Source organism: Buteo buteo, chromosome 4 (assembly GCF_964188355.1).
Source record: "Buteo buteo chromosome 4, bButBut1.hap1.1, whole genome shotgun sequence".
Taxonomy (NCBI): Eukaryota; Metazoa; Chordata; class Aves; order Accipitriformes; family Accipitridae; genus Buteo; species Buteo buteo.
In genome coordinates, this window is record NC_134174.1 from 60,254,697 (window position 1) to 60,398,875 (window position 144,179).

The 144,179-nt window shown below is 39.9% G+C and overlaps 3 protein-coding genes across 7 annotated transcripts; 2 read left to right on the forward strand and 1 right to left on the reverse strand.

Annotated features, from left to right (window-relative positions):
• The first annotated feature begins 692 nt into the window (after nucleotides 1-692).
• Nucleotides 693-18,852, forward strand: PLEKHS1 (pleckstrin homology domain containing S1). The gene is made up of 14 exons (XM_075026976.1): nucleotides 693-766; nucleotides 2,004-2,095; nucleotides 2,201-2,307; nucleotides 3,685-3,819; nucleotides 5,188-5,263; nucleotides 5,941-6,048; nucleotides 6,736-6,831; nucleotides 10,338-10,448; nucleotides 11,523-11,641; nucleotides 12,959-13,168; nucleotides 13,412-13,513; nucleotides 14,976-15,111; nucleotides 15,868-15,959; nucleotides 17,711-18,852. Exons 1-13 carry the CDS (start codon nucleotides 736-738, stop codon nucleotides 15,934-15,936), a joined length of 1,392 nt encoding a protein of 463 aa, XP_074883077.1. The 5' UTR covers nucleotides 693-735; the 3' UTR covers nucleotides 15,937-15,959; nucleotides 17,711-18,852.
• An 11,551-nt stretch (nucleotides 18,853-30,403) lies between these two features.
• On the reverse strand, nucleotides 30,404-49,934 carry DCLRE1A (DNA cross-link repair 1A). Of its 4 annotated transcripts, XM_075026441.1 has the most exons (10): nucleotides 49,727-49,907; nucleotides 48,739-49,685; nucleotides 45,595-47,166; nucleotides 43,544-43,677; nucleotides 42,262-42,380; nucleotides 40,397-40,540; nucleotides 39,370-39,515; nucleotides 38,157-38,311; nucleotides 31,838-31,979; nucleotides 30,404-31,194 (listed from the first exon to the last, which is right to left on the reverse strand). In XM_075026441.1, the coding sequence occupies exons 2-10, from the start codon at nucleotides 49,154-49,156 to the stop codon at nucleotides 31,028-31,030; spliced, it is 2,997 nt and encodes a 998-aa protein (XP_074882542.1). In that variant the 5' UTR covers nucleotides 49,157-49,685; nucleotides 49,727-49,907; the 3' UTR covers nucleotides 30,404-31,027. The 4 variants fall into 4 exon arrangements, 3 of the variants coding, with proteins under 3 accessions (XP_074882542.1, XP_074882543.1, XP_074882540.1); XM_075026442.1 differs by having other exon boundaries at nucleotides 31,827-31,979; nucleotides 48,739-49,915; XM_075026439.1 differs by having other exon boundaries at nucleotides 48,739-49,907.
• A 236-nt stretch (nucleotides 49,935-50,170) lies between these two features.
• NHLRC2 (NHL repeat containing 2) lies at nucleotides 50,171-88,602 on the forward strand. 2 transcript variants are annotated; one of them, XM_075026444.1, is made up of 12 exons: nucleotides 50,171-50,533; nucleotides 52,658-52,810; nucleotides 59,711-60,166; nucleotides 62,545-62,666; nucleotides 64,435-64,564; nucleotides 73,750-73,849; nucleotides 74,323-74,554; nucleotides 75,012-75,134; nucleotides 76,214-76,423; nucleotides 77,522-77,747; nucleotides 79,732-79,881; nucleotides 88,162-88,602. In XM_075026444.1, exons 1-12 carry the CDS (start codon nucleotides 50,371-50,373, stop codon nucleotides 88,197-88,199), a joined length of 2,103 nt encoding a protein of 700 aa, XP_074882545.1. In that variant the 5' UTR covers nucleotides 50,171-50,370; the 3' UTR covers nucleotides 88,200-88,602. The 2 variants fall into 2 exon arrangements, with proteins under 2 accessions (XP_074882545.1, XP_074882544.1); XM_075026443.1 differs by lacking the exon at nucleotides 88,162-88,602 and having other exon boundaries at nucleotides 50,172-50,533; nucleotides 79,732-88,034.
• Nucleotides 88,603-144,179: the final 55,577 nt, after the last annotated feature.

The following is a 144,179-nucleotide window of genomic DNA, read 5'->3' on the forward strand; positions in this document are numbered from 1 at the left end:
AAGTTGACATAAATAAAAACAGATACTCTGTTTACCCCTCTGAAAAATCATACTAATCCACCTCTTAGAAAGCTGTAAAGTTTATTTCATCACTGTTTATAAATTGCTCTGAGGGCATTGTATTAAGAATGCTACAGACTTGCAAATTATTATAATTACCATAGTATTATGACTAGATTTTCTAAATAGATTTTGAACTCTTCAGGCCAAGCTATGCCTGTTTTATACAGAACTGATCACACTGCTAAAGGCAGTGTCAGAAACATATATGGGATGCAATATTCCTAGGTTACAGGTGTTGTGTCTATTACAAAGGAAGGGGCAAAATGAAGTTCTGTTGGCAGGTCTCGCAAGTTCCTAGGCAAATCATCTCTTTGGCCTATATACATTTATAATTTTTATTGTTTGTAATTTTATAATTCTATTAGAATAGAATAAATATAATTTTATAGCATATAGTGTATAATTTACTTTATAATATAAAATAAGATGTACAATAGTATGCTTAAATGAATAATAATAATTATAATTGTTTATATAGTTTATTATAGATTTTTTCTATGTTCATTTTATATAGTTGAATCATCACTGCGAAAATAAACATTTGTGAGATACTTGTTATTTTCTCAGGCAACCGTGCGTGCAGTGAAATGCTGCTCAGCAGGAAGCAAAGCAAAAGGAGTTAGCTTCAAGGTTTTTGCTCTGTGTACTATCTGGGTGGACAAAACAATCAGGATGGCTTCTACAAGTAAAAGAAATTCTGCAGGTATGAAATTTCATTTACTAAGATTTGTCAGTAGTAAGGTTGAATCAGGTTTCTATTCATTCTTATCAATATACGATACCATTCTCTTTACCCTCCACCTACTAGGGATTTTGTGGTAAACAATAGGTGAAAAACAGGGGGAAATAGCATACTGAAAAATCTGGAGATCTCATCTGGGCTTACACTGTGTGTTAATTCTGGCCCTCTGCTTCCTTCCTTAAAGAATCTGTCCTAAATGCAGCATTTCCCTTTATACCAGATTTTTTCTTGTCCCTGACACAGAGATTGAACTGACATTTGTAAAAAATGTTAAAATCCTTAAAAATTAACTGTGAACTGGAAGGTACAGTCAGTATCTCCAAGGCACTGACGGAGAAGCCTTACCTCCACTGAAGTCAGTAGCAAATGGGATTTCAGAACCAAGCGTTTCTTGCATCACCCCAAAATTTGGTCATGTTATATTTCCCAGGACTTATGTATATTCTCTACTGTCCCTTACTGGAAGATCCAAAATAAGGTTGACTGTGCTCCTTTCAGTCACTGGATTCTTAAAAAAATCTTAATTTCCCAAACATGGTTTATAGCTTAAAAAATGGAATAAGATTGCCACTCCTTTCATTGGGTTTTAAAGTGCATTAATAAGACTGAGATTTTTATTAGAAATTCATCAGTGATTAGAAAATGTGAATCTTAAACTACAACTGGCCACAGGTTATGCAGGGTCGTGAACAAATACATTCAGGCATTTTTCCCCCCCCAGGTTTTAGCTCATATTTTACTTGTAAGACTTTTTCCTGTTGTCACATCACGATTCACGGTGTAAGATGATCTATCCTTAGCTGTGTTTGCAACTGATCCAAATTGAATGTCATCTACAAATTTCATTAGGGGGGCTGTTTACTCTCTTTCAGGAGTGGAGTTAAATAAGACCATACTCCAGAAGTTAAATAAGACCAGTTAAATAAGACAGAGGCTCTTCTGACCCCCCTACATTGTCACTATCATTTGTTGACAGTTTAGGTCTGTTGTCAGCAGTAACACTGATCAGAGAAGCATGGCCTGGCCCTATATTTTATAGCCTTGATTTGTGTTCATCTTCTCTAATTGTAATGTGCTTTATGGCCATTTAAGCACAGAAACCTGGTGCTCAGCAACAATTTTCAGTTCAAGCAGATCTGTGTAAGAGATTAATTGGCAACAAATTAAGTAATGGTGTTGTTCATTTCTCTTTGATTAGTGAGAACTCAAAATACATTTTGCCCTGAAGGTGAAGTCTACAAGCACGGATTCTTCATCAAATCACCACCTCTTCAACTTTTCGGCTCACAGGTATGCTAGCACAGATTAGTCATATTTCAGCAATCCCCCAACAAGCATCTGTTATTTCTGCTATCCTGAATTTTAATGAGAGACAAATTGCTTTCTCTTCGGCAGAATTCCTGGAAAAGGCGTTTTTTCATCCTGTCCAAATCCAGCAAGGGCAATTACATCCTGAAATATCTAAAAGGCCAGAACATAAAAGGCTCCATAGCTGTTGATCAGTATGTAACTCAAATGCATCACCTTTTTATTTTAAGTCATGCATCAACACTCTTAAATGGCTACTGTACAGGCACTTGTTCCTAATTGAGGTTCTTGATCCAAATCCCACTGAACTCCAGAAAAAAGTCCCTGGGGCTTTTGTAGGCTTTCGGTGCAACTTACAGTGTATGATATAGATAGAAGTAAAAATCCTAAATTGCTTTGATGAAATTTGATACATTTATGTGAGTGATTGTCATGATGTGGTATCTGCAAACCAGACATCTTGGCTCCATGATCCCGAAGGCTGTATTCCTGTAGTAGAAGATACTTTATCTCCTGTGAGGACAGTGCTATGCATTCACTCACATGCAAGTAAGGATGGACTATGCCACTCAACTGTGGCACACAACCTTTCCCACCTTACAGCTTTACAAAGTGCTTTGCAAGTTGTGCAGAGGTCTCCTGGCTTTCATGTGGCCCTTTGGGCTGATGCTGACTGCCCCACTGCCTTTTACTCCACCAAGATATTGCTCTGCTTGGCTCATTTCAGTTGGTCATTTTATTCCTCTCAGCACAGTGCCCACTACAGCAAGGCTGGGTATCATAGGCTTTGTACTGGCACCTTTTTCCATGTCACATGTGGTGTGAGATACATAGAAGGGAAGCAGTAAACGTAGAGGAAAATGTACAGATTTTACCAGTCAGACCTGGGGATTAATATTCCAGGCTCCTGGAACTGTTAGGCATGGAGGTCACTGGACTCACATTGCTGTTGTGCTTCTTCTATTAAAAGGATTTACATTGTGAAGCTCTTGAAAAAATGCCAGCTTGCTCAGTGGTATGTGGTTACATTATTAGCATCATTATTATTGTTGTTATTTTTACTTATTTAACTTCTTAGAAGTTAATGGAAGTAGTGCTTCTATTTAAGTATCCATTAAGAGTACTTCTTGTCTGTTCCTCTTCTCCATTAAAACACTGTTAATATACAATTAGTTTCAAATCAAATGTATTGTTCTGTAGTGGTTCAAAAACATCTGCCAGGAATTTTTTTTACTGTCATTTCTTTTCAAGATTCTGTGTTAGACCAACAGCCCCTTTTTTTCAGAAACGAGGATCCAAAATCTGGACACGAGTCTTTGCAAAAGTTGATTATTTTTTTTTTTTGCTTGGAAGTTTTCTTCATTGAAAGACCATGTGTTTTAAATGTGTGCACTTTTTTTCTTGACAATTTTTTCTGTGGAAAAATGTTTACCTTTCCCATGTAGATCTCATCATATTACGCTGTGCTTAGAGTAAAATATGCACATACACACACATATGTATGTGTGTGCATATGTTTGTATGTAGGTATGTATAGTTATATAGGATGTTTCATATGGTTATCTTAACAGAATCATAAATATCGAAGTTGGCATAAGCAATTCTGAAATTATGGAAACAGTAAGGAAGATGTTTAAATGCCTTCCTGAACAGGTGATGTCCATCAGTACTGGAAACAGATGTTACTACCTCATTGGCAGCAGCAGGTAGGCATAAAAAGATGTGGAAATGCAATATGACATTATAGTTATATTAATGTTACACTAAGCTGCTGCCCCAAGGCAAGGTCCTACTCCTTCACAGCTGCTCCCATCGCTTCCTGTGTCTCAGCTACTGATGGCACAGCTCTGGGATGAAACAATTCAGCTGGTTGATCCAATGGAAAACTGCTCTTTTCTATGCCATTTTTTTCCCCTGTGGCCAGGTTAATTTTTGCTGGTTCAGACAGGTGAGCTAACCTTCCCTGCAGCCACACTGTTACAACATCCCACAGGTGAAAGTAGTGGGAGCATGCAGCTGGGAGTGGGGATGGCAGTGGCAGTACATCAGTGTGGCAGTGCTGTGTCAAACTGTACCGGTCAAGGGTCAAGGAAGAGCAGAGAGCTTTGTCTTCTCACCCAGCAGCTCCTGGGAGTTAGGAAAGCTTCTGCTCTTTATGGATAAATCACAGGAAATAATCTTGCCCTGGAATACTAGGTTGTTAATCAAGGGAAGCAGACTGAAGGGGAAAATTCCCCCGAGGGAAAACAGATCCCCGAAGGAATGACTGGGGCCTTTACTGCAGCAGGGTGGTGTGCTCCTTGCTCTCCCAGGCTTCAATCCAGTCCTCAGCAAGGGCAGAAACTGCTGCTGTAGAGGTGATCAGCCAAAGCTCAGTTAGGTGAGAGAGGACATTTGGCATGGTGCTCCCGTGCTGCTGCTTCCCAGCTTCTCCTCTTCAGTTTCCCAGCCACAAGCATGTCAGGAGTTTTTCTGCCTTTATGCAGAAGAACAGCTGATGTGTGAAATGCTGATAAGCATAGAAGAAAAACACATACCTGTCCGTTACTTGAGCGTGCCATACCACGCCTTCCCCCAGGGCACTGCTCTCACAGCCCACACTCCATGGGAAGCATTCCAGAATTAATCCAACTAAATCCACCGCAAGCATGAAACAGGGCTTCAGGGGTCCTTTCATGGCATGTTTCTCATTCTGCTCACCCAAATGCATTCCCAAGCCTTGTTAGCTGTCATTATGGCAGGACTTGGCAGAGCAGCATTACACACAGAAAACGAAGCAGAAAGCACCACCCCACCTCTCCCTCCCTCTCCCTCTCCGTGTCTCTTGCACACACACACAGCCCCCCCCTGCATACCTTTTAGCTCCCAGTCTTAGGCTGCACATCTCTGAGTTCAAACTTTGCCACCTGGCTATGGCCACCCAAGTACTCTCTCTTGAAAGGAAGGTGCATGTTTTCCCCATTGATTTCAGGAAGCATTATTTTGGGCCCCATAGGAAGAAGGGGGTAGGCAAATGGGTTTTGCTTGTGTTTTACCTGTGAGTAGGTTTTCATTTCTGTTGTTCCAACCTACAGGCAGGAAACAGAGGATTGGGTCACTGTGATATCTTTGATCTGCAGGGATGCCAAAAGAGGTGGATGCTGCCCTCAGGTGATACCTTACTGCAGTTGATTTTAGAAAGAAAAAAATATATAATTTCATTAGAAACCTGTGCAAAGGATTTTTCCTGATTTTGGCCTTGCAAATTGGCTCTTGCCTTGGTTAATCAGAAATTCATTTTCCATATAAATCCGGTACCCAGGCTTTATGCATTAAGCAGGCATTGCACAGTCTGTCTGCGGTGGGATTGATTTTACATTGAAGGAATCTCTTTGAAGAGTAAGCCACATGGAAATTAGGAGATGATTGACATTATGCTGCAATGAATTGCACCTTTGATGTGTCAGAATGAAAACTTGTGTGTTATTCTTACCGTGTGCTTTTTGGTTATATCTACATGCTGTTTTACAAACCAATCCACATCTGGTCTGTCAATGTTATGAACCAGCTGGAATCCCTGTTAGTTCAAGCTCAGGCCCAAGTTTCTGCACCTTGTCAGCCAGCCAGGCCTACTAGCTCAGACTCAGCACTGAGCTACTTACATCCCTGTAGCTTCCAGTCAGCTCAAAGTGCAAGCAGGGCAAATTTATGTCAGCCTGAAAAATGCCATGTAGACAACCTCTCCGAGCCATTAGAAGTAAAATTTGGACTAGTGGAATGCACTGGTACATGGTAGCCCATGCCCATCAGGTGCCTGTCTTCTTACACTGCTGTAATCTTATTTCCAGAACCAAGATCTTCCAAATCCAGAAGTCAGAAGCCGGCCCTCCTCTTTGCCAGTACTCTTGAATTCTGTAGATACGACCAGTTTCCCGGACAGCCAAAGCTGCCAGAAGGTAAACAGATTAGTCATCCTTAATAATGAGTTTGCTCCTAGGGGTGACTGTGAAATTTGATTTGTGTAGTTGCTTGTTTTCATCAAAAGTTCTTCAGAGCTTGTGCAACGGGTGCCCGGGTGGTCTGTTCTGCTCTCTGGTGGGGTTCCTGAGTAGGACCTGGATGATAACATCAGAGAGTCCCCACAAAGGAAAGACTGTTGAGAAAAGTCTGCATGTAAGTAAAGGCAGGTGTTGATGGCAATGAGAAATGATACTCATTGGCTGTCTCAACTGACTGGCAAAGATTAGTGGGCATGAAGTAAGCCCCTGAAGATTTGCTTTCACATGCCTTGGCAAAGCCATGTGATGATTGTTTTGGGAGCTACTAATCACATTCCTCCTGTTTTATGATTGTGCTGTTCTTTCTCTCTTCAGGCTGTAAAGCTCAGAGAGGAGTTCAGGTCCAGTTCATCTGTGCCTTCCAGATCTTCCCCCTCAATATTTAAATAGAAAGGAAGGAAAGCATTGCTGCTCTCCCAAAGCAATTGCAGTCCCCTGGTGACAGGCTGAAAAGCAGCCAAGGAATTGTTGGTTTTCTCTAGTCACAAAGCTGTGTGCAAATGTCCCAGCTAGAGGAAACTGAATGCAGGTGAAGCACTTGCAGTGTATCTTTAGGAGGAGTCAACTTTTTTCTTTTGTATACAGGAGAATGGTTCCTCAGAAGACAAGAACAGGCCCAGTTCAGATCCTGGCTCTCATCAGGCTCAGTGTGACTCACCAAGAGGAGTTTTTCCAAGCCAGGTGAGCAGAACAAATCAAACAGCTCTTGAGTTGTTCAGTCTGCAGAAGTGATTATTGGCTCTTATCTCACCTGAGTATCTGTAACTGTAGATTATCCACCTATTTTCCCAGCACATTGGGTTGGTTTTCACTGTGAAAGTTTCCTAAATATTTAGTCTGTTGTCTTGTTTAGCACTGAAAATAACCTTCTAAGAACTTGCTTGAAATACCCTTTGTTTACTTTGCTCCTTGGAGGCAGATCCTCAGAGTTTCTGTGCAGCAATTGCAACTTGTGGCAGCTCTCACAACCTCCATCAAGAAAACTCTGAAGTTGCACTGCTTGAGGATTTGCTCCTCCCATCACATTTCTCAGATGTGCTGCAGTCTTCCCAAATGGTTTCTTTCTGCAGCCTCTTACAGTAGCAATTGAATCAATGTAACTGAACTAGAGAACAAGGGCTTGTTAAATTGAGGCACACCTCAGGACTAGCCTTCTGTCAGCATAAATATGACTTCAAGTAGTTTAGCTTCCATATCTGGCAGGAATGATTTAAAAAGATACAATGATGAATATTATCATGTATTATCGGCTAAACGTTCCAACCTGTGTTCCCTGAACAAACACCTGCAGCAGTTTCGGATGGTTTTCACCCATCCTCTGCCCGGGATTACTGCCTTTGCAGCAGAACCAACAGAAGAGAAGCACAACCAAGGCTCCACCTCACCAGTATGCAGTTGACAGTTGAGTTTAAACACATCTTTATTGGCAGGTTATGCATTGGACTATGATCTGGAGCGGCTGAGGTACAGGGAAAAGAATCTGTTCTGCAATCATAACTAACAGGGTGGTAAATCACATGCTGCAGTCACCATCCATGTATATAGGCTGGCAGCAAGCATGAGAAAGTACAGCTAAATTTAGTGGAAAGAAGTGAAAATAGTTGCAACTACATTGCAATGCCATGGGCAGTTAGCACAGCTCAGCTGATGCACAGAACTTTATGTAGCTGCAGTAATTCAATTGTGAGTCTGAGCTCTGAAATGCATTGAGTTAACCCTTAGTCATAACAAGACGCTCTGTCTCTTTCTTATGCATGCCTTTTCTGTCTCATTCATTAATTCTTCTCATACTTATGATGCCTCAGGGAGCATGTATTATATGCAGCTGTTCAGACTAGGACAGACTGACCATGAGGGTTAAAAGATAAGGAATTTGGATTTTACCTTTTCAGCCTGAAGCAGAGGGAACAGCAGAAAGCTTCTGTTTCTGTTTCAGCATGTGTGAAAATAAATTACCTTGCCATACAGCTAACAAGAAACAAAAATGTTTGTTCATTCGATAAAAATATTTCACTTGCCTCATAAGTTTAGCATCTGCTAACATCTCCAGATCTATTCTCTGCTCAGTGTTGTCTAGACAGCTGACTTCCACATTAATCCCTTGTATTTACTTTCTTTTAGAAGTATGACTCCACATTTCTAGTATCTGATTCTTTTTGCTTTTTATTGGTGGTTCCCTCATCCAGCCCCAGATCCTGAAAACTATGGTCAGTAGCCGTTAGTCATGCAAACAGGCCTCTGAATGTTAGTTGAGTCTAGTCACGCAGGCAGGGACCCTGAAGAAGTCTGGGGACCTGGCTCCCTTTCAACCCACATTTTGGAGCTCCCAAACCATATCTGACTCAACATCTTGATACACAGCTTTCAATACCTGAAATACATCAAAATAAGGAGCCCTGACTTACATCACCCATTCTGTGCATTACTGTATTGCAGGCACCTAGGCATCCTTGTCGGGATATGTTTGGCACACCTGATTTTTTGAAAGAGAAGTTCCTCTGTCCAAGGGCATAATTTTCCTAAGGAGCCTATAACTAACAAATGCTCAGTTGTTCTCCGGGTATCATTTCCATCTTGTGCTACAGCCAATTTTCTCCATAGTCTACTTTAATGTAAATCTGCATCATGGTTCAACAGAGGCTTAAAGAACTTGTTCAGCTGTACAGTTGAGAATAACTGTACACTGATGTTAACTGCACTTCTCTGGTGGTAAAGCACCTGGAGGAACAGAAATGTCGGCAAACTGCCTTAGGGAAACAGTGCTGATGCAGCTTAACCTTCTCCTTCCCATTGCCCCTGTAATCTGCAATGGTGCCAAGGAGAAACACTACGCATTTGGCAAAAGGTAGCCAGTGTCAGTGATTGAAGGCTCAGTTTGTGAAGCTGATGAGTGCTGTCTGCTCTCTGAGATTTCCTAGGAGTTGGAGGGTCTCAGGACTTCATAAAATCACCTCCTCTTCCCCGTTCTCCCCAAGTGTTTGCTTTTTTGATTGATCCAAAGCCCCTGAAAAGTCACTAGGAAACTCATTCATTACTTTAGATCATGACCACAGAGCCAGTCTTGTTCCTGCTGTGCTTTTGTTACACGCTTCTTAAAGGACCGTTTGCAGGTTTGTTCTGACTCTGACTGCATGCGTTGCTTTTTATGTCATTTATACCCACAAGGAACAAAAATACATTCATCATCTTTAATTTCTATTCAATGCCAGTTTCTTCTCTTTACATGTGAGAGAGTAATTAGTTTAATTTACTTTACCTTGAAAACAGTGATATATTCTGTGGCATGTTTAGCAATTATTAAAATGATCACCATGGAAACCAAGGATGTAAGTGGAGAGATAAAAAACAGTTGCATCACAAACATGGCATGGCGAATTGCATTGGGAGGCAGCTAAATACTAATTACCGTGCTCTTCGCTATAGTGAAGTCAACAAGGAGACATAAAAATAAATAATTTATCTTAGTGACTGAGAAAGGTAAACTTGGTGGCAGGATTAATTTCTCCTTGACTTACCAGATTGCCACAAACTTAGTATTTCAGGTATTTATGAAGGCAGAATATCACTCAGGACACAAAGGATTCAAAATCAGATCTCCAGACCTCCAGGTATGTTCTAGTTAATGGAGAAGTAGGAGATAATAGACTTCTCATTAGTCAAGGAAGTCCCAAATTCATTCTTTACTTGATAGCGGTTAAAAGGTGCTTAAAAAGGACAAATATATCCTGATCCAATTATAGATTTCCTACAGATTTTTTTCCTAGTGTAAGGACTTTAGAAGTGAATGCAAATAAAAAATCTTCTCCACACAAGTGACCCTAAATGCATGCGGACTCATACGTGAAGTGTTTAACCCACTTGATTTTTAAACAAAATAAGAGGTTGTGAACATGCAATCAATTCCAACTGCCTGGTTACCACAAATCCATCTATGAGAAGTATTAATACCAGTGGCCAGTTTTGTCTGTGTGCCATTGATCTCAAAAATAGAAGAAGGAGCACAGATACAGAAACCTTGTTTCTAAAACAGACTGGCCCTGAGCATATCTCACTTCAAGGAGATACATGTCTTCCCATGTTTTCTGTGGGTATTTGCTGATTCTATTACTTCTCCGTGTAAATGGAAAATACATGTTAAACAATCTGTATAATTGAACCTGTTAAATACAAAATGATTCTTTTAACAGGATAAAAATCTGGGAAAGAGTGAGGAAAATCTGCTGTCATCAGATACAGATGAAGACATCAAAAAGGACGAAGAAGATTATTACCAAACTCCCAGCAATATTTTATCAAAGGTAGTTTATCAGTTCTACTGGTTTGTTAACAGCCCCAAGGAGACAGATACAGATGAAGACATCAAAAAGGACGAAGAAGATTATTACCAAACTCCCAGCAATATTTTATCAAAGGTAGTTTATCAGTTCTACTGGTTTGTTAACAGCCCCAAGGAGACAGGACATATTTAATGAGCCAAAGAGGAACTGGTATGAGGAACCTCTTTTCTTTGCAAAAGAAATACATAGATAATAGGTAGGTAGGTAATAGAGCTTTCATTTGTACAAGAAAAAATACACTAGATTCAAAGGATCTTTCTGGTAGAAAGCGGCATTTTGACAAAAACATTGCTGATTTTGTTGAAATTCCCCAAATTGACCATTTCATTGTAAATGGCTCTTGCCTATTGTATAACAGGGGGGTTTTTTTCTGAAAGTGAAAACTTCATTTAGAAAATGTAACAGTATATTATTTTTACATATTTTAAAATGTAATTCTTTTGAGGGATCAGTAAGCTGCATAAAACCAAGCAGTACTTTAAAAATGCTGTGAAACATTTTGGCACCTACATTTCATTCTGAAACAAGGGAGCAGGAGGAATCATACTGGTAATTTTAAACAAATTTTGACACCTAATTTGGGAGGCTAATTTCTCTAGGCTTCCCATGTAGTTAGTGGTCAGGAGAAGCTAAGTGGTCAGTCTTATGCAGAAACCTCTCTCCCAAGACTGTACAGCTAACTGAAGGACATTAACAATATGATTTTGTTATATAATCTAAGTGCTCTAAGTTAAGTACACCCGAAGTACAAGACTTTTTTCAACCTGCTTAAAATAAAACATAACACAGTTTTTGTGGTAGTACTTTAGAATATAGCTGGTTATGTCCCAGTCTGAAAGTGTCAATAATACCAGAGAACATTAACTTGTAAGTTTCAACCACCTTTGTAGCTCACAGTTTCTGGAAACTGATTTATTGGGGGGGAAAGCTGAGCTATATTAGCCGATGTGTTTAAACAGCATGAGCACTGCACAAAATAAGGAAATTAAGATTGTTTCTGTAGGCAGAGCAATGATATGCTGTTAGTGTTTTCAGCAGTGCACTACTGAAGTATCAAAGCCTGACCCTACAGCTGAGTCTGATGTCCCTGTGCAAGAGAAGCCAGTGCGGAAGAGCCCAGTAAAGGACAACATTTATATGTCAATGAAATCACTGTAAGTAACAACTTCATTAAGGTTTTGCAAATTAAAAGTGACATAGCGGTACAGATAGAGCTGTCATCTGTGGTATTTACATAACAATATCTAGAGGCTGCATCTTGTATGAATGAGTCCCTCTTTGGTCTTGGTTCAGAAAGTTCAGAACTTGTGGGAATACCAGAGTGAAATTCAAATTCATCAGCATGAAATTTAAACTCACATTGCAAACACATGCATTTAGAAATGTTCTGACTATAGGATGCAGCACTTTTTGTTGACTTACACTTTTTCTAGGTTTTCATGACATAAGAACCTACCACTTTTCTCAGATACCGCAGCCAAGCTCCAAAAACCTTTCAGACAGGTAGTCTCCAAAGCAGGCAGCATTATTTAGTGGTTAGAAGAGGAAGGTAGACATGGGGCATTAGTTCCCAGCTTTTCAGTAAGAAGTTACATGCTCCTGAGTAGTTCATCTCCTTCCTTCCATTTTCCCATCCAAAGAATGGGTCTGATGCTGTGTACTTTGAAAGTACAGTGTTTGGCATGTCACAAAGAAAGACCTGAACTTTGTGTCACAGTTGTAGTGCCACTTGGGAACTTTACGACCTCCACAATATAGCACAGTATACTGAAGAGAAGTGTGCCTACACGGTAAAACCATACCTCCTGAGCCAGAGGACTGGTCATTAACTGTTAGCTATGGCCTGCCACCTACAGACAGTCAGGTCTTATGTCGCATAATGGGAGGCAATTGGAAATGCCGACCCACAAACTAGTTTATTCCAATAGAATTTATTCAAGTTCGTCTGTGTCTTTGGGAGCCCCTGGAGGGAATTACTATAAAAACCTCACAAGCCTATGCCATCTGAGTTGAAATATACCAAGAGCAGCTTTTGCTACTAATCCCAGTTTTGTCTGGGGTGTGGAGGGGAGTTGGCTTCAGGCATTATAAGGCTTATCAAATAAACCTAAAATGCGTGCAAGTACATCTGAGTTATTGTATCTCCCAGGGGACAGCATTATATCCCTGCAGAAGCCAGTACAGCCAAGGCCAACAATCTGTACTCAGTTTCTTTGTCAAGGCATGTTGTTAGCTGGAATGTTTTCAGGCTTAATAAATAGTCTTTAAATACTGAAAAGGTTTATTTTGGGATTTATGGTCCATTTTTAGAAGGACTGTTTATTTTACTTAGCTGTAATTTTGTCCACTGGATATTCTACAAGAACTTGTTATTCTTTGCTTCACTGATGGCTATTTGATCCAGCTTCAAACACAGCAAGAATGCCTGAAATGGTCAAGCCAGTTCATTTTTTATCATCATTCCTCTGCAGTAGGTTGCTGGATGAGAGTTGTCAGCTCATGTGCAGACGTGATGGGGTCCCATCTCCCCCCAAATGCCAGGACAACAGTGCATGTCCAAGAGACTTGGAAGCAAACAGAGACCTAAAATTCCCAGAAAGCAGCACCAGTCAGCAGCCAACCCTCCAGAGAAGGAAAAATTCATTACCACTTTCCGTGGTTCAGTTGTCTATACTGCTCAGGTAAGTGTCTTCTCCATTTTTGTTGCAGAGAAGACAGACGTGTTCATGGATTTCAGCTGAGGTACAGGTAGAGCGTGCCAAGCCTGTCAGGGTTCAAGGAGTGTCTGGACAACACTGTCAGTCATATGATTTAATTTTAGGTAGTCCTCCAAGGAGCAGGGAGTTGGACTCAATGATCCTTATAGGTCCCTTGCAACTTGACATATTCTATGATTCTGTGGTCTCTGATGTTTTCTCTCACAGTCAAATTACAGATGAGACCCAGCTGCAGAATTTGGATATTTTCATCCCCCTGGCTGATATTAACAGTTACCTAAAACTTACTGAAGCAGCAGGACAAATATGGTAAGTTCTGGATGTCTTGTGATGGTGCCTGTCGGATGTGAATGAGTGACAGTCAGGTACAGAAGTGTACAACCATACACATCCATGTACAGTTTTGGCAGTGCAGAACAGGGCAGGGTCAGTGTGTGCTGGTACTTCAGTGTATACTTCAGGTATTCAGTGTAAGGAATTTCTGCTCTTTCTGACTCTTCATGTACTTGAGTTTCTATTTCAACTGCTGTTGAAAAGGGCTGTATAGAATTGAGATGCCTCAGCATGCTGTGTAATAATTAGCGATGAAGTCCCACCCCAAAAGCTATTCTTCTAATATTGGTGTGAAATCACCTAATTACCACTAGTCAGTTTTGCCTTTGGTTTGGTGAACCACAATGATTGTGTGTCTCAGAGATATAGTGAGAGGATATATCTTGTGATAGGGTAAATAGGGTGTCAAGCTGACTTGAGTTGGATGTGAGCACAAAATTATCTCTGAATTAATCCCAGCAGTGGTTCAGTACTAGGAATCAGTGCTAGGCAGAGATTTTCACAGGTAGGTGTTATGGGCTAGAGCACATACATCCTCTTAGTAGTCTGTTGGAAATTATTGCTCTCCCTAGACCTTCAATATCAATGACTAGGATAAGGAGGATGCAGCAGAAAAAATGCTCAGTGCATACTCCTGTACTTCCTGTTGACCTTTCACTGCCACACAGCACTGAGACTGCGTTTTGCTTCTGCGCTTATATTCACACCGATTAGGTGCATGGTGTGCACAGCAAGTCACTTCGTTTCAGCCACTGTCAGCAAGAAGAAAAAATACCATTGCAAAAGGGACTGGAAATGGGACCCCACCTCAATAATAGGATCTACATCTAAATTTATAGAAATTTCTCTTTTCTATGGAAATTCATATTGAAAGAATTTGGAACAGAGCACTAAGTCTAACTGTCAGATCAGCTAATTCTAAATAGCTTATCATCAAGGAGAGTCTATCAGAGACCAGCAAGAAAGAGATACTGGAATTTCCATAAGGGTCCTGTCAGGACAGCAATGGATCTCTGATGCTCGCAGTTATATCATAGATAAAACACATGATAATAAGTTTTAATTCCATTCTTTTGGGATGACATTGGAAATGAACTTAGTCAAACATAGGGCTAAAACACCTGCAGCAGTGTACATGTACCTGCAGCGAGTCTGGCTGACTGCTTTTACACTGGCATCCCCAACTCTCACTGGTGACCTAGCTAGTACCAGTCTCACTTGTTAACAGGCTGCAATGTCAGTGTCATGTGCCCTTTTAGGCGGACCTGTTGGGATGGATGAAGCAGCTTGGTTTCAGCTAGAACCAGATCAAAAAGTTGCAAAGTCATTCAACCTGTGTATTATTTCCAGAGGGCAGTACCGTAAATGCAATCCTGTTCAGCCATTGCCATTCTGTTAGCAGTAACTAGATATCCCGTATGTTTCCTTTATTGTCTAGTATCTCACAGTGGACTGGTCCTTGCCGACTGGGATGTTTGTTTAATCATGGAGACCATATAGTGGCTGTGAATGATCTGCAGCCCCAGAACGTGGAGGAGGCTTACTTCTTCATCAGCAGGTCCACAAGAAAGGAGGTAAGCTTAACTAACCTGAAGGTGATAGTCAAACGAATCAAGCCAAATGAGAAAGCAAGTTGCTTTTTGCATTTAAAGTGGCTCCATTCAAACCAGTTTACTCTGTTTTAAGTTTGGCATGAATAACTTCTGTACCAAATAGCTCCTCAGCATCATTCTGATGTAGCATCTCTTATTCCTGGGCTATTTGGGGAATGCAAGGACAGCACTGCTGTGTTTGAGGAGTTGATCTCAAAGAGTCTGAGCAACCCCAAGAGATACTACTGGGCAACCATAAATTAGAGTTACTGGTATTTTTTGGCTAAGGCCTGTGAATTGCAAACTTTAGTGGTTTTGTGTATTGAGGGCAGAGCCCTAGACTCCTACCTCCTATTGGTTATCAAGCACTACGCATCTCCTTGTGTGATACCACTTTTTTTGAAGAATGTGGGAGATTTCTAAATCATGCCTTAACACCACTGTGATCTATGACATGTTGCTACCTATGTTTCTTTCAGATGGACTCATATTTTAGTATCCAGGTTCTCTGTCCCATACCTGAACACATTCATATTTGAATTTTGCTGAGAAAGTTAAGATCAGATGCTTTTGCCATCTAAAGAAAAGAAAGACAGTCTCAGCAAGGAAAAAAATATTTATCTCTCTTAATAGGGGATTTTTATTTAGCTAGTTAAAATACAAGTCAGATAGTAGCACAAATGTTGATCAGATATAACAAGCTATTAAAATGTCTCTCTTTTTTTTTTCTTTTTCAAGGTGAAACTTACTGTATGTCGGATTCCACATTCAGATATCTTCCATGCTAAAGGCTGCTCATGTTCCTGAAAAAAAAAGACTTCAATGATTAAGTAAGTGCCGAAGTTCAAGGGAAAATATTGGGGGAAGAATGTGATATAGAGTGTATGGAGGTAATCTTTCTGCTTTAGAGCTGCCAGACATCTTTTGTTGCTGAAGTACAAAGAATAGAGAATGTGGATTTCATTTTCATTTTATGTCCTAATAACTTGTTTTGTTGACATGGATGGCATGGGTTTGGCTTGTATTTCATGGTGGCATGTACTGCAGTTACATCAAAAAAACTGAGGGTCAAATCATTTATGAAACCTTTGCACTGTGTATACTTTGTACTTCAGCAGAAAGTACTGGTTCACGCTTCCGCTTGCCTCTTTACACTGATTTACTTTGATTTATACTGAACTCCTAATCAGTTAGGGGTGTGGAAACAAACTACATTTGGAACAAAGCTGTGTTTTCCGTTGTTTCCCCTCAGCTACAGAAAGGCAAAGGCAAGCTGAGAGCTGTAGTGTTGGAGGGAAGACTGCTAAATAAAGTGTTGTGTAGTGATTCAGTGGGGCCTCCTTTTGTGTTATGCCCCTCTTGCGTTACAGTCACAAAAATACATTCAAGGGATGACAGGAAAAAGAGCTGGTTGGAGAAAAGGAATGTGGCTGGAGCACCTTTTTGTTCTTTGGCAGCCAAAATAAGCCCTAAGTGAAGAATGAATGAATGAATGGATTTGGGAGAGAGGAGGGCTGACCTGCTCTGTGGAAGTGTTACTGGTAAAGACAGCTGGGAAAACCAGAGAGACAAATGATGTATATGAAAGCATGTGCACTCGGCCCAATGCAAATGGATCACTGAAAGAGTTTTGATGCTACCAAGTACTACCATAGGGACGTCATGGGTACCGCAGCATTTCCAGAGCAAGTGCTTATTTGTTTCCCGAACAAGGATGTTTCCTGTAAATATTTATTTGTGAAGTGTCTTGCTTCCATTGCTATCATAGAAACATGACTGATTTTCAGCTAATATGACACCAAAAGGTGCTGGTGCTTGATATGGAACTGCCTGCAGGGGTGCCTTTAGTGGATGCCAAAAGGGAACTTTGTCCTGTACTACAATAACCTCTGTTGCTTACAGAAACATGGTGTTTTATGGCATGTATGCAGAACACGTACCTATTCTCTATATGGATATGTACACTTTTGTATATATGTGTTTGTGTGCAGGTGTATTTACATTCATATATATTGCTGTAAGATAGATTGTATTAATATACAATGATGTGGCAACAAACCGAATCACTGTTTTTGAGTACAGATAATTTTATCTTGCCAGATACAACCAAAATAACTATTGGGTTTAGCAGGCATGGGATTATTGATATTAAGAGATTTATATAAGCTTTGATTAAGGTGGATTTGTCCCAAAGGAAATATTTGTCCAGCTTCCAATTGAATTAGGCCAAGTCAGCTACTACAGTAAGAAACTACACTCACTAAAATCAGCGTTGGTGCCACTTAGTACAGTAGTAATTTTGACAAATGTGCTTTGTATATCTCCTTTAAAATCCAGTCTGGACTTTTTAAAAATTTGTTATAAAATTTTATTTAGCCAAAGATGAAAACAGCATCAGTAACTCAAAACAAACACACACAAATATTTATACAATCTATTCAGACCCAGCTCCTGTTCAAAACATTATTTTCCAGACTGAATGTTTTCACAGACTGTCTCTTCTGCTTTTGAGGTAAGAGTGTTTGGGACATGCTTATTTCTCAAGGTGGGAAAGGATAACTTTTTGGTATTTCTGTTTCAGTGGTGTTCAAAGGCCTGTTTGTGCTGAATTCTGCATAAAGACAGAGGGGAAACCCCAGTCCTGGAACTACAGAGGCTGAAAATGGAAGAAAAGACATTCCTTGGGAGCTATTCTCCAAAGCTGCTATGGGACTCCTTTGCTCTGCCCTGCCTCTTTGAGCACAACAAATCCATTTCTGCCTAAAGAGTCTCTGAGGGATGGGATGGCCAGCTATTACCATGCAGGGCTTCTTCCAGCTCTGTAACTGTGTCAGTCTGATAGGACAGTCCTCTAGGCCTGAATCCTAAAGTCACAGATCATCTAGTTCAAGAGTATCCACTGAGGATGTCACCCTCAACCCTTCCTGCCCAAGGTTTGCCTAACCTCTTCTCCTGAAGTCTAGAAAAGGAAAGTCCAAATCTTCCTCTGTTGTTCCAAGACTCATCTCTCTGTATAATTAGGAAGTTTTTCCCTAATTTTTTTCAGAAAATGAACATGATTTTTTTCTTGCCCTGTTTTCAGTGGGCATAGGGAATGCTTGATTTCTACTGTCTCCAGAGAAATCTTCATTCTGGAAGGTGTTTTTTCTGCCTGTTCTCCCTTCTCGTTTTTTTCAGACCAAACATCCTGCATTCTTTCAACATTTTTTCAAACATTTCCTGAAAGTGGTCATATGTCACTGAACTGCGAGACAAATACCTAGTGTTTCCAGTTATGGGTGAACAAAGGAGGTGAGACAGCCGTAAAGCAATTTCCTGGAACTTCATAGAGAAACATTTCCAGAAAGAAGTGAACTAATGAAGAAGCTTGTGAACCATACGTAGTGGTGGGAGGAGAGCCAACACCGCGGAACCTGCACACAGCATTGCTGCTGAAGCAGGTGTTAGCAATGCATGCTGCACCTCTCAGCCATGGAAGAATGTTACTTTTGGACAAGAGTAGGATTTGGGTAGATATAGCATGCACAGGATAATTACAGAATATTTCAGAAAACTGGGGGATTACTTCTGTACTTCAGTAAACAGTTACTGATGTGTTACCCCATAATTGATCATTATGTCAGTTTGCACAATGATAAATGCGGATAATTAATGTCACATATTGGGTGATTCATAACACTTACAGAGATACAATATGGAAATTACATCGGTACAGTAAATTCTGGTAGGGTGTGTGAAGTTGTCTTCCCACATACAATTAATAAATGTTTTAACACTCTACAACACATTGTATTCTGTGAATACCTCACTTCCTCCTGACACAGCCCCTCCTCGTCCTCCAAAAACTACCTGTAACTTCCCAGTAACCTGCAGCTGAGTCACCAAACAGCCCTTTTAAAAAAAGCTATACTTAAAAAAACAAGATCAATCTCATTCTGTAACATTTTCCCCAATGTGAAAATTTTACCTTTCTTCAAATGAGCAAATTCTGCTAAATCTCTGGGCTGCTTCTAGAAGAAACAGCAAAGGGAAACACCTACATGCATGGTATTACCCAGTGCTCCCTTTTAATCCAGGAAGACCTGAAGGGAATGTCTTTAAACCTGCGGCATCTGAGCGGTAATTTTTTAGTCCACCTATAGGCATTTTAAATGTGTCATGTAAGTACACACTCTTAAAGAAATAGGTGATATTGTAGCTTCTTGTTGCAGCATGCTCTATGGTGTCAAAATCTTTTCTTAGCCGGTTTCCAGGTACATTTTGGGCTATGGAGGGTTCCTGACACGGATACTTAATTTGACATGAGCTGAAATTCAGTGAATCCACAGACTAGCGAATCTATGTAAAACACAGCTGGAAGAAGGCTGCAGATCCTGAACCCTTCTTGCACTACTGACCCCATGAAGTAACCTGCTTGGACTCAGGGGCAGTTGCTGGCTGCAACACACACCCCTTTGAATCCCTCAGCATCTGCAAACTGGGTGTACAAGACACACAAAACCCAACCGACTGCAACACAGATTACATGATTAGCTAACAATTAACATGCTCCTCACTAACTCTTGTATTTCCTGTCATTGAATACGGCCAGTGTCTTAAGGTTGTTTTCCTGGCTGTTAATTCATGGCACATTCCCATGCTGCACTCACTCATTAGTGGCTGCTAATTTTCCCCCCTGAATTCCCAAATATGAATCATGCTCTTTCTACCACTCTAGTACCCTTCTCCAGCAGGAAAATGGCAACTATCCAGGAGAAAAGCAAGTTCCAGAACAGAGAGAAAGTAATGGGAAGAGAAATCTCCAAATTGGTGTGAGGTCACTGAAGTTAAGAAAAATAAAAAGCCCATTGTACAGCAAACACAAAAAAGACCACACAACTCCCACACTTCCTCTTGAGGACAACACTACCGAGAACTGGGGTTGGAGTCATACACTGACCAAGAGAGCACAAGTCCTGCAGGAGAACGAGTCCAGCCACGAAAGGTTATCTGTGCTGTCTGTGCCCATCCTGAACTGAGCCAGACACAAGCTCTCCATAGTGCAGTGTCTGGCTGCAATGCATTAGAGTCCCTCCAGCCTGGGATACCCAACCAGACATGCTTCTATGTGGCTGGACTTTCAGCAAATTAAGTCAGTAGAGGAGCACCTACAATAAAGACGGGCGATGTCACCTTGCACACCGGGGAGAGAGCGGATCAGTGGTGAGCTGGGGACACCAGGTGCTCAATCTATGTTTGCCCCAAATTTTCTGGTGACCTCAGGAGAGCCATTTTCTTGCACACACTCAGTAAAATTCAAGAAGTGATTTCAGACAGATTTGCATCGTGCTATCTCTTATCATGCATACGATCTCCAGCATCACATTCAATACTATGGATTGCTTTCCCTCCCAGAACATCTGCTGGAAACACCTCCATCAGACCTGTATGCTACAGGCGTGGGGACTGGTTCATCAATGCCCCATGCTATGGAGAGACACTGATGTGCCCATTTGGTGCTAAGGGCGAAGCCATCCTTAGTGTCCTGCAGAAATGTGGCTTACCCTCCATCGCCCTTCAGACAGCACCATCATGAGGGAACATTAGGTGATGCCCCTGCTTCCCTGCAAGGAACTGGCTTACTCCACCTGTGTGCTGCTTATGGAGAGCTGCACCAAGCAGGGCCTATGGAAATCTTCTCAAATGGATTCATCCAGTACTTCAGGCCCCATTAGGGGACATACTAATATTTACAAAGGTACTTCCTTGCTGGTGCTCCCTTTGTCAGTGCAGGGACTAGGAAGAGTGTAATGAATCCTCAGCAGAAAGCCTTAACCACAGGACCGTCTACCTTCAGGTTTGGGGAGCTGACAACGTAACCTGAGATGCGCTGAGGGCTTTTTTGGCTTGTTTCCCAGGGACGAACAGCCATCCCATGTACGTGCCTTGCTGTAGCCAGCCGCTTCCCTCCTGCAGGCCAGCCAGCAGGTTGCTGCGGGGAACTTGGAGCGTGTCGGGCAGTTCCTAGAAATGCCACTGGAATTTCAATGTTCCCTTTGGCCCCTTATCACTGTCTAATTTATTGCATCATTTAAAGAAAAGGAGAGGCCAGCCAAGGTTGATGCAAATCTTTCATTCAGCAAAAACACCTTAAGAGAAACCACGTCTCCGCGCTGCAGCAGTGAGGATATTCAGTGGCCAGGAGCATTTTGCTTGCTGCTAACAGCTGCTCAGTGACTCAGCCATCCCACCTCCATCTTACAGCAGGACCAGCTCTTCAGGGGCCACCAAGCCGCTATGGTGGGAGCAGGACTGGACTTGTAGCACCAAGTGTCTAGCCCTGTTGAATTTTCCATCCTGGGGTGCCTGGGTCACTCTGTGCCTGAGAACTTGTTTCTTTTATAACCCAGCAGCGGAGGGCGAAGAAGTTAAGCAGTTGGTAGGAGCGCTAAGACCATGACTATCAGTGGTGCTAATCTTGTGTTTCAAAATGCTGAATGTTTGCTATTATCATCACTCCACAGAGCCCTACTCACAGGCTGCCAGCCCAGGGGTCTCTTCCCCAAAGAACTCAACACCTCTGCCACCAGAGCAAACAAACCCTCTGCATGGGACGAGAGCTTCTGTCTGCAAGGTCTCCTTAGACTCCTCTTCCCAGTTCGGTTCAGTTCTTCCATCATGGTGAGGAAATGGGGTTGACAAAGCTGATTAAAGGAGATAAGAGCCAAAAGAAAAAAGTCCGGCAAGCGGTTCCCAGGTGGCCAGAGAGCAGATGAGCTGCCGCAAGCCTGTTCCGCCTTTGGCCCTGACACTTCCAGCAACAGAGGCCATCAACGCTGATTGTGCCAGACAAACTGCTGCTGCATAATGCAGCTTAAAGTGTACATAATCCCAGGCAGTGTTGTAGGATAATTAAGTGGTTTGTAATTGTAGGCTGAAAATCTGAGACAGCTGCTGCCATGAACACCAAGGATGCTGATGCCTCTTTCAGCAGTGTTAGAGCTGGATCAGCCAAATAGCTAGAGATGGAGACCGTCTTTCCTGGGAGCCCTCTTCTGTTGTAGCTCTGCTCTACATAGCATCTACCGGGAATCACCACGGTGTAGTGCAGGCCTGTCTCCAATGGCCCTGGAAAACGGAAAAAGAAAACACGCAAAAAATAAACCCAAAGCAAAAACCCAAAGCAAAAACTGATTCTGACCTTTCTCCACATGGCAGAAGTTCCTTATAAAAGTGATATCCCCAAGCCCCTGCTGCAGAAGAGAAAAACAAATCAATCTAAGCCTCCATCTTTTATAATCCCAGAAGAAAAATGAGACGAGGGGAAAAAAGCTTGGAAGAGTTAGAGCATATGCCTCGTCTGCCCTTACTTTTCTGTGAAAAGCACTGAATTATTAGTTGTATGCTATGAAACCCATTTGGAAAGGCCCACCGCATATTTGCATTTCTCAGACATGTCCTTTCCCACCTGGAAATGTTGTTCTGGCAGACTGAAAAGATCTTGTACATTTGCCCAGGATTTCTGGGCACTTGAACATCCTAAATCTGTGCACTGACCAGCTCCAGTGTTCTATGAAGCATCAGTCCCGGCGTGCCTGAGCTGCAGAGAGGGTCTGTGCGGGTACATGAAAACCAGCAAAGCACAGCAGCTGTGGGGTATGAGCAAGGGGGCACGTCCACTAACCAGTTTCCGAGCACATAGTCCTGGCTAGGGAACCCCCCCATCTGAAACTCCCAGCTCTCGAGACAGAGAGGTAAATTTGGTGAAGCGATCATTTGACGGACTGACCGGGGGTTTATCAGAAGCAGCGATGCAGGCGGAGCGTGCAGGGATGGAGAGGACAGCAGGTGATAACATGCAGCCAGGCTGGCTGAGTGCGGGTGCGAATGTCCGCTGCTGCAGGACAGAGGGAGAGAGCCGTGGGTTTTGCACAGCACAATGGACGTAAAATGCCACAGAACATCCTTCTGAAACCCAGCTGACCACAGTGGTCATCACTGAGCTACATCCACTTTTTTTTCTGTCTAAGTTTTCCCATGAAATCTGTTTCTGTCTGTGCCTATAAAGCACAGCATAAAACCATGATTTATGCCCCTCCAAGGACTGTTAGAAGGATACTACCACCATCAGCCATGAAGGTGTCACAATATTTTTACCCAGGAGGAGCCCATGTTTTCAAGTACTTGCTCCTCAGCAGCCCCTACTGATCAGTCACACATTCCATACTGGGACACATTTTGTCAAGATAACCTCATTTACACACTAAATGCCCTTAAACAGATTAGATGCCCCACAGAAATTCTGGCCTTCTACCCTCCAATTTGCCCCTCTTCTATTTTATTCAATGTCCCAAGCCCATGTCATTCTTCGCAGATGTCATTTTGCTTCCAGGCAAGTGTCCTTGTGCTCCTATTTCTAAGAATAAAGGTGAATTCTGGCAGTGTAACATTTCTGAGAAATCCCCAGTAGTGGAAGGGTAGCTGAGGGGTGAACAGAGAGGAAGGAAAACTGAGTCATGAGGAATAGCTATAAATAGCAAGAGGTACTGGAGTTAGGAAAAAAATCAAGTTAAAGACTGTAAAACCAGAATTCTGCGGAAATACATTTTTGTTATATTTGGTGATTAAAAAAAAAAAAATCAGCTTAAGGTTATTCCCTAGCATCAGACAAGTGGCAGTAGTACCTGCTTTTCAAGGTCAACTAAAGCATTGTAATAACTCAGAGTAAATATATGTCTGGTGTCTCTGGCACCATGATGAAACATCCACTTCTCCGTGGTCCTGGCACCCTGGGAGTTTCCATCCATTTATCTTTGTCTTGTTTAAATCCTGCAAATGGTACTCACTGCTGGTGATCACAAAGCTGGAATAGTGCAGGGGTGTTTTAGCATTGCAGCAAGAAGATGGGAGGATAGCGTCACCCAACATACCCAGCCTGCCGGAGGCTGTGGTCACCGCTCTTCTCCCATCAAGGGACCCACATGCTGCCTCATCTCCAGGGGCTGTGGCACTGTGTTCTGAGGGAAAGGAAAAAGGGAAAGGAAAAAGGGAAAGGGGAAAGGGGAAAGGGGAATGGGGGAAGGGGAACGGGAAAGGAAAGAAAAGAAGCAGCTTCAAGGTGTACCTGGGGGCATGGTCTGAGCCACGGTTCATCTCAGCAAGTGGCCATCCTGCACGATGGGCTCCTGCTTGCCTTTGCTGCGTCATGTTTGTTCCTGGTGCTTCCTGATGACCAGCCCAGGGTCACGGCCAAATCTGTAGTAGACAAAGGTAAGATGTTTGCTGTCCCCAATAGGCGGAGGAATCGGGGTGCTTGTTTGAATGAACATCCTGGGAGCAAACTGGAAGGCAGCAAACCAGCACATGCGAGCCCAGACACCTGCTGGCTTTGACTGAAGTCACTGATCGTTCACTTCTGTTGCTGTGTAATTCCCTGATTAAGTATCACATTTCACGGCTGTTGCAGTGTGCAACCCTCTCAAATCTTCATTCGCTCCAGCACGCTCTACCACTATCATATTTATTACAGATGCACACGGAGTCCTTCACCACCTTTTCTGTCTGCCTTTGGCTTAGGCTCCAATTTGCATGCAAGGATCTCCAGTTGAAATTAGTACTCCTCCAAGGATTAACAAGGAGAGAGAAAAAAGGAAGAAAGAAGTGAGTTGTCAACAGAAGGGAATGACTTGATTTGAATCACGTGGGGATGAGGCTTTTTATGAGCCTGATGGTGTCCCCCAGTACTTTCCCAGAGCTTTTGGGTTCATTCATGGGTGAGAGCAGATCACTGGCAGCTCCTCGCCCGCTGTGTTTGACCAAAGTGGTACAAATCAGGCAGCGAAAACCCCTGAGCGGATGATAGCCGTCCCTTTGGTTGTGTTTGGTGTGGAAAACGGGTTAACGTGAGCCATTGGATTTCCTGCGCTGTCCCATCCACGGACCCAAGAACGGCTGCCAGATCTCGAGGTGCCAGCCTCTCTGGAGCAGGGGAGTCCACAGCTGGTTCCTGCCCTGATCCTCCAGGTGGGACATAGCCAGGACGCTGTCAGCACACGGTGCTCAGCGAGTAGGTTTAGAAACGCTGCCAGGGCAGGTGAGGCAGGACAAACAGCCTCCAAGTAACTCCAGCTAAAGCTGGAGGGGTCTGCAGGTGGTGTTGGTGTGGGCATCGCTATGGGGAGGCTGTGGACCCCCAGCTCCGGCTGATGGTGGCTTCGCAGAGCCATGCCCGGCTCACCCCCTACCCTGCTGTCCTTAGCCAGGCTTTTCCAGCATCGTGCATCGTCCTTTGCCAAATGAGCACAGGGGACAGCATTCCTGCTCCCCCTTCCCCCCATTAATCTGTTAGGGCGGTTTGGTCATTTGTCATTACCTAACAAGCCATCACTAAGTGTACCACTGCCCCCCTCTCCTTTTGTCGCTGCTGCTTTCTCAAAACCAGAGGGCTCCACAGTGGAAATACTGTGTTGTTGCATGGCAGAAAAACCAGAAACCTTCACACGCTGCTGGAAAGGTTTGTCAGGGCCCTGAGGGCACCAATAGTCCCTAATGGCCCTGCCCAGCGCCCTCAGGGTGTCCCCCATGGCCCAGGACCCCATTTCTGCCCTCCCCAGGGCCATCGGTCCCTGCCTCAGCGATGCCGTGGGATGCTGCTCTCCCCTGCCCGGCCATGCGCCCCGCCGATGCTCTCCCCGTGGAAAAGCTGGGAGGAATGAGATGTGCTGTGAGTGACCACGAAGGTGTCAGAGAAAAACCAGGCTCCTGCTATTGCTGCAGAGCTCAGTTCCCAAGATGGTCGCTGGGTAGCAGCACAAAAAACCAAATTTCAGCTTTACCTCCCCTGTTCAAGCAATAGAGCAGGGCAGAGAGCCAAGCAAATAACACGGTTTCAGTCACAAGTGAAATCCAACCTTTTTCTGATCGAGGAAGCCCTGCTGAAATAAATGCCTCAACCCATCTCTTCCCCAAAGCAGGAGCTGAAAAGTGGGTTAGATCCTGCTGCTGGCAGCGCTGCATTTGGGGAGGTCTCTGCTAGGAGCTGACAGACAAATAACTGGAGCGATCAGAAAAATAAATGTTGCTTCTCGCAACAGAGTTCACTGAAATCAGTGACTCTGCACGGAGGAAGGTAGCGGGCAGCCGGGAAGGGTGGGAGGCAGTGGGGGTCAGTACCTGTAGAACCTCACAGCCAGCCCTGATCTTGCTGAACTCAGCTCCAAAGTCACTCGTGTTCACATCTGTGTCCTTGTGTCACCTTTTCCTCGGGTGCACTGTTGGTATCTTTTTCCCCCGAGATGGTGAACTTTTTTCCTCTTCCATCCTTAACAACCCATACAATGTACAGAAGGAAAGGTGAATAAAGTTAAAGTCAAATGCCAAATGAGAAAGCTTAGAGGTTTTAAAAACTGTTTGTTTTATGTAAGTACTTGTTGGAAACTGGCACAAACAAGTCACTATCTATCTGCTCGGAGATACCAGAGCAGATGTGACAGAGTGGAAAAGCCTCTTCCCTGCCAAAGTATTTGCTGGAGATTCGATAACAAGGTGCCGTTGTACAACAGTGGGTAAAGGTTCAGAGTTAGAAAGGGGAAAGAGAGGAGGTACCCAGGCGGTGCAGGGCTCTGCCTTTGCAGGCTACAGCTTCTCCATTGAAACTCGTGCCCACAGACAATGGATAGAGCTGGGTTGGATTCAGCGGGAAGGCAGCTAGCTCTTCGGCGCTGCCATCCTTATCTGCAAACAGTGGCAGCCCGTCTTGTCCCTTCATTTCTGTTAGAGGGCTGTAAGCTCCTTCTAGCTTTCCTGGGGAGAGCATTACATTTAGCACTCCAAATGCACATTTATCATCTGAACCAACACATAAAACTTAAGAGCTCCAATTTCTCGTATTTGTACTGACAAACTTTCAATAATTCCTATGAATTTCATTCATCCTTGTCATAAATCCCCCTAGATACTAATACTGTGTTTTTTACAAATACTGAGTGTTTTGCAAACACAGTTGAGTTGGAATGGCAGATATCGAATACAATTTCAAATTGCACCACTTCACTATAAATCCTAGAGACCTAGAGCAGCCCATGGCCCACCCTCAAAAGAGATGCTCTTATTTGTTTTGATTCTGAAATGAGAAGCAGCTGGTTTTCTGTAGCTAAGGGGAAATGGGAACATTTGGGCTGCATTCTCTTATTCTCAAAACTCACCTGCTTTTCGTCCCCTACCAAAGAAAACTCACCAAAACTTATTCAGTAGACAGGGAAAACACATCAAGGCAATAACCACACCTTTAACCTGACATGGTAACAAGTCTCCCACATAATCCCCCTAAGCAGTCTTCAAATTCAAAACACACCCTCAGTAAAAATCAATGCCAAATTGCTTGAAGGATATTATCTGAAGTCATGCTATCTTAAAAAACAAACTTAAACACAAATTTATCTTAATAGCCTTTACTAAGCATATATGAGTAGACAGATTTGATCAGATAAGAGAAATGCTTTAACCATCCCAATGACATCTCAGTTCCTTTCTCCACTCCAAGTTACTATCAGTCGTTTTGATGTCAAGGTTTAAAAAGCTACCCAGCACCTTGAAGTTCCCTTTAATTGTCCATATGCTTTTATTTTGCAGTGTTGTCCCAGAAGCCTCCTCAGTGACCACTATGGGGCATTGGTGCAGGTAGCTGCTTTCATTTATCACAGCCAGCCTGAAACCCATTGCCTGAGTCGGCACAGTGAGTGAGCTGCTTTCCTCCTCTCCTCTTTCCAAACAGTGTTGCTTTTAGCTCATTTATCTGCCTATTGGGGCGATATGTAATCAGAGCAGGAGTCCTGATGGGAAATACAAAGTGATTCTTTAGAGTGGTTGGCTTTGAAAACCATTCTGGGCACTGATCAAGAGAGTGTTGCAGCTGCCCCTTTCGTTTGCTTTGCCTTCTGCCCTGAGTCTGTCAGCACTAGACAAACTGGAAGAGCCTCCGGGATGTTCACAGGCCCATCTTGCTTTAGTAAAATTTGATATTACCTATATCAACACGTGACACTCATCTGATGTGAAGGTAAGGACACAGACTGACTCATTCACCCCACTGTTCAGGGAACTCTGGTCCAGCTTTAACACAGAGACCAAAAATCCCAGTCTATTGACTTTGAAAAAGTGGTAGATTTGCTGGAGGTAGAGGCAGCACTCTAAACCAAAATAACAAATGCTTTCACTCATGCATCTATAATGCCAACACTGCCAAAAGACTGAAAAAAACATTCACTCCTTCATTAGGAAAAGTGGAGCCACTCACTAATTAATTACACCTGTGCAATAATGCTGAAATCAGGTCTGTGCTCCCCAAAGGACTCAACCTGCTGTGGTCAGAGAGCTGTCCCTTGGAACAAGCTACACAAGGGAAAAGATCCTGCTATAAATCTTCCCACAGAATTCTTGTTTAATTAAATGGTTTTCCACATCTGCTTATATGTTCTTCTTGGCAATCTACACAATCTAATCCTGTTATTAATCTTCTTTCTTTACAATAATGAGAACAAAAATAGTAATTTCTTCCTGAGTTTGGATTCTGAAAAGACTTTTTTACATACGAAGGAGGCCAAGTAACTGGATAACATGGAGATCTCCTAACACGAAGGTGGATGAAATGCTGCAGAATTTGAGTCTACCCACAAAAATCAGCTAGTGTTAGTGCAAATACAAACCAGAAAGAGGGAGGAGTGAAAACAATGAGTGGGCTGATGCAGGAATACCTACAGCGGAGCAGGCAACTGGAAACAGGCCCCGGCACATAGAGACAAAAAAATGGAACCCAGCACAAAAGCCATTCTGCTTTGCTGACTGAAGTGAGCCTATCACCATCTGTTCCAAATCAGGGAAGGATTAACTGGGTCAGTCCAGCAGATGCCAATGTCAGTGTCTTCCAAGATACATCATTTTTGTGGTTAGTTTCAGAAATAAGTTTGCTTTTAAAAGAAAAAAAAAAAACCAACAACCAAACCACCCTTCATTCTGGGTAACAGGGTAGAAACTGATAGCAGGAAGAACCACAGAGAGGCAACAGCTGTCTCACACCTACCAGCTGCACTGAAAGCCAGATTATTTTGGTTCTGTGTTACTATTTGCATGCAGGCTAACTAATGGAATCACACACCTCTAACAGCATCAGCATGTTGAGAGCCCACAGACATACTCATTCTCTGTAGGAATATTCATTCTTGAAAATGCAACTGTTGAACCAAGATGTTGTCAGAATTGCGATTAAGATTTTGACTTAGGGGTGCTTACTCCAGCCCCTCAAACTTGGTGCAAAACTAGTCAGGAAAAAGACTCAGGAGGCAACAAAAACCTCCATGCACAATTCCTTAACGATTCAACTGCTAGAAGCATTTACCTGCCAAACAGAATCCTCAAATTACTCTGACTTGTACAAGGCATTAATTCAGGTCCAGTATTCACAAGGGCTGTAAAAGATTCTTTTTCAAACACCTACTCCAACAAGAAGTGGAATCCTAGGCACGAGCATGCCAATCCAAGACAGTTAGCACTTTCTGCAGTAAGGAGTGCTATCGTAATGCATTATGTAAAATAAAAACAATGCCATATTTCAGTGAACGTACTGAAAGAACTGTGAATCAGTACGAGAACTTCCCCCCCCCCCATTGGAGTTTCGCAGTCATTTCTCTCAGAAGACAGAAATAAAACCAAAGTGACTTCACATTACAGAGCTTGTCACTCAAAGACAAGGATCTATGTATACTTACACTGATCATTAAAGAAACGTTTTCCCAACAAAAAATGGCATTGAAGTTTTCAGATGAACTGTTCTGGGAAGTTGGGGGATGATTCTTTATGTATGATGCAACTTTTGCACGTCCTGGAAGTTTGGAACAGTTTTTATTTTAGTGCTTAAAATTATACCTGTGTGCCTGCATGCAACCACACACTTCAGTATCAAAAATACCAAGCAGATACAGGAAAAGCAGCACTGATAATCTGGTAGGATTCAGGGGAAAAAAATGCAAAGTGAAACTTACCTTTCTGCTGCCAGTACTAACATTTGCCTTTCTTATTTTTCCAGAATTCATGTAACAACCCTGCAAACCCAAATGCATTGTAGGGGACTACATGGAGAGGAACCACTTCTGTGCTTTGACCACATTTTGAGAATTTGCACTACCAGGAAGGTGAAGCAATCTTATACAATCAACATATACAGAACATTCACCAAAGATATTACAGACAGGTTTCTCAGATTAACAACTATGGTGCTGAAAAGAAACACATTTTGCTCAGAAAGAACACACAAGCTTCATGTAGGTTCTTTATTTAAAAAGAAAAATAATCAGAAAATCTTGAGTGGAAAGTAGGTAGCATTGTCTTTTATAAAAATCATTCTCAGAAGTACATCTGCTGCAAGAGCCTGAGCCAATCCTCTCTCACAAGGTAAACTCTGTTTACAAGATTTGAATCACAATAGCCAGTTCTGTCTCATGAAACGAGCTTCTCTGAAGCCTGAATTGACAGCATGTGACATACGCTTAATACCGTCTCATTTATTACAATAACTTCTTTTCAGAAATGATTAACCCAGAGGCAGTTTCTTCCCCAGTATTATACATCTGGGCATCTCTATAATGTTAGGAAAATTAAGAATGGAGAAAAAGGAGTAAATAAAAATAACCAGAAATATGCATTTGGAATAAAAGTTATTAATTTATGGGAAAAATAAGTAGTAGGTACAGGAAGAAGCAAGGTGCCTTTCCCCTCCGCCCCCCCGCCCCCAAATTCAGCTTTCTCAGGAGAATGGCAGCTTAGTCCTCCCTAAAGAAAACTCCGTGGAAAAATGAGTTAAAACTCACAGGAACTCACAATTCCCACTCCAGCCTACCTCCTTTGAAATATATATTCTTCCTTATATTTATTTATGTCTACTGCCCTCAATCATCCAGTCTCTAAAATGCTTCTCCATCAAGCTTCTGGCTCTCCAGTCACCAACATTTACAGTGGGGATGATTTTCTGTGGCTTCAACCATTGAACAAAACGCTTCATTTCCAGATAACTGCTGTGTTCACTGTAAGGAATCCCTGAAATGAAACAAATCACAGCAATCTGTCAGTCTACTTAGCTTCTTGCCAAAATACTTTTTCAAGCCCTCCAGCTAAGAAATACTTTAGATGATTTTTTTTTTTTAATTCATATTTGAGATCTAAAGTTTATAGCTAAGGTAAAATGAAAACTTGGGATTTTCCTTCTGGAAAAATTACCTTGCATTAAGTTACCAAGTCATTCATCAGTACAAACTGAGCGACACCAAGCATTTGGTTAAATGAATGTTAAGAGATTCAACTCCACCCACCGATAAGAACTGAGAGGAAGACTCACAGTCTCTCACAAATGAGTAAGGTGTGGAATGAAATCTTGGCTCTGGAACTGCACTGCCACCAGCATCAGTTGGGCCAAGACTTCACCCCTGAACTCTCTACCTATATCAGAAAAAAGCCTCTTTTTGCACAAGGAGGACAGGAGCAAAATGTATGTAAAAACATGTATTTACAGTGTTCTCAATTACTCAGTTCACAGATCTCTCCTGTAGTGACCATCTGTTCAGTTTCTCAACGAGTTATCAGAAAAAGCATTGGTTACAAAGAACAGTAGGAGTTTCCAGAATAAAAATATGAAAGGCATCCACACAAAATTAAATGTACTGAATCTTTACCACTCTTATACCATATATGGTGATCTTTCCTCTTGTCTGAGGTTTGATATCCACCAAAGAAAGGCATGAATCAGAGTAGGTCCACCCAGTAGGTTTGAAAGCCAGAACTTGATCAAAATTCTCAGAAAACTTATTCAAGTGATCTTGCAAGGCCTGTGAAAAGAATATAGCATATACTTAATACCATTAAATAGCTCATTAGTCTAATGGTTGGAGATTTCATGATGGAGAGACTTCAGACTAAATTTTATTTACATATTTTGATATTAACTTTTTAAATACCATCTGCCTTGAAATTACTAATGATACATATTTACATCTACAGAGCACCTTGTACCTTAGGATCTCAATTGCTTCATCTGAATAAGCACGTATTAACAGCTATGCCTTACAGATCAGAACACATAAGGCATAATCACATCTTATAGATCTTGCTCCCCAAATCATTCATTTTCTCTTCTCAGCTGGAGGTCAGCACTCTTGCAGCTGAGTGGTAATATAAGGTGGTAAAAGCCTGCTTCAGTGCAAAATCATCTGTTTAAATTAAAGTGCCACTGAGATCCTGACATCTGCTTATGCCCAGAAGTGCTCAGAGTTAATTAAGCAAGCAACCCAAAATATCGCAGCAATCCAGTGCATGAGTTAAGTATTATTCTGAGCACTAAACCATGTTTTACCACGACTCCATTCATTATAGTAAGGAAACCACCTCTCATCTCTTCACTCTAAAAAAGTTAACTTGAAAAAGTTTCCAAGCTGGCTAAGTTAGCCTTCAGCGTTGTTTAAGCTAGGATCGGGAAAAGGATGAGAGGGAAGCATAAGGAATGTACAATCCTATTCCTGGATAAAGTGAAGTCACTATTATTTCAAACCAAAAATAGAAAATCAATTTCATGTGTCCTGTATAAAATCTTAAAGGCATATTCTCCATTTGAAAGCCTTACAAGACTATAGAACTCAAAATCATAAACTTTTTATCAGCAGCAGGAAGAAGAATACAAAATAAATGATTGATTAAAAAAAGGTGGAGAGAGGGGAATAGATAGGCCATGATACAACACTAACTAACCTGTCAGACACTTGAAAGTTATTAACCAGGGAAGCAGAAAGCTGCCTGTGACACTGCCACATTTAACAGCACCTTCAGTACAACGTCCAGTAGCAACATACAGAATCCATCAAACTAGGCACGTGAAAGAACAGAAAAACGCTACCACAACACACTTTTCATTCAGCAACAGCAATTATGGCTAGCTGCCATGACTCCTAATACATTGCAAATGTTCAGTACTCACTAGATTAACAATGTAACTGTAGCGGCCTAATTCTCCTTCACACTTCATTTTCGGAAGATTAACACAGCTTAAGGTAATAATGCACATATTTGCTCCCCTTGCTCTACTGAAATCTAAATACAGTACTTCAAATACAGTGATTATTATATTAACCAATGCTAATCTGCTTTCAAATTTTGTTATAAATCAAACTTTCACATTAAGGATGCAATTTCAATCTCATAAAAAATTATTTGTGCGTTTCAGTCACAGGCACTTTCGAAAATCTCACCTCAATGCTAGTACAAAACATTACTGAGCTAAGCAACATAAAACAGGTGCACAGACCTGAAGACCCCAGTTCTCTGGAAATCTTCTACTGCATATTCAAGTGGCAGAAGCCTTAATTTTTGACTGTTACAAAAAATTGTTTGTTGCAAAAGAACCATGCATGCATTTTAAAAAAGATGGCCTCTTTCCATAAAAGAAAATTACTACAGTATTTATTCATAACAAGTCCACTTCAAATACACATTCTAATTTTTTCTTTTATTGCTTTAGCCAACACTGTTCTAAACCATCATCCTTTTAAAATGGAAAATATATTTCACTGCTAAATCAACCTCCTTCAATCACTGTGGCAGCGTGTTATCTACAGTGTCACTGAAGTCAGCAATACATGCGAACAGATTCCATAAGGTAGAAGAAGACTCAAACATGACTGAATAATTTACAATCAGCCCTAACACCACTTAAACTCGTTTGGCTTATTCAAGAACAGCTATTATTCAGTACACACAGCAGACATTGTATTTTACTGGAGTAAAACCAAGTATTGCAGTGAAGTACCACAACTCTTTTTTTTTTAAATCTTTTCCTTTTCATATATCAAATCCACTTGCAATATTGCAGCACTTCATGTTTTGTTTTTATAAATATTTTAATTAAAAACCCCACACATATAAAAAGTATACATATTTTTTAATTTTTAAAATTTATGTAAATGTTATCTGTTAACAATACCCAGAGCACGAACCTACAGCATGTCATCTCACTTTCGAGCCAGGCAGCGCCTGAAGAAAGTTTGATATCAACTCCTAATAAACAAACTCCTCAAGAACCCAGAGCTATACATAGGAAAAAACCAAATGAACAAAAAGAACCCCCCCAACCCAACAGTAATACAACGCAAAAAACTTACTCCTCTGCCACTGTATTTTCACTGCCTCTGATCCCCTATGGCTTGCTCTTTCTAGTTTTACCCTTCAGACTTCACACGTCTCAGCGAAACACTCATTTCAAGTACTGGTTCTTTTCAAGGGGGCAGTCATAAGGCCTAGATAACATATATCAAGTCTAGTGATACCTGGCCAGGTATTCAATATTATGAATGGGACTACTTTCATCCTAACTACAGATCGAGACTATCTATGTGAATTTATAAAGCAGAAAAGATATGCTTTCTTCTCAAATTTGAACTTGTTTCTTCAACAGATTTTTGGGACAGTGACACAACTCCTGATACAGCAATAGAAAATTGCCCAGAATTCAATATTCGAATACACATTTGAAGATAAAAAGTGATGGAAACATTCAAGCCAGGCAGCACAGTTTCCCTCAGTGTGGCTGCATGTGTATAGAAATGTGCACACCTTGACAAAAGACAGCTCAAGCAGAAAGGGGAAACGCACCGTACATTATTGTCACCAAGTCTTTGGCCAAGTGAAAATCTAGGGTATAGTGCATATTCTGAGGATGCTGTGGGTTTACAAAATCATCTTTCAACCTGTCAGAAAAACATTCACTGATCCACCTGTTTTTCATAGTGGATTTAACACAATTATGGTCACTATTCATTTTTGTTTGCTTCAGTTCTAGGCAGAAGGTACCAACATCAGTCTTTAAACTCTGGTAACTAGGGGAAAGACAAGGAGAAGTTTCTGTACTTTTCTAAGCATCTGTGGCTTTTAGGTGAATGACATTCCCTGCTGAATCAATACAGTGTTTATAAATCATATATGAACAGCTAAGCTAGTTGTTCACAAATAATAAATCAGCTGACTCCAAAGTGAAAAAACATGCTTGATATTACTCCTGAAAATCAACATGGAGAAAAGCAGATTTCAGATAGCCCCAAAACTGGAACTAAGCAGCTGGACAATGCCATCAAAAGGAAAAAAATTTTCACAACATAGAGATTGCAAAAATACTTCTAAAATTCCTGAATATGCAGTCAAAAAAATATCAATTTGATTAAAAAAATTATAACATTTTCCAGCAATCTGGAAACTCAATGATTGGGGGAAAAAAAGCCCCTGATCACAGTAGAAAGCCTGTGAACAACGAAGTACATGCAGGAGCATCTCAAAACCATGAACTCATTTCCTTTCCATTGTGGGTAGAAAGGAAAACTGTGGGAATCTAGATTTAGTCTTGGGAGCAGTCAGCTATGGAAACATGGAAGCTTTCCTTGGGCAGGCACAGTTTTATCAACAGTTACTGCAAACCAGGCTTCAACTGTGGTAAGCACATGTACCTTATGCAGCTTTTTTTGGTTCTTTATCTAGAAAGATAAAGGTTCTTTATCTAGAAAAAATAATAATAAAAGCAGAAGAATCATGCATACAGTTCTTAGGATTACCAAGCCTGGAGCACAGAGACGTTTGGGTTTTTTCTATTGGTGAAGAGCATAACAGGGAAAAAAGGGTATAAAACTGGGGCTTCTAGGAGATACTATAATATACCATCAAAGTTTGGCTATTTGCATTCTACTAAAAAGGCAAGTGATGTACAAGATCACAAATGTACTCAATTTACTAAATAAGGACTGAATCTGAGCTTTTGAGTGAGAATACTCCCATAAGGATTTCATGGATTTGTAGGTTTGCAGCTGAAACTACACAAACAGGAAATTAGCCCAAATTAAGAAGTAGGATTGTGTTTTTGAGTACGGCTAGGGATCAAATAAAACAGATGAGGTAGGAGAGGCCCATAAGATAATGAAGGCATTGGCATTTAGTGATGAGGATGACTAAAAAAATTCTGGCTTTCCCAGTAATGAGCCAGTAATTCAGGACAAAAACTGTATAATCCAGCACAAGACAAAAACATGTAACTGGAGATGATGACATCAACATTTACATGGTCTGCAAAACCAGGATGATATCATTCATCATTCTTTAACTAGAACGAGATTACAAGTGATCAGATAATCTTAAAAAATATTGTCTTTTCTGAGATCATGTTTAGTAATGCTGCAGGAGCAGAAATAACATAAATGGTCATACGAACTCATTTTAAGCATTTAACATTCTCCACATTTCACTGATACTACACTCCACCTGGTTATTCATCTAGCCACTGGCATCATTGGATGTTTAGCACTCTGGAAGCCTACCTAGCATGCCTAGCTTACAGGGACACAAAATTACTAATGACAGCATGAGACCACATTCCAACAACCTCACACGTGAAGTCAAAGCCCCAGTACAGAGGCCCATGGCTGTTACACCAGGACTCTTGTCCACTAGATCACTGTGCCTTTAATCTTTCCTGGCCCTTTCCAGGGTCCAGGCATCACTTCTGGCACACTGTAGATTCGTCCAGAACCTCCTATTCTCAGGGATGAGACCCTGCGCCTGATACAACTGCCTCTCTCTGAGAAGCAAGGCTGTCTAGATATGCTTGTGGTATAACCACACCCTCTGTCTGAAGAAGACCAACTATGCGACTACTCCATATGTGCTAGGACACGACAGTAGAATCACATAACGACACAAAAATCTGCAGAAGAAACTAATATATCTTACTGTTTAAAACATCATACCACACTAAAAATAAATTCATACACATTTCCGTTACTCATTTTCTGCCCCACTGTGGAAAAGATTATAGAACAACATTCAAACATTAAGATATTAAGTTCCATCTCCTGCAGCTCCCATCCCAATGATATAGTCTCTTTTTCTCCTTTTTAGGTCAACTCTGACCTTGACTGGTCCTGCAGCTAAATACCATCTTGCTCTGAAGGATTTGCTTGAGATGGCACAGCAGGCCCGAAGCAAAGCAGGAAAATGAATCCAAGTCTGTAAGGCGTAAGCAACCACTGTTTTTCTTCCAGGCTACCTTTAATCTAGAGCCTGCTGCTTTGCCTTAATGCCACTCTGTTTTGTAGTCTATTTAGAAAAACTTACTTTCCCCCAGGAATTAGTCACCTTTCCAAACTAAGAAATTCCCATTAAAACTCTCAACAACAAAAACCCGCTGTCTCAAATCTCAACTGAAATGTGCATTTGAAGTCAATTTAGATGAAACAATGTCTTAAAATGAACTGTTTTACTTGCTTTTGCTACAACTATTAGAGAAGATGGTGTGTAGAAAAACTAAAGTATATGTATATATGAGGTGTCCGTCAATTCACTCAGTGTGTATATTTGTTTATGTGTGAGTTTTCATCGACTTTCAAGTATCCTTATCCCCATGTAAATCTTCAGCACAGAAGGAGAGAAAATATTCTTTTAAAAGATGAAAATATGGTTATAAATACATGGAAATGGAACTGAGAAGAACATGGAGAACCCTATTCCTTTTTTATCAAACACCAGACTGGAAGTTTGCCACGTTCACAGGCTGCCTCAAAACAGAGTCTCACAGGCAGAATATCCTTTTAGGCTTTTCCTACATCACACCAGGTAAAAGGCTGAAAAACAGGGACTCCATGTCACAACATATTAATTGCGAATAGGACAGATCCTGCAGTCGTTACATAAATCTACTTCAAAAAGGCCCGCAAAAAGCAAGCCTTTGAACAAACCTCATCTTATCTTGTAGAAGCACCGCATTGAAGTGAAATTACACTTTCTGTGCATCATGTTTGGAGACAGATATTAATGTTTAATTGCATTTCATTTTCAATGTATTGCTACATGTCAAAACTTTGCTAAATAAATATGATCTGACAAGAGCTTAAAAAGCACCAAACACAACACTGGTTGGGAGGAGCCAACAGTAAGATTCACCAGCAGGTTAATCAACAGAGTGTATTTTCTGCACTTACCTTAAAATTAATCTTCATCATGGGAAGAACGTGAAGCAAAGTCCCATCCCAGTCCACACTGATGAGGGAATTAACAGCTGCTGACTCCAAGCACTGCAGTGTTTTGTACTTATCACGGGACATACTTGCTTTTGAGCCCAGGACTTCAGCAATTGCTTTAAGATTAATTGAGAAGAAATCAGATAAAGAAAATTGTAGGAGTTCATTTTTGGCTTGTTTTGGAGATATGCCTAATTATTGCACTGGATCATTTTTACTGTTGAAAAAAATCCATATTCAACAGGATATAGTGTTTCATATTCTAAAATTAAGAAGAGAAACCTGTAATAGCTGTTAAAAAACTCTGGCTCCTGTATTTTAGCAGCAGAATTGTGTACGACAATTGGAAAGAGAAGGAGAATAGAAGTACTTTGATAAGTTCTAAGTCATACTTCTTTGGTAGAATGTTACCGAGGTGAACCAGTATTTATTTCAAAGATGCCAGAAACACGTGCAGGTTTTGGAATATGCGACAAATGGCCCACATTAAAGACAGACTAAATTTCAATGAAAGTTAAGTCTTGTATTGATGACTTTAAATATACTCAAAAGCACAAATGGTACACAGCTACTTGCTCTAGAGTAGGCATTTGGGCAATCTTGCCGGTTCCTAATGCTGTAACCGAGTGAAGCATAGCACACAAGATTTTCATTAAGTCAGAAAAGATGTGTTTTGGTTTGGGGAATGCTTTGTCAAAATTGATTTCATTAAAACTGATTACTATAAATATTTAGGAAGATATGTAATATAATCCTGGAAGAAAAAACTGTTAGCAAAATAGAAGTTTAAGAATAATTATATCCCTTTGCTGTTTTTTGACAACATAAAATTACTAACACCAAAAATGCCATAAAGACCTCATCATTTTTTTAATTGCCATCAGCTATTTTCTCACCACAATCAATTAAATAGGTTTGTTCATTTAGTATCCAAATTGGCCTTCTGGATATTCAGGGGGTTTGTAAACATGGCAGAAAAATATTTCTTTCAGAAAGTTAAAAATTATTGATTAGAAAACTAAAAAACTAGCAGTAGAATTATTATATTTAATTTCTTTACATGATATCTGACTATCAAGACTAAGCGACCCTTTATATCTTCATGAAAGAGGTCTTTTAACGCTGATTTAGATATTTACTTAGTTATTTGATCCAGTACACTTTTTTTACATACCTAAAAAAACTTTTTCTTTTCCAATGGAGTAGGTGCCACAGACGACTAGAGTACGCGGGTTTAAAGTCACTGTCTCAAAGGCAGTATTGACAGCAAACTGGATAACCTCTTGTTGAGAAGGAAAAGTGTATTCAGGACTACAGTATCTGGGGCATGGAAACAAGATACACGCTTCGTTACACAAGATGGAAGACATCTGAATTCACCAAGAAGGCTCTCAAAACTGCATGCACACAATAACAAAGTAATGAAAAAGATTTATTAGAAACCACTGAGGTGCCCAGATGAAACTGTTGCAATAAAATTTGCATTGAGTATATCAGTCTTTCCTCTACAACTATTCACTCGTCTGACACTGACACTCAATTCTGCAGTTTTTTCTCTATAAATACCAATTGCTCTTTCAAGCTAGATATTTGTATCACATACTAATTACATCCTTATGTCTATTTTTTGTCATGCACACAAACCATAACATAAGGCATTATTCATTTGCAGAAACATATGGAACAGAAATAAAAGACTGCAGCTGGGCATTAGTCATCATATGCAGAAAAACAATTTTATATACATGAGTCAGAGAAAGGTCTAATGAAAACCTGGACGAATGATTTAACCATTTGGCGTTCTTTCACTCTTTGAATTCTTCCACACCCCTCTTCATAATATTGTTGAATCCACAGAATACCAGTGTTCATGAACCTCTTGTTTTAGAGCTGAACACTCAATGTATGAATTCTGACACCCAGAATTTAATACCACTTATAAATAATAAGGTCATCTCAGCAAATACTTCAGCATCTTCTCCACCACCCACTTTTATTCTCTCATGTAACAGCGTAACAGGTGAACAAACTAGACATACATGGACTTTCAATAAATATCTGATCTTATTCAACACTAAACAGAACTAACAAGTGTTAAAACAGTAATGTCATTTATACTTATGTTTATTTGGTTCATATGAAGTCTTACTAAACTGAAAAGAGGGTTATATTGAAAAAAAAAAAGATTAAACACAACTTACGTGGTATCAAGGTAAAGGGTGTGGACTTGTTGACCAATCAAAGCAGGGTAGCGCTCCATAGAAGGATCTGCCCTGAAGTCTCCTGTGTGCAGAATAACACTTCCACTTGGTAGACGGAAAAGGATCATTGTTGCACCTGGACAACTGAAACAAACAAACAAAAAAACCATACAAATTACGTTAGTTCTCTATACTAATAAACTGCCTTAAGAGATATACCACCCTTCAGTAGCAGGAAGGTGTGCAGAACAGCATTTTAAATCACAGCTACTATGCAGCCTAATTTAGCTCGAAATTCCTGATTTCTAAAGGAATTCTGAAGCTAATCTCATGGGCATAGACAAGCTAGACTTGAATTCTCAGCTGAGATGGAGAGAAGGAAAAAAACACACCAACAGTAAAGTAATCAAGCATTAGCCGCCTTTTTTGGATACTCTGTCTTCTAGGTACAACAAAGATGCTGCTTCAGTTGCAATCTCTGAGGTTCTATTACTTGATTGAAAGAGGAAACAGCACACCAAAGAGAAGCAGCATTCTTATTCAGGAGAAACAGAATTGTGTTATTGCAGATGCATCTTCATTCCTGCAGGACTTACTGAAGCATTTCCTTTTAAATTCTATTTGCAGATTTTAAACATTATCCTCCATCCAGAATTCCCTGGCTAGAAATACAATTCTCCTATTGGCCACAGGAAATCCATTGTACCTTTTGCCGTTCCTCGCCAAAGCTGGCTGAAGGGCAAGAGCTCAGACTGGAAAACCAGAGTGGTACTATTTTGGACATGAATCATCTGTAAAGAGTAAATGAAATCTCAAAAAAGGAAAAACTGGCATGAATCAGAGCTAAGATGACAGAATTGGTGGACTCTCCAAGAAGTTGAACATTGTACCTAAAGTTTATATGCCTTTTAAATTGAAGCAGAGGATCAGAGACACAAACAGGAAAAAACGAGAAGTGTCCAAATTACATAAGCAACAAGGCTTCCTTCATTCCCAGAAAGGATTCTCAAAGGACTTCATGGAATCTTATCTCTCCAACTATAAACAAATCCTACGATAAGTAATATTCAAACCAGCTGTGACACAGTGCTGCATTTCAATATATACTTCAGGGAAAGGACTTTTCTTCTAGCCCATAGCCAAATAAGGCACCAAGAGGCAGAACAGCAAGAGCACACAGCTGGAAGTCAGGCGCTACTGAACTTTAAATCCAGAATCACCACACAGTGCCAGCGTAACGCTAGACAAAAACCTCAACCTTTATCACCGAATCCAGTAGAAGTCTTGTTGCACATTTCAACAGGCTTTTCTTTAAAGTTCACTTTTCAAAATGTTGGCTAGGTTTTGTCTCTCCTGGAATCCATAGTACCACATTTTTCTTTAGCTGAAGATTTCAATATCTTCAGTTGAAGCTACAGAAACCTAACATATCCAATAATCAAATGTAGGACGTTCCCTACTAGACACCAAAAACTGAAGTGTCCAAACCACTAGAAAAATCATTCAAACAAGCTTAAGAATTATGGAGGTATGTGTGGTTAACACTACATACGCATTACAAGCAAATAAAATAAAGTTAAACTAAAATTATCAAAAAAGCCTAAGTTTCATTTTCAAAAATAACTCACCTATTTCAAAAGCTAACTACTTGCAAGAAATTTAGGCTCCTACATGCCTAATTCACTTCTGAAGTGAAAATGTACATTACTAAGCCGACTCAGGTATATGAAGTATCTTTACCCTTTCATTTTTTTCATATCCACTGAAACCTAAAAATCATGAAAACATAAACTGTATCTGTACAGCTATTCATCTTTAATATTCTATACATACAAATATTCAACAGCAAATGCAATGACACATACTGATTGGCATCGAGCAACATCACTTTGATCCCATTCACTACACATTCTGTGTCCATCGGCAGCATGTGGATGTACTGCTCTTTAACTCCAAGTTTGCTCTTCACCAGATTGCCAGTTATCTGTAACAGGGAAAGGATTTAGTATGGAATATGAACAAAATCTAAAAAAAGCCTTTGTTTATTTTAGAAACAAAGTCTCTCAAAGCCAGACTGTCTGGCTTAGAGAGAAACTATGAGATCCTGGGTATAATCAAGCCTTTCAGCAGCATTTCATCTCTCAGAAAGCGAACTGAAAAAAGCTGTCTTAAAAAAGCAAACTTTTAAAAACCTGTCAACAGGTTATGGATTGGAATCAGAGAGGAGGCAAACAAGGGGGAATAACATCTGTTACAGACTGCCAAGTCAAGAAGAGGAGGTGGGCAAAGACTTCTTTAAACAACTGGAGAAATTTCTAGGTGATAGGCCCTGGATCTCATCATGGACAACCGCAGCCACCCCAACACCTGCTGGAAGGGCAAAACGGGACACAAGCATTCCAGGAGACTTCCAGAGTAAGTCAGAAATAGTTTTTTGAGGGAGGTTCTGGATGGTTTGATTAGGCAAGGTGCCCTACCATGTTATGAGTAAAGAAGAGCTGGTTGGACATATGATAGCTAATGGCAGTCTTGGCCATTCAGCAGCCTGAAGCACAGGACACGCAGGACTGGGCTAGAACTACTCAATGTACATAACGTGGAGAAGAGATGGCTTAAGCAGAATCTAATTTCAGAGTTCCATCACTTAAATAGAGTTATAGAGAACATAGAGACAGATTCTTCTCCATGATGCACACAAAAAGAGCAAGCCACAATCTCAAGTTGCAAAAAGGGACATTGCAATTGTATATTAGGAAAAAATTTCAGAGTGGGTAAGCACTGCAACAGGTTGCGAGGAGATGTAGTGAAACGTCCTATTTTCAAAATTTGACCAACAAAGGCTCTCTGCAGTTTGATCTAACTTAGACCCACATTGCACAGGAGATAAGTCTATATGACCTCTAGAGATCCTTTTAAACTTGAATTTTTTTCATGGTATATAGACAGGGTATTTTCACTGATATTCTTCATCAGTCAAATCAGGGTAAGAATTTCTTACAAGGGAAACCCAGATTCCCCTATACATATCCAGTGTGCCTAACTGACCCAACAATGGAACCTCTGATCTTCTATTTACTTTCATCAGTATAAAAGTGATTATAATTGCATATGGATTTGATAATATTTAGTAATCTTGGAAAACCTTACCTTATTACAGTAGATTGGAAACATGAAGTTTTTTGTTAACCCACAATAGTGATCAGAGTGAAAATGAGTAAGGAAATAAGCTGTGCAGCCTTCAATTTCTCCATACTGGAAGGCATCAACTGTAAAACCAGTTCCTACAGCAAAAAGGGAAAAGAAGCCAGTCAGTAGACATGCATAGATCAGAACTAGTTTCTAATTAAATTTTCTTTTGTTCTTTCTTCCAAATTAAAAGGGAATACAGTTACACTGCATACAGTTGAAGGAGCCATTTAAAGATAAGCATGGTTTGCACATGAGTCAGCAGTCACAAAAAACATTTTCACTTATTGAAATAAAAATTTAAGTGTCCACACACAAATACTTTCACAGGTCTCCCAAATATCTGTTGTTCAGCTGCCATCCTACACAGATGGCAACTGGTTAAGAAAATAAAACACATTTATCTGCATTCAGCTGGTATTTTTGAAAGTTCATGCAGACTAAAATCTAATACCAACATCTTAACACAAAATAAAACAGATAACCACAGCTTAACATAATGAATTTTGCAATCAAACTGCATTTTTTCAATTATTCTACATTTAATATTCCTCTTAAAACATGCTACCATATAATTATCAAGCAAGCAATCTGGGGTCTTTGAATATATCCACTGAGATAAAACATGATCGATATGCCATTGTATGCTTTCAGTGAGGTCCTGTTTGTATAAAGATGTTGCATAAAGACAGCTGCATAGAAGATAGCCTTTTTCTCTGCAAACTTAATTTTTTTTTTAAATGCAAACATACTGACAAATGGTCCTTTCGCATTGGGTTACAGTTTCATAAAACCACCAAATAGTGCATAGAACTAATTCACCTGGCGGCACTCAAATACTTTTCATTTTATGTTATGCAAATTTCCCAGATCTTCTAGACCTAGAAATAGTTTTACCTGAGGCTAGAACTTCAAGTATTTGCAACTCCAAAAACATAGCAGTCTGCTAACCGAAAATCACAAACCAAAAAATCCCAAAGTGTTTGAGAGGTACCAGACTCAAAACTTCAGGGAGGCTGAAATATACTAGGCCATGGGGATAAACACATATCATTAGCAACATAGAAAATACAGTCAAATATACTTCAAATGTAGTAACAAAATTCAGAACAAAGATAATATAGATAATAACAAAGCAACTTTAAAATTACGTCGTAGGCATAGGAGTCTGCTCTTCAAATTTATCATATATGGAAAATTCTCTAAGCCCATGGAAGCCATGATACTGGTGTAGCCCCACAAAGATTTACAGGTCAGTCTTCAAGCAGCAGCTTGGCACTTAGGATCTCTAATATATTTCTATTTGGCTTCCTCAAATATCCACCTAAGACTAAGACAGTCCTTTAGTGGTAAACAGAACTGTGAGGATCTGAAGCCTTTTAAGCCACTGATCCATCATCCTGTAATTTATGTAATTGCTTGAGGATATTCTGAGAAATTCTTGGCTCTTTCCTTAAGTAAACTCTTCTGCTTGGTTTTCATTTCTTTGTTTTGACAGTTGTAGTAGATCATTTTTCTAATACTATTGAATTTCAAATGCAAAATTAAACTCAATTCCTTTAACTTAGTGTAAGGAAATAATTGCTATTGACAGCCCTATTTTGAGGCACAACTGAAGTGATGTAAAAGATTAAATTCAGGAATTAGGACTGAATATTAACAAGGGATATATTCAAAACCATTTAAGAAAGTAGATCCATCTTTCAATACTGCTTATGCTTTTTTGCTCTGTCAAAAACATTCAGAAATCAGTCCCTGAAGTAATTTTCCTGAGATAACTATTTCACCAACTATTTTCAGCCACTGCTGACTGGTTCTACAATCACCTTCTTTTGGAAATCTGCACCTACACAAGATTTTATCAACTTAGATGAAGGAAAGAAAATTCATTATGAGCTGCAGTTTAAATGGGTATGAAGAGTGAAGAATACTGAAGCCTAAAATTAGGTAAAATAAAAATACAACACTCAAGCCAAAATTAACCTCTGCAAAAAGCAACAGTTACTTCTCACCTGGTATTTTCTTGTAGAAAGGGCAGTGTTTTTTTCTTGTTCCTTCACCTGTAGTAGATAATTCTTTAAATTTTTTTCTCCACCTTTGTTTGCCACCAGAACTTACATCTGCAAAGGCTCCATTTTTACTTGAACTTTCTGTAACTGCTTCTACATCTTCCACAGACTCTTCAGCTTTCCTTTTTTGCTGTCTGGGCCTCTTTCCATTGGGAGTTAGTGAACTTGGTATCTGCTTTCCCTCACTCAAACATGTCTCTCCTTTGCTTTCCTCTTTTACTTTGGGTTTTAACCCAAAGAAAACACCAATGTCCATTTGTTTGAGTTCTTTGGCAGGACTGGATTTAGCATTCATAGTTGCTAAAGAAAGAGATGGTACTGTTTTAGAGATTGGGCTAGGAAAGCACACTGCAGCTGTATTAAGATTTCCTTCTTTCTCCACTACCGACTGCAAACTCTCCTGGAGAGCTGTTTTTTCAATCGCATTGGCAGTCATTTTATCTGTATTAGTTAAAATATTACTTTGGTCCCTGAAAACATTACTTTTCTCTGTCAGAAGAGACCCAGCATCTTCTCTGACTAGCAATGATGATGTCTCAGTAAAACTCAGGTATGCAGAATCCAAAGCACAAGCACCAGTATCTTCTGACTCTGTGTTACCTGCTTTAGCAGCAGAGGAAATCAGTTCTGGCTGCTCAACCTCCTCACAATTAAAAAGAAAAGAGGATCCACTGGTTAGCACCTCTTCCTGATGCTGATTGTCTGCACATGTTGAATTACAGAACTTGCTGTTCATGTGACTCTGAGAAACAGTTTTTATACTATGATTTAGATGGTTCAATGTATTTGCTTCCTCACAGTCGTTTTTTTTAATTATGAAATTTCCCATTTTGCTATGCTCATACTGAGGCTTCTGCTGTAAGAGAAGTCCATCAAATGTTTTAAACACCACGGAATTAGATTCTTCATCTTCAAAGTTCCAGACTTTGAATGATTTATTTTGTGATATTTTTAATTTCTTCTCCTCTTCCTCAGTTTCCTCTTCACTTTCCTCAAAAGTACTAAGTGGAGAATAAGAAATTTCACAATCACTGAAGTCCGCTTTTGACTGTAGTAGACTTGGCTGATTTGTATCTTTCTGACTACACAGGTCTTCTCTTGTTCCACTTTCTTGAGAAGATGCAAAGTCATAAAACTCAAATTTACAACTATCATCTGTGGTCTGTGTAAGCTGAAATGTCTGTTGAGGCTTTTGAATATCTGCAAAAGAGGAAGTACTTTCACTGATTATATTTAGAGACTTCATTTGCGGTGATCTCTGTACTATCAATGTACAATCATCACTCGGGACATTTGTTACATTATTAGATGGTTTCTTATTCTGTGAGATTTCCTCTACATGACTTGGGGAACAGCTGGGCTTTGCAGTAGTAGAACATGTCATCTTTCTCTCCAAAGTGTTTGCTGAAGAGTTTACAAGATAATCTCCTGCCCTGCTTGCTGCAAGTAGAAAATGGCTGTAACGCTTGTAGTGGGATGGAATGGTGGAATTGCACAGTAAACCATCAGGACACTCTATGAAAAGAGTTAAACAGAGAAGTAATGTCAGTATTTTTGCAAATACAGTTGGCATAATTATTAAAACAAAAATCACACGTGACACACAATTTAAAAGCTTTTTTGTATAAATGCAGCTCTTGGGGGAAGGCGGCACAAATAAAAAGTAATTTTCAAGCCGCCAAGACCTCCTGCCCTGAGCTGGCTAGAAATGAGAATGCTTCCAAGCTAAAACCAAACAGTTGCTCATACAGTCCTATGCCTGAATTATTACAGCCCTCTAACAACAAGAGTACCTAACCTTGTTTGAATGCTGTGCTAATGTAATCCCATGGTTTCTAGTTTAGAATTGTCTCACATGCAAGCAATGAGCTCAGAGCAGTAGCACCAGAAAAGACCAGTAGACATGTTTCAAAATAAACTCATATCTCAGTTCTGAACCAACCTGAAATTCCATTTCAAATTGTCTGCTGGGTTACACATTAAATTAAAAAAAAGGAATGTATTTACTTATGTGAAAAAAGTATTCATGATTGAGATGCCAGCAAAAATCTGTGGCTGTTCCCTACGACTTCTTTGTTGAGAGTTTGCTAGCCTAACTTTTGAGGACTTTAAGGTGAATGCATAAATCAATCAGAAGGATTTTTCATCTGTTAATTATGGGAGTAAGAGAAGGAAATGAGGTGTTAACACACCTGCCTTAAGTTAAAACCACTACCAAAATCAGGATTAAAGGACTCACATTTCATTGTTCTGAAGAAGAAACTTCAAGGAAAGTTACAAAGATACAAAAAGGGAAGTGACTGTGTGACAGCCTTTACTCAAGTTTCCTGACTGTATGCTTTCTTGTTTTTCAAAAGTTATGAGGTGTATTAAGAACGTAAGTTGGATACTTGGATCTGTTCAGAGGTAGTGTTTCCCCACAGGAAACTAGCAATTGGAATGAGTCAGTTTTACTTCTTTTGTACAGAACTCAAAACAGAACTGTGTTGTTTTATGATACAGGAATGTTCATGTAAAATTTCATATAAAATTTCTAAAGCATACTGGACCAGCGGCTAACATTTCAAGAAAATCAGCATAACAGACTGATTTCAGCTTCCAACTATTCATAGACAACTGGACAAGTCACACAGCAACATGGATACAGGTTAAGAGAATTTATACCTACGGAGAAAGAAATTTGGTGTCAAAAGTAGCAGCCTCTTAAATGAAGGGGTTTTTGCTGACACTGACTTAGTAACTGAAACAGGTTCTATTATTTTAGTGGTAAACATGCACTTTCAATTTCTTCAATAAACAACTAAAACTGGAGCTTGATAAACAACCATGAACCTCTATCACCACTCTACAAATTTTTGAGATTAGATTCTGATATGAGATTTTCATGTCAGATTTCCATGGTCTTCACAAAGAACCAAAAATCTCATACAAAAATAATACTGATAAATGATCAGTAATAACATTCTAAAAATCATACCAACTACCACCTCAGATTTTGAACTAAATATGAAAACCAAGGTTTACAGCAACATTATGTGACAAGCCTTTAACTTTTCTCCGAAGGCTTTTTTCTTACTCTATTCATACCTTTTTCAATGGATCCTAGAGTATCCAAACATTCAGCAACGTGCCATCGAGGCGTCTGGACCAATAGCAGAGAGAAAGGCATCTGGCAGCTCGGACAGTATCCATCATGAATAGGCTTTGCATTTGGTGAGCTCTGTTCCGTCAGGCTACTCACGCTTTCCTGGGAGTGCACACTGCTGTCATCTTTACATTGATCTACATCCTGATTTGGCCTCAATCTCGGCTCAGTTTTCTGAAGCGTATCAGTTTTTTCTATGGATTTTTTTTTATTTCTATTTTTCTTTCTTTTTGGCCTGCACTTGCTGTCACTTACATTCTGCACAGGTGTAGAGATGCTCTCTGAATTACTCTGACACTTTTGCTTCCTAATGGACTTGTACTCCCAAATGTCCTCTTCCAATAAAGCATCTTCAGACATGGCAACACATGAAATATTCTCCTTCCTTTTAAGCAACAGTTCACAAATCTACCTTTCCCTCCGCTAATATGTTTTCTCTTCCCTCCCCCCTTCACTAGCTGAAAAAAAGCACCTGAACTCCATTTTAAAAAAGCAACACTGGGCCACAAACCAAACAGCAGTCCGGGATGGGACAGAAGCATGGTGGATCCTAACCCAAAAAAGTAATTTAATGAGAGTCTCTTCCAGTATTTGTAATTACTCCTGTTAAACAAAACTCAACTCTGTAAGATGCAGAAAGACTTGCAGGGTGAGCCATTTCCTTCAGTATCCCTCTCCTAAGCACCCAGCCCGGCCTCGGAAGGTGAAGCACAGCTAGCCCCGCACCTCGCTGCCCCAAAACACGAAGATATAAAAGAAAACGACGAAGAGCTCAGCTACGGGATCGCTGCCGGGAGTCACCACACGGCGAAGGCATACACCGGCACGGCGCTGCCGGGCGGGAGGCCCGCGCTTATGTCCCGTCGCCGCGGGCACCGAGGGCGGCTGCCTCCCCGACAGCCCCCCGACGAGGGCACCGAGGGCGGCTGCCTCCCCGACAGCCCCCCGACGAGGGCACCGAGGGCGGCTGCCTCCCGACAGCCCCCCGACGAGGGCGGCTGCCTCCCCGGAATCTCCCGCCGCCGCGGGCACCGAGGTTCGCGGGCGGGGGCCTCTCCTCAGCCGTTTGCCGCCGCGGCAACGCATTCGCTTCCGCAGTTTCGTCACCACGGCGGTCACTCAACTTTCCGCTTCTCTCATAGCATTCCCCCCCCCCCCAAAAAAAAAAAAAAAATCCCACAGTTTAAATTATTGGTTCTTGCTTTGGACTTTGTCCGGTGCTGCCCGATTTTCACATCTGTTCCGCTTGCAAATAAAAAAAGTAACTGGGCGGGAAAAGCAGTCTGTGTTGAATCTGCTGAGCTGGAATCACCGCGAGGGATTCTCCTCACGGCTGTGCTTCTGTGGATATCAAAGCTCTGTAAAAACACGAAATTAATGAGAAGGCCCCCCCTTTAAGACAGACGAATTATTGCGTATTTGGGCTTAGGTGTTTGTGTTTGGTTTTGGGGTGGTTTTTTTTTTAGTTACAGTTTTCCTCCCCCGCCTTGCGGGAGGTGCCGAATGTGCGGCGGTGAAACGGCAGGCCGGTAAACAGCGGCCCGTCGCGGCGGCGGGCTCGCCCAGGAGGCGTCATGGCGGCGGGGGGCCTGGCGGGGCTCCTGCCCGCCCAGACCCAGCTGGAGTACGCCCTGCTCGACGCCGATACTGCCCAGGAGAAGGAGAACTTGGTCTACCAGTACCTGAAGAAGATGGACAGCCGGGAGCGGGACCTAACGGTGCCCGAGCTCGGCGGAGGTGGGTGGCGGGGCCCGAGCGGGTCAGGCCCCGCGGCGGAGCGCGGTTCGGTGTCCCGGGCCCGGCGGCTGCGGGGCCTCCCCCGGTGGAGGCGGCTGAGCTCTGAGGCTCACCGTGTGGCGTTTTCCTTGCGGTGCCGCTGCCTGCGGGGGCCGCGTTCGCCGCTTTTTTCTAAAAGGCGCTTTCAGTTACAGGAAATGTCACTCCTGAAAGCACCGGGAGCGAAGGACAAGAGAAAAGAAGCCCTTTATAAATGCTCCCCTGCTGGTGGTTGCAGAAACCCGTTCTTTAAAGCCTGTCTTCTAAATCTCTGCTAGCTTCATTAATTTTTTTTTTTTAAGTAAAGCCTCTCCCTTCTGTGTAGTATATTGATACCTCTCTCCTCTGATCATAGCGAGAACCTTACCAACTCTCGCAGCTTTCCCCTGAGGTCCCTTGGTTTCACTGCAGCCGCTCAGAATGTTTCTCAGCTCTTTCTCCGCATGACTTACCTGTGCTTGTCAATTTTCGTGTCCCCGATAATACAAACTGTGCTGGAGAAGTCACCCTCCTTCAGTGGTGCGCCCATTTCCCTTTCACACGTTTCTGTATCTCTTCTTGTGCTAAGTGTGAAATCAAAGGTTAAGTCTTGTAAGATCTTGCAAGTCCTGCTCAGGGTCCTTTTAACCTTAGTAAGGCTCTCGGCAAGTGTGGGAGCTCACATCTGACTGCAAGACAGAGACCTCGGGAGGTAAACTTCAGGGTTAAAATCACGTACCTATCGTAGGAATGAATTCTGACTTTTAACTGATGGAGCAAAGTGAATGCTCTTTCTGTCTAGATTTGGACCCTGAATTGAATTTTCGCTTTTGTCATTAATATTGTTTCACTTTCTGTGTTCTGTCAAAGCTTATTTTCTACTCTAAAAAGAGCTCAAATAGGTAGCCAATATTTTTTCCAGTATTTTTTTATGAAAGGTATTTTAATTCTAGTGAAAAGGGGAGCAATGCCATAAATAAATAAACTTCTGTTTTCTTTTAAAAAATAAACAGTAGAGCCCTTATACTGTGGAAATAATGCATATACTTGATAAATTATTCTCATTATTGTCACCAAATCTGAATTTGTGTGCATCTGTTTATGTTTATAAATGTATGGAGGTAGAGATCAATCCTCCTCCTAGTGAAAGTGAAAACGAGCTTCCTGCTGACTTCAGCAGCAATAACTTCTCCTGGGGCAGTAAGAAATTAGTTTGCTGAAACTGTTAGAGTGGAAGTTTTGAGGATTTTTAGATTAGTCAATACATTTTTAAAAAACAGGTTGTCAAAAATTTAGCTCAGCTTTGCATTGTATCACATCTATCTTTCCCCCCCTATTATTCTCAGAAATGTTAAGTGATAATAACAGCAGACCATATTCTAGGATATTTCTTTCTCATCTTGATACCAGTTTCTAGTGGGATCAGAGGAATATCAGTTAACAGTGAGAAAAGAATGCTTTCATGTCTCATATCAAGTGGTTAAAATAAATGACCAGGAGTACTACCGGGAATATCTGAAAATGTTGTGTTTCTTCCCATGTAACAGGATTAATTTATACCTGTCATTTCAAACTTTGAAAACCCAGATCAAAACTATAAACACAAAAATTTTTTAATCATCTCTGAAATTAGTTCTTTACAAAACTGTGGGAAAAATCATTAAAAGTTTAACAGATTTTTACTTTACTAGAATTTATGTGAGTTTTAAATAATTAATTGTTACCCATATGACATCATTAGGGGTTAAATAATGTAGATCATGTTTTAAAATGCATGAAAATTCTTCTGAGGCTTGCATGTTCTTTCAATAAAATGGTGCCTATTTAAATATATAAACTGGACTTTCAATATTACATTAAATCTTGTTAATAGTATTTCTTTTCATTTACTAATTATGAAGAATTAGGGAACGTAAGGATGAGTTGGATAAATACAAGACTTTTGGTTTGCTTTTCTACCTGTGTGGAAAGGAATGTTGAACTTTTTTTTTTTTTTTTTTTTTAGTGAAATGTAGCAGGAATGTTTGGTGGTGTCCAAATTAGGTATAAGTGTCTGCCTTTCCCTACACTTCCCCTAACTGGGTATCACTGTTCTCTGAATTCCAGATCTACAATGGTTAAACACTGCAGGTCCTATTTCTCTTCACAAAGACCTTTGTGGAAAAGTTGTGGTGTTGGATTTCTTTACTTACTGCTGCATCAATTGCTTGCACCTGCTGCCTGATCTCCACACATTAGAGCGCCAGTACTCTGATAAAGGTAAAAGTGCTTTGGCTTGCTTGGAATAGAATTTACTGGCAGTGTTGCAGACAGAGTAGCTGAGTCACTTTGTTGCTGGTTACTAAACAGCTGGCAAAATTTCAGGGGTGCCTAAAAATGTCTTCTAATCTTTTAAGTAGCCTGAAAAAGGTGACTGTGTATACTCCCATCACATTTTTAAATGGGGTTAAATAAGGTATCTGTTGTGTCTGTATAATTAAAGAAATAGTATATGTGTTTAAAGCCCAAATCTGATATCCTTATAAATAAGGCTATTTGCAAAAAGCTACACAAGGATGTAAGATACAGGCTCAAAGTTAATGTAAGTATGTAACCCTCTACACTTGACTTAGGAACCAACTCTGAGAAGACTGTAGTAAAGGTGGTAGAATGGATATAGTTAAGGTTACTTGTTTTTTCCATTCTAACTGAAACAACAAAATATGTAAACTTGGTTTAGAATTTTTTTGGTATTGGCATCACATTATATACCATTAGTAGTCTTGTATTCTGGAGAGGAAATTAAGCTCTTTAAATTCACATCTGAGATGAAATCTATCTCTCTGAGTGAATAAAAATGCAGGGCAATTACTATTTAGAATGCAGTCTCTTGTTATCATGATGACTTGTCAGAGATAAGCTGTGATCGTACACAGAATGTATCAGCTACTCACTTATCTTGGATATTTTAATAGACTGAACAGTAGGATGAAGAACAGTGTTACCTTCAGCCCTAAAAATATTGTATTAAATGCAATATATATATGTAGTGAATAACTTTATAAGATAATGTTTAAGTCTCTGATTCTCTGTTGGCATTTCTCATCATTTTTAATTTTGGCAGCATTTATTTTCATGTGTTACCTTCTTTCACTAGAAAAAGAAATTACAATGCCTTTGAAATTTCAAGTTAACTTTAAGTAGTTCACTTATATATTGTAGGTTTACATAGTGCTTTAGAGAAGACTCAAACTAATTTTTCTACCTTGGAAAGCTTAGCTGTTTGCTTTGGAGAAATTTGAGATCTGGTTTAGTGTTTCAGATATGAGGAACTTTATCTAATAAGGAAAAACTGTTATGGCATTTTTGGGGAAGGGAGGCAGTTGTAACTGGAAGCTGATTAGCAAATTATAAATGGACTGCTGTGGATATCAGGCATGCTGGGAAGAAGGTCTAGATTGAGATTTCAGATTACATTGATCATATAATGAATAATATCTTTAAATTATAAACATTTTATAGTATAGTGTTAATATATAGTATTAATAGTTAATAGTATAGTATTAATATAGCTGTCATATCCTTAATCTGTTTTCTAAGACCAAGCTGTTCAGTTGGTAACAAAATACTCATTTTAACAACCTCTCCCCACAAACTTTCTCTTTAAAGTATTTGAACATCTCTATACTGGTGTAGAAGAGGCTGCAGCACTCTGAACTGAACTGGAGTCCACTTGGAGACACATTTTTTGTTTGACTTTTATTAAACTTCCTGTCATAGGAGTCCTTACTTGAGGAAAGTACTTTGCTGATAGGTGATAAATTCTTTTTGTGTTTGAGCTATCCTAGTAAGTTGGTTTTGGATTTGAGCTATCCTGTTCCTATAGGAACCAGAGAGAGAAAAAAGATACTTCGGATGAGAGTGGAGGTAGAAGGAAAGAAGAGCAGGTGTGTGCAACATTAATCTTAAATTTAATCCATTAGGAAACAGAGGGCAGCAGTTTGATTCAGGAAGAGATTAAAGTGCTTGATGGTTCAAACAAAAAGAAAAATACGTGGGGGTTTTTCACTGTGAATCTCCCTTTTGATTGTTTTCTGCTGTTTTCATGTTTTGATTGTCAGCCTTTTCAGGATTATTTAATCTTTCCTTGCTGTGCGAAGTATGTACATTTTAGCATTACAGTAATACGTATAAATACATCAAGGCAGCAAGGGTTGTGGTTTTTTAAGCCGTAGAAAAATACTTCAGTGGATGGTCTTACATCAATGTGCATCTTTTTCACCAAAGGCAAACATGATTTACTAATCACTAGGAGAAAGAGAGCTGTTGACTTGAGAAACTTGAGAAAAATAAAAGTTTGAAGAGTAAAACTAAAACAGAATGGATGTGGAACATATAAAAAAACGCTTTAAGAATGTCTAGATACATTAATGCAAGTATCTTGATATTCAGCCTTATTCTGAAGTTTCATTCTATTTTAACCTGCTCTTTTATTTAGTTAATGGAAGTCCCTTCACTTTTGTTTGGGTTAGTTCCGAAATCTATCACCTTGCAAAAAACCTGATTTTGGTGCAAAAGATGAGCAACATTTCTTTTGGTAGCAGCAAGTTGGATTAAATGTATAGTGAAACTACAGCTTTACTAAACTTTAGATTTGTAAACATAGCATTTACTTACACGTTTCATGTATACATTTACTGTGCTATAGAAGTGGCAGAGGGTGCTGACCTAGCAGACAATATTAGTCAGAATGAAAACAAGCTTCTCTACTCTGAGAAAGCATCTATTTCATAATGCATTTGGATCTTCAGTCTATTGTTTGAATATTTGAAGGAATGTTGCCCATGTTTTTCTGCATAACTAAGAACAAACCTCAATATTGATATAATGTCTTTCTTTGATTGTACATTGTATACATACATTTTTTGATACTGATTACTTTTTTTTTATGTGGTTCAGTGCTCTCTTACGTGGAGTATATTGAAACTTCAGCAGTGTGATCATCAGTCATGAGAAGCCTGGACACAAGAAGTTGTAGTTTCAGGGTGATCCTAAACCATTGTATATATCATTGTACATATGCACATAGTTCTGTTGTCTGGAGCTTCAGGAGATCTGTTTCAAAATGAAGACTGCTTTCCATAGGATTAAATGTCGCCTTAGCATCTTTAGCTGATAAGTTCTCGCTGCTATCTTCAGTGGTGCTATTTCTGTGTTTCAAGTGGCATTCAGAAAGTTATTTTAAAACCCAGTGCATATTCAGTTCATGTTATCAGCAGTCCAGAAATGACTTCTATAAGAGGGAGTACTTTTTAATATTTAGAAATAGCTTGGCGTAAGTCCAGCGTTGTGCTCTGTTATAATCGTTCAAGTAAAGTGTTTTAAATGGTGTGCATATTCTTATGTCTTAGCATAGCATCCATCAGTTTCCACAGGAGTTTTCTTATGAGAGGATGTTGTAACTTCGTTGTGCTGTTCAGGTGTTCAGTATAGAATTGTCTTTCTAGCCTGAATGCTGTTTTTGAAGGACAAATATAAGCACTGATGATGATCCTATTACAGTTAAAATATTTGACCTACTGTTTGGAGATCAGTTAATGATACTATAACTTGAGCTGTCTGATATTGCAACATGCTGCACCTATAGGATTGATAAAGACTGTATCAGTTATAGTGATTTTTTTTAATTCTGTATCTGTGAAATTGTTATATTCAACTAAGTTTTTTACTATGCAGCACTTTACCCTTTCCTGTTGTCACACTGAAGATGTTCTTCTGCGTTAACACTGTTTTGTGGTTGAGGAGCAGGGCTAAAAGAGAAAAATACTTTTCAATTTCTCTGTAACTGAAAAAAAGCCCTCTGTAACTGAATAAAAAGCCAACTTAAGATGAAATCAGTTTCTTTAGAAGTAAACAAACCCATTTGAGCTCAAATAATACAACTATTTAAGACCTGAAATAATTGCCATTGTTACATTCTACCACAAAACCAGTGGTGAAGGTAGAACAAAGATGTCCAGCTAGCCAGATTGCGCCTCTACCATAAAGGTAGAAAAGCATAAAAGTAAATACTACATTCCATTCCAAACCAAGTCCTTGGATGCCGTTGTTTACAGTTGTTACTCTTTGGGTCCTGGTTTAGGCCTTCTCTGATCAGAGGGCTGGTTTCACCGTTCTTGTAATGCCAAACTCCGCTGACTGTAACTGCAGGGCTTTTGGTGGACGGTTTTACAAAAGCATTTTATTTTTACATATTTGCTTAGTTTTACAAATAGTGAAGCCCTTTAATGGATTACGTAGTAAGTGCCAAATAACTGTAATGATCTGATACATAAATTTCCAGTTTAGAATGAATTGTTGTGTGACGTAACAGTTTAGACTAAATGAAATAAAATGTATAAGATAGGTGAGTTACTGCAGAAAAAAACTACACTTCTTGTGGATTAAAAATTAAAATGCTAGAATGCTAAATAAATAAAATTATTTTCTTTGATAAGGAGAAAGGTACATTATGCAAGCTGCAAAAAATTATTTTTTGTGTGGATTTCCTTCTCAGAGAGCTAATTCTGGATTTTGATAATTGTGGTTGCAACTGGAAGCGTAAAGAGAGAAAAACTGGGGGAAAGAGGGGTACTGTTCTAGCAACTATGAGGAGCTAGAAGATGAGAAATAAATTTGTTAGCAAGGTGATTGAAAATATTTAGGTTGTGTCCTGATGAGATTTGTGATAAATTGATGAAGTCTTTTCCTATTGTAACAAATGGTTATATTTGAATTGAAAAAAAATTACCTTCTAAAAATAAAGTATCTGCTACTACAAGTAACTGAAACAGTTTATGCTCTCAAGTCTTCTTAAAACTTTGCTGAGAAAACATTTATTTAAAAATTTGTTTTGTCCAGATGAGTGTCATTTCAGGAGGGCTATTTCTGTTGGCTGTTGTTTAGGATAAAGCATAACAATATTAGAGTAAGCACTAAATGACAGAACTTGCTTACTTAGAGATACACGTTGTGCATCTGCCTTTATCTTTTATAACTAAATTGTATCCTGCTTATCTAAATTTTATAACTATTCAACCAAACCTATTTTGTCTATAGTAGTGCAACACAACATTTTCAATTGCAGTGATTATTTGTATAAGCACAAATTAGTCTGATTTAAGAACCTTATGAAGTTCTTCAAGGATCTACACTCGTATTTCAGAGTATAAACATCATCAGAATTGGATTAGATGGGATAATGGCTGTTCTTATTCCATGCCACCTTGTACAGACTCCAAGTCTTCTTTTCTTTTTGGTATTACTTGTATTACTGAAAAAATATACTTTAAGGAATCCACCTATAGATATTGGTGACTGTGGGAAGGAAGGAAATGCCACAGATATTTGAATGCTACTGATAAAAGGGTTTATAAATGTTAAATGTTTTTATAGACCTGACTGGGGGAAAAAAAAGAAAGTACTTTTTTTGTTGTCAAAATAATTTCTAATACTGCAGTAAAATTAACTCATGTGGGCATCAACTCTAAGGATATTTTCCTTTCCCATTTAATTTCACTCCTCTCCTCAAAATAACACAAAAGATCACATGCAAATTTAAAACTTTTACTTAGACAAAGAAGTAGAAAGATCCCAGTTGTTACTTGTGGTTACAAAATGCTTGCACTATGCAGAAACATGAGTGATTTTTTGATAAGTAGTAAGGTTAATGTCTAATGATTCCCATTAGATTAACGGGTCTGGTTTAAAATTATTGTATTGCAGGTTTCTAGAACTGGATGGTTACTGTTGTTATCATCCTTACTTCAGTTAGAATTGACAAGTTACTTTGACTATAACAAGATTATGCTTATGGCTAATAGTATTCTTTAAGTACAAAGTAAGACGAAGTATGGTATTGATGTCATGCACAGTTTATTACATTTAGTGGAGATTATGCTAGTGAAACATAATTTAAAGCCCTGAAAAAGGATGTAGTCTTTTTTTTTCTTTTTTTTTTTTTTTTTTTTTTTTTACTTCCCCTCCTAGAAGCCACTGAAAAGTGGCTTGACTAAAGGAAGGCTCTTTATTCTTTCTTGGGTAGGGAGGGGGAGTGGAAAATTTGGGGCTGCTTACGTAATTGTCTACATGGGGTGGAAGCAGATTTATTTCTTATCACAAGGGAAAAGCAGCTGAAGTCTGAGCCATGGATTTTTATTTCTGTGTTTGAATTTCATAAAACTAAGAAAATAAGCAAACAATTCAAGGAAGCTCATAATTGTGTGCTTTTGATCGATTTCAGGGTTGGTATTATGTATGCAATGTATATAAGCAGAATTATATTACTTTATGTTTATGCAACACCTTTGTACTAGGATTTGAAGTGCAGTTATCCCTGCTATGGGAAAACCTGAACTCTTCATTGTCTTTATTAACCAAATACAGAAATTAAGTTAAACTTTTTAAGGGGAGGGGCAAAAATCAATTATTTAATCCTCCCCCCCCCCCCTTTTTTTTTTTAAGGAAAAGGTTTCAAGCCTGCCTGCTTTGTAACAAGTGCTATTTGTAATTTTGTCATAGTTGTCAGTGCTGGCATTTTTATTTGAAATATAGAATACTGTATAGATTTCAGAAGCCTATAGGTTTTTGGTTGTTTTTTTGTTTTGGGGTTTTTTTTACTGTTTATCTAGAGTTAGATGTGCCGAGGTAACTCTGGACTTCTGGAGTTCAGTGTTATATTTGTGATTCCTAGTTAACTGTGGAAAATAATTAATTTTCTAAAACACCATAGTTGTGTATAGGAATCAAAAGACAGAGAGGTATCATAAACATCTGAAAAAAACCAAAGTATCAGTTGAACTGCTACAACTTACCCATAATTATTTTGAAAGTATTTCCTACCTTACTATGTAGAGGTTCAGGAACTAAGAACAATTTATGACATCTTAAATGTCAACCAGCTGGGGAAGTAATGGTCCTAAAGTTCAGTAATTTTACTGAAGTGTTATTTCTGAGTTTCAGTATTTTGTATACATATCTATCTGTATTCCTACTGAGATGTAATTGCTTTTTGTTTGTTCAAATCCTCTTTCATTCTGGAAAGCAGTCAGTCACATTGTGAGATAACTGTGCTTCATTTTTACTTTTTTTTTAATTCAAATACAAATATGTATCAATGCACGATTTTATTTTTCCTTTCAGACGGTCTTATTATTGTTGGTGTCCATTCAGCGAAATTCCCAAATGAAAAAGTTCTGGATAACATTAAAAGTGCTGTTCTGAGGTATAATATTGTGCACCCTGTAGTAAATGATGCAGATGCAACACTGTGGCATGAACTAGAAGTGTCCTGCTGGCCAACTTTGGTCATTCTCGGGCCTCGTGGAAATATGCTGTTTTCGCTTGTTGGAGAGGGACACAGAGAGAAGTTGTTTTTATTTACTTCTATAACACTGAAATTCTACAAGGAGAGAGGACAAATCAAAGACAACAACATTGGAATAAAGCTATACAGGGACACCCTCCCACCTTCTCCCCTGCTGTTTCCTGGCAAAGTGACTGTAGATAATTCAGGAGAAAGGCTGGTAATAGCAGACACTGGACATCATAGGATTTTGGTTACTCAAAAAAATGGACAAATTCTACACACTATTGGAGGTAAGGCTATATAAGTTTATTATAGTAATTTTAGTTTAGGAGTAGGGTATGTTTGCTGGGCATACTAGGCTGATTGTTTTCTTAGAGGACGTAGCAGTTTATAAGCATTGCCAGAAATATTTTTTATACTAAAATCACTTTTACTGGATATAGGGGGATATAGTATAGTACCATCCGTGAGAGACTCTGTTACTGCAATTGGTTGAGATTTTTTTTCTTTGTTCCATTGACTAAAGCTTGTCTTTTTATATGATGTCCAATATGAATTACAAAAAATATGTTTTGTATTCCTCTGAAAGAGATGCAAATGGGTTTAGATTTAAGTGACGTACATCCACATCCAGCAGCAAGGTAGGGGAAAGAGACAGTAATGCTTCCGTTTCCAATAGAAGAAATGAATGTTGAATTGTGTCAGTGGTGTTGTGTGGGGAGGTTTTTGGGGTGTGTTTTTTGTTTGGTTGTTGTTGCTTTATTTTTTAAAATGAAGAGCATTCCTGTATAGGATCCTCTTCTGGTTTTTAGAGGAAGGGAGAATTATTAAAGAGCAGGGGCATTGCACTAGTAAGTACATAGGCACCTGAAAACAAAGTTGCCTTAGTGTGTATTAAAAGGCCTGTGTTCTCATCAAAACTGAGGTGTAACGTATAAACAAGTTATGAAAACAGTGAAAGTTAAGTATTTTAAATATAGTTACATTTGTTACAGAGTTTATATTAGTAACATTTCAGCTTTAAAAAAACTAAACTCTTCAATGGTTTTTGTAAAATTACAATCTGCTTTACAATGCAAATTTAAAAAATCGCACACTCTTTGTATGCTTTACTCTTTCATAAATGAAACATTCAGACTTGTTCTTTTTTTTTAATCTGTTACAGTGGTCAAAGTTACATCTTAATGCACCAAGTAATAGCTGTTAGGACAGTCCATCTGTGAGCAACCATAACAGACAGATTTAAGAAGTGGTTAAATCCCCAAATCATTTAGAACAACGGCTCATTTATGTCTCAGAATCACAACCTGTATGCTGATGTGTCGTATGTTAATTAGTCTGGTATTGACTAACACCTCTGCCATGGCAGGATCCTACAAAGCTCATAAAAATACTGGTGGCACTGCTATTTAAAGAAAGGAAGAAAATCTCTTGCTATTTGAAGTAACAGTGCATTGGATAGACAGACTAATTATCCAAGTTAACCTGATAAAGGCATTAGTCTTAATACCCATCTCCTATGGGAAGTACAGACAAGATTTCTTATGACAAAAATAAGATAGTTTGGTTTCTGTTTGATATGTGTGATGAAGTTTCTGCAGACAAGCTACCCTTTAGTGTTCTGGGATAGTTAGTAAACAGTAGTTCAGAAGGAGGTGTCCTAACCTCTGAACTGATACCCCTCCTTCCTCTGGCACTCTGCTATTCCCTTCCATGGGGATGTGCACCCTGACAGTTATAAGGGGAACTACTGGAATCTTGACACACCAGCACCTCAGTCATTGGTGTCTGTTAAGGTCTAAATTGTCTTCTGACAGTAGGTTGTAAAAGTTTGTGTATTTCGGTGACTCAGTTAAATGAGTCAGTGGGCAGAAAAGAATGTAATGAAGTTGATGATACAGTAATAAATGTGGGCATGCACAGAGGTTGAAATTACTATATTTGCATCATAAATCATGATGCACACATAACTCATATCTAAATGTCTTCTGCTGACACATACTGCTAATGCACTTTAAATGTTACTCCCTCTGAAATACGATGCTTACCTTCATACTGTTATGTTCAGGACATGTTCCTTTCTATTTCTTGATTGTTCTGTGCAGAAGACTGACACTCCATCATTCTCACTGTTCTTTTCTGTAATTAGTTCCATGTTATCTTTTTCCTAATTATTATTAATGAGAAAATGCTGCTAATCAAATATTAGTTTCATTTGTGATTACAGCAAAATCTAAACCATTAAAATGGAGTTGAGTTCTGGAAATTAAAAGTTTTTCCTGCTGGCTTGCTTTGATGTAGTTAGGAAGAAAAAAAGATGTAGTTTTTTATTTCTGTCTTCCATTGTTGCTGTTGTCCTTTAGGGCAAGGAAACAGGAACAATTTAGGCCCCTATTAGGACTTCTATTTGGGAGATGAGCTTAAAGAAGCAGAGAACTTGTGGAGAATGAGGTCAAAACTTAATAGCACCAGGCTATTGTAATCACATAGCACAGCGACTAAAATGAGACTACACAATATTAATAATGTAAACTTTACAAGGTGCTATGAAAGCATCTCTTAGAATATGTAATTTTCTTACAGGTTTAAATGTATGCACTTTAAGTGTTTGTGGGTTGGGTTTTTTTTTTCTAAAATTACTTTTGAGTTTGCTTTGTTTCATTTATAGGTCCAAGCAGTGGAAGGAGAGATGGCAGATTTTCAGAGGCAGCTTTCAACTCACCACAAGGGATCGCTATAAAAAATAATATTATTTATGTAGCTGATACAGAAAATCACCTAATTAGAAAGGTAAATTTCCCATAAGGAAATTCAAAATTTAATCTCTTATACCTTATTCTGCTTATACAGGTCAAAATTTACACCAAATTAATTACTGTCCAAATACCTTCACCATTAGGAAGGAAGTTTGGCCCAATATCTTATAAATAAATGCTGTTGTGTAGTTTGTTTTCTAAAGGGCTACATAGACTTCTGTGCTTCCTTTCAAATGAAGATGATATGCACTACTCGTTGTAGCATAACTGATTTTTTTTTTTTTTTCTTTAGTGACTCTTACTTTCCTGTTATGAGAAACATCTATTCTTAGTACTGGAAGCAAAAATTGTTTTTGTTTCACTTCCGGTAGTATCAGATTTGTATCTAAAGTTATTGTACTACTGTGGTTCAGTGAATATCTAAACTTCTGTTAGCTGTTTAGGTCTCTGAAGTACAGGTAACTGCTTTAATATCAGAATTTTCTGCATGTGGATTTTTTTTTTTGATTAAATGCTTGCAAGGTTTTAGCACATAGGAGTGTTAATCTTTCTATATATTGTCATTGGATCTTACATTTGGTTAGGTCAAATTTAGAATAATCAGAAGTTAAGATTGTTGCAGCAATATAATATTAGCTTATTATTAAAAGTATTCTGTGCATCTCAGAAGATCTTGTACTTGGATCCTCACCAGTATGTCTGATTTGTGATCAGAGGAGGTACATCCTTACTCAATTTGGGGTGCCTTTGTGCTGTTAAAGTGCCTTTGTACTGTTAATTAGGTTCATTCAAAGCACTAGTCTACAAAATCCCTGCACTGGATTCATTGCAGTTGGCTGCCAGGTTTTATTCTGGAAGGGACTAAGGCTCCTTGTTGGTAAAGAAATATTGTTACTAAAAATGAGTAGTTTGCTCCAGGATCCTCATCTTACTAATATTCATCACTGTAGCATGGTGACTGCAGGACATAAAGTTGCAGGTAGCAAAGACAGCTCAGAAACTTCTGAAGATCAGGATCATACTGCTTCAGCATTTTTCATGAAAATTAGCTGTTCCCTTTCATCTAAATGTGCCATGAGGGTATCCAAGAATTAAAGTAGTACAACAGCTACAGGATATGTTTTCAGATGTTTGTGCAGGCCATGGGCCTTGCAAAGAGTGCGTTTACTGCTACAAAAGTTAGAAGATTCTGTGTGTGAAAGACTCCCTTTTTACATGATCATCATGATAAATTCCTGAGAGGTATTGGAAGTCACTTAGAAAATAAGCAGAAGGGGAAGGAAAAATAAAGGGATTTACATTGCATAAGTGAAATAAACATTTTTTGCTCTAGGGCATGAAATAAACTGCAAAAATTATTTGCTTTGTACAGATTATTTTATATAGAGCTAGGAGATACTGTTACAGTATCTGGATTTTTATGTCATATTCCTGTAGAAGTTTAAAATAAAATATCCACATCCATTGTCTGAGTATTTCTCTAGAAAATTTTGATGCTTTCTTCTACAACTGCTGAGCAAACCTTGACAGAGCAGTGTCAATTTTTGTTACGTGTGGAAGAGAATTCCAGGCATGTGGTTTTCCTGCTGCCTGCTGCTTCCCTCTCCCCGCCACCTACCCCCCCCATCAGCAAGCATTGTGGTAAAATTAATTATTTTCCTAAATAAATAGCTGAAAATTGTTAGGATTTATTTTTTATTTGTCAGCAAAAACTCTCTGGTTTTGACATCTAGCTCAAATTATCTGTAACTTCAGTTAAGTTAATTTTGTACATTCAGTGTGTGTAATTTTGCTTCTTGTAGATTGACCTGGAATTAGAGATGGTGACCACTGTAGCAGGCATTGGGATACAAGGTGTTGATAAGGAAGGTGGAGCAAAAGGAGAAGAACAGCCTATCAGCTCTCCGTGGGATGTGGTCTTCGGAAATTCAAGTATTGTATCAGTCGAGCTTTTAACTTCTCGTGTTTACACATGCATGACTGTTTGCTAAATGTTTTCCTGTTTTGGTAATAATCTGAGATATTAAAAGGTAAAGATTTACTTTACAACTGAGTCTAAAAATCAGTGGTTTCATTTGCAAGTGATAACTGCAGTTCTGCTTTGGACCCTGAAAAATGTGAACTGTTACTTGATGGAAGAAAAATTCTTTTGCAGCAAGTTATACAGTTACTGTGTCCAAATACAGAAGGAAGTTGTGACTGCCTTTGTTAGGCCAGTGCTTTATGCCAGGATCACTTAAGAAGCAGCTACATTTTACAGGAAGTGAGCATTGTCTAGAAGTTCCTTTCCCTGACTATACAGACATGTCTGACTACTTGTAAATATTTGAGTTTACAAAATAAAAATAATTTTAGTTGGGGGCGTCTGTTTATTCCTGTTTAGGTGACATAAAATCATTAGACTCAAGATCATGATAGAGTCAATCAGATAGGAGAGGAATATCTCAGAAAAAACCTTGCAAGTATCAAGGGGTAAAAATCAAATCTTTGCATAATAGGATGCAAGAATCAGCTTCTGAGGATTTAAGTAGCTTTCTTTCCTGGTTCTCCTAACACACACCTGAGCTTGACATCGCATAACTGTGTTTTCAACCGTTATTAACTGTGAGTTGATACTCTATTTTCTTGTGTTTCCATTTCGATATAATTTAGAAGTTGCAGATGCCAGTTTCTTAACAATGACAGAACAATGCTTTAATGTGGCGTAAAACCCTTAGGTCAGTATTTCAGGCATAAAGATTGACTTTCGATATTGGGATTTCTTGGATTTGCAGATGAATGGGGTGGGGAGTAGCATGATTTAAGTCTAATATCTTTAAATTAGAGGCACTTTGCAAGATTAGTAAATTACAACATTTTACTGACCTGGAAGCATTTGTTATAATCTTGGGTCAGTTACAAGGGAGGAAAACACACTCAAATTAAGTTTAAGGGAATGTGAAGCTAGTTCATAAATGCTGGTTGTATAGAAGTCTTCTGGTACAAATACATTGTCAGTATAGACAGTGTACTACCAGCAGCCTTGACTACTTAAATAAGCAACCAGCATCAATTTTTAGATTTAACATTTTTACTAGTGTCTTCTACCAAAAAAAAAAGCACTTTTTTCAAAGGCTTTGTCAATGACCCTTACAGTCGGTGTTAAGCGTATGGAATCCTACTTGCAAGAGAAAGGAGGAGTACCTGAAAGAGCATCTCACTGGATGTGGCCTGCTATTAATGAAGGCATGAGCTTTGCTGAATTTTATCCAGTCTGATTTTCCTTTTGTGATTCAGTAGACTGTTGTGTGACTAGATGGTATAGTTTTCAAGGTGTCTTGAACCAGCAAGCTGAACTCCGTGGGATGTTATTGCAGAGCTGTTTTGCAGATCAGCAAAGGAGACTAATAACTCATCACTGCTTCAGAAACTTAAGCTGGTTAACAGAACTATTCAAAATACCGTATAGTTTTACTTTTAATTTTTCATGATGCTTCCTTCTGCTTCTGCCAGTAGTTGAATATCTGTTGATAAGTTTTATTTTTGAAAGTTCTGTTTGTTAAATGTTAATTGATATGATTGTTATCAATATCAACATAGTAATCACTGAATTAGTCACCTGTAAAGGGTTCCTCATCTGCACTGTTTAGCACTGACTGCTGAAATTTTATAAGCATTTACATAAAAATCAGATCTTCTGAATGCGCTCTGTTCAGGCCAGTATAGATTCTTTCATACTCAATTAGAACCTATCAGTCAGCTGTCTATTTAGATCTCTACAAAATATAATATAACCTGTCACTTAAGAAGGGGTAAAATCAATTTAAATTCTTTCTTTGAGAGGGTAATAGGCCAAATAGATAACATGGGGGGAAGGGTGTGCTTTCAGTTTCTTTTTAAGATTTTTTTTAATGTTGTTTTGTGTGAGTAAAGTAAGCTAGGAAAATTGTAAATTACTGTAATAGCTATATAAAACTCTTTAGAAAACTATAACCAGAGACAGTTGTCAAAATGGGGGGTTCTATTGAGTAGAATGCTAACAAGAGTCTGTCATGGAACATGAGGAACCAGGACTGGTGTCTTGTAGTCTGCAGTGCATATGTCTTACAGTGTAGATACTGTTAGGAGCTGCAGTGACTTCAAGTTTGTTGCCAGCCATCAAAATAGTTTGTCAACGCTGCAGCAGAGTTTGTCAAAGTTGTATGGTTACTGCAAATTGCTTGAGCCTAGTAGGATCTTCTGTTACTATCCATGGGATGCATTTGTTTTTCAGTAAATGCACACAAAGTAGTTTTGAAGGAAATCTTCACTGTCCTGGGCAGAGACCCAGCCTTCCATTGGTAATTCTCAGTGTGCTGTCCTACAGGTAGATACCCTGTTGTCAGTATATTAAAACTGGTGCGCCAATGCCTGTTTATGCATTTGGATGGATGAAGTAATTGATGAGAGTTTTAAATATTACTTTTGTTCAGATCCAGTGCCCATTTTTTACATATGCTTATATGTATCTTGTGCAAGTTGCAGGAGATAATGTACACTTCAACAACTTATGTTCATTATTACAAAATTCATAAGTTTGACTTTTGTGTTAACTGGCGTGGCATATGGGAAATAACATCATACTTTCCTACTTTCCTTAGATCTATGTAGCGTAAACTGTGTACAAGAGGCATATTTTTCTTTTCAGAAGGTAGATTTGTGGATTTTATAGGTGTTAAACAAGTGATGCTTCTGTGAGCTTCCTTTCAATGTCCAAAGCCATGCTATCCAGAACATGAAAGGGAGAAAAAAAGAAGTTTAAATGTTTAAGCTGTTTATGTACTACACTAAATACTATTGAACAGCTTATGCTGACCTTTTTCAAAGTCTCAAAGGGAAAGGTTACCTCTCTTTAAGGTAGAAGAGTTAATGGAGACAAAACACATGCTAGGATTCAGGCAGGCAGTATTCTTCCTTGTCATCTTTTTTATTTCTTTAGTTGTGACCACTGAGCTTGTGTTTTACCCTCCCTGTTTAAAATTCTTGAATGAACTCCATGGATTAAATTCTGGCCTCGTTGAAGTTGGTGCTGAAATTTACATTGACATAGATCATGCAGGAAATACAGGGGGAGGGCCAGCAGCTTAAAAATACGTTATTAAATTACTGTGTGCTTTTTTAGCTTTCTCTGTTGTCCCCTTCTATTTTTATTCAGTGGGTGTTGAAAGCAAGTGATACTTAAATGCACAGTTGATCTAAGCGTGAAATGTTCTTGATAGCTGCATTCTTGCTGGAAGGAGGAGGACAATGACCTGTGCTTGGTGACATAACTGTGTGTTTCACATTCCAAAATCTGGTCTTTATTTAATAATAATCTATTTATAGAAACTCCCAATAACTCAGCAATAAGCATTTCCTGGGTGAGCTGAGACTATGTATGAACTGTTTATGTCTGAACTGTCTGTATCTTGAAAGTATCCTTTCTACATGTCACTCTTCTTTTTCCTTTTAGTCTGGTCTCATTCTGGCATTGAGGCTCTAGCCTTCACTGTCCTGTGAAAGGCATTTTCCTTGGTAATAGCTGAAAATGGAAGAGCTGCTTTTGTGATCATCAGTGATTAATTAGGAATCATTTTTCTGGACAACTCAAAATTTGAATTACTCTAAACATATGTTGCATATGTAATATGCCTGATGTAGCAATGATGTGATGTGCAAAAGGCCTTCTCATCTCTTTAGCAGTTTCCTATGCAATGTACAAACTCGAAGATACCCCATTCAGCTTTGGGCTGCATCTGCCTTTGAACAAGTTCAGTTCTACAGAAAATCATGTTAGAGACGTCATTGACACAAAACAACATTGTCTGTCTTCTGTCCTTGAACTAGATCCTAAATTTACTTGTAAATGGTAATTATTTTTTATTTAAAATATTGGGAATTTCAAAGAAAAGGTAACTTCTTAATTAAAGATAAGGCTGAAGTAAAGTGGAAGACTTATCATAGGGTTTTACTCCTGTGTAAGAATTATTCAAGGAGAAAAAGTCTTTTGAGAAATATGATATTAAGAAGTTACAGTGAAGGACTGCAGTGAAGCAGGACATTACCCAGTCTCGCTTTGGGAGGACTTCTGAAGTGCACTGTTTTCTTCTGTATATTGTTTGAGTGGGTTAGCCAGCTTCATACTGTTGGCAGAATCAGAGAGGGACAAATAGAATTAACTGAAGTTTTCACATGTCGTCATATAAGTACAGGTTCTGTCATCCCTAAGCAGCTTTCATTCCTGGTCCTAAACTGGCATTTATGGGTTTGGTTTTTTTTTTCCTTTAAGCTTTTGAGAGAAGACTGAGGAGGGATAAACTTTCAGAACTAGTAGCTTTTTGTGCTATCAGCCCAACAGACTTTATCTCTACAGAAACCCGGCTGAACTGTTGACTGAATGCTCTGATTCTGTATTCCAAGTCAAAACTAAGAGATTAGGGAGTTTATGGTATTGCTGAATAGTAATAGCAACAGAAGTTATTAATGTTTCACATGTTCACTATAGAAACAGATCAAGAAATGAGAAATTTATGTTAGTATTTTAGTATAAACATGGCTCTGACAGAAACATACAAAAACTAAAGTCTTAACATAAGGATGTAATGGGAGTTGTGACTCAGTCACTTGTTGAGATCCAACAGTAATCCCACGCAGTTTAGTTTAACAGACTACATTTCTAGTAAGTTGGACTTCTCTACATCTTGACAAAGTGGTTGATGATTACTTTCTGCAGTAAAAAGATGCATTTGGATTAGAAGAGTTGCCATCTTAACAGATGTCAAACTTTGTAACATTTTGAAGTCCATGACTTGAAACTGCCCTCTATAAAAACTACAATATTTTTACCTGGAATGATGATTTCTCATTCTCTTTGTTCCACAGTCTGTAGTCTTGTTCTGTGAATTAAATGTATGCTCATGACAAAGAAGTTAAAACTACAAATCAGATTTCTAAACACTAGTTCAGGTATCAGATACTGTTTTTAATGCAAAATTCCAGATGCAGAGCCGCTGAAAATAAACATTCTTAACAAGTCTTACAGAGGCTTTGTCAGGCATGCTGGGGTCATAATGCGACACAGTTTTTAACTGTTCTCATTTGATGCTGAAAGTGCTTTCAAACATGGAATGTGGGTGTTGGGGGTCAGGGGAGACTGCGTTGCTGAAGTACCCTCAAGTGTATGCATTTGCTATGCTTAAATAGGAGTGAATAAAACGCATAACCAGACTTAGCTTTCTAGTTATAGTGATGCATCCCAACACTAAATAATCTAAATTAGTTCTTTCATGTTAACAAATGCTATCACATCTACTTTGGATTTTTTTGAAGTGTGTACTGCCATTACAGTCAGAAGGCCTGAGTTAGAAAACTTGGGAAAGAAAGAAAGAAAGAAAAAATATTTAATTATAATCATCATTTTCAGCTCCCTGTTATCTCTCATTGTATGATATCCACTTGGTATCTATGTCCAAGGATTTCCCTTGATGAGAGGGCAGGTATGTTAACTAATGAGGAAAATTCCAGAAGCATTTTGTTTCATAAAGGTTTATACTGTTGGAGGGCATGTTGTATAGCCCTTTTTGCTTCTTGTGTTTTTGCAGAGGATGAGTGTACCAACAGACTTCTTCCTTGTTACTTTTTATAAAGATAAAATTAGTAGACAAGAATAATATTTTCAAACTTCGATCTATTTAGAAAATGTCAGTGGTGCCAGCCACAAAATGTAACTTTGATTCCCAGGCTTTTAATTCCCAGACTGGAAGCAAGCATGCAGTCCCCAGACAGGGAAGCTGGAAGTGTGGGTAGTCCTGGGAATGGAATCTCTTCAAACAGATATTGCTGTCGACTGTTACAAAATAAAGTCTTTTCTGTGCTTTCAGATTGACTCACAGTTAATGGTCAGCAGTATTACGGAACTGTTTAAAGTTGTGTATGTGTACAAACAGGACTGTGAATTCTTAAAACACAGATATATAGCAGAGGCAGATTCAGGAACTGCATCATCATGTAACAATTGAAGCATCATATAATATGGAACACCAGTGCATTCGGAGCTCTACTTCATTATTAGTGAATCTTTATAACATAAGTATATAACATTTGCAAGCCATACTTTGCTTTGATACAGGCAGCACTAAAGATAAGAAAGCACATACCCTAATAAGGAGAAACTACACTGGATTTTTAAAACAGCTCAAGATAGGTTGGAATGTGGTGCTTAATTGAATAAACGTAAAAGAATTGCTTTGTTCTTTTACGTTGTTTTATAATAAATTCTTTCAAAATAAATTCTTTCCATTCAAGGATGATAAGGAGTTATGATAATGATGCCATTACCATAATTTTAGCATGCTGGTTCTCCTGCAAGAACAGTACAAGGATGACAATGGTGACATGTCCTCAAACTGTTCTATCCTGAAAGAAGAGGTTTTCCTGTTTTTTTGTTTCAGAACATAAAGCATTAAACTCTGTAGTGTCAGGACCATTATGTGATAAAATATCTTAGCTGTGCAACTATAGGCATTGTTTTTACTTTTCTGGTTTTGTATAAATTTTTTTGTTAAAGTTCTGATGTATTTTCCACAATTCAGTATGCTTGTGCTGTTTCCGTGCTTGCATCCATTCTCTTTGTTCTAATTGCCATCCAGTAGAAAATATTTAAGTTGCATTAAAATTGATGATGGTTATGGAGCTCTTGCTTATTTTTCCTGTCTTGTTCTCTAGTTGAAGAAAGGATCTTCTGTCTCTTGATCTTAAATATTCAGTAAAACTTGAAATTAATATTGATACTTTTTTCCTGTGTCTCACATTTGATAAGACTTTCGGTGTGCAGAATTAGAGTAAGAAACCTTTTCAATTTTTCAACGTATAGCTGTCACAAGGGAGTTTTCAGTGGATGGAATTAGAGAATTGGATAGATGAATGGAACAAATTTTTCTGAAGTGCTCAGTTCAAGTCTTACGCCTTCATTTCATTGGCGGATGAAGTGAATATTAAATAATTAACAAAGCACTTTTTGAGATCCCTCAAAATGAACTGCACTGCATAGCAAGATAAAAAGCTCACCTTCTGAATTGACCAGTGATTTTAGCATTATTCATTCTGGGGTACTCAGGATAAAGGCATCTGAAAAGTGCAAGGTATGCGTCATGGAAATATAAAATCCTGAAGTTGAACATGTACTATGTACGAAGTAGTAAAATGATTTCATAGGCCATTTTCTGAATTTAATTCTCTTAGAAACAAGCTCTAATCAAAGGTGATTCCATAGGGGGGGAGTACTTTGGTAACATCTCTGGTGACTCATAAAATGTGCGTTTTCCAACTCATTTTGTAAACCTTTCTGCTCAACAAAAAACTTTTAGGTGCTTTGGAAGTTTGACTCTTATTCTTGGAGCTCTAGTTTGTGTAAAAACATGGAGCCGTGTGGACGTGCAGGAGAGAGTCAGAAGAGTTCCTTTGATCACAGTCTTGGAAACTTGTATCTTGATCCAAGAAACAGAAAAGGCTGAAGATAAACTGTGTTAAAATCATACCAGTACTACTCTGAAGAGGGCTCACAGTATGAGGAAATTGATTTTGGAGACAGAAGGATACTTTTTTTTCCCCTCTTGCAGGTGTACTGTAGGAAAGGTTTAGGGTTAGAATTAAAACAGCAGGATCTCAGTTGGGAGGATGGTGGTAATTTCATTTTAGGAAGACTGATTTGGACTAAATTCGCAGGTTTAAAATGCTTGCAAGCATTTTGCATATAATTGCTTTTATTTTGAAACTCCAATATATGAGGGGGAGAGGTATCCATTAGGTTGTTTGCAGGAACAGCTATAAGATGCATAATGTTTTATAAGTTCATGTGAATAAAAAGTTTCAGTGAGCAATTTGAAGGTATTTTTCTGTTGACTGGCTAATAGTTATTCCAATACCTGATACATTCGTTTAGAAAAACATTTTACTGTTGTCTCTGACTAGATGGGACAGTTGTATACAGTGTGCATAGACTAGTACGGTGTTAGATAACAGCATCCCCATTTTAATGCAGTTTTTAAATGTCAACTTTCTGTTCCTTAAGATTTTCAGAAAAGGCCAAGATAAGTGAATTTCTTTTGGGTTTGGGTTGTTGGTTTTGTGGGGTTTTTTAATGGTCTTTCAGAACTTGTCTTCATGCATTCTTTCTTACGCTGTAATGTGTTATGTTTAAAGCTATAGAGCACTTATATGTTCTTTGCTTTCCATTTGTATAATTTTATTTGTGAAGTATTACTGAGGCAAACTTTGTGTAATTTATAGATTTGGATTGGTGAATATTAGTTTTATAGTTTGAGTTGAAAAAACTAGATGCTTGACACATACCTGAACACCTCTTGATCAGGTCACTGTTCTGCAGATCTGCATCTTGCATTTGTGATACCACATGTACATGTGCATAGGGAGAACAGCTTGGAAACTGGATGGCTAGTGCAGGGGGAAATTAGTAATTGCCCACATCACATCTAATGTTTGAATAAACAGCAGTTGTTGCTCTCTAGAGCATAAACCTACATGACACGCAAGCATCAGTTACCCTTTTCTTAAAACCATTATGTACCCTGTATATAATGTGCAATGGTACTGCCATGGTTATTTCTCTCAAAACCTGTAAGCAACTGCCAGTAGTTTTTTGAAATATCTAATTTTGTCACTAGCATAGTAAAAAAAAAAGAAACCAAAACCAAACACATCCCCCACACCTCCCAAAACCATACTTAGCAAAGATACGTACGTATTTGTTGGCCAGTATGAATCCAAAAATAACAGGTGAAACACGGACCCAATAGGAAGATGTTGCAAAGAGCAAATCCCATTTGAAGCATTGCCTTTATCAGGCAGGGATATTAAAAGCACAATTTTTATATCCTTAGGAAGAGAACAGAAGAAAAATAGCAGAGGTTTTTGGTAGATGAAGACATTCTTTCTCTCCTTCTCTTGCTCTGTTTTTTCATTGGTTTTTTTTTTTTTCTTTCCCATGGCAAGTGAACTGGACTAGGGGGGGAAAGCAGGGTTGGTTTGTTGATTTCTTTGTTTTATAAAACATTCCCAAAGTGTCTTTTTTTCATGTGTTTTTATACATACATTTTTAAAAGTTTCAGGGACCCAGGAAGGTGATGTTTTATGGATAGCAATGGCAGGCACTCATCAGGTGTGGGCACTGATGTTGGAAGGTGGAAAACTACCAAAGGGAAGGTAAGCAACTGTAATAAGAGACATGTGAAATTGCTGTTTGTCTTGATAAACAGCTTTCAAATCCCAAAGAGAGAGATAATCAAATTAAACTAAAAATAATTTTTCTTGACTGTACTTAGCTTGAAGCTTGCTGCTTCTGTTCAGCTTAAAAAGGCGTGTGTCCTTTAAAGTCCGCCTGCTTTTTCCCACATCTGTTAGAGAAATGAAAGATGCTACTTATGCTATAAAACTATGACTTGGTAAGGTACATTCATATAATTGAATGTTACTTTTCATTGCATTTGCTGAATTGTCTAGTGATGAATGATATACTAAGGTGAAATAAAAGTTAGCACAAAGGCATTGAATAATTCCTTGTGCTGTGGTACAGTTGGTTTTATAACTCAGAAGTGCTTGTCCTGTAGTTTCTGTTTATGCATAGTGTCTGAAGTATTTCAAACTCACTCTTGAACTTGGGTGCTATTTGCCTTTAGTGATTTAAAGAAAGGAGTCTGCCTTCGATTCGCTGGGAGTGGAAATGAAGAGAACAGAAACAACGCATACCCGCATAAGGCTGGCTTTGCACAGCCTTCGGGTATATCTCTGGCTTCTGAGGAACCATGGAACTGCCTTTTTGTAGCAGATAGCGAGAGCAGCACTGTGCGAACCATCTCTCTGAAAGACGGAGCAGTGAAGCACCTTGTAGGAGGAGAGAGAGATCCATTGGTAATCACTTCAAACTTCCCCACACTGCCCTACTAATTTTCCTCAAGCCTGACCTGGAGGAACCACTTTTGGGGTGAGAGGGTAAATCAGTTTCCGTGGCCATCAATTTCTTAACTTCACTGCTTGGAATGCAAATGTGTGCCAGTTGTGACACTGAGGTTGTAGTGCAGATTGTTGCTCCTCAGATAACAAATTACTTCACTTATTTTTAAAATAGCCAACTTGATTCAGCATTGTGTGGTCATTAAAGCCAGCTAGATTCGTACTGAGAACTTAAATGTGAGAGTTTCCATTTCCATTGTTAGCATCCTCACTTCCCAGTTTTCAGTATCCTTGTTTTGAAGTTGTCTTGATTATTTTTTTTTAAAGTCAGTGAATTTCCATTTAATTACAATCATTTAAATTCATGTCAACATTGAATAATCAAATGTATTAATTTAATAAAATACTTTTTCAGAATTTGTTTGCCTTTGGTGATGTGGATGGAGCGGGCATAAATGCAAAGCTGCAGCATCCCTTAGGAGTAACGTGGGACAAGAAAAGAAAACTGCTCTATGTGGCAGATTCCTATAATCATAAGGTAAGCATAGAGTAGCTTGATATATACAGGCTTTGCAATTTTTACTACTACGAAGGATTATTTCAGGAACATACAAAGATTGTGCTTGGTGCAGTTAAGCTGAGGAAACAAATGATATGAGTTCCTTTGTGGGTTCTTTTTCTTTTCTTCCTTCCCTTATGGGTCCTTCTCTTTACCGTTGTTTTGCTGTCACATGCTGCTGTGTTGATATGATGGTCCTTTAGGGAAGGTGAATTTGAAGTGCCAAGTTACAGTTCAGTCTAAAGACCCTTTCCTTATATCTTCCCAAAGATGCTGAACTACAGCAAAAGAGCTGGGAGTGCTTAGTCAGGAATACTGTAGGTTTGACAAAACTGGGAGAACTAGAGGACTTGCTTTTCCCTTAAAAAAGCCACCCAAGTTTTGAGAAGAAGTATTGTGGGTTGCCTCCATGGAGGTCTGAGATGAGAGATTGTTTTGTGTGATTGTTCTTACGTGATGTTGTATAGGCTTCCATGTCTAGAAGGTTGTTAATTGTACATTGATTAAATGCATTAAAAGAAAAATAATTTGTTTTAATTTGAAGAATAAAGTATATAACACTAAATGTTTATTGAAAATTATGTGGCAAATGAAATCTTGCTTCAGGTATTGTATAAAACATTATAAACTATTTTGCTATTAAAGAAAAAAAAACCCTTCATCTATTTTTAGGAAAAAAATTATACAGAAGTTAGCCTGCCAGTTTTGTTATGGTCTTACTATCTTGCAAATGTTTCCAGAAGGGCAACAAACATTAGAAAAACAAGCCATTCAGCATACTTTTATACCAGAGGGGTAGGTGCCTTCAAAATTATGAAAGGGAGCACTGAATAAAGACCAAAGAAAGAAGTGAAGTCCAGCAGGGAATGGGGGGTGAGGAAGATGGGACATGTCATTTGGTAAAGTATGATAACTTAGCTTCTAGGACACACACTTGGTAGCTAAGGTACTCTAAGTTAGTGCTGGTTTCTGAAAATGGGGCATAAGATAATGCAGAACTTCTAAATCCTGGTGGGGTTTTTTTCAGTAAAGTTTTTTTGTGTCTTTGTTTATCTTAGATTAAGGTCGTAGATCCCAAGATGAAGAACTGTGCTACCCTGGCAGGCACAGGAGAAGCAAGCGATGTTATTGGTTCCAGCTTTGCACAGTCAACTTTTAATGAACCAGGAGGTTTGTGTGTTGAAGAAAATGGCCGCTTGATGTATGTTGCAGACACAAATAATCATCAGATTAAAGTTCTGGATTTGGAAACAAAAATTCTTTCCATGGCAAGTAATACTTATTAAACAGGCTGATAATGGTGTTTCTTGATATGAATTACTATTACAGACTCTGGCAAGTGGTATAAAAATCATATAGCTTATAAACTTTTTGGGTACAGTAGCTATATTCACAAAATGTTTTGTGATGATCTGGCAAATAAACATTGCCTGTTAGCACAGTTGTTGAAAGCCTTAGTCTTTGGAAGGGCAACTTTTGCATGAAAACAGAAAGCGATATTCCTCTAGAAAAGAACAATACAGAAACATGAGTTATTAAAAAATAGAGCCCACTTTTTCAGTATGAAAAGCATTTCATGAGCACTATGTAAGAAGTGGAAGTTAAAATCGATTACGAAGTCCTGTAATTAAGCTGTAAGAGATGATTTAGGGAGGTCAGTGACTTAAAGCGGGATACATAGTGGGCTTCCAAGCTGTCGAATCAAAACCTCTGTCATAATTGAGCACTGTTGTATTTGCTTATAAACATGAAGGCAAATAAATTTGTACTCCTGTCTGTCTTACCATGGCACTATGTCTTAATGTTTTCATACACACACACACACACACACATATATATATATGATGTAATGGTCCAACTGTCTTGTATGTTTCTTGCATTTAATAGTACACAATCTTATTGTGTGTTTAAATTTTCATATCATATACCATGTTGGTGGCTTTTCTGGGAAATTATCCTTTACTTTAGTGTGCAATCTGCATGGTTAAAATCTTGGATTTTATTACTGAAGCATGCAATTTACCACCAGATTAGAAGAAAATGCCTATAAAATTTGTTTAAAGTAAAAATATAATGCAACTGTAACATTTTAGTTGCAGATTTTATGGTTTTAATAGTAAATATTATTTTTATTTGGATTAATCAGTTTTATCTTTTTCATTTTAAAAAAATCATTTTGTCCTTCCCTTTTTCTTTGTCATTGTAGTATTGTGGCACTCTGTCAGAAAGTTTGAGTCCAATAGCCATATTATCATGCGTTTAGTTTTCCTAGTCCATGTCAGCTTTGAAACTGCGATTGTGTTTTGAAAGCCTATTTGCTTTTGGTACAAATAAAAATAAATATTTTGTTTGATTTCTACTGATAGTTGCCTATCCTGAATCCGGAAGCATGTGATGTTCCAGATAACCTGCCTGTGCAAAAGGATAAAATAACAAACCTTCCAAAACTGCCTAAATCTGCACCAGTTCTTCAACTTCCTTCACTAACTGTAGCTCCTGGCCAGACAATTCGGTTTTTATTAAAGTTGACTCTTCCTCCAGATTCAAAACTGAATGAAGAAGCACCCAATTCCTGGTTTATCACAGCAGAAGGTAAAGTGCCTGTGTTGTTTTATCAGTTGAACAGGAGTGGGTAGGATACAAAGAGGGTTATATAATGATGTGCCTGCAATACAAGGGATCTCAGTCTGATGAATCAGTGTGTCCCTCCCAGTCCTGTGTTCCCATTTGACCTTGAGATGGAATACATGTTATTTAGAGTTGATACATTTAACAGCTGGCCTGTGAAGATTTAAAAAAAACACCTGATAGGCTGCTTTTTGCTTGAATTAATACATGCTGCGGGGTTTTTTTTGTTTGTTTGTTTGTTTTTTTAACTTTCTTGGAACAAGCTGCCAGTGAGGGTTTGCAGAGGTACTGATCCCCCTTAGATGCTTGCTCTCTCCACTCTGTCTCTATGATCAGCTTATCCCAGCCTGTCAGGGATGGAGTGAAGCACTTAACTTGTGAGAGAAAAGTAGCAATATGTTTATTGATGTAAAAGAGCGATTTAACAAGGTTTGATAGTAAATACCACAGTGGTTTAACATGATTTGATGGCAAGGTTCACTTGATACTTACAGCATAGAGGACAGGGTCAGACAAAACTGTCAGGAAGACCCTCCCATTAAGTCATGAGGTTCAGAAAGGACCCCTTGCTTTCTAAACTTCCCAGAGGGGAGTTTAGGTGCAGCTGGATCCACTCCTAGTCCCAGACTTGGTCAGCAGTTTATGTCTAAAGGACTATATGCATGCAATCAATCCTTTATATCACTTAGCTAAGATTTCAGAGTTTAGCATGCTATTAATCAATTACCCAGAATCTGTTGCAGCAAGAAATCTCTCAACCTACTTGAGGGGAGATCCTGGCATGCAGCCCACTGCCATGCAGGAGAGCTCAGTAGGCCCTGGGCTGTCCACTCTTTATGGAGTAAGATAATTGACTTGTAGTTCGTATTTGCATACCGACTACAGATGTTAGCTTCTTCCAGATTTGTCCAGCACTGTGGTTAGGTGGGCACATTGTTCGAACTAGCCCTTGGCTATTGTTACCTGTCTCCCCCAAATCCACTTTGAGCCAGGTGCAGCAATCATGACCAGACGCATCATTACGAGCACCACTGGTGGTTATCACTTGAGCAGGATTATGGGAAATACAGGCCAGGTCAGGTTGGGGTGAGCAGGGAGCACACCACCATGCAACCCTACTGTCTGTCTCTGGGAGAAAGCTCACCATGAAGCTGAAGCATATTCCTGAAAGAGATCCCTTTTTTTTTTGCTTTTGTCTCTTCCAAAAAGTATTTGAGGTACAATTATACCTAACCACTTTGAACCTATTTTGTTATCATTCATATGTGCATATTTCTGCTTTTAAAAGCAATCAACAAATACTGTACAGGCACTGCAATTTGTTTATATGCCTCATGATTTAAAGTAGTTTCTCATCCCAGTTTGTGCTTTTGGAGTACAAATATACTATTTCCAGGAGAGTCGGCACACTTTTTGGCCAAGAGAATCTCCAAATATTGTTGAAGTAAAGATATATGTGATAGCTTCAAGGGTTAGTAAAATTGGAGAACGTAAGCAACCTAAACTCAACAAGTCATTTCAAGTTCATAAACTCTAGAGCCAACTTTTAGGTGTTTTCTGAAAAATGCCAAAAAGAGCACTTTATCCATCTCACAGTAAAATACAGAGTACAGTGCAATGAGCTGGGTATATTTATTGTGCAGTTCAGTTCACATACTCTTAAATATTTAAATAAATGTGAAACTCAAGTTCTGTTGTAACAGTCAGCCTGAACATTGCTAAACTGCAGCAACCCACTTGTAAAACCAACACTTCTGTTTGGGAATGCCATAATTACTTTTTTTTTTTTTTTTTTGGTCCATGACTGGAAAAATCAGGAAGGAAATCTCCCCTAATGTTGCATATGGAAAGAAAGTCTAAGTTGTCCTATAGGTAGAATTAGTGTTTTCTGTAGGTTTCAGACATGGTGTTAAATATCCTAATGATAAAACTTGTTCTTCTTTTACAGATAATACCTGGTTGCTTCAAGGACAGTGTCTGTCTGGAGAAATAAAAGATGTTTCCTGTCAGATTATCATTCCCTTTCAGTTACCCAGGAGCTGTCTGTCAGCTGAAGCTATCCTTGCTGTCAAAGCGTGCCTCTACTATTGCAGCAAAGGTAGCAATGCCTGTATGATGAAAGGAGTCTCATTCAGTCAGCCTTTACAGATAGCTAGTACAAACCAAGGCAGCTTGACTCAAGTTGAACTGATACACGCTTTTTTAACCAACTAACCCAAAGCCAGCTGATTTCATACTTTATTTTACTATCCACCATTTTGTAGGAGAAAAACTTTTCTCCGTTGTTCATTTTCCTGGAGCTTATGACAAAGCTAAGCAACAATATGCTTGGTAAAATGAAGTAGAGTTCCCTACAGCTTAATGTGAAAATTTATCATCACAACCTCATTTCTTTTCATTACAGTAACAGCAATAATATTGTAATACTCTAGACTCTGTTGCCAATTGTGAATATGTTGGATGTATGCCATTCTAAGCAATGAGCAACAATTTTTAGAGTCCTTTTGAAAGAGCTGGTGTTACTTTGTGATGTTACTGTAAGAAGTTCTTTGCACTGTACATAATGTTAGAATAACTAGATCATTTTGGACTAACAGTTACAAATTCCTTTTGTGCCCTTATAAATTTTAATAGAATGTTAAAATGAATAGTTTCTTTCTCCAGGCTGTAAAAGAAGTATCTTGCTTATTTTTCTGTAATGGCATTTATGACACATGTATTTTGAAAATACATCTTAAACTAGGTGCAGCTCTAATTTTATGCAAACCAAGTGTTTTGCTTGACTAGATATGACCGCCTTATATGAAGTGCATAGTTTAATGGAGAAATTTCTGTGAAAGGAAGTGTTCAAGTTCCTACAGAAGAATTTCATGCTGATTTCTAACAAAGAATGTGCCTCTCTCTAATGTCTATATTTATAAAGAAAAAAAAACACACCACAAAACCATGCTGGAGTTTTTCTGATACATACCAATTTACATCTTATAGTAAGTGGTAGATAATGGTTGAATATCTAAACTGAAAAAATTAAATGTCAGCCATTTCAAGCAGGGTGAATCACTTCCTACTTTTATGATTTCTCTGTAAAGACTTGTCTGAATACTTCCATCTTGAAAATACATAATATTAAGAAGAATATTATACTCTTGAAGGCTGATTCAGAGTCTTTTGAAGTCAATGTTAATTCCCCTATTTGTAATAGTGGCCACTGAACCAGAACTATACATTTAATAATGGATTATTTGCATTCATGTTTAGAGGTTCTGAGCTTTTGCTAGGAAACTGGTAACCTAATCTCTGAGTAAGGTGCTTTAAAACTGTATTACCGAACTCTGTCTTTGGTGGTTAAGTGTTTTGCAAGTAAAATTCCTTCAATTTGCCATAGTAAGTAGCAGGAATACAGGAGGGGGTGCAAGTTTTTTACTTGAACTGAAAGCGTTTCCACAGTGCTTAAGTGGTAATTGGATAAGGCTCCGAGCACTGGTCATGAGGTTCGGTTCTGAGAAGATGACTTTGTTTTAAGTTTGAAGTTAGTATTTTTGCATATAATATACAGTAGTGAAAGAATTTTTATATAGTCTTTTCTAAAACAGTCACCATTGTTCATGACACCTCTAAGTAAATCCCCAGTATGGTTTGTTGTTGCTCTTTCTTACTTAAAGGCTGACTGAAATGTTGGTCATGAACCCGAGAGGCTTTTGTTTTAAGGGAACCGCATGGACTGGTGTGGTTTTTCCTTCCATTGAAATGCCAGTCTATCTGCAAGTTCTCTGTGGTACCAGAAATGGTTATTATCTCACCTGTCAGCAAGGCAAGGGCTGAGCTGTTATTTTTCTCGTGTTTGTTTTTTAAGCAGTTTTTCTAATTCAGTGTTTCAGCTCCTTTGGGTAAGCCTCTCAATTTTCACATGCCATTTTGAAGAAGGAGAAAGCTTTGCTACTTTGTTCACAGATTGCAAATGCCATTGGAAGTATGAAGGTAAAGAAACTGATTTGGGCTTTTACAACTCACTCTTTCAGAATTTTTTGTTTGTGTTTACTTTGGATAGTAGCCAGGAAATCTTAGATAAGCTTCCAACTAGCTCACAAATTTTCTGTTGCTTACTGAAAAAAAAAGCATTAGTTTCAGAAGTTCAGAATAACAAACCAAACTGTTACAGTTATCTTGAACATATAATTTAGCAGATTATTTTTTTTCTCTCATTTTCAACTAGAATTACATTATATTTGTCTATTTCAGTTGGATGAGATAATCAAATTCTGCCTGTATTCCAGTATTCAAAAAAAAAAAGTCAACAGATCTGTTTTCTTATTGACACTTTTTAATTTATGTATTGCTGTAGGGGAAAGTCTGTGTATTCTTAACTTTATTTAACTATAGTGTGTAGTGTTTAAATACAGTGTTGTAGATATGTTTTCTATCTAAACATACATATATAAATGTGTGTTTAAATGTCATACCCTTTTTGTTTTCAAGTTTCAAGACACACTCAAAACCACTATAAGCTTATGGGGAAAAGGCAATAGAAGGTAGTAGGAAAACTGTTGCATAAACTTCAAGCTGAAGTCCAGGAGCAAACTGTAAAGGACCTTTAAATATTTAGTTGTAGCCAAATTTTAAACAATTGTATTTCAAGGAAAACAGTTTCAGCTTTACTAGTGGAGAACAGGAATCTATCTGTTTGAACCAGTTTTTTCTTTGTCTTTTTAAGTCCATGTCTTGTGCCAGATGACTGAATCTTATATGAACTAGGGGAGTGGGGGGTGGTATACTATATCTGTGCTACTATTGCTCCTTCTACAAAGCCTCAGAGCATTCCTTGCTACTACACTGTAATAGCTTTATGCTAAAGGAGAGGCAGAAGGTGTGATACCATCTCAAAAAGACACACAGCCCACTATTTACAGAGAAAAGCTGTATGTCCCAAAATGCTTTCCCCTCACATCCAGTAAGTCCTAAACCCTTTACTTTGCAAGGGAGAGGTGCTTTTCCTGACTCATCTTAGTGGGTTTCACACAAGGACACTGCTCTAATCGTTCTCCTTCATCATCTTGGGAGCAGCTGATTCTCAGTGTGCTCCAGTTCTTGCTGATGAGGTTACTAGGTTTCTTCTGCTCCTCGCTCAGTCTGTGTTCACTGTGATTGGCCTTTGATCATACAGCCTAACGCTATGTTTTGTTTGTCCAAGGAATAGCATACTTTTATTCCTGGAGTCACTCCTTCTGTTTCCCTTGTGGTGTACAGACATTTGAATGTTCCATAATTAGAAAAACATGGGTTTTTAAAGCTTATGATGTTTAGGGATACTATTTCCATTGCTTCCTCCAGGGTTTACAGGATGCTCTTATAGAAAAGCCACAAGTGCCATAAATGTAACCACACAGGCAAACAGAATAGCATGTACAAGCTACAGAAATTTATTTCAGTTAAGTACCAGAAAGCATCTTCAAAATATGATTCAGAAAAATAGAAAATGTTACTACTCTGTCCAAACACTGATGAATCAGATACATTGATGACTGCTATCTCTTTGTACGGTAATTTAGTTTATTAGTGTTTCCTGATATAAAAATTCTAAGCAGGTTGCTATGGCTCAGCACTCCCAGATTTGTGTTTTACAGTAAAAGTATGTAATTCGAGGCCTTTTCAAAACATGTCTTTCTACTGACTTTAATAGGGTTTGCATCAGACCTTAATAAAGTAATAAATTACTAGAGCAAATCGCTAAAGAATATTGGTCATGGTTGTATTGTATAATGGAAACAAGTTCAGTGGCATTTGCAGTTTTTAGTTGTGTTTCCTTTTCTGAAGCAGCTTTTGGTTTTGAATGAATATATTAATAGTTTTGTGAGATATTTTCAGAAAATGTATTTAATTACAGTACAATATTCTTCATTAGACTAGGAAAAAGATAATGTGGTTTCCAAGAGGGAGCATAATGTGTTTTAATAGCTTTTTCATGTTGTTTGAATTCAGTAGTATCTTTCTGTAGTTTGTTCCCTCCTGTTGAAGGAAGGGTAGGGATGCTGGCTGTGTAAACCTATTGATGGGCACATATTTTATGCATACATTTTTAGTTGATTCCTTTTTGTGTTAGATGCTCACATGTCATTTTGGGCTTTTCTACTAGATGCAATTCTTCATAGTTCATGTTTTGCCTCTCATGTCTTCCACTTGTAGAGCGTTATGTTTGTATAATGCTGTGGTAATGTGATACAAAGCAAGTACAGACCAGATGAGTAATACATGAGAAAGTAATTTTATAGCATCATGTAAATGCCTTAGCTGCTTAGCCTGAGAAAAGGTGCATATGGCCTCCAGTAATGTATATATTCTTAAAGCACTTTTTTTATTCCAATGGGCAAATCTTGTAGCTCAAACCATGAGTAAAACTATTTCTTGTGAGAATGTCAAGAAAAACATATTCCTTATCTCTTGCTCAGAGGAGGGTGATGATCAGAATGAAGGGACTTTCCTTCTCATGCAGGGGCATGTCCTTCTGTTCCTTTAATTATTGACTATTTATTTTAGGAAATGGAGTTGTATTATTGACCACAAATTCTCTTGAATTTTTTATTCCTAACAAGGTTTTCTATATACATGGAAGCTTTAAATGTCTGACTTTGTAGAGTTATGAGTGATATATCTAGTATAAAATGGCTTATAGTTCAGCAGACAATAGCAGACATTTATGTACATTCGTAAGATCTGTATTTTTTTAAAATCACTGTTACTCATTAAGACTTACCTCAAAGACACATTGCAGCTAAACCCCCACATAAGTGTGTTCATAAACTTTGTATTGCAACTCAAAAGTAAGTTTTCTTCCTTGTATAATGTGCGAGAGATGCTGTGACACATTGTGTATGTGTCTCCTCCAGGCTGCAGTTGTGCTACCTGACAAGAATTTACCATGCACAGCAGCTTATCAACCACCCCCCAGTAACTCTCCAATCAAATCTGCCAGCTCAGTTGTTTATATAATCAATTAAAATTACTTATTTATGTTAGCAAAGATTTAGTATTTAGAATTAATCATTATAATTTTCATTTAAATCAGTTTGTCAGGTATTAGAGGAGCTTCTCTGTCCCAAGCAGGGAAAGTATACGAATGGTGACAATTAGTTGGAGACAGTTGTTGAAAATGTGAGACCTGGTTATTTCTTAATTAAACTACCACATCTGTCTTTGTATTCTACAACAGATCATGAATTTAGAAACTATATTTCTAATATTTTACATTCCATTATGTTCATATAACCAAATTTGACTACCAACTTCAATCAGAAGCAGCTGTTCTATATTTTATGGTTTTTGTACTATAATACGTAAAACCACTACTCTCGTTAAGGATTAGGATTCACTCCTGTTCAGAATTCAGCATGCCTACGATTGCGTTTCCAAGTTTATCTTAGTTTCTTTGTTATAATATTATGGGGGATTTTGATTAGGGTTTTGGGTCTATCTTTTCCTCCTGTAGTTTCCCCAAGAATGAAATGCAGCCAGTGTCTTGTTACCATGGAGGGATGCAAAGAGGGTAATTCCCTCCACCAGCTTCTTGTCCCACCCCTCCTTTAGGGCTGGGGATGTAAACAGCAAGTGCAATAGGGCTGTCCCATGTGAAGATAAGTTACCTGGTAGCTCACTCCAACAGGGTGCAAATGTGGTGAGGGTTTCAGGGTGAGCTACCCCATAACACTGATTCTCAAAATGGATAGACATCGTGCATACTGGCTTTCTGGGGTTACCTGCTTCCTAGGTGTACTTCTATTTACGACCTATAAAATCTTGCTCTGTAAAGAGGGGAAGAATTTTGCCCTTATTATTCCTGCAAAAATCTTCAATCAATTGATTAATTAGTATTCTTAAGATAACCTGGTAATAATTACTGGATTCTAGGACCTATCTGGATGCTCCCCCATGATTCTAGGTAGCATTAGAATTGTCCTCAGGTCAGCTTCATCAAGCTTTACACTGATGCAGCTACTGTCAAAATTTTTACCTTTACCTCTGGCCCTGTCCAGTGAGGTCCTGAAGTTGTTTCTAGATCTCCCAGAACATCCCATCAAACTTGAGTAGCCTATCCAGGGATTTTGATGGCTCTTGGGTTCAGGAAACTTTGATACTATAGATTAGATACATTGGCTATTATGTAATTTGCTGTCGTGTTGCAGATTGTGCTTAATTATTATCAGAGTGTAACAGATTTTTGTTGCAGCTGAAAAGCTGGAAACCTTGGATATAACTTAAGGAGTGTTGTGTAGCTGTAATTACTTATTGCTTAATGTACCTCTTTGTTGGTCCATTGCTTTCAAGCATGCCAGAGAACTTTGTGCAATTGCAGGCCCTAGGGCTAAGCAAAAGAATTGCAAGTATTTTTCAACTCTTGCCTAGTTCCTTTGAAACACTGACAATTTTGAGCTAAAGAAATCCCATTTGTAAAAAATCTGTTCATAAGTCTACCTTAATTTAATGCTCTGTACTCAACCAATGCCTCAGCAGAGCAATATTCCACACTGTATTATTTCCCCTTTTGACTAAGTATTGAGAAACTCAACCCATCTGGCAATTGTCAGGCTTCATAGAAAGCAAGACAATGATCCCAAATTTGATCATACATTCATGTTTTTAAAAAATAAGAGCTTGTTTTTCAAGCTTTTGATTAAACTGAAATAGCTGGGTTTGGATCGTACATTAAAGGAATCTGTCCCAAGAGTTGCCTATATCAGATTGCTGGCTTCCAGATTTTAATAATTTTGAATTGATAGTAAAGTGGAGGAACAGAATTGCTAAATGTTTTATATTTTGAATATTTAACTTCAAAACTACCCAATTTCACTTTTAAAGGAGAATTAATACAATTAAAACTTTCTCTTCTATAAATCATTACCATTGATGTAACATTAATCATTGTATCATTAAAACCTGTGATGGATCTATGTGACTTTATAAAGAAATTAATAAAGAAAAATAAGGTAGTTATAAAACTGCGACTGGGTGAAATCCAGGTGCTCCAAGGTTAGTGGCAAATATTGTTAGGGCCAGTAGTTTAGCCCAATGTGACAGAAATTCTTTGTCTTCATTACATCCTGATGGCTGAAGGAAAAAATCAGTGCCTTCCATAATAATACTTGAAAGTGTATCTTTACAGAAATGCTGGAGTACTGGTTGAAATATGGTATTTGACCTTCATGGTTTGCAAGTTTCAGGGGGCTTTAATTCTACTAATTCTACTAATTCTGAAACTGTGAAGAGTTTTCATTCTCCTCCATGTTTTTTAATTAAGTTGATATTAAGGTGCTTTTTGTTCAAGCTACTCTTCTTGCGAAGTACTTTAAAATGTTTTTTTTTCTCAATCTTGTGACCTTACTTCTGAAACTAACCTCTTTTGTGCACTTCAGAACAAACTGAGCAAGGAGATTTCAAACAGCTTGCTGAAATTGTGATATGAATGAGATGGAAGGTAAAACATTCATTGATCTAAAAGGGCAGGGGTAATGCTTCTTGATATTTGAGGGGTGGAGAGTTGGTCTTTGGTTTGGGGTTTTTTTCCCCTGTTCTACAGATCAGCAAAGATTCTTTAAATGGCAAAAGGTTGTGTAGAGGCGGCTAGGAAGGGCCAGGTTCTTTCACTGTGAAACCATATAACTTCATCTAGGTTCTGATTCTGGGATGTCTAAAAATCCCAGCAGTATAATACTAGTGAAGAAAGTTGTGTCTGAGCATTTAACACCTTAATAAATGTCTCCATATGGTTTAAGGGGAAAGATGAGGATTTTTTTTTCTTCCTTGAGAACTTCAGTGTTGCTTTGTGGACATTGGAATATTTTTGTCTGCTCTTTGAGATACTAAACCTCTGGTTTTCCATTACATGTGATGCAAAGCCTTTCAAATATCTGAACATTTAAAAGATGTGTTTTATATTTGTTGCTACAAAATATGCAAAGAATTAAAACTGAAGGCACTTCATCTACAGCTGATGTAGATTGTGTAAATTCTTCACATACAGCATTGCATAATAGCATTCTTAACGATATTCATGGATTATGATCCTTTTTAAATAAAAGGTAAATGTCCTGTAATATTATGAGAACAAATAAATACACTGTAGAAGAAATGTCAGCCTCAGATATCAATTCAACAAATAAACAGTGATTAAAGAATGTACTCTTTTCTCCTGTGAAACCTCTTTCTCCTTGTAAAGCTTTTTCATGGAAAAATAAACATTAAAAATTTTATCTTTTCTTTCAAGTCTGCGTTTGTCTGTCAATCTTTATATGAACATAGATGTGGAAGTTATGAAATGCATCTGCTGTAGGGGTTGATTAAAATCCTTTAATTAACAAGTACTATTCATTTCACACTCCCTTTCCCACAGGGCTCTGCAGTCATGGATGTCAGCCGGCCATTCAGTGACCTGAGGGTTGGTAAAACAGCATACAGTCATGAGGACTCCCCAGCTTCAAGGTTACCCAGTGGTCTGAAAACAAGAGATCTGGTTTTATTCCATTTCTGCACATGAGAGAGATGAGAAATGGTGTATTGCATGAGTCATAAACTGACTGCTTGTAGCCTTCAGTTTATTGCAGAGATCTGAGAGTAAGCTTAGCTACTGGAATAGATCTCGCTGGATTGAGCTCCACTTTGAAGCACTGTTTGTTAGCCGTATTACTGAGGCTAAACTGTGCCAGAGTTTGCAGTATATGGGGGCCTGTTTAATGATTATGGTTGAACTATATTTTAACAGCAGCTTCTAAAAAAATATAGTTGTTTTGTTACAATTGTTTTACTTGAATAACAGTTTTGCAGCTTTGACTAGGACATACGTATACAGAGTACTAATACAGGCTTCTTGTGTGTACCAGTACAACCGAGGACCAATACCAACATACCTACAAAGATAATCCCTTATTTATGCTGCTCATCATGTTTTTATTGATACAATGATTTATCTGTAACGAAAGCATCGTGTGCCAAAAATTCTGGCATATCTACTAGAGGTGAGCCCCAGCAATAGTAGTGTAGCTATGTTGATTTCCCTGCCCCTCCCCTTGCTAAAGATTATTCCTCATGTCTATTCAAATATTTAAAACATTTATACATACTACTTATAAAACTCAGCTAACTTTCTTTGATTTACATCCAAATTAAATATATTCAGCTTAGCCTGATGCAATAAGTCTGAATTTGACAGACATTCAAACAAATTTATTTTTTCAATTTCTGTGTCTTGTTATAAAGTGCATCTAAACCTTCTGCCAAGCCTAACTCATCAAGCTTAGGCAGGGTCTCATCATCTCTCAGCATCTTAGTGAGCATTTGCCTCAGATCACAAAGCTGAAAGTTTACTTGCATTCAGTCATCAACTCTGAAATGACACCTTCACCCCCAGCTTTTATCGAAGTATTCTTAAAACAATGAGCCTGTATGTACACAGACTTGTACATTTTATGTGCAAACAAATCTATAATGCTTATGGGTATAATGGCATTTGTGTGACTGCACTGGACTTGCACATTTTGCTAGAAGCCAGGGAGGCGCTGCCCAGTAGAGATTTCTGTGGTCACAAACTCACTGCTCTAGGAAACAACCAATTAGGTTGTTTTAAAAGGCAAGGGAAAGGAGCCTTTCATGTGAAATTTGCTAGCTATTTGTTATTCCAAGAGATTCTGCAGTCTCCTGCCAAGAGGAACTTATCCACAGATTGGGTAGATGGGACTTTAAACAGCTTCTCTCCCTGCCCTGTCCTTCCCATCTGAAGTAGTTTGCTGTGGCTGTTCAAAATAATGATCCTGCTGCCTTATCTGAATTTCATCTTTTCTGCCTGTGACCCTGGTATTTCGTGCACAAAATCCCACCAGAAACTGAAAACGATACCTGATGACTATTTTATGTGCTGCTGTGTGTAGTAAAATTCTACCCTCACCGTAACTGGGCTTTCTAGAGCTGGTTTGCTCTCCTTTGCCCTCTTCCTTAAGCACAGAAATCAAAACAGAGGTGAGGATTTCAGCCTTCCAAGTGTACAAGAGTAGCTTTTTAAAGTATTGCTACAGCAGCACATGTTGTTTCTTTTTTTGGAAAAGCATTAGCAAGTTGTAACCCTTAGTCAGATGTCTCCATAGTTTTCCTATCTCGGGCGTTTCCTTAAGCAGAGTATTGTGGGCTTACCAGTGCTCAGAGCTCTTAACAACAGGCTGTAAATGGTGGGTGTATTTTCCAAACACTGAACAAAGCTGCACTATTAAGGAGTGGTTAGATATTAATTAAGAGGTTCCTTCAGTAAAACCAAATATTTAGTCAAATTACCCTTGTGCTGTATATTCACTTGTGAATTCCATCCACCATGAAACTGCAATGTTGGTTTTGATCTTTGAAGCTATCGTTGCAATTATTGTCCTTAAGAACTGAAAAGTTGTTCTAACATCATCTTTATTTACTAATGAGAAGGCAGCGCATCAGGTTTAATTTGTTCTTTATTGTTGTGGTTTAAGCCCAGCCAGCAACAAAGCACGACGAGGCCACTCTCTCACTCCTCCCCACGGTGGCATGGGGAGGGGAAAATAAACCGAAATGCTCGTGGGTCGACACAAGGACAGGGAGGGATCACTCGCCAGTTATGGTCATGGGAAAAACCCAGGCTCAACTTGGGGAAAAAATCAATTTAATTTGTTACCGATCAAATCAGAATAGGATAATGAGAAATAAAACCAAACCTTAGAACACCTTCCCTCCACCCGTCCCTCCTTCCCAGGCACAACTCCACTCCTGATTTTCTCTACCTTCTCCCCTGCAGCGGCGAAGGGGGACAGGGAATGGGGGTTGGGGTCAGTTCATCACACGTTATTTCTGCCGCTTCATCCTCCTCGGGGGCAGGACTCCTCACTCTTCCCCTGCTCCACCATGGGGTCCCTCCCATGGGAGACAGTCCTCCACGAACTTCTCCAACGTGAGTCCTTCCCACGGGCTGTAGTTCTTCACGAACTGCTCCAGCGTGGGTCCGTTCCGTGGGCTGCAGTCCTTCAGGCACAGACTGCTCCAGCGCGGGCTTTCCCATGGAGTCATGGCCATCTTGGGGGGCATCCCCCTGCTCTGGCGTGGGGTCCTCCCCGGGCTGCAGGTGGGCATCTGCTCCCCTGCTCCCCTCCATGGGCTGGGGGGGGACAGCCTGCTGCCTCACCACGGGCTGCGGGGGCATCAACCTCCTGCCCCTCCTTCCTCACTGACCTCGGTATCCGCAGGGGGTTCCTCTCACATTGCACTCCTTTCTCCGCTGCAGGTTCCCCTTCTGAACTCTGTTCTCCCAGAGGCGCTACCACCATCACCGATGGGCTCAGCCTGGGTCAGAGGCGGGTCGGGCTTGGAGCCAGGGAAGCAAAGGTCTGAACCCATCTGAGGTGAGAGCGCAGAAGCGTGACGTGTTTTAAGCAAAGCAAAGCAGAGTCAGCAGTTTAATGGCCAGCAGCAGGCGTAAGCAGTCGTTACATCGAGGCCTCTGCACTTTCCCTCCCTCTTCTTACACACACTGACATGCTCATGACTTGCCTAAAGCTGTGATTTTTTCCATGTTTTTATCTGAGGTTGATACCGAAAAGCAGAGATCACTAAGAATGAGAGAGGTAACTGGTTTTTTCAGAATCTTAAGACGTTGAGCAAATGGAATCGCAGGAGAGAATATAAAATTGAAATGCGCCAAGCAGTGCGTGGGAGCATCAATGCCTAAATGGCAGTTAAATCCAAGGGAAATTTGCTGGGGGCTACTGAGAAACCTGTCATTTAAATTTTTCTCTCCTTTATGCAGTTGAGTGAAGAAGATGGATTTAATTAACATTTTTGTCGTGCTCTTAGCAGTGGAAGTGCTATAAAGTGCTGTTGTTATCACAGACTCAAATCACAGGAGGTGGATGTGACAGAACTTCTTAGACCATATGAGGAAGGTGCAGAGAATGTACTGGGATACTCAGAAATGGAGTCCCTAGTAAAGAGTGACAAAATTTGCCTCACGAATTCACTGGTAAGTGTAAAAACGAAACATTTACTGAGTCATAAGAGGATTATTTATGAATTTAAACTAGCAGGAGATTAAAATTTTTTATTTACTTGAGGATGCTGAACAGAAAGGTTCTCTTTCCCATAGGCTTAAGTTACATGGAAATGCATAAAATACGGGAAAAATACAGAGCTTTACCAAGAGAAGTGAAGTAGGATAGATGCTATATTTTATATAGAATTGTAAACATCTTTTTTCTAATATACAGCAAGCTTGCTGATTTTAAAAAAATATTTTTAAATGTTAGTGGATGGAGAGTCTCAGCAACTTTGTGACCTGCTTCTGGTCTATGTAAGTGTATCCCCTTTCACATGGTTATATATTTTTCTTATACACTCGGTTCAGGGTCTCTCCTGCTTTCACATCCTGTGGTAGCCTAATCACCATGATGCCCTCTGGGACTCTTCATATCACAGTTTTGGTCTTGACAGTAGGAGAGACTACCTTATTATAGTATCTGACAGCAGGCATGCATCTGTTTTCCAAGAACAGTCTAGCTCAGATGAACCTGTCATAGTAATTGTTTTCCACCTTGTCCTAACATACAGAAAGCTTGTGGAGTACCTTGTACATCAGCAAGCAAAAAATGATCAGAATTCTTTTGGATTTAATCCACGTTGAAGCTTCTCACAGTCTTGAAGGAAATTCATATTTATGATTAAAGTGGTCCCAGGAAAGAGCTAATTTGCTATTTGCAAAAAAATCCCAGCGAGTTTATGTTGTTAGCCTAGAAAACTTGCATATTTTAAACTGAGAAATGCTTACAGTCAAGTAAAGAACTTTTCAGAAGAAAGTGATCAAGTTATTCTGAAGGAATTCTGACCTGTCAGCTTAACAATATGAGGACTATTGTAAGCAGTAATAGATCTTATCCATTTTTTTTGTCAGCCAAGGAAATAAGTGATGAAAATCCACTAGGATTATGTTCCAGCATGGCACTTCAATAGTACATCTCAGCAGTAAAGTCTATTGAATTCTCCTCAATTTGGGAAAAGACTCAGATTCAGTAGTAAGTTTGGGTCTGTGATATAAACCATGTGAAGGCTGAACCCTTAGGTGGAATAAATTTTCCTGCTTCTAACTGGACAGTGGAGTCTATACATTTCTCCCAGGCAACAAATAGATGCAATTATCCCTATGTTGCTGCACTGCTCTCATTAATCTCTGCTGATTTTCTTCTTAATGACTATCACTTGATCGTTTTCATGCTAACTTCATCCCTCTAATTAGTTCTCCCAAAGCTTGCAGCCCATTGACTATCCACTTGTAGCTCTTCTCACTCACAAAAGAAAAATAATTTAGTTTCTCTTATGTTGGAAAAAAAATATTCCTAACCTGTACATCCCTTTCCCTTTTCTTTTTACGCTGGTGAAATGTGCTATTAGCAAGAGTTCCTGCTTCCTCTATTTCACTTCTGTATTACATCCCACTAATTTGGCTGTCCCCATGCTGACCACTGAAATTGCTCTCAGCAAGGTTTCTAATGATCTATTGCCAGCCAAATCTCATCAATCTTCTTGGCCTGCCAGTTGCTTTCAACATATACAACCAGTCTTTTAGTTTTGAAATTTTCCCTTTTTTTTCTTCTGTACTTCCCTTTATTCCAGCTCTCTGCGTACTTTGGAAACTGCTCCTTCATCACATACTTGGCTGAATAGTCCTTGTCTTCCATAACATGGTTTAGTGGGCATGGATGACGGTTGGACTCGATGGTCTTTAAGGTCTTTTCCAACCTAAATGATTCTATGATTCCCCATCTCCAGCTTCTGGTGGGAATTCCCCTGGACTGCTGTCACAACCCAGACTGGACAGACCAGAGAGTCGTGTTTAATTCGAAATTTCCTCAATCTAAATTAAGGTGAAACAACACCAAACCATCAGTTAAAGATTTTATTCATGACAGAAGCAAACGGAACTGGGGAGGCGTGGTAGTAGGTGGCAGGGTTTCTCACAACAGGAATTGGCATAAGACTAATTCTGTAAACTGTGTAACCCAGGGTAACCATATACATCAATTCAGGGAATAAGGAGATCCCTCCCGTTGAGTCAGGAGGTTCAGAGCAGACCCCCTTGCTTTCCAGACTCCTCCTCAGAGAAGGGCCCAGGGGCGGCTGGATCCACTCTTCGTCTCAGACTTGGTCAACAGTTTATATCTTGAAACAGATGAGGTGTAGGGATTGTGGAAGAGAAAAAGGAAAGAGAGAAGACAGAGAGAGAAAAAGGAAGAGAGAAAGATTTCACCAGTCCTGGGTCCAGCGTTGGTTCGGTCAGCCGAGGGGTCCAGTTCTGGTGGGCTTGTGCACCCGGGGCTTCAGTTTGTGTCCTTTTATCATCCTTGCCCCCCCTTTGGGCGGGCTGAGCAGTTTGTGAGCCTTTGGGCTTGGGGGTGGTTTGTGGAGTAACTTCTCCTTCCCTGTAGAGGTGGCCATTGTTTGATCTTTGTACCAGAACAGCTTATCAGAAGAGGGAGCTGCGCACCCTCCAGCGCGCCCTCCCCTCCTGTTGCTGATGTCTGAGCTGATGGGCTTTTCACCGGGGTTCCTTGCTGTGCAGGGTTTGTCTTTAAGCAGAACTTGCCCCACCACAATGTTTGAGACATTAACTCTTTCAGTCTCTCACAACTGCCACTCTTCCTTCCCTCTTCCCATTGCACACTTTGTCTCTGGATGGTACAAAGTTCAGCAACCACCTGTGCTGAGGAGTCAGAGTCCTACCTCTCTCCTCCAGAACGGTCTTTTTCTATCAAACTTAAGTCTCATCCTTTATCTTCCTTTGACTTTATAAAATTTAATATAGCTGAAAACTGCTAATCATCTCTTCACTATTCCTTCATGTTACTCCTTTTATTTATCAAGCAATCCTGCTGATTACAGACAAGCCTTAGAACTTCAGCATTCATTCAGATTTCAGCATCACATTAGGTCCTTGCATTTGGACAGTATCTGAATTATTGCAGTTCTTTCCACCTTTTGTCCTCTCTCTCTTTAGTCTGAACATTTGTTCAAGGCTTTCTACCTTATGTCTTAATCACTACAACGTGCCATGTTAGTTAACAGAATCTTGTCCTGCTCTTACCTATCCAAAATGCAACTTTATCAAGTGTTGGTTTTGTAACCCAAAGGGTGATAACTGAAACATTACTTTCTTGAATCCAACTGCCAGCTCTCCTTACTTGCTAGTATCAAGCATATGCTGCACCTCCGCAGATTTCAATATGCCATTCACAGCATAGTCATATCCTATCTGTGAGGTTTTATTAAATTTCAAGATACCAACTCCTGCCTCTGATTTTTTCATCTTTCTGCACCATTATCCACTATTAATCTTGCAAACATTGCAAAAAGTACTTCTGAGGCTTCCCTTAATTTTCAAAAGGATTTCTTCATTAACACTGGCAAAGCCTTTCTTACAGCACTGAAATATTGTCAAGATTTACGCTCTCCTGCACTAAGATCACTCACTCTTGTTCGTTCATCTCATCTCATTGTTCACTGTCAGGCTCCGTCTGTTGGCTGTACTGTATCATTTGTTGCATGGTGTTGTACATCAGTTCTAAGCTCTCAGTGGATATGGGACCTTCTTCTCCCTATGTGTTTACACAACACCTAATGCCATGGGATTTTTCTTGAGAAGAACTCCTAGACACTATGGCAATATAAATGATAATAACAGTTGGTATGACAGGTTTATTTCCCTAGCAGTGCTTAATCTTAGCAAAACAGCTTTTAAAATAGAATCAGAAGCTAGAAAAATAAAATAAATTACTTCTACAAAATTTGAAGTTCTGCTTCCATCATTCCAATGTCTTGCTCTTGCCTATCTGTTTGTAGATGAATCTCCCATTGCTTATCCCGCTGAAGCTTCAGCAATGTACAAGCAAATAAATTAAAAAACCGTACTGAACTGGGGGGATTATGTCCTTAGTCCAGGAATTCCGGAAGGGTGCATGGAGTTCAGCTGAGCTGGATGTCTCTCCAGGTTCAAGTCCTAAAGGGTCCAAAGATTTTATCGCACTTTTTATAGGGAAGTTTGATCACATGCTGAAAAAATGTTGAAGTTGGCTAGAGATGCATCTGTCTTCACAATATTTATTGGCTGTTTTAGTTTGTTCTAGTGGATAAAGAGACGATTGATCGGAACAGATAAAAAACAAAAGAGCATCGGACATGGGGTTTGATCCTAGACTGTGGTACCTCTGTCTTCCACCAAAATACAACAGATCCTACACACAGGCGAGTGAAGGGATGAGCCTCTCCTTTGTGGGCTATTGCAGAGGATGCGTTTGTAGTGTCTGTAGGAGGTGAGGTTTGTGCCTATGTTTAATTCCCATAGAATTCATGGCTTTGTACAAACCACAAGGATGTCTCCTGAACTGCTGGTTGTTACCCTTATAACGGAGATCCGAGTGACCGATCGATGTTCTTTCTTAACACCTACCTGACTTTTTTATGTTTGGCACTGAGAATCTGGAAAGTCATGAACAATTTAATGGATTTTACTTGATATTTTGAGCAGAAGGACTCAATCTCCTCAGCCACAGCTCTAGTCTTCTGTATAAGCTGTCCTCTCCATACTTCTCCACACTCAGCACTCCTCTGCCAGGGGAGGCTTTTGGCTGTTTGGACTGTAAGCCCTTTCTTCTGAGGAAAGGCAGCGGTCTAAGTCCTGTTAATGCCGGTTAGATGGCACTCTTCCCTGGGAAACTTGTCTCAGTAGAGGAGGGAGACATGTTATGACCTCTCATTTGCTATTGGGACACTCTGCTGTGCTGTAACTTTGCTGTAGTTCATGAAACAGTGATGATTTCATCTTCAGTATTGCACAGCTACAGTCGAGGCAAGAGGTAATGAAAGGCATTTATAACTGAGGCCAGCAGTCTGCCAGGATCAACATCTCCTGGTCAATGAGAGAAGGTGGAAAGCCTTGCCCTGAGATGGAGTTGTGTGAGATCTCAGCGTCAGTGAGGAATCCCAGAGTACTCCAGGTGCAGTGGGAATACCCAGACAGATAGATGGTCAGGAATCCTTTTCTTGGGGGACTTCTGCAATCAGACATAAGTATTCTGGCCTGGCCTGGTTTGTTTTTACCTTTAATCCTGAAGAATTCCTGTCTGATGTTCTAACCTTATTTTCTCATGTTTTGTTAGAACTAACTTGCAAAGCCTCATTCCAGCATGCCTGGGATTCTGAGCTTAGCTTTTCACTAAAAGTTGCCTTTTTAACTCTTTCACACCTTCCCCTAGCTGATTTTCCTTTTATCTAAGTATCTAAGGAAAATATTGGAAGGAAAAACGTGCTCTTCTCCCTTTTCTGTAAAACGGAGGGACTTGAAATGTAAAGCACCTAGTACCCGACACTAACTTTGGGAAATAGGCATCTAAGACCCATAAAATTCAGCAAAAATTTTAGGATATTATCTTAGGAACCTTTTTTTCACAGATTCCCTAACTTTGCTTTATTTATTTTACAGTCCTAAGAGAGTTGCACATATATCTTTTAAGATTAAAAAACCTTATAGCTAATCCAATTAATATTTTAGTCAAGAATGTAAGGCTGCATAACCAAAACTATCATAAAACACAACAGAGCACAAGTGGGGTCTTGTCTGTTACAGCAGTAGAATTTAAGAGTACTCAGTTGTCTGTGATGATTATATATCACCTTCCTAATCCCCTGGACCATAACTAAGCACTGTTCTTGTTGGTACTGGCTTACTAATATTTTTTGCAAACTTTTCTGCTTATTGTTTCATCGAATTACAGATTTCTGTGCAAAACTGACAATTTTAATGGCATTTCATTTTTTTTTTTTGTTAGAAGAATGTAAATAAGACATTTGAGCCAGCTTTCTAGAATATTTTATCTGTCCCACCCCATCTCCCCCAAATATCTTTGAAAATATCTTTTGGATTTTTGGGGGGAGTGTTCTCAGTTTTGACTTATGAAATCACTTCTAAATCAAAGTAAAATCATTTTCATATTATTTTTCCTACTGAGAAAGCTCATTTTTAAGTGTCATCATTTCCCCAGAGACAAAATTGCGTGTCCTGATGAGCTGTACATGGCAGACATAGAGGTGCTGCACCAGAGCTAGATGCCCCAGCCCAGCCATGGCAGGCGAAGGACTGTGCATAGCAGGAACTGCCTGCCCAGAAGAATCAACAATCTGAGAATAAACTAGGAATCTGGACATTACCCGCAGAGGGAGCGCAATAAATTAAAAGTGAGACATTTCAGATCAGCACAGTAAGCAAGAGCAAGTTGTTAAAGCAGTCCTTGGCGTGCCTGATACCTACAAGTACCACTGCTCTCAAAATTTCCAGGGTAGGGTTGAGTTGTTGGTGGGACCAGGTAGCTTACAACAGTGAGTCTAGTAGCATCTGTGCTCTTCCACACCAGATCCTCTCAGTGCCAAGGAAAGGTCCTGCACAGCTTTAAGTTGCTAGTATAGACATAGTCTCTGTGACCAAATACCCTAGAAGACAAATCCTACAAAAGTTTTATTTTGGAAGACTATGATCTTTGTAGGGTCTACTTGTTGGCCCCCAGTTTTTCAAAACTATGTAGATGCTTCATCGTCCAGGCACATTGCTGCTGATGACAAAGAGCTTATTCACTGTAGTAGAGGTCTGCCCATAAATAAACACATAGCTGCATAAGCACACACTAATTTTTTCATGTGCCTAGCACAGTGGGGCTCTAGCCCTAACTTGGGGCTGCTGAGTGGTGCTTTAATAGAAATAAATTATGAAAATTACAGATTTTTTCTTAGATGTCCATTATAGACTTTTTAAAAATCCTACACTCTTACTTATTTAAAACCTTTGACTGCAGATCACCCTCTCTCCAGGAGAACTGACAACCTGTTATAAGCAGGCCTGTATGATGACAGATATGTGATTATATTTAAATAGCCCTGTCATAAAAAGCATTTCCTAGATTGTTTTTTTCTTAGCCTGGTATTTGAAAGGTTGCATTGCATTTTCTGCGTTCTTAATGAAAACCTTCTGCAGTGTGAAAAAGGAGTTAAAAGCCCTAAATTAAGCCTGTAGGTACCATTTACCATACAAAATAAATACGTAAAACTTTTTTTAAAAAAAAAATCTATAATGTGTCTATGAGAGTTTCTCATGGTGGCAAAAAATGTTCCAGTCTGTTCAAAGTACAGTTGAATTTGAATCTCACTTCCAAAGAAAGGCTCATGTTGCTAATCTCCCATGTCCTGCTGTTTGAACTCATCAGCTTCAGAGATGATAAGAACATGTTATTATGCAAACTATCAAAGTTTATTTACACAACTTCTTAAAACAGATTATTTCGGTGGTGTGGCCAGGTGGTTAACATCTATTGTCAAATTTTTTATGCATGCCAGTTCAGTAGTACACATTCTCCATCCTGTAAGCAAGATATTGTTCACTGTGCGATGCTCTGTCATCCTAAATCTGAGGGGTTAACACACTCTCATCTTTAATCTCCTGGAATCCTTCTCTTCCTTTGATTTTAAAATCTATGAACACTTTCACAGAGCATATCCTTCAATAAACACAATAAAAAATCAAATAACCTAAGCAGCTTTAAGTTCAAAATTAAATTATATATCAAGCAGGAATCTGGCAATGCAGTGCTAATCTACCATAAAGTCTTTCATCTTTGCAAATCCTGGGAGAACTCTCGTGTTCCCTGATTGTCAGGTGAGCTCTCTGGTCTAAATACTTTTAAGTGGCTTAAGCACTTAAGCACTCAGTTCTGGGACTCCCAACTTAATGTTCCTTCAAATGGATCTAATTTTCAAAGGATGGTTGTTCAATGCTCTCTGAAAAGCAGACTGTTTTTCTTCTGGTATCTATAAACAGAGGCAACAAAGATCACTCATCTCTTTTTTAAGTGTAGAACACATTTTTAACTACAAACCATTTGTAATAGCTGTGTATCAGTAGATCTTCTCCTATATTTAAAAGGCTTTGCTTCTCTGTGGGATATAAATCACAGAATAAAATGTATCAGGAAAAATGGGAAATGGAGATACCAATTTATATACAAAGGAAATACTGCAAGATTTATTATCAGTGATTTTCTTAAATCTGCTTAGACAGCCAGGACAACATTTTCCAGAATGGATATGACTGCGGTTTTTCACATCCATAGGTCAGCAGTTTGTGGGGAATCCTTGGAGAGCTCAGACTCAAACGAAAGGGCACTGACAGTAACGAAATGTCTTCCAGAGAGCACCAGACTGCCATGGGCTGCGGGAAATCACTACCCCAAAAGAGGGTCTTGGCATCACACCTAAACCTCACTGAAGTGGTGGAGGTGACAGTGGGAGCTTTCGTGCATGTTGAGAACATCGCTGACAGGGATCAAGCTTTAACTGGGAGCCCTCGGCACATCAGAGTGTTTTGGAAAAAAATAAGTATTCCTATGTCTTAAGTCAAGTTACAGCAACTTAAGAAGATCAGTTGGACGTTTGAGGCCTATGTCACCAGCAGGGTTATTTGAGCGAGCCCACACTGTGAAGGCCACAGTAACTTAGATTACTTTGCAATTGCTGTGGACTAGAAGACCACAGCTTCAAGGTGGCAGCAATAACAGAAGCAAAGTCACCTGAATGGTATTGCAAAATCTAGACAAACTCACTGAGAAATTTTAAGCAACTTGACTGTTTTTCACAGGAAAAAAAAAACAAACAAAAAAAACCCCAAAAATAAAAACAGGGGGGGGGGGGGGGGGGGGGGAAGGCCTGATAGTAGAATGCCACTTTTAAGAGCCTTGCACATGCAAATACTTAACAAGTACTTCCACTCCCTTGGAATCCAAAAATGATTTTCGCTTCTCTGTCTCTCTTGACATTACCTCCCCTGACGATGACAAGTGCCTCAAAACTGGTATTGCTTTCCAGCTAAATCCTGACCTTTGCTGCTTTTCTCCTTCAACAAGTAACACTGCTAAAATTATACAGCAGACAAGAAAATGAATGAATTATCCAGCTATGAAAGACTTATTTTGAAACTGTAGGAAAATACACACCTGGGCATGTGGTTCTGGAGCTGATTAAATCACCACATTTGCAAATCCTTAGCTCCCTGTAAAGTTGATTTAAAATTCTGAGAGCAAGACCACAAACAAAGTTTGCAGAAGAGCGTGCAGCAGGTATGCAACCATATCCATGAACAGTAAACCCAAGATTTCTGATAGTTTGTGTGGTGTTAAGGAGGACAGAAACACTTATGGAATATTAGAATCATAGAATATCTCAAATTGGAAGGAACCCATAATTTTGCAGGTTTCATTCACATAGATAACATTTTCAGTCAGGTTACATCTACCAAAACTGCTCATTCCTGTGAGGAAACCAGAACTTTTGCGGGCCAGAAGTCTTCCAAGTAGGAAGCAAACAAGCATTGCCCACCTCATACCTATTTAATACCTCTTATTAGTGGTGTCAGTTTACTCAGTGGTCATGCAGCCACCCTCCAAAAATACATCATCATAGCTAAGTGGCATTAGGCTGACTGCAGAAAGGCGAAATACTGAGAGAAGTTGGAAAGAGAAGTGCCTTTAAGCAGGTCCTTCCAGAACTGAGCTAAAGCACAGTGCTGAAGAGGCAGTAACAGCCATTTTTATGCAGCACATTTCATCTCCAGATGTGGTTAATCTCAAATAGCTGCTGCCAGGACTGGGTCTGTTCTGTGGATGAGAGGACTATACCTCTCTATCCCAAACCAGAAAGAATGTGCAGAAAGCAAAGACACAAATTAAATCCAGCCAACATGTTCATGACTTTATTTATGTTGGGAAGGTGAAAGACAGAGCAGACTTTCTAGACTATTTTGGTAGTTAGAATGATTTAGAAATGTGGCTAGGCAACAGAGTGTACAGACCTTAGGCTGTTCTGCCAGCTCGTCTAAGTCATCATCTGCAGCACCACTTGCTATTTGGTTACTGTACATCCTTGGGGTTGAGTGCTTCTGTCATGCTGTAGTATTCCAAAATGTTTAATCCGGGTTTTTTGTTTCTCATTAAAAAGAAAAAGACGCGTGCCCGTAAAGAATATAATTGGATGAGCAACTTAATTTGTCTTTGTTGTCTGCTCTTGAGGTTGGACCTATGATGCAATGACAAACCCGTGTTAGATGCACATCAGTTGCCAAGAGAAGTCATTGGGAGGTTCTGCAGCTCATTATGGCTTGGCCATGCCATTCGAAGGTGACAATCTTAGCTACTGTGACAGGGATTGAGCAGCAGAGAGGTAACAGCCTGGGCTTCTGATTTTCATTTGAGACACACTACACAATGAGGAAACATTTCTAATCCACTGCAAAGTGGGACGGTAAATTTCTGTCTGTATGTCAAGTGTCTCTCCTACAGTTAGGGTCTGGAAAGTGAGGTATGACACTAATAATTGCAGTTGTGAGCTAAACTTTCAAGCTAAACTTTCAACAGAGCTGACTGAGACAAGGCTTTGTGGAAGTAATATTGCCGTTATTAATGTGTACATAAGTTTACATAGCACCTTTCATCTGAGAGGTCACTTAAGGGCTATACAAATACAGACCAGCATATTAATGTACCACTTAATCATATGGAAACACAATCCTGTGGCACATCATACAGGAATATGACATACATAACCTAAAATTGATTGCTCCCTGCCATACTACCATATGGAAAATATAGGTAAATTGAAAGTAGCTGCCGTAGCTGGAATCCAGAGATAATACGCCTGTTGTTAGGGCTTTTTAATGACTACAGAAGAGCAGAGCCTTGAATTGGAGTATCATTTGACAATGGAATAATTAACGTAACAGTGTTAAGTTAGATGCTAAATATGTGCTTAAAATTGACCTCTAAGCAGACCCAGCTGCATGAGTTGTTCCCCAACATCCCCACTGCATGCACCTCACTTCAGAGACCAATAATCCCTAAAATGTAGAGATGCCTCAAGTGCTAACTGATACCTATGCCTGCAAATGATTGAGCATACCTAAACAAAATGCCAGGAACTCTCTATATAATTGTAGGAAAGGCCAATGGTACCTAAGTAGGACCCTCTTCTCTCCTCACAAACTGCACAGGAGGATTAGGTGCTTACAAATGCCTTGTGTGGGAAGTCTGTCTAAAATCCTCTCCTCTTGTCCATGAGCACCGGTCAGGCCCTGTCATCATCCATTTGTCTGCTTGAGATTTAGAGCATGAATGGCTTTCACTCAGATGGCAGCCATCTCACTGAGCGAGGACTCAGCCAGGGCTCCCCGGCAGAGCCCTGCAATGGAGCGGGGGTGCTCAGGCAGGGGTGGGCTGTGGGGCCACTGCTGCTGTCCCAGGGGGAAGGGAAGCACTAGCACCTCGGTACCGTGGCCCTCCCAAACACGTATGGGGGCCTAAACTTACGTGCAGAGATTTCAGCGGTCAAACATGGAGATGGTGGTTAGGTTCTTCTGGGGCTGGGCACTGGTGGAGTGCAAGAAATCTGATTGCTCTCCAAGACTAGACTTACACACCACCTGAGTAAGCAGTCTGAATTTCACCCTTAAGCACAAGTCCTTCTTGAGCTTTTAAAACCTTGCCCTGCAAACATATTCTCTTGATAAGATACATGATTTAATAACCCTTTTAAAAAGTAATAAGAAAGAAAGAAAATTGAGAACCCAAGTTCTGCACAGTAAGGTCAAATACTCAGTTCCTTCTCCAAGCTGAGCTCATCATGCTTGGAAAACTCAGGACATAGCTGTGTTGGTCCAGCTTTTCTTTAGAGAGTTTTAACCTGATGTCCAAAACAAAGCAGTAAATTAGATGAACCTGTCAGCTGAAATTCAATGTCCTTAGCTGAAACTTGGCATGTAGCTTTGCCAGCTCAGTTATAGATATTTTTTTTTTTATTACTATTTGGCTTTTTATTTCTCTCTGTGCCTTTTTTTTTTTAATCTCCTCCTTCTTTTCTGCCTTAAAATGTACTTTCCATTACAATAGTTGAGCACAGGAAAGCACCACCTTACTAACTTCTCTAATGTAGCTATTTTACTTAAATATTCTAGACACTGGAGACATTTTCTATTAAACTTACAGGTTTCTTTCTTTCTTTCTGTCATTGGAACATGCTTTTAAATGTAAATTATTTTGTTTCTGAGGTGTATGGAAATGAATGTAATGTGGAAATTCACTTTACTCAAATGAGGCTAAACAAAGCATTAAAAAAGATACAAGAGCATATGATCCTGATCAATACAGGGTCATCTACTTAATTTCCATTGCTGAGTTCTGTGATTCTAGCACTGGTGAAATTAGGGTTTTGCCAGGTAGATTTTAGTTCAAACACTGAATAACACAGTGTATTGTGAAGATTTAAGTTTTATCAGTGCACATTTTAGGAGTCACTTCACATCAAAGTTAATAGTACGTTGTTTAGAATTACCAAGGAAATTTTTACACAGCCAGTTTGTTCCCTTTCCTTTCTCATCTGGACCTCATAGTGATGATACCAGCACTTTAAAAAGCCCTATTCGCTGCTTGCTCATAACATTTGAAATACTACATTCTTACTTTACTTGCAGGTCATTACCATCTTGGGAGGTGCCTGAAATGGCATGGGAAAAGGTAGCTTGAATTTTCACTCTATTCTCCATCCTCAGCTGATTGAGAGCAATGCTGATTACCAGGAATAGTCAGAGCTGCTTAGAAATTTTAAAATTGCTGCCCTTTCTCTGGCTTCTGGATTTGCTGGCTTGTTGCTAGCAATTCTAAAGAAGTCATGGTTTTCCAGCCCAGGGAGAAATATTTACCCTCTTTTCTTGAACTTGCCATGTTTTCTTCTCAAATTTCCTTCAATATCAGTAAAGGAAGCAGAAACAAACAAAAAAAACCTAAACTTGAAAACTTTTCTTGGGAGGAAAAACAAGTTACAGTAGCTTTCTAAAGAAGTGGAAACTGAGTTGAAGAAAGTTGATTTTCTTAAATTTAGCTTTAAGGCTTGACCTTAAGTTTTACAGGTCACATGAACACCAGCAACATTTCTATAGACATTTTATGTATGTGTCCTGTTGCTGACCTAAGTTCCTAATAAACCTCCAAAAGAATGACATCACACACTTTCATATAGCTACAATGGGAAGTCTGAATCTCCCAGCATCATGCATTTGAAAGGTTTCCTGCAAGTGATATTAACCTACAAGCAAAGCTTTATACCCCTATACTAAGTGAACGAGAATTAGACTGCCCAGCCCTTTCATACTTATAGTCATTTCTTAATCAAGATGGAATCTCAATCTTGTTTTTGATACTAAAAATCCAGAGTAGCCTCACTAAACACAATGGCATTAGAAGTATGTATACAAAGAACAGTAATCAGTGCAGTAATGATGTGTATATATCTTAGTTTAAATGCAAAGCTATTTTTCACATCTAGTTAAATACCTCTTCAAACATGAATGCATCAAACTTCAGCTGTATCATGGGTATAGCTGTCTCAGAAGGATGTACGTCAGGTAACGAGATACAGAGAGAGAAAATAATTGGCTCACAAAAAGAAAATATTTAACAGAATTCAGAATGGAATCCTCATCTCCTTTCCAGCCCATGCTTTTATTGTAGCACCTTCTTTTCTTTCCTGAATCATGGAACAAAAGAAATGTAGCCTAATGCAGATTTTCTCTTCTGTAGAGTAGCTGTGAAATAGCAGCTCCACAAAATCACTGTCCTTTACACAGCGGGAGTGACTCATTAGCAGTGTCAAGGATTGTTTGCTCTTCTAATCTGCTCATTTACAGAGCTGCATCCAGAAGCCTGTTTACACAGGACTCCTTCCCTATGTTTATTGTTTTCGGTTAATATAAATACTTTCTCTTCATTGCCAAGAGCCAGCTGTGAGGTTGTACCCAGCCACTGGAGGTCCAGCATTCACTGAGGCTCCAACAAGAACAGGCAGATGGTCCATGTAGGTGGGATGTTGAGTGGCATTTAAGAATATCAGCAGTTATAAGAGCTAACACTGACATTCATTTTGAAAGTGGGACAGACCCACTCCATGGGTTTTCAGTCTTAAAGCCATCTGTAACTTTCCAGAGTTAGCTTACATTTTCCTGGAAGACCATCCAGCACATGCCCACTCCAGGGCTCCTTGGCTCTTCATCTGTGTGGTTAAGTGGATGGCAGACTTCATCTAAAGGAGCAATCCCTCTGTTGCCATCGTTGAACAATCTGCAGTAAATTAAAGAGTTAAGGATAATCTAGTAATTAGGAACAACCTGACTCCACGTTTTTTGCCATATCAGTCTTCCTACAGAAATGTATGAATCCATGTGAGGAAAACGCTACCCTTTGTGGCAATCATACATGGTGATTGCTCAAAATCAGATATTATGGATAAGATGCCTCTCTAAAAACAACAGCAAAATGGATGAGCTAGCAAGTAGAGCTTGACAGGAGGAGGGAGAGCATCCTCTTTCTCCATCACACTTCAACTAAAGTTGGTTAAATTGCATGTTACTAGTTTATCACAATTCAGCCTAAGGCTTTAGAAGTGCAAATACTCATATGGCCTTTCTCCTTTCTTTCTGCTAAAAAGTCCAGACTAGTTATTACATGCTATTTTTATTCTTGCTACATCTCTATAGTTTTCAATGGGAGACCTTCAGCAGCACCAAATGGATCTATTTCTCCTTTTACAACTTTTTGTTGTGTACGTGTTTAGTTACTCCAAAGTTTGAAAATGAGAAAGCAGCCTCCTATTATACATCAGCATTCCCAGCTGGCAGACTGTTAGAGATGAAATGTCAAATCACAAGTACTGTACAGAGATTTAAAAGGGAAAAATTAAAAGCTGCATCATTTGATTAACCTCTGTGTCTCACATTTGAAAATTAATGATAATGAAGTTTACTTTCATGTAAGTCTAGCAATACTTCTCAGAGCATTTGGGAGCCCAGAGCACTGTTGCTTACTTAATGTTGAGATTCTCCTATGCAGTTTTTAATAGTTTATACACAAATCCATGTCTTAACTGTTTTTTAACATCTTTACAAGACAGTATCTGCAATATAGATCCATATTCTCACCGTAATTGCTAACTACCACTGTTCTACAACTTTAGTATTGAACAAGCCTGAAATGGAAAGCTGATGGGTGAGTACAACACTATAATTAGGTGATGGCTGAAGTCAAGTCCCTGATTTTCCAGAGATTCTGTCCTATCCCATTTGCTTTCTTTTCTATTCTTTCCATTGAACAGAAAGAATAGAAACTTCCAGGTGAACAGAATTGTCTAAAGCAAATTAGTTTAATGATGATGCCTTTTCCACGAATCAATGATGCACATAAAAGATTCAGAATGCACTTTAGAGCAATCCAAAATGTGGAAAATACTAAGGTACCAGGGCGATGCCCCTCTAAATTATAGATTGAGAATTAGATTCTGCTCTCAACCATGCAGGTGCAAATCCATTAATTTCAGAGCAGCTGCTTCAGATTGACATTGAAGTGACTGAGATCAGAACTCGGCTGGGGAGCTGATTCTTTCCCATTGCTCACAGCAAGTAATAAGTACCTGATGCCTTGAGTTGTCCTACCAAACACCCCCTTCTCTACCATGCTGAATTATAGCATGCATACTGTGTAAACTATGGGATATTATAGGTCCATTTCTTTACGTTGCAGCAGGATGTGTGGGGAACTGATGAATGTATCTGTGAGCAGCATAATGAAATATTTGGAAATCTAGTTCAGTTGCTTCCATTTAATGACCCATGGGTTCCTGTGGTTTGGTGGAACATCATGTGGGGCTCTTTGAAGGTGTTAAGCCTGATGTGGGTCTGCTTCAGCTTGCAACAAATGGATCTGTGCATCCACTGGAAAACATTTTACAAATACACAAACAGAAAAAATATGTGAAACAAAGGTTTAGTTCTCTTTTTCTCCACTGCATATTTCATTTTATTTAGCTTTAGTTTTCAACTGTTCTGATAGACCCCAAAGAAACTCCAGGTGGTTTTTAAATGCACGCTAACAAATAAATCTGTTCTTAAAACACCCTTTCCTGCATCCTTCTGAATCAGTGAAGCATAGGATTTTTGACTTTGTCAAGGGACAACAGAAGGACACATCTAAATTATGCATTGCTGGTGAAGGAAGAGCTATTATGAAAAAACTTTGACACTTATTTGGACATATCCTCAGCTGTGGTAAAATGAGAAAATCAACCAGAAGTTAATACTCACATCAAATCTAACTCATACACTCTACTGTCACATCTGAGGAAGTCAATGTACAGGGTAAAGATGCATGTTGATCTATCATTTTAGATAAAATAAAATTAAATTATAAAGAATTTGCAGGGTTCCCTCCCCGCAGAATTAAAAAGGGGCAGTTGGGAAGAGAGACCAGAAGGCTGTTTTTATAAGTTTAGAGCACTTCCTATCATGAGAATTAGACTGGGGTGGGGTTTGTAAGCCTCATTTTGCCAGCCTTTGCCTCTGTGAGTGCAGCAAAGGGGAGTTTTCGAAGGGCCTGATGAGCTTCCTGGCTTGAAATGTCTAAGCAAATGAAAACCATGATGTTTGCTTTCCCTTATGCAGCTAGTCCCAGGCTCCTTCATCCTCAGAGAGCACAGTCTGTATTTGCAAAAATTTGCAGATAGATTTAGATAAATTTGTCTGAGTAACAAAATAACATGAGGATTAAGAATTGCCTATAAAATGTGAGCTTTGGTAGTAAACCAGAATGTGTGGGAGTTCTGCTCTAAGGCAGCAGCATGTTTTGAGGCAAGGAGCCTCTGAATAAAACCTTCTCAGCATGGTATTACAATGAAGTTCTTACTAATTTCAGCTTGGCTTCACATGTATGTGATAGATGAGAATACATTCATTATCCATAAGCAGGAGAGCCCTGTGTGTTTTCCTATCGGTAGTAATGGAAGTGACAATACATTAGAGGGCTTTAAGAAGGCAGAGGGAGAGAGCGGCAATCTGTCAGTACTTTTCATTTGATCTGCTCTTTGTGCAGCCATCTGAGATGCTGCTGCCCCTTCTTACTCCAGGTTACTGCTTCAATGGTAGATGATACACATACTCTGAAAGCTGCCTGATTGGCTTGTGGCAGTCTGTCCAAGAAAAAGAATGAAATTCACGGAAATTAATGGAAAAGACCATTACAGCTCTGTTGTCTTGCCCAAAGTATTTTATGCCTCTGAGCTTCATCCTTCTGCTATCAATGAGGGCATTCCAGATAATGTGATTTTATAGGGAAAAAGATGTAAACAATTTGCTTTGGTATGCCAGAAACAGGCCTAATTATCTGGAGATTTGCTGGATATGTCTGCAAACTGTTACAGGCTGAATTAAATCCTTTTGAAAAGCCAGGTCTTACTCCTCTTTACTGTTCCTTACATCTAAAGACCCTGATAAGCCATACATATTTGTGTTAATTAGGCAAGTGTTCAGCAATCTCTTTGTTCCTTTTTTGTTTTGAGGAAAAAAGCCCAGTCAAGAAGGAGCGTCCCAGGAGACCAACCTGTTCATACCTCCTTCCCGATGAGCATCAACATGGCCAATTACAGGGGCCCCCAAGCCTGAACAAAAGAAATTACAGCAAAGAAGTAATGGGCTCTAAAAATATCTATTATCTTTAATCAAAGTGAAGCACCTAAGTGATGGGGCACATGGAATAGGAAGCATAGACTGTGGGTGATGAAGTGCATTAGCAAGAACTTTGTTACATGACAGTTCAATTCAGCCCGAAGGTTTGTTCAAACTGCTGTGGAAGTTGACACCTCTCATGTTCCCTCTGAACTTTATCTTAAATGGAGCTTAAACTTCTGTTTGGCAATTTGTATTCACGGTGTGTGCATGTTGGATCGAAGTGATACTTCCCTACCAACGTTTCTCCAGTGACTCAGCTTCCAAAGAGTCTAACTGAAGTAATTATTCACATCCTTTCGTGTTGCAAAGAAAACCTGAATATAATGGAGGGGGTTCCTTCTCCCCAAGCCCTAGCTAGGTAGAAACACTGAAGTGAGTAAGTGCTTGATATGGTGTTTCTCCAGCTCTGCCAAGAGGAAACAGAGTCTGAGAAGTATGAATTGTCCCGCTCTGTCTCAGTCAGGCATGGATTTCAAAGCCTAGCTAAAACTTGTCTTTGTATGTGCATACTGTGCCGGCCACAGACGTATGGGGCCTTCTGCTCCCACGTGGTCTCTTTAGGGTGGGGGGGTCTGTGTTATCAAAGCTTAAGAGATCTGATCATCACCTGTGTTTTATTCACCACTTTTGTCTGGCAAAAAAATATTTGTATAACCAGCAATAACATTTCTAAAGCATGAGGCTGAAAGCAAGTAATACTCAAGTTCAACCGCACATAAGAAGTTAACCTGATTTCTGAAGGGCTGTTTCTGTGCTGCCTCTGCCACTGCCTTTCTCCTGTCCCTCACTCTCTGCTGCTGGAATTCGTGGTGCTCCTTGCCAATCCCACCCGCCTTCCGCCGCTTCCTCCATGCCAGGGAACTGCCGAGAGCCGCTGAGCAAGCTGCAGGCTCAGCGAACCTGCTGGCCTGACTGCCGGGGCTGGAAAATGTTTTCTGTGGGTTGGTTCAGCTCAGTATTTGTGATTTAATGCTGCGCTAATATTAAACATTTAACATAATAAAATGTTGTTCTAAACCAGGCAATAGCCTAGGAATATGTATGTGAAGAAAAAGCTAGGTTTTTTTCATTTTCAAGCCAGAGGCAGGTTATAAAATAAGTCTGGGAACAGTTGGTCTCCGGCAATGACTTAGGAACAAGAGACAGAAGTCTCCTTTTTACAACCTTTTGATAGACTATTTCATGAAACAGCTGGAGATCTGCAGGGATAGCAGCTACACTCAACCTGCTTGCTGTTTTCCACATATTCAGAGAGAGCTGGAAAGGACTGTCTACACCACCCAGTGACAATGAGATACCACTGTTGATTTAATACAATGCCTTGTATTTCTACTGCTAAATAGAAATTTGAGGCGTAAAGAAGACACTGTATTTCAGAAGACTTACATGTAGATGAGCATGTGCAGAACATGTCAGAAACCAAGCTAGGATGGACCTGTGCCTAGGTCCCCATTAATATCCCCATTTATGTTTGAAAGAGGTACTCAGATCAGAAGAGGCAGGTTTTCCATCTTTTTCTGCTGTATTACAGAAAGCAATTTGCAAAGAAGGTCGATATAAGGATTGAGAAATCAGGATCAATCTGAGATACCTTTCTGAAGTCTAAGTTTGCTCCTGCATTAGTCTGTATACATGAAAAAGTGTTTAAATTCCAGGTTCCTTTTAAGCCTTTTAGACAAAATAATGGGATTTCACAAGCTTTGGAGCTTGTGCACTCCCAAATTGCTAGAATTTGACAAATGACCAAGGTGGGACCTATTCCTGGATTTATAGATCTGGATTTGAGTCTGCTTTTACATCAGCCATGAGCCAAAGTTCGTCCTGCTTGGTGGTCTGGTTCAGGCCTGTCTGTGATCCAAGCACTAGGAGAGAGCACACTCTCCTCTGGAAAGAAGACATCAATTAAAAGAGACTTCTTTGGTTTCTGCTGGAGAAAGCCACGCTGTCAAGTAACCACAAACTGTTCAACTCACTATGATTTAATTCCTTTGCTTAGAAAAACAGTTCTGAACCATCTATATTCCTACAATAATGGACACTGGCCATGCCTAATCTTTCACTTTAAGCACGAGCTATTAATTATAGGACCATCCCAGATTTCCTGGTCTATCGCTTACTGTTCTCGCTAAAATGTGACATGCATAGCAAGCCAACCTTTACGGCACAGCCAGGCTGACTGACTGCTGAGGATTTCCCTGGCCATGCCCAGGTCCACTGCCCTGCCTTGAACTGGTTTTTGCTCCAGCTTAAAGCTGTGCTGCAGAGGACACCTGAGACTGGGGCATCAGATTGATCTAAGGTCAAATGACAAAGCTGGCCCTACCTGATCTCCACTGGACCCAGAAAACAGAGATAAACATCCTCCGGGTTTTATGCTAAACTAGTTAGATCAGGTGTTCATAATGACTCAACAACACTGCCAGTAATCTAAATCCTAATAAGGTTGAAACTTAATCAAAGTACTTGAGGGCTGCGCACTGAAAGAAAATTGATTTGGTCAAAATCAACCTACTGGGCCAATGGTGATGTTAAAAATTAAAGCCACTGATTTCCAGAATCCTACTACATTGCTTGTCTACTAGTTATATGGGGAAGACGTAGGTGTTCACATACACACACAAACAATATATGCAGTCTCCTCAATTATGAACCTATAAAATACTATATGGGGTTGCTATTAAAACCACCACTCTCCTAACATTTTTCAGTACTCCTTTGGACATCTAACAGATATGCTTTCATGTTGTTTTAGAACTGGTTTCACATTACTGAATAAAAATGAAATGCAGTGCATTCCACACACACAAAGATTCCCCTGTATTTATATTAAATAAGACCATACTGACTGATTTGCTAAGCTGTTGTGACTTCATGCATTTCTCAGCTGCATAAAAAGTTACTAAGCCAAACTATTGATATGCAGTCCATATAGAGAGAGCTGATAGAACTGAGTACCTTTTTTGCTTCGTAACAGGTACAGAAAGATATTGATTTTATAGATACTGTCATGTTGTGGTCTTTATCTGTTGGGTAATTGGGATGTGAAGAAACCACTCTCTGTTACACAACACAAGCCAAGATGAAAGTTTTTCAAAAAGTGGTGTCAAAACCATAATGGAGGAAAAGGACCTTCTGATTTGCATTTAACATTTATAAATAGCTCTGCAAATCCCTAGATAAGGTAGGTAAAAATTACTGAATAGATCACTTTGTCCATAAAGGTCTTGGGACAGTTGTACTCCATAACACAGCACAACCAGAGGTGGTGTAGGTACCTCAGCTGATATCACAAGAGAGCTCTGTGGGACTGGGACAGCCTTCTAAGAAGTGTAAGAGCTTGTCTAGCTTAGAGATGGAGACTGACGTTTTGTCACCGGGTTACATGACACAGTGAAGGACAGATTCAGTGACTCTGAAAACTCCTTCTGGTGATTGAGTGAAGATTTTGTGGATGAAATGCCTGGTTCATTTAGTGGCAACATGGCTTAAACTTGTGCTAAAAATGTAGATAGACATTGGAGATGATTGATATACCAGTGTAGTGTACTCATATAATTATATATATGCTAAAAAGCAGAAAGCGTCAGTGTGGGAGCCCAGAACTGTCCTTTTACTTTCTTCAATGATCTTGAGGAAGACACCGTGTCCCGTTCTTACTTTCCTTTTCTGCAGAGTAGGAATTCATATGAAAGGTAGTAAGTTAGTGTGTACTTAGCGCAGCGAGTTTGCAAGTAGTATACTGTAACTCCAGTTTTCTGTTCATATTATTTATTGCCACTGAGGTTTAATTAAAAAACAAAGTCTACTTCAGTTCAACTATCTGAATACACAGTTAAGTCTGGGAGAAAGCGTCTGTTTAGTTAGTAAGTCTAAAAACAACATGCAGCTTTTTGCACCCTCCTCCCCAAGTATTGTACATCAAGAATGCATGCAGTAAAAGTAAGCTTCTCAACTACGCTGTTTTTCAATTATATGAAACCCCAAAAAGTCAAGTCTTTACCACTGGTTGTGTTGATTAACACTTAGCTTGTGAGAAGAAAAGAGCCCTAGTACATACAGCATCTTCTGCAGGAACAATTTCCATTGCTGATCTCCTCCCGCGTACTCCTACTGCCAATGACAGACAGTGTATCATCTTTCCAAGCCATTTTACTTTGGTTTCCTCAAACAAAATGATCTAAGAGTGGCAAGGGTGTGTTTTTGCAGTAGTCTCTGGAAAGGCTTATTGCTGCCATCTGTCTCTGCTCAACTTTTGTAAAGCTTAACCTCCACTCATGTTCTGTAACATTATTGATGTTCTTTACTCTGTAGGAAAATACAGGATTTTTTTCACCCAGTGCATTCCAACTCTAAAAAAAGTCAGAGGACAGTGCTTTAATTCTGCATAAAATGAAGCAGGAATATTTCAGGGATACAAACATTTTATGTTTCATTCCCTTTTAAGCTCTTCATTTTGAAGAATTCCTTTCGTTTAATGCTCTTTTTTGAGACACTTAGTTTTAAATACAATTTTAGCAAAATATGCCTTTACAAAAGGGGAAGTTTCATTTGGAAAACATCAAAATAAAAAAATGTTTCACCGTTTCCAAGAGGAAACACTTCGTTTAAAAAACTGTCAGAGGAAAATGTGTTTACATTTAATAAAAAATCCTTGATCAGCTTTTTCAGCTGTAAGGTATAATCTAATTCAACACAAGTTTACAGTCCTCCTAAAAGTAATATCTCATCCAGAAGTAGGTGCTGACTATGTGATACCTCAATCACCATCCTCCTGAAGTTTTCCAGCTACCTTGTTTTATATCTTCACCAACCTTAAACCAAAGTTAGGCCAGACTGTATCACTGCACCCAGTGCTATTTCTCCTTTTTTTCCCTCCTCGTAAGCCTTTGTAAGCGCTGCACGTGTACACTCAGAGCAAGCATCTGCCATCACTTAGCGGGTCTCTTTGCCACCAAGGCTCAGACGTGCAAATTCAGCGTCTCTCACCCCCAGTGGGCTGTAGCGTGAAGAAGGAAATTGGTTGGCTGCAGTTAGTGGAAGAGTGTTGTATTAACAGTCATGGAGGCACAAGACTGTTGCTATTAGACCTGGCTAGGACCACTTGTCAGTGCAAGCTTCACTCGTCTGTTTGTGGCTCTGTCTGCCTAGGGGCGTGCTTATAGGAGGTGACAGGGCGGTTTAGTTTTCCTGCCTGTTCTTCCTTCAGCCCCTCTGCTAAAAGTACACCATGCTGGATAAAATCTGACGTAGTACAGACAGATGGCCATTAAGAATTAGTGTAAATTCAACAAAGTTTCAATGACTGGTTTGCAGCCTCAGATGAAAACAACTGTTGACCATAAGGAAGCGGAATGGCATTCAAACTGCTGCCCTGACAGCACAGTCTTTGGGTAATGAGAGTCTTTTTTCCCGTGTGTAATGACTTTATGGCCACCAAATGCCATCCGTCTTAATATAACTAAAGGCACCTGCTGCTTCACTGTTGCTGGAGGAGCAGGATAAGGATAAGTAAGTATCGTGGCAAAATGTACTCTGAGGACCAGTAACTCTGCTTCTTTTTCCCTGAGGAACAACTTTTCAGTTAAAAACACCCCAAACTTATTTTCTTTTTCTTTTTTTAGCTGCAAGTATCTCAAAACGCAGATGAAAGCTGCTCACCCTGATCCCCAATGCAATCAGTGCTTTGCTATGGGGGGCTGTGTAGGCAGACACACCATCATTTCAGTAAATTTCTCATTAAGAAACAGCTAGATGCACCAGGTCAGCTTGAAATGCAAATTTTGTTTGTGTGATTCACAGACATTGGTGACAGTTTTCTCCCAGCTCAGCCTAGGTCTTCCCACTCGCTCAACTGGGATGAGTTTACTGCAAAGACACTTGAAGTGAGCTACTGTCACCTGAGAACCTCGGAGCTAAATAAAGGCTTTCCAGATACATGATGCATGAAAGAAAAAGAAAAGGGATTTTAGAGGAAGAAGCAGGATCTACCGAGGACTTGGATTTATACCTGATCCTACCATCACTGCCGAGCCCACCATTTGTCCACTTCTTTTCCTTCATCTGCCTGACGTGTGTAGATGCTAAGAACTCCAAGACAAAGGGGTAGGTGAACAGCTGTAAATGTGGTACCAGCACACTGGGTTCTGGTCTTCATTAGTCTAGCAATAATCCTGGAGTGACTGAGGAGTGAAGGAGAAAAAGTGAGCAAAAAGCAGTTGCTGCATTTAAGAATGGTGAAGTACTGGAAAATACATGGGGAGTTGAGTTTTAGTTTTGGTAAAGTGATTAAAAAAAACAGTATTCAGACAGGAACATTAGAAAGACAAGTAGTAGCTAGGGGCTGTATGAAGGTCAGGAATGGTGAGTCTATTGTTCCATGCCCTTATTCTACATAGCACCAAGAAACACGTTCTGTGAGATGTTTACCCACAAGAACTAAAATATTTTGTTTAACAAACTGATCGGATGTTGGACGAGAATAGAAGATTGGATGGGATTGAGAAATAAAAGAATGAAATGAAAGGCTGCAAAGAGAAGGCTATTTTTATTCCACAACACTCAATTGTGTCAGCCTGGTCCGAGCACATTCAGGCACTTGATATTTACTTTGCTGGAGGTAGAAGAGCAGTATCATACCCGTTTCTGTTTGAAGTTGCTAAGTTATGAAACCACAAGTTCCACAGCAGACTCACAGATGAGTAGGCTTTGCTGCCACCTCAAAAGAGTCATGCAATGGTCATGAGGAACAGCAACTCCACAGTGGCTGTACCAGAAAAGGTAAAGGAAAAAGAAGAGCTCAACTCTACATGGCAGACATAGACAAGACAGTATAGTTGTGCCTGAATAGTGTTTCTGTCTGTAGATATATTTGTGTAGAGCAATTCAGATCGTGGGAGCATGGAGACATTAGAGATCCTTGAATGAAGATGCCTGTAAACAGAGAGTCCCAGAGCAGCCTTTTTGCAGTTCTCAGAGTTTTCTATCACAGAAATGTTGATTCAAAGTGAATTATTTTTCATAATAACCCACGGGAAGTAAAAAGAGAAGGACACATTATATATTTTAAAAACACTAAAAATGTCAGATAAACAGTTTACTCTTTTCCTGGAGATTTCTGGAGGAATTCAGTAGTTCTTTTTCACCTGTGGATGTAGTTCTTCTTCTAAGAGGGACCCAGGTGCTGCCTCCTTAAGAAACAACCTAAAGATAAAGCTCTATACATAGTCTTATACTCACAGATGAAATAGTTTGCAACCCATTGTCTTTTTAGAGGATTATTACCATGATATTTAACTTGATTTAAAACATTTTTCAACTTAAAATTTAATAAAAGTGTCTTTGCATCTGACCAGAATATTCTCTGCAGAAAACTTGCTGTTCCAATACCAGGAACAACAGTAAACATTTGAACTGATACCTTTGTTTCACAATTACACTATTCATAGACACAGTGTGCACAGTCCTTTCTGGAGAGTTGTAGCAACACTCTGGTAATAAAGCTAGGATTGAGGAAAAAGCTCGCTGAAATGTCTGATGGTTCTGAGAAGACCTGCATTACATAAGTTGTTTTCTCCAGACCTTTTTCAGTCTCTCCATATTTTTGAATGACTAAAGAGATTTATCATGTAAGAAAGCTTCCTGATAATCTACTCAACAAGTTATCACCCTCCTTCAGTATGCTATTAGAAATGGATGGTTTACTTTTACAGTTCACTGGCATTTACTGCTCCTGCTGAGAGATTTCTGACAGTCTTGCAATAGTATAAGACCTGTGTGGAAGTTCAGCTAATGTAACATAGGGAAATAGCAACTTTTAGATGAGACAAGCTTAATAAAGTCACAGTTTTTCAGGTTTCAGAACAATTGGACTTCATACGACAAACTGCAGCTGGAGCCTTTCTAAAACCCTGAACGAGGCACCTTTCTGGCAAGTCCTGCCGTAAACACTCAAGTAACTCATTGATGCTATTCTTGTCTCTTGGTATGAGTCACCAGGCACGTTGGTCATACCTCTGTACACAGACAAAGGCGAAGGAGACAGAATACTGAATATTGTGCGTGGTTAAATTTAGTAAAAGATTTTACTTCAGGCTGTTACTCAGATTGACGCCTTCGCTTTGACAGCTATGTTGGGAGGCACGTCCAGTCTTTTGCGGCATGCTTGAATACGTGCAGGTGCAAAACAAGTGACCACACCTGCCAGTGCTCGCTTGCCTGTATGACTTTATATTCTTCTTTAACCAATTTAGGCATGCAAGGAAGTGCCTCATCTGCACCCATGTAGAACGAAGACATTTTGGACACCGGCCTTTTGAGGTTTGTGGAAGATATAGCATCCTAGACAATACACCGTCACGTAAACAGTGCACGTTGTCACAGGACTTTGAATGATCTGGTTCGGGCTAGGTGTCAGAGGTAGGCAGCTTTGTGGTCTGTCTTCCTTGGGCCTCTGACTCATGATTTTCAGACAACTGGGCTCTTCAAATTGAGTCAGAACATGAAGTGACTTTGACTCCCATCGTCACCTTTCAGAATAAAAAGAAAGAAGAATGGTGTATGAATTGAAGGTGTCTTTTAATACCTGCACTAACCACAAGACAGTTTCCTGGGGAACTGTTATGTTTCCTTCACATTAAACAGTTGCTGCATTTTGCCTCACTAAGAGAACAGGTATCGCTTTGTACCTTACAAGAGCACAAGAGGGTTTCAGTACCCTCTTTAGGTTTATGAATCTGTGTGCAATGTTTATCCTTACTAAATATAGATATGAAAAGCACCCATCCATTTCACAGTATTTAAAACACAATGGCTCTTCAGCCTCTTCAGCTTTCCTCCTATTTCAGATGGGAAAAAATACCCACTCTGCTGTATGTTTGTTGCCTCAGAAAGATGTATGCATCTACAGTAAAATCATAAATGCTTGGTTGCCTAAACCTTTATAAATATTGTCCTCTTGCGCACTGCAAAAGTGATTACTTCATTAGCCCAAGATATACAGCTAAAATAAACATGATATACAGTGAGGTTGTTCTGATTTTGGCTGCATTCTCAGTCTGTGGGGTCCCTTTTACTCTGGGAAACATAAGATATTCTTTTCTGTTTGCAGAACTAGTGATAATTTACTCCACAGAGGACAGAAGACTTACGTTGAACTTGATTTCAAAACATTGCTTAATCTTGGGGCACTATCTAGAATGGTCTCTGTTTCAGCTGAGGTTCAAGTTCACGTCCCTTTGATGCTGTAAATGGAGCATACTGGACTGGCTGACGCAGTATAAAATGTACTGTGTGCTTTTCTAAGAACAAATTAACAAATTATCTGAGGGTTAGCATGCTCTGCTTTACATGCTGAAAATTCAGAGGTAATGACTTTAAAAGCTGATTTGTGTTTTCTTTCATGCCCTAGAACTTCATTCACTTGTGTTGTCATTCTTGTTCCTTCTGCTGATCTAGAACCTCTGGTTATCTCAGCAGAGGTTATACACAAATGGACTACAAGGGCCAAGTGAGAAACAGGGTGAAAACCCTGTTGAAAGCCAGCGTTGATCCCCACAGTAGCAATTCACATGGTATTTGAAGTGGACATAATCCACTGGACATGGTCCTGGTCAACCTGCTCTAGGTGACTCTGCTTGAGCAGGGAGGTTGGACAAGATGAGCTCCAGAGGTCCCTTCCAACCTCAGCCATTTTGTGATTCTGTGAAGTCCGCCCTCCCCCAAGGATCAAAGTCTTGCACTTATTCTAGTATGACTAAACGTAGCAAGATTGCTGTACCAGATATATTTATGTTGTCTTTCATCAACAAATGCCGACAATATGGGTGAATTTTTAAATGATATTGAAAGAAACATAGAAGGAAAATTAATGGTACCTTTGCAGTTCTTTACCTCTTTCAATCATTCATTGGATCAGTTGAGGGTTGTTTTCTTCTTTTTCCAGTTACGGTACATTTTTTAATTTCAGTAGGAAACTGTTTTTAATATTTCAGGATTTGGCTTGTTCTTTTCTGCCTACAGTCTTATATTTTTACCATATTTTTACATGGTATCCCTTCCCAGTAAAGGAAAAGGAATATCAAACCTTTCTCTGTTCACTGCCAGCGTCAGTATAACTACGGCATGATTACATCCCCAGGGCCAGTGAAGCAGATAAAAGTTGTTCAGCATGGGACTCTGTTCCAAGGCCGGTTGCTTTGATACCTGCTTTTCTGTTCCTCCAAAGCTTTCTGCCTCGTATCTTCAGATCTCTTTAGGCTCTGTTTCTTCTCATAGATCAACTTCAGCATTGCACATATTGTCTTCATCCAGGAAATACAGCACTACACAAACTTAACAAGCTTCTGAAATACTTTTTATATGCCCATTTACAGTAGGTAGTGCTTCTGGAGTGATTTTTTTTCCCACATCCAAAACATCCCAGCAAAAAGCAAAAAAATTGCATCAAATATCAAGGAGGTGTTGAATTTTCAGCAGTAAGCTAATTGCTGTGTGATCTTTTCTCCATGCTTCTAATGCTAAGAAGCTAAATATTTCCCAGGTACCGCAAGAAAAGATTTGTCACCCTTTGGAGAATTTTCCCATGTGCAGCTGGTTCTATACAATGCTGTGGGAGGACTAAATCACAAATTTGCTGTAAATTCTCTCTTAAAGAAAACATATAAAATTCTGTCTTAAAGGCAAGATGTATTTTGTGGAAGGCTGAAATACTAGAACACTTGTTGAACCTGTCTGGTTCTCATATTAATAAAGTGATTTCTGTTATGTACCTTCTAGTTATAGGTAATTTTGCACAGCTTCAAAGTAATTTTTCTTTCGGGTAAGAAAATTCCTGTGGCTGAAAATAGTATCACAGGCTGAGGCACATATGTTGAAAAGATATAGACAATAACCTAGTTGCATGGCAGAGTCATCAAAGATAAGAATCTTGTCTTTCCCTTCCAAGACATGTAGCTGATTTGTGATGGACTGCCTTTGGATTTCATTGCTGCACCATGAAAAAAAATCCTGTCCCAGAAAAATCAATAACATCTGGTCCAGAGGACTGAATGCTGAACTGTGGGGTCTATTCCCACCCCTACCCGGATTCCTTGGGTCATCCAGAGCAGTAACTTCATTCCTCTACACCTTAAGTCTCCTTGAAAAAGAGAGAGAACAAATCCTTGTCTGAGAGGGATTAAAGACTAGCTATAGGAGGTTTTCAGATGTTTATAATAGGAGGACTGTCTACTGACACCCACACCCAAAAGAAGTGTCCAGAGAACCTTAAAGAAGCAAGTTCAGCTGCAGCACTCAGAAAGGCCATCTGCAGAGAATCCTGTTATGATTCGAATGCCCACTTAAATACCAAAGAAAGCTTCAGTCTCTGGTTCCTTCCTATTCTGGAGTAAAATGCATGACTAGAAGAATAACATCTGTAGCCATAAGGGAGTATTGCTTTTTATGTGTCAATGTGGGGTTTTTTATGGAGAGGATTAAGGAGACCAGAGAGAGCTGCTTAAATTATAATGAGCAATCCAGGCAATATCAATTTGGGGTTATTTTCTATTCTTTTCTACTCCTTAATGCCTAAGCTCTACTGCTGATCTTTGCAGCAGGCAGATGCCAACATAAATTTCTATTCTCTTTTCCTTCTTTAGTTAAGTCTGAAATACCAGAAAACGTAATCAACTCAGCAGATGCAACATTACTAGTGCTGCCACAGAGCTGGGAACTTGCCCTGGTAGGATTACACAGCTGCTGGGGTTGACTAGCCTGTCAGCCCGCTTGACAAATTGATTTTCTTTTAAGTGGTTAAAGGTGATTGCCTTTTAAACCCTTAGCTGCAGAAGTTTGCCCTTATTAATATTACCATATGGGGAACAGTGAGATGGTGAAGGAAGTGGGAAAGCTGGTGTTTTTAAAGTAGTTTGGGCAGTGGCTGTTTTTCTTTTGTTATGCAGTTTACCGTATTAAACTCTCATCAGAGATGGACAAAACAGGGGAAGGAAATAAACCTCAGAGAAAAAACACTGAGGGATTCCTGCTTTGTCTAGTACAAATCTGAAGAAAACAGAACTCTAGCACCTCAGAATGGGGCAAGGTTTACACTGGAGAAGAGGAGGATTTGGCTTTTCGTTCCCAGGAATCTGTGTATAAAACAATACAAGTGTATTTGCATGGTTTCTTAAATTGGAGCCTTAAATCACAAAGCTTAACACCCAGTCAGTCTGACTTGGTGCTCATCTTTTGGTAGTACAGAAGTTACAAGGAAGTTATTTCTGCCTCCCGGTAAGGTCTCACGGAGAGGCACAATCTGAGGTGACACTGCCTCAACATGAGAGCTGATATTTCCTCTAGCGTCTTGGGGCTGCACAGGATTGGTATAGCCTGCGGTGCTGGTGTTTACCCATACACAGGTCCAGCATCCCACCCTTGGCTGAAATTACAGCTTGTGGTGACGAGCTCTCACCTATTAAATGTGTCAGATATGCGTGTGAAAATCCATGTTGAAGTTGCTTCAGGTCTATGCCTTTGGAAAGCAGAAGTCATCTGACATGACAGCATGACTCAGTAATAAATGTTTTGGGGGACAAGCTGTCAAAAGCTTATGTTGACTGAAAGGATTGTGCTGTGTACCTTCATATGATTTTATTTGTGAGTAATGGTAACTAAAAGACACCGTGAAGCCAACTACAATTAAAGGAAAGAGAAGGGAGTCTCCATGTTGCGAATGAAAAATGGAAAACGAATACTTTGGATGTCAGGTAACCAGGGTGAGAGCAAATTTCTCTATTCATCACTCATGACGTAAGTAGATGAGTACAAACACATTTTCCACATATATTTAATCACGCATTCACAGTGCTTTTTTTAGCTTTAATTGACATATGGACAATAGAATAGAATAGAATAGAATGGAATAGAATAGACTATTTCAGTTGGACCTACAACAATCATCTAGTCCAACTGCCTGACCTCTTCAGGGCTGACCAAAAGTTGAAGCATGTTATTAGGGCATTGTCCAAATGCCTCTCAAACACTGACAGGCTTGGGGCATCGACCACTTCCCTAGGAAGCCTGTTCCATCATTTGACCACCCTCTCAGTAAAGAAATGCTTCCTCATGTCCAGTCTAAACCTCCCCTGGTGCAGCTTTGAACCATAAGCGAGTGAAGTGGCTTCATATCACCCTCCTGTGATGTTTTACTGCTGCGCAGCAAGTGCTGTGTGCATTAGCCAGCTCTAGATATTAAAAATGCCTTTGTAACCTTTGCAGCTGGCACAGCAGTTGTCAGCTGTTAGATCTACAGCTGAGGTGAGTTCATAAAAAGCTTATCTGAGTGGCGGTAAGCTGGTGAGAAGAAAACAGTGGTCTGGGGATTTGGCACAAGGACCATACAATATGGCGAGGCCACGGTGTCTGTCAGTCATGACAATTTTCTGGTATTTAATTACCCTTCTAACCTTACTCCTGACTCACCGTAGACCTGGCTAAAGTCCCGCACGAAGAGATGCGTTCAAAGTTAGAAACAAAGAGTTGGGACTCCTGGGTGGTACTCTGCCTTTCAGACCGGTTTGAATCCAGCTCTCAGAATTTCAGCTTTGCCCCGTCGCAGCAGAAGAGCCGAGTTACGCGGCGGGTGTTGCGCCCGTGCGCTGGGCTCTGCGACCCAGGGAGCTGCAGACCACCCGCGTACCAAGTTCCCAAGCTCCTGCCTGAATGCAGAAGTCAGCAGAAACGGTCCCAGGTTGCAGAAAGAGTCAATGTGATGGAAATAGCTCCCTGAAACATTCTGTTATATTCTGTCCGCAGGATATAAATTTTGCCCTGTGCTTCAGTGAGGCCTGTGAGATTTTGTCACACTCATTAACATTTTTAAAATTGGAGAGGGGCACTGGTTTTTGGTTCTAACTTCTTGTGACTTGCAGTTTAAACATCATCATTTCAATATTATTGTGCAACGTAGGTGTAATAGCATGTTACTCTACACAGAGGTTCTGATTTCTGTTTGAAGGAGCATTCAGAAATCCTGTATATTTTTAAAATCGCACACGGTGACATTGTAAAGCTTTACAAAGTCAGTTATTAGGGAAATAATAAAGTGATATAAATAATAAAGTGAAATAAAGTGATATTTTAACTTTGCAGAATGTAAAACCTATGCCATCAATTACAGATTAGGAGTAGTAAATAACGACTAGCTAATGGAAAGTAAAACTGCAAATTATCTTTCTGTTTTTGCAGTGGGAGAAGGTGAGGCAAAGACCAAAGGAGTCTTCCTGACACCTCACGGGCTTTCCTGCATTGCTTTGTGTTTCTGTGCTCTTCTAAGAATTTTGGCAATTCAAAGAAGCTATGTGGGCAACAGACACTTGGGATCCTAATTAAGCCTTCTGAATTATGTTCTAATTTTGTTTCAGTGTTGTAAGGGTGGAAATAATTTAGCTTCCTGGACTAACTGCAGCACCGTTCCAAAGACATAAAATCCTCAGCTAAAAGGTAGGGAATCAGTCCTGTCACTCTCCCACCTTCAAACTGCCCTCTTAAGCTTAAGGAAATTTGTTTTCCTCCATCACTTCTTTGGGACAAACAACGAAGAAAGGACCAGAAGAGGTTTCCCACTCCCTGCCTTCATACTCCTCATTTCCCAGGGTGGAAGTGAACAGATGCAGCTTCTGGCTCACAGCATCTCTGTGGCCTGTCAGGATTGCATTTAGCTGCTGTTGGCAACTTCTGGGGCAGTGTGAGATACACAGACTACATTTTTCACCAGCTGCTGATTGTTTTTATAAATAGAACTGGATGGGAGAAACATACTCGCTTCTTTTCAAAGATCCTACTGGTTGATAGGACTCAGTTTCTATTGCACAATTCACAAATTCAACAGAAATCACAGAAATTTTCCAAAGTAGGCTTGTATTCTCCTCTCACAAAACCCCCTAATTTCACAATAAACATACATCATGCAGACAAAATGTGATGCATTCCCCCTCACACTTTCTGCAGGTCAAAAATTTGACTTAAAATCAAAAAGTATTTTTAAAAACTGTATATTTTGTCTTCATAGATTAAGTTTTCAAGTTTCTTTGCAATCACAAAAGTTAGATAAATGGTCTTTTGGGGAAGGGGGCTGGCTGTTTGGTTTTTAATTGGTGTTGTCATCCTTAATACCTTAATACCAAAGGTTCCCAGATCTCATGTGCCAGCCACACTTTGCTAAGAATGACAGCTGAATTAAATTCATTCTCTTCCTCCTGTTTGTAAGCTGACTTAAGTCAAAAAATTATTTGGGACAGACTTTTTCTTAATTCTTGTGTTCTAAAAGCATCTTGCGTGATTGCTACTGCACCATTAATAAAAATGTGGACTAAGGCTGCTAGTTCTCAACCATAAGCCTCACAGCAAGTGTGACACCTCCTTCTCCTCCATGGAAAAGGCAGACTAAAAGAATATCCATGGTACTTTAGAGGCGCTTGGATTTAGAGTTACAGTAGAAGAGTGCCAGGGGTTATACTCTTTCTGCATAGAAACACAGACCTCAAAGTCTTATTCCTTTGATAATCTCGTTTGATGTCTCTAGGCCTGACTGTTATTAATTATTCTTATCATTGTTATACGAATGTAAATATGTGCCAGGAGTTAACTCTTCATTAGCAGAACAGAGTCATGCAAAGTTTAGCATTAGCTGGGAAGTGCTGTATGAATGGAAAATACCTATGTGCGTGTGCATGCATAGGACACCTACATAGGTAATCTAGGAGGTTATCTAACGTCTGTCTCTGCCAAGTCCTCCTTTTTAAAGTTTTAAACTCCTTTGTAAAGACCTGTGATTGCCGGTGTTACATAAACATTGATATGGATAATAGTTGTTCATGAAAGTAATTAAAAGCTTTATGTTATGTGAAAAACAACTTTAAGATACCAGCAGCAGAAACCAGTTGTGAAAGAGGAATTTGTGACTTGGATGTTTGGTGCTAGTGAAAATTTTACTACCCACATAATCATTAATAAAACCACACACTTTTCTGCTTACATAAAGTGCTGTATACGTAAAGACAGTGTGACTGGAGGTGAGATAACTCATTGTCAAAGAATCTTGAAATCCTGGTTTTTATTTGGTGGAAGAGTTATGTTAGCAATGACAGTCTCCAGCTGGGGTTTGTGGTCCTGTTCTTCTGGGCTCTGTGAAGACTCGTAATAGGAAAAACTTTCCAAACCATTCTCAAGGTGCTTACCAAGACCACAGGTGGGAGGTGAAGCAACGGGGCTGGAAGATGGAGACTTACCGTGTCTGTAGGAAGAAGGCAGGCACATCCAGGCAGTCCCCCTTGCCGTACAATGGATAGTGCTGTAGGTACCACAGCACCACTTCACACTAAAAAGAATATATACTTCACACAATGCCGAAGTCCTCACCAACACTCTACAAATCTCTGTTGTAGCTCTTTGTATCTGTCAGCATTTGTGTCCTATTCCAGTTCCTAATTTAATGCCTCATCTTTTCACCTTCCTAAATATTTGCTAGTTTCTGGTGAGTGCTCCTTTTCCTAAATGGACAGTACAGTTGCGTTCTGCTAAAAGCGCCTGGCACACTGATGGATGGGTACCTACATGGCACTTAGGGCTGACGCAGCATCAGCATCCTTTGCTCCATCCTTTCCCCCCATTACACAGGGGAAACACCTCCATCTACTGCTGTGAGATAGCTTGAAGGAAATGTAGAAGATGAATTGCTTTAGGGAAAACAATCCATTTAAGTATAAAGGCACCTAAACCAGATAGTTCCTTTTGTCTGTAAACTCTCTGATACCATTTCTGCTATTCTAAGCTAAAATTGCATTTTTTAAAATCACAGGTCAGTTGAAAAAAAGAAGCTGGGAAAACACAATAGAAAGTGCCAACTGTATTTTCCCCCCTTCTTCTCCACACAAGCAAGTCCAGAGGTTCAGATAAGCTGGGGGAAAAAAACCCAGGAAATCAATGATCTGTCATCAAGGGCTCCCAGCAGTTCCCTTTCTAGCCACGTCCCGCAGGAACAGACAGCATCGGTCCCCACGGGCTCTGCGGAGACGTCGCTGTCCCAGAGCTTGCCAGGGCTGCTGGAAGTCTTGCTGGGAGCGTGGGCTTTGTGTCACACCAACTTTTGCCGATTTGAGACAGTTCAGTTTCCTCGAAGCCACTCACAATATGTCACAAAAGGCCCTTTGATTTGAATGGCCTGAATAGAGCCCTAACCATTATTGGTCCTATTTCCTTGGACTCAAAAGGTAGGACAAGGTTTTGTGACAGTAATTTCTGGATATTTTGGAGGCTTTAACTCCATGTGTCCAAGCTTCACCTACAATTGCAGACAGCAGGATTTGCCTGTGTTACACATATCTCAGGAGAAGTTTTGAGAGTATTTCATTAATAAGAATTATAGCAATATTATCCAGGGAGTGTGTCTGGGAATAAAAAAAGTTTCCCAAGTAGCTCTGACCAGTGTTCAGGAGAAAGCCAGCTCCTTATCTGACTGGGAAATGAAAATAAGTTAATGTGACTGTGCCCCTTATAAGAGAAACGAACCTGGATTTTGCCCTCTTGGTAATATGTTAACAGAGAATTTTTTCTAGCAAGTGGCAAATGACCATGGTATTCCTCATGAAAACAAGTTTCTGAGAGTGCTCACATATAGCACATTTCAGAGGCGATGTAAACTCAGGAATGCTTACTCCTTGGGTTAACCAATCCTACAATCCTTTGCATAAAGCTGAGAAATAATGAGCCTAATTTCTTAACCAAACTCTATGAGTTTTAATAGAAATATCAATATATTTTTTATTTAGCCCAGTGAACAAGGATTAGATTTTCCTGTGCAAAGCCATGGTTTTTCACTGCTAGGCACAGCCTCCCTGTAACAACACTCCATCCTGGTGTAGTTTACTTCAAGGATGATCTCCCAGCTGTGTAGGAGTAAAATGAGAGTTTCTATTCTATGGGAGGCTATGGGAACTGTATGGCCAGTATTCCTCTAGTCACTCATTGACTGGATTGTTTCTGGCCTTTTATTGCCATTGAAAGATAACATAAGATGGAGCAGCTCTGACAGTTCAAAGACAGCACAGGTGAACCAGCCTGAGCTAAGCGGGAACAAAGTCAGAGGAATATGGCAGCAATCTTCATGCAGTTTCTGTGCATGACTTGCTGACTTGTGCACAAAGCATCTTGACTATAAATAAGAATCTGCCCCTTTGTTTATGAAGCTTGATGCTATAACATTGGCATCTTAGAAGAAAAGCACTAAATCATCAGATCATTAATACCTTTCACTTTTTGTCAAACCATGGGTGAAAACTCTAAACAGAACTTGGGGCAAAGTTCATTAAACTGGCAACAATCCTGGGAACACAAGCCAGGAGCTTAAACTCAGACTCCAGTGAATTCTGTTTATTTGTGTCATTACCCAAAATGGTCAGAGATGGAAAACAGAAGTGGACACCATTGCAGGTTAAAACTCTCTGGTTTGAGTTCCTTCTGCATTAAAAAAAAAAAAAGTGCATTAGCAAAGGAAACGTCCATGTTTAAAAGCATAAGTCTGTGTTTCTACTTGTCTTGAACAGTGAGCAGCTTGAACTTTGGACATAGAAGTTAACTTATTTTCCCCCTTTTGAAGATTTTGTTTTCTCTACACAGAGATGGAGGTTTCTGTTTCATAATTTTCTGATGTTCTTTATGACACAAACCCCAGGAGCCCAGGACCATGTACAGAACACCGTTCAACAGCGAAGCTGCAAACTTTAATGCACTCTAGCTGTATCTTCTTGCAGCTGCTGCAAGTCATGTAATTTTTTGTTCCCATCTTCAGCAGGTATCTTACCTAGTACTTGCCTGCAGCAGCAGAGCATAAATCATACAGGCCAAATTCCCTGCTAATGTAGATGGGTGCTGTTCTAGGCACACCAGGGAGCCTCATTCTTTTGTACAAGCAAGTAGCTGGCACTTGAAGCCTATGCATGTGCATGTGTGTGCGCATGTGTGTGTGTTGCAAAATGAAAATAGTACCAAAATTCAGGTCCTTATGTTCTGTTCCCTGCAAACACCATGGTAACTCCCAGTGGTGCTGAAGTCCTGTGTCCCTGTAGTGCACTACATGATGCTATAAGCAGCTATGAAGAGCTAACACATAATAGATAAATACCAAAGAGCTATAAATAGCTTTAAGATTTGTCTGAAGGAGGAGACAGTTTTATGTCGTTTTAATATCTTTCAAGCTACATGCATCTGCAAACAGCTGCTAAACATTTTTTTCCACTCAAATATCCAGTTTAACAAGCTTCTGTTAGCACTATGGTGACATTCCTGTGACAAAAAGAATCAGGTTCTCTTAAACTAACAAATCTATGAAAATGGTTTTAAAAATCCGGTGAGTATGAACTTGCTAATAAAGATATGGGCTACTAAGAGTTTAATCTCTCCTCTCCTGGGATGGGGAAGCTGAAGGCTCCTTGAATGCCTAGGAGAGATTCAGTGGCTACTAAAGAATTACTGGCATAGCTAAACCAGCCTGCGGGTAGTCCAACTTGCAGACACCCTTGGAATGATTCAGTCAGGCAAGCTGGGGACTTTCTGGAGCTGCAGGTTCCAGCTGGCCACAAATCAGCTCCAGCTACAACAGCAGCCTCTGACTGAGATGCGCTAGTGGTGCACATTTTTATGCAGTAGCACCCAGCATTTGTAGTACAGCTGGGGTAGGTGGCTATCATGGGCTATACACCATAGCCCAAGCCCACACACACTGTCACCATACCTACTGAATACTCACAGAGAACTGACACCTCTTTGGGTTTCTAGAGCCCCCAGGTCTAGAAAAGTGCTATACAGAGGCTCCTGCCTTCTGCTTCTACCATGTCAAGTGATATAGACCACAGGTAATAATATTGGTAAGGCAGGTGCCAACTGGAAAATGGTAAATTAAGCAAATTGTCCTGGCAGGCCACATGCAGGAAGAGCCTCCTCATGATGGGACTCAGCAGAGCATCAGGAGACCTGCCAGCAATGTAAAGTTTTGCAAATTTGTCCGAGTTGTGCTCAACTGTCCATGAATAACAAACCACAATAAATGGTGAAAGCTGAAATTTTTCATGTTGGCAACTCCAGCCAGAACATTTGGTTTCCAGTTGGAAATGGCTCTTCATTTAGAAGTTTCATTCCCCTTTATTCAAGAAAATAGATGCTAGAACATCCTACAATGCCTGAATCTGAAATGAAATGTTTTCTTTACATCAAATTCCAGAAACTTGTGGGGTGGGGAGTTGGAGGGATTTTAATAATTTTTAAAAATAAACAAAACCATCAATCATTGGAAAAGTTCTTTTCCTGGCTCTGCCACTGACTTCTGATGGGATTTGGGGCATCTCATGACATTCACTAACCCTTTGTTTTGCCAGCTTAATTTGGAGCTATATCTATCCCTGCCTGTGTTTGTGTTAAACTGGCAGGTTTCTGACCTCGGATGGGCTCTACTCTAACGAACACTGCAACAGTTCACCTTCTCTCATTTTGTCCTCCAAGACCCCCTATGGTCTCAGCTGCTTGGCTTCACTAAACCCATTGAAGAACCATGGATAAGAGCTTGTCTGTCTTTGGACACCAAGTATCTTCTGCCTTCTCCCTTGTTCTGCTTGCTGCTGCCTTCTGCAGAAGACTGCACGAGAGAGCACAGATAAGTTGCTCTAAAAGGGCAAACGGGCTTCCTGTGCTGATGCCTCCAGTGTTGTCCCCAGAGCACCGCAATCACGGACAAGCCAGCCCTGCCAGATGGGACTGGGTCAGCGTAATCTGCCCCCATCCACAACTCTCATCATAACCAGTGCAAGATGAGCCAGGACAGATTGTTCTCAATGACAGACTCTAACTTCTGCTACTCTCTAGTGCCAGCAATTACTTTAGCCAGAGCATGACCATATTCACACACAAGATTAGCCTTTTCCATGAATACCAGTACAGTTTTCCCTGTAATCCTCTAGTTTCTTTCCTCTTAAGAGTCCTGAGAAAACTTCTGCTGGCACAAATTATCCTGACTCTACAGAAATCAACAGAGCTCTGACAATTTTTATTCCAAGTCAGGTTCTTCTGCCACTTGGCAAGGAGACCCACAGGGCATTAGGGTAACCTGATAGGAGAATTCAGGTCTTTGTCCCTGCCCTTGGACCTGCCTTACTAAGAGGGAAAGTAGAGTCCAGGGAACGGGAGTGAAAGGGCAGTGCATTGTTTAACAGAAATGAATGCCATCATAATGTCATAATCATCTGCAATTGCAATAGATCTATCTTAACTGCAACGAGTTTGGAGTCAGGATTGCATTGACTCAGTTTGCATGACCTCAAGAAATTCTCATCTAGTTTCTGCTTATTTTGAGTAAGAACAGTCAGGAAGTGGATAGAATACTGCTTTCTTTCATTTGGTGTTTTGGGAAATATGTGATTGATGGGCTAGATGGATAGCATTATGGTTTGTGCTGTCACAATAACTCTTCATGCCTGATAGTGCAGGGCTGCACATCTCACAAAACCTTGTCAAAGTAATAGTAAATAGCCTCTTCGAATTAAAAAAAGAGTAAAATCAAGATTAGTACCAGGAAGGATAGAAATTCTTCTTGGAAGTTATTTCCTTAATATTTGGATATAATCTACCTTATCCAGAAACATCTGTCTGTGTGCATAAGAAAGAAATACGCTTTTGTCCCCTGCAGCAGTGTCTAAAAATGAGGTAGTAAGTATTGCTTCCTGATCACACACAAATGGGGTTTTTATCTGTGCCAAGATCATAATACGAACACTGGAATAAAACTGCAAACAGACAAGAAAAAAGGCACACACCTGAAAGCCTTTAGATAGCCCTTCCATCCCCTGAGCTTCACTAGTCTGCTCTAATAAAGCTTTGCTGAAGCTTTGTTTTCTGAGGACATTTATATTCTATTAGGAAAGTGCAAACATCTCTAACAATAGCTTTGTGTCAGACCACAATTGTATTCCTTGATGCTAATGCAGGCTATTAAATGAAAAAGTTCAGCCAATGCCCCTTGGGTTCTGGGAGAGATGGACAATTTGGATGTCGGGTTCACTTCATGTTTCAAAGCTTTGCTATATAGAGGATTTCAACTTGTGATTCCACCAAGAGAGACTATACCTGCTAAATTTGCAGAGGCCACTAAACTGAGAGGGGCTGCAAGTCAATCACAGTTAAAATATCAACATTTCCTGGCAAATAGGAAAAAGAAAACAGACTGGAAAAAAGATAATTCTGTAAGGACTAGAGCAGGGCAGAAATAATCAAACATAACTGCAGAAAAGGGGGCAAACTGAATTACAAGCTGAACTTGATGTTGTCCCTTTGCAAAAGAGGTGAGCAGCATGCCGGGCTGCCCAGTCTGCAAAGGCAGGTGGAGTAACCCTGCTGCACACGGGGCTGGGAACACCTGAGCTGAAGCATCAGTTGCAATAGGGGAGATCCAGATAAATAGTATGAAAAATATTGTAATTGAAAGTGGAGGGAAGCAGTGCAGTAAGATTGCTTGAGGATGACACAGAATCTGCATCTCAAGAGATTTTGAAAAACAAGTGGGGAATGGGTGAGAATGACAAAGGCAAAGCTGGTTGTGTCCTACAAGAGGGGCAGGGGCCGGCAGAGCTCTCCTCTCTTACTTTCCATGGTGATGTCTTTGGTTGCTGTGCTGGATTTTGGGCTTGAGTTCTCAGAGCCAGCTGGGGTTAGACCCAGTTGTGTCCACACAACTTGTGCAGGATCATGGGTTGTGCAGGGGAACAGTGTGTTTTCCATGTACTTCCTCAGAGTGTCTTCATTTTAATTTTGTGGTGGGTTGACCATGGCTGGACCCCAGGCGCCCACCAAAGCTGCTCTATCACTCCCCCTCCTCAGCTGGACAGAAGAGAGAAAATATAATGAAAGGCTCATGGGTCGAGATAAGAACAGGGAGAGATCTCTCACCAATTACCATCACAGGCAAAACAGACTCGACTTGGGGAAAATTAATTTAATTTACTGCTAATCAAACCAGAGTAGGGTAATGAGAAATGAAACCAAACCTTAGAACACCTTCCCCACACCCGTCCCTCCTTCCCAGGCACAACTCCACTCCTGGTTCTCTCCGCCTCCTCCCCCCCAGCGGCGCAGGGGGACGGGGAATGGGGGTTGGGGTCAGTTCATCACACGTTGTCTCTGCCGCTCCTTCCTCCTCAGGGGGAGGACTCCTCACTCCTCCCATGCTCCACCGTGGGGTCCCTCCCACAGGAGACAGTCTTACACAAACTTCTCCAACGTGGGTCCTCCCCACGGGCTGCAGTTCTTCACGAACTGCTCCAGCATGGGTCCCTTCCAGGGGCTGCAGTCCTTCAGGCACAGCCTGCTCCAGCGTGGGTCCCCCGTGGGGTCACAAGTCCTGCCAGAAAACCTACTCTGTGGGCTCCTCTCTCCACAGATCCGCAGATCCTGCCAGGAGCCTGCTCCAGCACGGGGTTCCCACAGGGTCACAACCTCCTTTGGGCATCACCTGCTCCAGTGTGGGGTCCTCCACAAGCTGCAGGTGGAGATCTGCTCCACTGTGGACCTTCTTGGCTGCAGGGGGACAGCCTGCCTCACCATGGTCTTCCCCACGGGCTGCAGGGGAATCTCTGCTCCGGCACCTGGAGCACCTCCTGCCCTCCTTCTGCACTGACCTGGGGGTCTGCAGGGTTGTTTCTCTTACATGTTCTCACTCCTCTCTCTGGCTGCACTTTCTGTGCCACAGCAATTTTTTTCCCCCTTCTTAAATCTGTTATCCCAGAGGCACTACCACTGTCACTGATGGGCTTAGTCTTGGCCAGCAGCAGGTCCATCTTGGAGCCGGCTGGCATTGGCTCTATCAGACACAGGGGAAGCTTCCAGCAGCTTCTCACAGAAGCCACCCCTGTAGCCTCCCTGCTACCAAAACCTTGCCATGCAAACCCAATACAAATTCATTGCCCACAGGGCTGCACAACATAAAGACGAAGGCAGCACTCCAAGGAAAACATCCCTGACTGACCTTCAGTGCCCCCAGTTAATCCCTTTGCTCAAGAGGCCAACTCACTCCAACCTAGTGCCAGAGCATTGATCAGTTCACAAGCAATGAGTTTGGGTTCAGTTTCAGGACTTAAGCCAAAACAGCAATAGATGCAACCACTAACTCCATGTCTTCTAAGAAATGTAGGCTTGCACGTAAGTGACCGTTATCACATCCATGAGATATGCAAGCCTATAAGCTCTCATATTGAGCCAGATCAGTAGCCCATCTAGTTAATCAGGCTGTGACTGCTATTTGACGGCTCCTGTATATTTCCCTGTAAATCAGCTTCTTTCTCCAGAAAGGCACCTTTGGACATAGTTCCAGATACTGGCAAGTGGCAGGAATGCAGCAGGGCAATAGTGGCATCTTGCAGTCATGAATGGTTTTGCCCAGGTAGAAGCATTATAACTTGTATGTATGGAGTTACAGGAAACAGCCAATTCCCTCCAGCCATCCTAAAATCAAAATATCATACCCCTTTCTGAGGCTGAATCTAAATGATATTTCACATCCTATCATTCCTTACAGAGCTAGGAATTGGGGAAAACAGACTATTTCTCTTAAGAATCCTTTCTGTTTGAAAGAGCATGCTCGTTAAGGATGTCTTCATTTTTCCTCATCATCTACAAGACTCTATGACACGCACAGGAGGGAAGCATTTTAAGTAAATCACCCCAGCCTGACTTCAAAGGAAAGTGAGCTGGACAAGATGTGCCAAAGGGTTTAACATCTGCGCCATTCCTCTAAAGCATTGTTTTGTCCTTCATACTTAGTGAGGAGACACCCATATGTGTTTTCCACTTTCATTGTGAAAGCAGGAAATGTTTAATTAAAATCAAGCTTAATCTACTTTGTTTTCTCTTCATGCCAAAGTAACATCAGCTGCTGAGAGGGAGGATCTGCGAGTCTTGGCACCCAAATGGCCTCACCCAGCAGAGGGACAGAGCTGGAGAGATCCAGACAGATCTGCTGGGATGATATCTGTGTCCCTGGGGTATGGGAACAAATTAGGTTGTGTACCAGGAAGGGCAGAACTTGCTGTGTGCTGGGGAAATTCAACATGGATAGTTGTACTGAGCCAAACTCTATTGTCATTTATACAGAAAGACAGAAAATAGGGATGGCAAGAACCTTACCAGGAGATGCGGTCCACCTGTCTTACTCCAGTCCGTCACCCTGAGGAGCCACAGTGACCTGAAGTTATCAGAGCTGCTTGAGGGCAGCTGCAGATGTTCTTCGCCAGGACCCTCCCTGAACCCAGCAGCCACGGCTTGAGGTACCTAATTAGATTAAGAAACTCAGAGATGTGGCTGATTTATGTCCTCACTGGATCAGGCCAAAGAAAGGATGCTCCATCCAACTTAATATCCAGATCTTATAATGCGGTACCTTTCATTTGCCAAGGGCTGAAAGGCTTTTCCGTCCCCTTTCGCTGGCCATATGGTAACACAAGTCTTTGTGTTATGTGTTAGTAATGCAGAAAACAGTCCTATGGTCATGAGTGGCTTGGGAGGAAGTTTAAGGTTGCAGATTGTTTTCCCAGAGACAATTCCACTTCCAATTACATATCATTATATGTCAAACACAACTTCGCTTCACCACGGATGGTACTCTGAAGTGCTTTTTGCTATGGCACTACAAGTGCCAGGAGGGGCACTAGTTCTCTTAGGGAAAAAAAAAAATAATTGTGTAATGGGAACTTTCTATGCAGTGATCATAAGTAAAGACCCTGGAGGCATCCACCAGGCCACTTTGGAAAACTCTGTAGCATCAAGGTAGGCTCTGATCAACATTTACTAAATAACATAATTACTTCCATTAAAATTTTCACCAATTCAAATATTCTTGAAATTGAAGTATTCTTCAAGTAATTCAGTGTTTTGGGTCAAATCTCTCTGTGCAATTTTCTTGCAGAAGATGAGTGACCCAAGTCAAGATAGAAGCAAATTAACATTTGCAATTTTAATAAATTTCCCAGCCAGGTGTTAACTTTCTCATTTGCAAGGAAATTTTGAGGCAAGCTTGTTGACGCTGTGAAGTGCTATTTAAAACCCATTGGGACTGTCATCTTTATTAACATAATCACCGGCATTTTTCTATAATTTAGATGGGGTCTTTACAGCTTAGAAGAACAGCAGCCAGAATATAGTGTTAGTCATGATATCATTATCAGAAGACACACCCTGTCCATGAAAACATAATTGCTGGCTCATATAGCATATTAAAGTAGGCAAAAATTGCTTCCTCAGTTACAGATGGGGAAACTGAGGATAAGAAAGAAAAAAGTTACTCAGAAAGTAGGATTTTCTTCTTCCATCAAGCTGTAACACCTTGCAGCAAAGGGAAGGCTGAGAGACAATGGATTACCTAAATATATTGTCATCCATATACATCCAAAGTGAGAAAAGGATGGGTGGATTTGTCCCATATACCAGTGCTATGACAGTGGAGGTTTGTCTCAATCACTTTATGCAACTTCTTGTTTCCCTTCATTCCCCCTTTGGCCCATGCTGACATCACCCCATACTTTTAACTGTTTGGCCCCTTCCTCCTGTTTTCCCCAGAGAAGGGAAAGTAAAGAGAAGTTGACACGAGCTCAGGAAAGAGCTCAGGGCAGAACAGAAATGTAAAGTACTGTGGCTCATAGAGTTGAAGTACAGCAGTGTTGTTTCCTCAGCTTGAGAGGCTATAAAATGGCAAGCAGCAAAGCACAAACCTGTTGTCATGACAATGAGTGTGATAAAAAATAGGGGTTTCTCTGCATGGTTAATGTGTTGAGACAAAGGTAACCAAGACAGCAATAAACACTGGATAGATTTCACTGTGTTGAGGAGGAGCAAAACAGCACAGTCCAAAACGTAAACACTAGAGACAAATTATCTGTTATTGATGAAATGAACCAAACTTTCCTATCTGTATTGATGGACACTAGTGCTCTAGGGCCGTGAGGCACGGAAAGGGTCTGTGTAGGCTGTTTCCACGGTCTAGCCTCAGTCTCAGGGACTAATCCAAAATCCTCCTAAATTAGCAAGAGCTTCTCCAGAAAATCAAAATCTAATCTACATACTAAATGCCAGTCTGTAGAATGAAATATGAGGGTTACAGTGTCACCATGCAGATCTCCACCCAGAATGTGGACTGGGTTATTGACCTTATAGGGAAGAAGCATCAGAACAGATTCCTTGATGAAAATGATTACTTGGAGGAAAAGTATCCTGTGGCAAACCTCAGGTTGGCTGGTTACAAATGGGCTTAAGAGGGGAATTGTGATAGTAATGGTAGTTGGACTTTATTTACTCTTCTGCCTGCTTACAGGCGGTAAGCAGTTTTTTGCAACACCATCAGCTACAGAAATCTCCACAATAACTCCCTTATGCCCCTCAGCACTTTCAGTCAGAGGCACTTTATTCAATATCAAGCAGTTATGTGTCCTCCCAGCGATAACAGACTCCCTGCCATGCAAGACTCTCCAGAACCAGTGCTGGTCAGCACAAGGGCTGGTCAGCCATGCAGTGAGTCAGCAACACCTGCCTGGTCAAGATCGCAACTCCCTGCCCTGCCTCAGCAGGCTATGGGTAAACAGAGAAGAATTAGGAAGGGCAGGCATGGAAGCCCAGGATCTACAGACACATCCTGCCCTCTCTCTTCACGCGTCCACCGTGTACAGGGGAAGCTATTCCAATCTGACCTAACACCTGCACACTGACTCTTCTGCATGGTTGCAATGGCACGCTCAACCCGTGCAACCAGGAAAGGTGCAAGAAGAACCTCTGGATCAAACACATAGCACAGTCTAATGCCTTGAGACTGTAAAAGAGGTGGGAAATGGAGAGAAGTAGAAGAGAATTCAACAAAAGTGCTAATAAACACACATGCCAAGTGTGAGTCATGGCACAGTACTCTCCGCGCACTCAGGCTGGGTGAGTCGAAATTGAAGGGACAGTGTACAAGTCTGACAGTCACAACCTGAAGACCCTGGATGCCGATCTCTTCAAGAAGCCAGGGCCTATGAAAAATTCTGAGCTTATTCTTTTTTTTTAATCTATTTCCCAGTTTAATCAGACCGGTGACAACAGGAACACCATGCCATGACCTGACAACAGGCTGCCTCAAAATGTACAGTTCTTGGGCTACAGGATTCCTTTTTCCTTTTCTCTTGTGTTCATGAACTATTTACCTTTGATCTTAAGGAAGCAGATAACGGTTCTTTTTGAACAAAGACAAACTGATAGTAATAGACCTCTCAGTTCATAGAAGGGTTTTCTTTGTTTTCAAGTCAAAACCCACTGGCGCAGATCCAGCCAGCTGTCTTGAGTTTCTTTGGCTCTTAAGCAAGGTTTTAACACTACATCCAGTATTGTTTAATTGATGAAGATTCATATTTTTGAGCTTTGCAGTGAAGACAAAGCAAACAATAAGAAACGGAGGCCAGCCTGCCATATTTAATAAACTGTGTGGATCAGCATCTCCATGGGTCTTATGTTTTTACAAAAATAAATCTCTAGCTAGTCTCCTCTAGCCGTTGCTATGTGGAATTCCAAAAGCAGGAATAGTCCATACCTTTCTGCTTGAGCATGACTGATCACGCTTGTGTTCTGCTTTGTAATGTTGGGGATCTCTGCTGCTTCTCTAAGACTACTCCACAGCCTACTAGATCACCCTAGCAGGAATTTTTGCTTGATATTCCTCCTTTTTCTTCAGCTGGCCTAGATATGTTCAAGTGTCTTGTTCAAAGCCGTTCTTCAGAGCATCTCCCATTATGTTGCTAATCCCACTCCCTTTCACGCAAGTTCTTCTCCATCCATGTTCGCAGCAGTCCTCTTCAGCAGCACAACAGGGCTGCTATCTGTCACACAGTGTTTATTTTCTTTCCCTTCGCAGCTCACCTGAGCCCCTTTCCTTCCTGCAATCACCTTCCTGTGAAATTAAGAGCACATGCAGCCAATCAAATTTTCAAAACCAGGTCCTGTTTTGAAGGCACACCTGCTCTCAAGCTCAGTGGGGCACACTGTGCTTTACCTGCTGTGGCTGTTGAGAATGGCTCCTGCTGGGCATCCAGGCACTGGGGAGGGAGTCCCAGCCCTTCTGGTCTTAACTGGAGGTAAGCTTTCATCTCTGATGAAACCAGAATTTCCACACTGAGAATGTTTCTCACTTCCCCTTGGACAACACAAGTGAACATTGGGGTCTTACCTCTCCATTTGGCCACAAGAGCCCTCCAGGTATTTTGACTCTTCTCTTTGAAATTCCCTTTTGTCTCCCAGTTGCCATTAGGAAATGTGCCAACTGTGCAGGATCTCAAGGACTTGGAGGTCTTGTGTAGCTGGAAGGATTTCCCTCCCTGGCCACCTTTCTTCTCATGGTGGTTCAAAATCAGTCACGTGCCAGACAGGTGGCCACTGTGAGCACCCCATAAAACCAGCAAGAATAAATGATCGTTACTTACCTGGCACATCAAGCTACAAATGGCCATGGTGTTTACCCAGGGAAACAAGAGGGGACTCCCTCGTTTCAAAGCAGGGTCTGGGTTGCGTTGTGAAGGGAGAAAGCCAGGCTGATATGTTGTGGGCAGCACCCACTGACAGACCATCTCTGTTTCACTCACCGAAAGGAAAAAGGTAGGAACTTCTCAGCTGGGAAACTACTGATTTATTCACGTTGCATCTAGGGAGGAGAGACAGCATATATTTTTTTGTAATGGAACTACACTGTCCCATAAGTAGCTCATGGTACTAGGACTAACAATGTCCCAGTTATTAGCTTACCACTCATATTGGAGGGACAAATCTTACACTACAAAAAAAATGCTATTTCTTCCTATTCTGTCACACATATAAGGAAATCACTGGGAAGGTTTTTACTTCTCTTTCCTAAGTGGAAACCAAAGCATGTTTCCCATTTGTCTGGCTGCTTAGTATATATGTTATTTTTAAAGGTATTGAAGTTCACCACCTCCAGACAGCAGGCTACTGTTCTTACACAAAATTTTAGTGCTCAGACAAGTCACACAAGGGTTAAATGACTTGTCCAAGGCTGGGAGCACATAACCAAGTGGGGATTGTAACTAAGGGGCAACCAGGCTCCTTTCCTGTTCAGTCACACTGCTGTCTGCACTGCGATGATTTCATTCACCAAAACATGGTCATGGACAAAGAACGGACTCTGCAAAAACAGCCCCTTATCTGCTCCTGCCTGCCTCTTGTCCAAGTCATGTGTGATTAGTTTACTGACACAAACACCCCTCTGGAGCCAAAGCAGCTGCAGGAGCAAGCTGTGCTCTGATACAGTTCATGCCTTTACAGCAGTGTAAGAGTAGTAGCTGCGGTCTAGCCGAGTCCAGGAGCTTCTCTGTTTATAGAGCTGGAAGAAAAATACAGCTTGATTATAAGGTATCAAGTAGACCTGGTTGAGCGGGTAATCAAAAAAAAAAAAGTCAATCCTGATTTGTAACAATAACCGCAGTGAGTATGAAATGAAGATTAGCTGTAGGGAACAAATACAGGACAGAGAAATGGAATTCCCAGGAGATACTTAACTTGTCTTTTTTTTTTTTTTTAATTTGTCAATAGGAAGCAAAGGGATTCAAAGTACTTGGGGCTGGGGAGGCTAGGAGTAGGTGACAGCAGAGCCTCTACAGGCCATAACTCCAACCGAATACCTTTTAAGCAATTACTCTGTGAAAATTAAAACTGTGGGAAGCCTCATTTCCAATAGGTCTCTGCTGCATGGGCTCTTTGATACCTGCCGTGAAAGGAGCTCTGCAGCTGCCTTTCCCTCAGTGAGGCACAAGTAGGCTCTCTTCACTCTTACCCAACTACTATTTCCATTAACATTTCCAGGAACTTATTCTACAGGAGATCTTTTGTCCTCTCTCAACCTTGGTTGAAATTAGCCAACAGGAGGAAAGACCTGTATGTGCACACATCACCAAGAGTGTGACTTTATAAGTCTTGTTTCCTTGAGAAGACAGGCTAGAAACATCACCACACTTTGCAGTCACCCCATCAGCGTTCATTCCTGCCACTAACAGAGACCGTGGAAGCATGGGTATAGCATATGCCATGTTACAGACCTTCTGTCGTGCTGCAGCAGCTTTTCCAATGCAAGTGTTTTGATTCCAGTTTTAAATCTCAAGTCCATGCTTTTCCCAGTTTCAGCTCCAGAAAGTTCATTGGAGACCCTCATCTTTTATTTCCTTATAGGCGTGTGAAATGTGACAAACAAAGCAAGCACACCACAGAGACTCAGAAAACAAAACCAAAGAACAAAAAAACAGAGAGCATTTAAGACAGACCTCAGTTTTTCTAAATGTACAATCTCAAGAGTTTTAGGCCAGTATGATTATTCTGGGGAGGGGATCTTTGAACTGCTACAAAAGAGTGTTTGGTGTTAATTAACCTAAGACAATTCCCCAATACTGCCTTAGTCCACAGTAATGGGGTTATAGGTAGACTTTTTTTAATGTTGCATCTTCCGATCTGATAGGACAGTCAGATTATTAGGAAGTTGCCATGGTATTTTTTCTAGTTTTTTACTCTACTTGATCATATTTATAAAGAATCTTTGAAAACTGAGACTAAAATCTATTTTCTCTTTATCTGACTTTTTAGCACTTACACTGGAATAAAACCCGCTGGGTAAAATGTTATTAATTATCAATTATTTTAGAAAAGAAATGGTTTAGCTGCTAGAGCCTTCAGAATCACATTTATATATTCAGAGGGCAATTCATTAAACAGTTTGGTGCAGTAAACAAATATTTAACCATCCTGAAGAACAAGAAATATATATTATGCTAAGGTTGTTCAAACTTCTGTAAAGCAAAGATTTGCTGCTGAATGCGGCAAGGAACCTGGAAAGCAATGATGAAAGCAGAAACTGGAGACCCTGACATAGGACCCACAGGGTCTGATGATGAGTCATAGGGTAAAGGCAAGTCACTGAGGCCCAGATACATCCCATTTAACTTGAGGCGCTTAAATGAATTGGCTAATGTAGGAAACTGGGCTCCCTCACTAGTCAATGTAGAGATAAAAGCTTCTTCAAAGAGAGTTGAAGCACAGCCAGAATTAACATCTCTCTTTACTACATATAGAAGGAGTCTAAACTCTAAAATTCAATGATGCTCCTAACCTGGAGACCTCACTTAATTGCACAAAGTTACTCCCTTCCCAGGCAACCCAGAATGGAGTCCAGCTGTCTCCACTGCAGCCTAAATGGCTCTTGCTGCAATGTATGTCCATTCCTTCCTGTCCTGTATCCAGCAGAGAATAGTTTGTTCCCTTCCTCTTTGCATGAACGTTTTACACAGTCATTGTGTCCTCTTAGTGATGTCTCTGGAGTAAACAAACCCAGTTCTTTCAGTCTTTCCACTCCAGCCACAGTGTCAAGGCCTCTGGTTGTTCTCACTGCTTGCTTTTGGGATCATGCCACTAGGCTCACACATTTCTAAAAGTTGGCACCCAAATCTGGACACAGCCATTGCCAGTAGACTAATGCCAGGCATTGATTCGCTATTCTATTTTCAATAGAGTGGAGGGATTATTTTATGTCTTGCATGTAACTCCTGCTTGCGATGCTTGTGTAAGAGCGGTCACCGCTCCCCAGAGACCTTACGGCACGTCAGGATTATCAGACCTTTTCACTGAGAGAGAAACAAGGGCCCTACCCTCTTAGTCCTACTCCCACAAGAATGTCTTTTCATGGTACAGTAGCTGGTGCCAAGAGTAATAAGAGCAGGAAATGGGTATGAAGAGAAAAAGAGAAGGTCAGTGGAATCGGTAGGCAGTAATCCCACAGACAGAACACCGACGGAGACGCTGAAGTTGTGAGTTGCAGTCCGACCTTGCAACGGTCCTTCTGGGTGCCACTGGGAAAGTCATTTAACCTGTCTGTCCCTTTGATTCCCCCCCTAACTTTGCCCTAAATAGCCTGGTTTAGGTCTGCAGGAGGGCACCCGTGTTACCATGTGCCAGATTCAGTCACTTTCCTATCTCGCTCAAACCACCAACCTCACTGTAGTACAACTGCTAGTAGCAACTGAAGTAAAAAGTTGAGAGCCATGCCAGCTGCTCAACCCAGTCTCCAAAAATACATGAGAGTGAATCTGCAATCTCAGAAACAGTTGAATGAGAGCTGCAGAGACCTGGAAAACAGCAAGATGCCCTAATGTTCATGTCAGAAGCTCTCCTGTGCCTTCCAGAAATGCCTTTCCTGGGTTTGAGACTCATCAGACAGAGAACAAAAGCATTGCCACATGATATGGTTTGCAGCGATCCATGAGTTCTGTAGACAACACATGATGAACAGCAAATACACAAAGCAATTAGGAAGGCAAAGAGTTCATAGAGAGCCTGTGGCCTGAAATACGTTTGCATAAACAAACTCCTTGAATCATTATGAATAATTAATGTGTAAAAACCCCCTCAATCTCATTCCTGGATAGTCTGCAGAATAAAGGGATAAATAAATCATGAGGAACAAGGTGTTTGCTGAGTGAGAATAGCTAAGCTAACTACAAGCTTAGCAGTTTCAGATTTCGAGGCTGCAGTGAATAGCCTGTGGTTACTGTCAAGAACAGCTTGAACACAGAGGTGTCTCTATAACAGTTCTGCTATTTAAAACAGTAATATTATTCTGTCTATAGGAGACCTTACAGATGAGGACTGCAAAGTGGTTCACAGCTATTCAGCTTCACAACAGCCCGGTGAGGGCAGAGAGAGTATTTATTAGATGCAATTACGGCATTGTTACTAATGCATTACGAATTTATTGGCAGGTGTAGGTTTTTGCTACTCAGATATGAGGGAGTTATATGCATTAAGTATAACAGCTAACAGAGAAAACTTTAAAAAAAAAAAAAAGGTTAATATCCCTTTTTGTCCAAAGGCATTGTATATAAGCAGCAGGTATATCAAGAATTTCTTGCAAGTGTCATTTATGTCACTTGGTCATAAATGAATTTAGCTTGAAGCCACAGTGAGATATTTGTATATTATTAGATGTCTTGCTGACTGAAGAGGAGGAGGAAAAGGGAGGTCTAGTTAAGCTGAATTCAAAATTAGGCTCTTACAATGAAAGTTGAGATAGGACTCAAGAATGACTTTGTTTCATCAGACACTGAACAAAACTAGAGAAGCATGGGACTGGCAGAGCTATGTTAAATGCCTCCAGTAAAGCTCCAGTGAAGTCACTACAACTTTGGTGATTTACCCACACTGACCGTCTACCCCTCTCTCTGCATCTTTTTTAATCGAAAAGATATACTTTCTAGAACTCGGGCAATTTTTCTAAGCATAAAAATGGGTAGAATGGTTAAGGTGGCAAATACTGTGATCTGTTGTCAAAGGTAACGTCATTTCAAGAGAAATGCATTTTGGGACATCCCCATGAAGAGACAGTACATTTGAGGAGGTTACTAACACTAACGCTGCATGTCATTTCCCTCCTCTTTCATAAAATAATTCAAACTAATTACAGCTTGAGGAGTCTGCCAAGAAGGCTTTGTAATTTTCAGGGGCAGTGTTCACTGATGGCCTGATCCTGCAAGGGCTTAAGTACCCTCCAATCTTCCCCAAACCCCTGGGAATCTGATCTAGCACTACCAGGCTGAACCAAGAGCCTCCCCTCTGCCACCTCTTTACTTTTAAGACCTAAGATTATTAAC

Coding starts and splice junctions, on each gene's coding strand:
- NHLRC2 (XM_075026443.1), top strand. CDS start 50,371: ATGGCGGCGGGGGGCCTGGCGGGGCTCCTGCCCGCCCAGACCCAGCTG. Junction 52,811..59,710: donor GCGCCAGTACTCTGATAAAG/GTAAAAGTGCTT, acceptor TTTTCCTTTCAG/ACGGTCTTATTATTGTTGGT. Junction 73,850..74,322: donor GGAAAACTACCAAAGGGAAG/GTAAGCAACTGT, acceptor ATTTGCCTTTAG/TGATTTAAAGAAAGGAGTCT.
- DCLRE1A (XM_075026441.1), bottom strand. CDS start 49,156: ATGTCTGAAGATGCTTTATTGGAAGAGGACATTTGGGAGTACAAGTCC. Junction 39,516..40,396: donor ACCCTTTACCTTGATACCAC/GTAAGTTGTGTT, acceptor TCCATGCCCCAG/ATACTGTAGTCCTGAATACA. Junction 31,195..31,837: donor AGGAAAGATCACCATATATG/GTATAAGAGTGG, acceptor GTTTCATTTCAG/GGATTCCTTACAGTGAACAC.
- PLEKHS1 (XM_075026976.1), top strand. CDS start 736: ATGGCTTCTACAAGTAAAAGAAATTCTGCAG. Junction 2,096..2,200: donor TTCAACTTTTCGGCTCACAG/GTATGCTAGCAC, acceptor TCTCTTCGGCAG/AATTCCTGGAAAAGGCGTTT. Junction 13,169..13,411: donor CAGTTGTCTATACTGCTCAG/GTAAGTGTCTTC, acceptor TTTCTCTCACAG/TCAAATTACAGATGAGACCC.